The 103,757-nt window shown below is 46.4% G+C and overlaps 3 protein-coding genes, 2 long non-coding RNA genes, 1 other non-coding gene and 1 pseudogene across 9 annotated transcripts; 3 read left to right on the top strand and 4 right to left on the bottom strand.

The window, feature by feature from the left end:
- The first annotated feature begins 20,301 nt into the window (after positions 1-20,301).
- Positions 20,302-41,717, top strand: RAC1 (Rac family small GTPase 1). 2 transcript variants are annotated; one of them, XM_033839456.2, is made up of 7 exons: positions 20,308-20,550; positions 30,013-30,084; positions 32,868-32,985; positions 37,376-37,432; positions 38,931-38,993; positions 39,738-39,897; positions 40,092-41,717. In XM_033839456.2, the coding sequence occupies exons 1-7, from the start codon at positions 20,516-20,518 to the stop codon at positions 40,220-40,222; spliced, it is 636 nt and encodes a 211-aa protein (XP_033695347.1). In that variant the 5' UTR covers positions 20,308-20,515; the 3' UTR covers positions 40,223-41,717. The 2 variants fall into 2 exon arrangements, with proteins under 2 accessions (XP_033695348.1, XP_033695347.1); XM_033839457.2 differs by lacking the exon at positions 37,376-37,432 and having other exon boundaries at positions 20,302-20,550.
- DAGLB (diacylglycerol lipase beta) lies at positions 41,642-72,823 on the bottom strand. Of its 3 annotated transcripts, none has more exons than XM_033839453.2 (15): positions 72,691-72,823; positions 71,145-71,296; positions 63,901-64,072; positions 62,462-62,720; positions 60,881-61,003; positions 59,770-59,897; positions 58,668-58,794; positions 56,981-57,064; positions 55,049-55,126; positions 52,522-52,602; positions 52,305-52,432; positions 46,711-46,779; positions 46,556-46,628; positions 45,299-45,540; positions 41,642-45,199 (listed from the first exon to the last, which is right to left on the bottom strand). In XM_033839453.2, the coding sequence occupies exons 1-15, from the start codon at positions 72,783-72,785 to the stop codon at positions 45,001-45,003; spliced, it is 2,010 nt and encodes a 669-aa protein (XP_033695344.1). In that variant the 5' UTR covers positions 72,786-72,823; the 3' UTR covers positions 41,642-45,000. The 3 variants fall into 3 exon arrangements, with proteins under 3 accessions (XP_033695344.1, XP_033695345.1, XP_033695346.1); XM_033839454.2 differs by having other exon boundaries at positions 71,145-71,340; positions 72,691-72,807; XM_033839455.2 differs by lacking the exons at positions 59,770-59,897; positions 62,462-62,720.
- On the top strand, positions 54,287-54,359 carry TRNAK-UUU (transfer RNA lysine (anticodon UUU)). The gene has a single exon. It is a non-coding gene; the product is annotated as a tRNA-Lys (tRNA).
- A 136-nt stretch (positions 72,824-72,959) lies between the features above and the next one.
- Positions 72,960-78,807, top strand: LOC141276446 (uncharacterized). Its single transcript, XR_012325963.1, has 2 exons — positions 72,960-73,050; positions 76,666-78,807. It is a non-coding gene; the product is annotated as an uncharacterized lncRNA (long non-coding RNA).
- On the bottom strand, positions 72,975-76,666 carry LOC117308136 (DNA-directed RNA polymerases I and III subunit RPAC2-like; annotated as a pseudogene).
- Positions 78,808-79,488: 681 nt separating the features above from the next.
- Positions 79,489-94,629, bottom strand: KDELR2 (KDEL endoplasmic reticulum protein retention receptor 2). Its single transcript, XM_004324170.4, has 5 exons — positions 94,431-94,629; positions 85,586-85,686; positions 82,250-82,408; positions 80,916-81,168; positions 79,489-79,798 (listed from the first exon to the last, which is right to left on the bottom strand). The coding sequence occupies exons 1-5, from the start codon at positions 94,519-94,521 to the stop codon at positions 79,764-79,766; spliced, it is 639 nt and encodes a 212-aa protein (XP_004324218.1). The 5' UTR covers positions 94,522-94,629; the 3' UTR covers positions 79,489-79,763.
- LOC141276447 (uncharacterized) lies at positions 87,747-94,424 on the bottom strand. Its single transcript, XR_012325964.1, has 2 exons — positions 93,218-94,424; positions 87,747-91,754 (listed from the first exon to the last, which is right to left on the bottom strand). It is a non-coding gene; the product is annotated as an uncharacterized lncRNA (long non-coding RNA).
- Positions 94,630-103,757: the final 9,128 nt, after the last annotated feature.

Below are 103,757 nucleotides of genomic sequence, written 5' to 3'. Positions count from 1 at the left end.
TTTAAAAAGGTACTTTAAAAAGGAAAGAGAAAGAGTGGTGGGGAGGTGATGGATTAAAAGATGCTTGTGAGATTTAGCTACCAAATCTGATGTTGGACTTTATTTCAAAAAAAGTCAACTGTAAGAAAGACAGGGGGCAACAGGGAAAATTTGATGATCTTAGGAATTATTCTTATTTTTAAGGAGTTTATCCTTTAGAAATACCTGTTGAAATATTTACAGATGTAATGTATGATACAAGGAATTTGCTTCCAAATAATGAGTGTGGAGGAGAGTGGATAGAGATGACCCAAAAAGACCCATAAATTGATGACTGTTAAATCGGGTGATGCGGGGACTTCCCTGGTGGTACAGTGGTTGAGATTTCACTTTCCAAGGCAGGGGGTATGGATTCGATCCCTAGTCAGGGAGCCAGGATTCCACATGCCTCTTGGCCAAAACACCAAGGCATAAAGCAGAAGCAATATTGTAACAAATTCAGTAAAAGACTTTAAAAAAAATCGGGTGATGCCTATAGATGGAGATTCCCTCTACTATTCTGCTGCTTCTGCATACATTTGAAATTTTCCATAATTAAAAAAAAAGGTTTTTTAAAAGTTATTTTTGGGCTTCCCTGGTGGCGCAGTGGTTGAGAATCTGCCTGCTAATGCAGGGGACACGGGTTTGAGCCCTGGTCTGGGAGGATCCCACATGCCGCGGAGCAACTAGGCCCATGAGCCACAACTACTGAGCCTGCGCGTCTGGAGCCTGTGCTCCCCAACAAGAGAGGCCGCGATAGTGAGAGGCCCGCTCACCGTGATGAAAAGTGGCCCCCGCTTGCCACAACTAGAGAAAGCCCTCGCACAGAAACGAAGACCCAACACAGCCAAAAATAAATTAATTAATTAATAAACTCCTACCCCCAACATCTTAAAAAAAAAAAAGTTATTTTTGAGATAGAGAAATTTGGCCATGAATTAGGTATAATATTTCTAATATTAAAGAATTATTGCGTTAGGTGTGCTAATATAATTATAGCTATTTTATTGAGTTTTTATCTTAGAGATTCATACTCAAGTAATTATGAACAAAATTATATGATGAGGGGAGTTTGCTTTAAAGTACTCCAGTGTTGACAGTAGGGAGATAGATGAAACAAGACTGGCCTTATATTGATAATGATTGAAGTTGGGTAATAGGTACCTAAGAGTTTGCTACTCTCTTCTATTTTTCTGTATATTTGAAAATATCTTTAGTTAAGGGTTTAAATAAAAATAAAACCCAGGGACTTCCCTGGTGGTCCAGTGGTTAAGACGCTGCGCTTCTAATGCAGGGGGCACGGGTTCGAAACTAAGATCCCACGTGCCGCATGCAGTGGCTAATAAATAAAATGTTTCTGTTAAGCCACAAAGTATCAAAAGTTTTCCTTAGCTGTAAATTGTTTTTTGTTGTTACCAATATCAATTAACAATAATGTTCATGATGTAGCAGATGGAAAACAGATATTTTTTGACTGAATCATCACTCCAAGAATGTGTCAGAATAAAATGCGTGACATTCCAAAAGTCAGGGTCATCGAGGTAAACTCAGATTATTCTCTTTGATGTTAACTGTCATGAAATAAATTGCAAAATCCAAGTATCCGGGACTTCCCTGGTGGCGCGGTGGTTAAGAATCCGCCTGCCAATGCAGGGGACACAGGTTCAAGCCCTGGTCCAGGAAGATCCCACATACCACAGAGCAACTAAGCCCGTGCGCCACAGCTACTGAGCCTGCGCTCTGGAGCCCGTGTGCCACAACTACTGAAGCCCGCGTGCCTAAGAGCCCGTGCTCCGCAACAAGAGAGGCCACTGCAATGAGGAACCTGCGCACCGCAGCGAGGAGCGGCCCCCGCTTGCCGAGGCTGGAGAGAGCTCGCGCGCAGCAACGAAGACCCAATGCAGCCAAAAATAAATAAATTAATTTATTAAAAATAATCCAGTTATCCATGAGTAATCCATGAAATACTTAAAAGTTTTATACAGCTTGACAAAAAGCTAAGAGTAATGAAAATTATAGATGAATTTTTAGGAATTGATATGGTGATCCTCTATTTTCTCATTTCAAACAAAATTTTTGACCAAAATAAGTGTCCCTGTGATGCCTTTTTAAAAATTTTGTTTTATTGAAGTATAGTTGATTTACAGTGTTGTGTTAATTTCTGCTGCACAGCAAAGTGAGTCAGCTATACATATGTATACATTCTTTTTCATATTCTTTTCCATTTTGGTTTATCACAGGATATTGAATATAGTTCCCTGTGCTATACAGTAGGATCTTGTTTTTTATCCATTCTATATATAATAGTTTGCACCTGTGATGCCTTTTTTGGGGGGGTGGGGGCTGCATTGGGTCTTCGTTGCTGTGCGCGGGCTTTCTCTAGTTGCGGTGAGCGGGGGCTACGCTTTGTTGCGGTGCGCAGGCTTGTCATTGCGGTGGCTTCTCTTGTTGCGGAGCACGGGGTCTAGGCGCCCCAGCTTCAGTAGTTGTGGCGCATGGGCTCAGTAGTTGTGGCTTGCGGGCTTAGTTGCTCGGCAGCATGTGGGATCTTCCTGGACCAGGGCTCGAACCCGTGTCCCTTGCATTGACAGGAGGATTCTTAACCACTGCGCGACCAGGGAAGCCCCTGTGATGCCTTTTATAAGGAGTGCTACTTGAAGACAAAAAAAAAAAAAAAAAAAGGAGACACTGAATAGCCTGTTAGTGTTTCTCTCTGCTTGATAATTTAGTACTCTCCCACTCTAGTATTGTGAGTGTGTACTCCTGGGGCGTCCCCAGCTCCACAGGATGACGTAGAAGTGTTCACAGTCATTCTACAAAACCTGCTTGGTGTTTATTTTTCTTTTAAGCCTTCAAGTTTGGGAGTCGTTAATTACCCAGCAATAGATGACTGATCCATCAAGGGTAAAGGTTTTAAAAGATGCCAGAATCCCTACCTGGGCTGGACCATCAGGGGCTTAGACCTCTTAGGAATGAAGTTTTGAGCGAATTAACTAACTAACTTTGACTCTGGCCAAAGGCAAGGGGATCTCAGAAAGGGTAGTGAAAAGGGAAGTGATAAACGTCAGCTCCAGGATTATGACTGCAGAATGGGGACTGTGGATAGTGCCTACCTGCATTTTCTTGCATTCTGTGTCATACTATTGTTATTTTAAAAAGTTTACATCTCTTTCCTCCTCCTTTTCCTCATTATTATAGATAAGGTGAGTTGGCACCTGCTAAACTTCTGTTTGGTCCACAAGTTTCAAAACACTGAGAAGGGATGGAAGAAAGAGGACACTCCCCAGAGGTGCTGGACTTGGTGCTCTTGCAGCACCTGGACCTGAGGACGGGGAGTGTGTTCTTGGTTGAGTGTGAGATGTTGGTGGTTCCATTGTGATAGGTGGGAACATTTAAAAATATTAAATGTGGGGCTTCCCTGGTGGCGCAGTGGTTGAGAGTCCGCCTGCCGATGCAGGGGACACGGGTTCGTGCCCCGGTCCGGGAGGATCCCACGTACCGCGGAGCGGCTGGGTCCGTGAGCCATGGCCGCTGAGCCTGCACGTCCGGAGCCTGTGCTCCGCAACGGGAGAGGCCAAAACGGTGAGAGGCCCGCGTACCGCAAAAAAAAAAAAAAAAAAAAAAAATTAAATGTGGGGAACGATGTATACGTGTGAGTACTGGGCAGCCAGATGGTGGCTATGGTAGGACCTGGTCACAGTCCTGGATCCAGGCTTTTCTTCCTTAGGAGCAAAAGAATTTTTAGCAGGGACGATATTTCCCAGCCTGCACTGCAGCTTAGTGTGGTCGTGTGACAAAATTCTGGCCAGTGGGATGCAAGGAGAACCATGACGTTTTCCCAGGATTGTGTGGACACACACTCTGCTCCCTTTCTGCTCTGTTTCTCCATCCTGTACTCGGAACTTAGACATGCTGGCTAGAGCTCCGCCTTGGTATGTGAGGAAGGAGCTGGGCCCTGAGGCTTCACAGATAAGAGGGATATACCAGCCTGAACCATTTACCTCTGGGTTTTGACACACACAGGAGGAGTCAACTTTGATCTTGTCTAAGCCGTTGTCACTTTAGGTCTCTGTCACTGGCACGGAACCTACTCCTACAAATGTTTTTGGGCTTTGCCTGCATAGCCACAACTGCCCGTTGTTTTGGTGGGCGGGGGGGACTTCCTCTACCTCATTCCTTGTGGTTCTGGTGGGCTGTGAGTCACTGGGTCCCTCCCTTTTCCCCAATAGGCAGGCAGGTAACCAGACCAGCCACCAGAATCCCCCCTCCCCTTCACCAGGAAGGGCAACCTGGGTGGAGTAGCACAGGGTCCTCAGGCAGGTGGGTCTAAGGTATTGTGATGTCTGCCCCCAAAAGAAGATCCTTAAGGGCCCCAGAGTGGTCCTGAATCATGTCCTTTTTGAGTCCTGGTTACTTATCATTTCCTTTGATTCTCTGAGCTCCCCGAGTATTTTTCCTACTAATCTTTTTTCTCTTTCTTAATTTAGAGTAGGTTTCGCAGGACTTCCCTGGTGGCACAGTGGTTAAGACTCTGCGCTCCCAATGCAGGGGGCCCAGGTTCGATTCCTGGTCAGGGAACTAGATCCCACATGCATGCTGCAACTAAGAGTTCCCATGCCGTAACTAAGGAGCCAGCAAGCCACAACTAAGACCCAGTGCAACCAAATAAATATTAAAAAAAAAAAAACAAAAACAGAGTAGCTTTTTGTTACTTGCAACCCAAGAGCCACAGCTGCTGATGTTCTCCCACATGCCCTTTGCTTCTCTTTCTTCCACCTCTGATGGTGCCAAGGTCTCTCCCTGGAATCCCTGATACTCCACAGTCACTGTTGTTCCGTAACAAATAGCCCCTAAGCGGCTTAAAACAACCACAACCATTCTGCTATCATCTCTCACAGTTCTAGGGTTGAGTGGGCTCTGCTGAGTGGTTCTCACTTGGGGTCTCTTATGTTTTTGCAGTCAGATGGTAGCAAGAACTGCAGTTGTCTTGAAAGCTTCCTGTATTTTCCAACTGAGCAATTCCTTGAGGCCAACTGGGTGTCCAATAATTCAACTCCATTCTGACACTAGACTCCACAGGTGTAAAGGCTCAGTCCCACAAGACAGCCTTCACTTTGGACTCCAGCCACAAGTCCTGGGGGCTGCTCGTAATTCTGACAGGTCGGCTGTAAATTTGGGGGTTTCCACCACCCCTGTTCAGGTTTGATAACTCACTGAAATGATTCATAGAACTCAAGATACCACTATTACTTATGATTATTGGTTTCTTATAAAGGATACAAATGAATAGCTAGATGATGAGTCCAATAGGATACAATGGAATATTATTCAGCCTTAAAAAGGAAGGAAATCCTGCCATTTGTGACAACATGGGTGAACCTGGAGGACATTATGCTGAGTGAGATAAGTCAGACGCAGAAGGACAATTACTACATGATACCACTTATATGGAGGAACCTAAAATAATCAAGCTCCAGATGAGTAGATAAAGAAGATGTGAGACACACACACACACACACACACACACACACACACACACACAACTGCTGAGCCTGCACTCTAGAGCCTGTGAGCCACAACTACTGAGCCCATGTGTCACAACTACTGAAGCCCGTGCTCCTAGAGCCCATGCTCTGCAACAAGAGAAGCCACCGCAATGAGAAGCACGCACACAGCAACGAAGAGTAGCCCCCGCTCACTGCAACTAGAGAAGCCCGTGCGCACCAAGGAAGACCCAATGCAGCCATAAATAAATAAATAAATTTTAAAAATAATAAAACAGTCAAACTCATAAAAGCAGAGAATAGAATGGTGGTTGCCAGGGGATGGGGGAAGAGGGAAACGGGGAGGTGTTAGTCAAAGGGTGCAAAGTTTCAGTTATACAAGATGAACAAGTCCTAGAGAGCTAAGTACATAGCATAGTGCCTGGAATTAACAACACTGTATTATACGTGTAAAAACTTGCTAAGAGTGCAGGTCTTAAGTGTTCTTATAACAAATAGTAATAGTAAGTAAAGGAGGCAGGAGAAACTTTGGGGCTGATGCATATGGTTAGGGCATAGATGGTGGTGATAATTTCGCAGGTGTATATTTATCTCCAAGTTCATCAAGTTACATACACTAAATATGTCTAGCTTTTTGTACGTCAATCATACTTCAATGAAATGGTTAAGAAAAAGAAAGAGGGACTTCCCTCGTGGTCCAGTGGTAAGACTCCCTGTTTCCACCACAGGGGGCACGGGTTCCATCCCTGGTCAGGGAACTAAGATCCTGCATGCTGCACTGTGCAGCCAATAATAATAATAATAATAATAAATAAAATTTAAAAAGAGTTGAATAGGACGAGCTCCAAGGTGGCGGGAGGCACAGAGCTTCCATGCCCTCTCCTCATAGCATCTAGACACTCCGCCCTCCCGGCATGAAGGTGTGTTCATCAACCCAAATCTCCTCCAGCCTCATGGTCTCAGGTTTGTATCACACAGGCACAACTGATTAAATCACACTCTTGAACCCAATCTCTTGTCCCTGTCCTACCTCTGGAGGTTGGGGATGGTGCTGAAGGTTCCAACCCTCTACTCACGTGGGAGGTTTTTCTGGTGCTTACCTCCACCCTGAACACACCTAGGGACCCAGGTCTGAGTCACCTCATTAGCATAAACTCCGATATGGTGGAAAAGGTCTCCTTATGAGTAACAAAAGACACTCCTATGGCTCAGGAAATTCCAAAGGTGTTAGGATCTCCGGGCCAGGAACTGGACACAAAACCAGGTATGTTTTTTGTTATACCACACTTCCTGCTCACGAATCCGGCAGCTGATGCCAGCTATTGGCTGCACCAGTTGAAGCTGTCATTCTGAGCACCTGTCTGTGGCTTTTCCGGGTGGCCTAGGTTTCCTCACACTGTGGCGACTGGGTGCCAAGAGCAAGAGATCCCAGGCAGACCAGCAGAGCCACTTCTGTCAGAGACATAATCCTGCCCAGGCTCAGGGGTGGGGACTGTAGATCTCATCTCTCAGTGGGAGATGTGTCAATATCACTTTGTAGGCGGGGCCTGTAGGATAGGAGATCTTCCAGTGGCCAACTTGGAAAATATAACCTGCCACGAGTATGGAAACCCTATGGACACCTGTCCTTTTAGATCCAGGCCACGTCTTCCTGTGGACACGTCTGATGCATCTCCCTGGCATCATGTTTATCTTCCAAACCACAGATGGTTTCTTTTTGTGAGCGTATTCATGGCCTTGCTATCCTGGAAGCTTCTTGAGGGCAGGGACCAGACCTTTAAGAATTTATAATGAAAGAATGAATAAATGAAGTAACTTAGGGTAGTGACTAAGACAGAAGGCACTGGCATCCAACGACTTTGGTTCAAAGTGTCATTTGCAAGAGACATAATCTTGTACAAGTTACTAAATGTCAATATGCCTCAATATCCTCATCTGTGAAATGGGTATAATAGTACTGTCTCATCCACAAGCTGTTTTGAGTCTTAGAAAGAACACAATAAAAGTATATGCAAAAAAAAAAAGTATAGTATATGCAGTGCTTGGTAAATAGTATGTGTTCAATGATTAGTTGGGTTTTGTTCTTGTTATTAATGAGCAATTATTATTATTAATGATGATAATAACACATCCCCCTCAATACCCATAATAGTAAAGGTGAAGGTTAATTTTATGTGTCCACTTGACTAGGCCATAGGGTGCCCAGATATTTGGTTAAACATTATTCTGGGTGTGTCTGTGAGAGTGTTTCTGGATGAGATTAACATTTGAATGAGTAGATTGAATAAAGCAGAATCCACTGTAGGCTTGAGTAGAAAATGTGGGGTAAGGGAGAACTTGCTGACTGTTTTCAAGCTGAGACATCGGTTTTCTGCACTCAGACTGCAACTTCCTGGTCCTTTGGCCTTTGGACTTGGACTAGGGCTACCAGCTCTCCTGAGCTTCCAGCTTACAGCAGGTGGCAGACCCGGGCGCTTCTCAGCCTCCATAATTGTATGAGCCAATTCCTCATAACAAATCTCAGCCTCTTTCTTTCTCTCTCTGTCTCTCCATATTTCTCCTATTGGTTTTCTTTGAAGAACCCTAAGACAGTAAACAGTACTGCATTTTTAAAAATAAATTTATTTATTTATTTATTTTTGGCTGCATTGGGTCTTCATTGCTGTGCACTGGCTTTCTCTAGTTGCGGCGACCGGGGCTACTCTTTGTTGCGGTGCACGGGCTTCTCATTGTGGTGACTTCTCTTGTTGGGGAGCATGGGCTCTAGGTGCATGGGCTTCAGTAGTTGTGGCGCACAGGCTCAGTAGTTGTGGTTCGCAGGCTCTAGAGAGAAGGCTCAGTAGTTGTGGTGCACAGACTTAGTTGCTCCGCAGCATGTGGGATCTTCCTAGACCAGGGATCTAACCCATGTCCCCTGCATTGGCAGGCAGATTCTTAACCACTGTGCCACCAGGAAGTCCCTTAATGCATTTTAAAAACATTTCCAGGGAGATAAGCCAGCATGACACACCACACCTAGAAACCTTAGGAAACAAAGGAGCAAGCGGCAGCTGGCTTGGGGTCTGGAGGGGTGGGAGACGATCCTAACATCTCTCCCACCTGAATTCTGGGCAGGACTTTCACCTTCAGGCTTCTACCTGTCCAGATGTCAGGGACAAAATCGGTGAACCCTCCAAGGAGGCTGGGGCCCAAGCAAACAGCCTGCCTTTGGGTCAGAGGCCCAAGCAGGTTGGCTGATGCTGCCTTGGTCACTCTCTGTCCAGGCACAGCACCTGCTGGCCTGGGTGAGCCTGATGAGTTATCCTCATCTTACCCAGGAGGATCCAGAGATGATAGTGAGTAAAGCAAAAAAGAGAGGGACAGTATGTTACTTAAAGTTTTACTGGTAACCAAGAGAAGAACTGAAATCATGATATATACAACAATGGGGGGAATGGTGATAGCAGTGAGCTTAATCTTTATTTATCACAGCACAAAGCCAAGATATAAGGTTGACAGTTGATCAAGCAAGAAATCGTGGTATTGGCTCGTTATTTAGAGATCGGGGAAATCACTGCAGGAAAACTGATAAAACTAGAAATGTACATTTAGGTTTAATGCCTTTTTCTTTCATTTGTTATATTTCACAATTAAAAAAAAAAAGTGGTTGGCCCTTGGGGGTAGGAGATCCAAAGAGAAGTTGGGCTGAGCACCGTGGTCTTTAGTATAAGCTTTGCTGTACTAGTTGCTGGGTTTTTTTTGTTGTTTGTTTTTTTTTTGCGGTACGAGGGCCTCTCCCGTTGTGGAGCGCAGGCTCCGGACGCGCAGGCTCAGCGGCCACGGCTCACGGGCCCAGCCGCTCCGCGGCATGTGGGATCTTCCCGGACCGGGGCACGAACCCGTGTCCCCTGCATCGGCAGGCGGACTCTCAACCACTGCACCACCAGGGAAGCCCGCAGTTGCTGTTTTAACGACGTGCATGTGGCTTTACTTACCAAAAAATTCCAATAACGTAATGAGTGATCGGTACAGCTTGTATCCTCCTCATGGTTACAGCCCTTGCTGGAACTGTGGACCCATAGAACTGAGAGCACAAAGTTCATTGTCATTGTGCGGACCAGCAAAAAAAGGTTTGGTGACTCAGCAAAGCCACAGAGCCCATTGGTGGCGAAGCTGGGCATTCTCGGGCTCCTATTCCAGCGTTCCTTCCACTGTGCCAGGCTTTCAGCATCAAATGTCAGCAAGTCTGACATGATGAAGACAAGGCAGCCATTTCTTTGGGCCATGGGTGCCCCTTATTGAAGGAATCTGAACCATATCCTGGGGTTTTGCTTCTTTCCATCAAGATAGCAAAGTACAGCCACATCCTTGAGATCTTTTTGATTTCCTTCTTGCAATCTCTTACAGCAAGTTTAATTTTTATTCTGATTTTGAGCTGGTATTCCATGCACATAGGATAAAATATGAAAGGAACAAGGGTAAACAGTGAAAAGTCTCCTTCACAACCCTTTCCCCAGGTACCGAGACCCCTCCGCAAAGCCAGCACTGTCACCAGCTTCCTGTGTCTCCTTCCAGAGAGAGTCTACACGTAAATAACCATGTCTATATGACAGAATTTTTCTTATTGAGGCAGATTTGTGAATTTTTTTTCTGCATTACTGTCCAGAAAAATCAGAAGACTCTTGCTGAGTTATTAGTTAAAAGAGAGGCATGGTGATAATCAAACACACCAAAGTGTTCAACATCATTTGCATTTCCACTAGGAAAAGGCAAATTAATGAGATGCTACTAGAAACCACCAGAATGACTAAAATCAATAAGACTGATTAAAAAAAAAAAGTCAATAACACCAAGTGTTGGTGGGGATACCTTGATGATGGGAATGTGAAATGGAACAATTTCTTTGGAAAAAAATGTCACAGTTTCTTTTTTTTTTTTTTTTTTGCGGTACGCGAGGCCTCTCACTGCTGTGGCCTCTCCCGTTGTGGAGCACAGGCTCCGGACGCGCAGGCTCAACGGCCATGGCTTACGGGCCCAGCCGCTCCGCGGCATGTGGGATCTTCCCAGACCGGGGCAAGAACCCGTGTCCCCTGCATCAGCAGGAGGACTCTCAACCACTGTGCCACCAGGGAAGCTCCACAGTTTCTTTTTATTTTGAGCACAGAACTAATTTATTTCCCTTCAGCCACCCTTGTTAGTGCAAGCTGGGTTTGGTTCAGCAATTGCCCACGGCGGTGAGAAACGGTGGGGGCAGCGCCTTACTTCCAGCTTGAGATGATGCAAATTGTCCTCTTCTCTCTCTCACCTTCCCAAGCTGAACAGAGTGTAAAGCGTGTTTTTGTAAAGCTTGTTCAAGTCCAGAAGCTGGCCCCGACGTGAGTGGCTAGAGGCCACCGTCCTGGAGATGGCCTAGGGAAAGCACGTGAAGCCCTGTTTCTAGGGTTTGGGCCACACATAATGCAGAACTGAGCATCCTTGTATGGACTTTCCCACTTGGGGTTTATAATTTTCATTACTATTATTCTCATGACTCATCTAATGTTCATGTCTAGTCAACCTCGTTAGGGTGAAGTCCAGTCTGCTGTGATAATTTGTAGGGACCAAGTATATCTTTTTTTAAAAAAAAAAAATTTATTTATTTATTTATTTCTGGCTGTGTCGGGTCTTAATTGCGGCACACAGAATCTTTTGTTGTGGCTCGAGGGCATCGCATAGGTTCTGTAGTTGTGGCACACGTGCTCAGTAGTTACAGCGCATGGGCTTAGTTGCCCCACGGCATGTGGGATTTTAGTTCCCTGACCAGGGATTGAACCTGAGTCCCCTGCATTGGAATGTGGATTCTTAGCCACTTGGACCACCAGGGAAGTCCCAGACCAAGTATTCCCATCAGAACTGACTCGCAGATGCCAAGTGAAGCTTCTGACGCCTCCAGCAGGGGGATGGACAGTGAGACCCAGTTCTTCTGACATCCATTGCCTTCTCCACTTGGGCCAGATTCGGTCTCAGCTGCATCTCAAAGATCCTTTCCAGTTTGATTTTACTTTGGTTCTGGAGCTTCTGAACCAGGCCATCCTCAACCAACTCACTTCTCCTTTGCTGCTGAAACAAGAGGATAGAGTTTTCTCTCTCCCGATCCTGCAATAGGGTCAGACTGTGCCCAGTATCTGAAATCCCCCGCCGTTGTTGGAGAAGCTTTGAACGCACTGATTAGGGTTCTTTCGGAATGAAATGGGAGGGAAGACGTGTTCTTTTTGTTTACCAGTTTATTGTGAAAAGATATGATAGGGACTTCCCTGGTGGTCCAGTGGCTAAGGCTCTGTGCTCCCTATGCAGGGGGTCAGGGAACTAGATCCTATGCAGGGCCCCTGCACAGGGGTCCCTATGCAGGGGGTCAGGGAACTAGATCCCACATGCATGCCACAACTGAAGATCCTGCATGCTGCAATGAAGATCCCGTGTGCCACAGCTAAGACCCAGCGCAGCCAAATAAATATTAAAAAAGAAAACTGCCCTAAAAATAAAATCTATTTTTTTAAAAAAAGGGGTATGATAAAGGATAGAGGTGAACATCCAGATGGAAGAGATGTGTAGGGCAAGGTACGTGGGAAGGGGCACGGAGCTCCCATGCCCTTTCTGGGTGTTTCAACCTTGCGGCACCTCCAAGTGTTTACCAACCCCTCACAGTTTCTTATAAAACAAAACACGCCTATCCTATGACCCAGCAATTCCACTCCTAGGTACTTATCCATGATACGTGAAAATACATGTCTAAAAAGATTTGTACAAGAATATTCTTAGCAGCTTTATTCATAATGGCCCACATTGGAAACACCCTAGGTGTCCACAAACAGGAAATCCATAAACCAAGATATACAACACAAATGAATCTCAAAAGCATGATACTGAGGGGAAGAATTCAGATGCAAAAGAGTATATACTGTATGATTCCTTTTAGATGACTTTCTAGAACAGGCCAAACGATCTCATTTCACCTGTGAAAAAGATCTCAACAGAAGTTGCCTTTGTGAGTTGCGGCAGAGATCACCTGGGCAAGGGCATGAAGAAATTGCCTGGGGTGATGGAAATGTTTTACATACAGAGGGTTTTTGCGTTACACAGGTGTATATACCTGTCCAAACTTGGTAAATGGCAAACTTAAGATTTGTGTATTTCATTGTATGTAATTTTTACTTTAAAAGAAGCAAACTATAAGCAACTGTAATTAATGATATGCACGCTGAATTGTTTAAGGGTGGAATGTCCTGATTTCTGTAACTTGTTTTGAAATGCATAACATTAGATGAATTGTTGAATGGATAAATGGTCAGATAGCAAGAAAGCAAGTATAGAAAAATGTTAACTATAGAATTTCGACGGATATATGGGCGTTCACTGTATATGCCTTTCAACTTTTCTGTGCGTTTGAAAATGTTTACAATAAAATACGGGTGGGGGAAAAAGAAAAAAAGAGAAGTATGGGTGGGAGTATACTTCATATCAAGAAGTAAGTACTTTTCTTTTGTTTCATTGTTACCGACTCACTGGTATCACATCCTTGCCCTGTCATCAGAGCTGAGCTGGTCAACACAACTGCAGTACTGTTTGTCTTCACTATCTCCAGCCATTCGCCCTGAGGGAAGTGGCCAAGAATAGGACTGTGTGTGGTTTCTGGCCATGAAGTTTCTCTGCTCGGAAGTGGCCTGATCATGCAATAGACACTATGCCCGGAGTTGGGGAGGTTGGGGGGATTGCCCTCCGCTCTGCTCCCATTTCTGCCTCTTGTGGTTTATTTCCTTCTACTGGAGGAACACATGTGCCAGTAGCTTCCCGAGACATGATGTGCGGGAATGTTCCTGTTTTACCCGCCCACTGGATCTATAGTTCAGCAGTGAGTAGAATTCTTGGTGGAAGATCATTTTCCTTCAGAACCTTGAAGGTGTGGCTCCACCAGTGTAACTGTTGGGAAACCTGAAGCTGTTTTATTTCCTGTTTCCTTATGCCTTGTGTTTTCTCTTTGGAAGCTTGTGGGATCTTATCTGTTCCCATTGTTCTGAAGTTTCTCAGCGAGGTGCTCTGGGGTGGGGTATTTCTGTTTGCTGGGCTGGTGTTTTCCCTCTGTAAATGCCTGTCCTTCAGATCTGGGAAACTTCCTTCAATTTTTTCATAGATGTTTTCCTTCTTTGCTTTTTCTTTGTTCTTTCTTTTCTATTACAGGATATTATTAGGATGGTTGGACCTTCTGGGCTGGTTCCCTGATGTTCTCACCGTTTCCTATTTTCTCTCACTCCATGTTTTTGGGTCCTCTGAGAGACTTCCTCAACTTGCTGTTGCAGCCTTTCTGCCGAGTTTTTTCAGCTGGCTTGTTTTTAATTTCTGAGGGTTTTTTGTTGTTGTTTGTTTTAATCATCTGAACGTTCCTTTTTCTAAAAATAAAAGCACTCCCTTCTTATTCATGGATGAATTATATTATCTTGAGTTATTGATAGTTTTTTGGTTTTTTTTTTAAGTTTCCTTCTCTGCTCTGTTTTTGTTTTCTCCAAATTTACTTATTTTGATTATTTTGATTTCTACCTACCATTCTGGAGGTTTACCTCATGTCTTTTTTTTTTTTTTTTTTTTTTTTTTTTGCGGTACACGGGCGTCTCACTGCTGTGGCCTCTCCCGTTGCAGAGCACAGGCTCTGGACGCGCAGGCTCAGCGGCCATGGCTCACGGGCCCAGCCGCTCCGCGGCACGTGGGATCCTCCCGGACCGGGGCACAAACCCGTGACCCCTGCATCGGCAGGCGGACTCTCAACCACTGCGCCACCAGGGAAGCCCCTTCCCTCATGTCTTTTAACCCATGGTTCCGTTGCTGATCAGAGGTGGGAAACTAGGGGGTAATGGGAAGGTCTAAAGGAGTGGGAGGCTTCCTGAAGACCCTCCCCTGTTTGGTCTTTCCTCCTAGACTGGACAGTTTCCCCAGAGAAGAGCTCCCACCCTCCACCCTCCTACGCTGAAGTAACCTTCCAGCCGGAGCCGAGAAGGAGGGGGTTAGGGAGGTCCAAGATTCAGCCTAGGCTACTCAATCCTCTGGTCTTTGTTCTGTTTTCCAGATCCTATGCCTGGAGTTACCCACCCCTGCCCCCCATACCCTCTGGTTTACCCTCTCTAGAGAGGGACCTCCAGTCCTTTGTAGGGGAAGGCGGTCACCCTGCCTGACGCATGATAGGAAGCCACACAGGCTGCCTGCTCTTGCTTCTCAGCTCTCATCCCATCTTCCTTACTGTACGCGCCCAACACCCCCAGTCCCAGAGGTGCCTGGGGCTGCCAGTTCCCAACCCTTTGACAAGTCTCTGCTCTCGATCTGCTGTTGATCACCTTTTCCCACTGCTGGTCTAGGTGGCTAAACCAGTCTGTCCCCTCATTCCACCTTCCACTATCTCTTGTCTTCTCCATACTTTCTGTTCTAGAATTACATGTCTTTTTTATTGAAATTCCTTTTCTGAAATTCTAGTGGAATTTTGGATAGAAGGGATGTTAGATACAGTACTTGCAACTAATCATGTCAACCTGGAAATGAATACTGTCTGTTCATTTGCCTGTTAAGCATCTTCCCCAACAGACTGTAGGTTCCCTGATGGCAGGGATTCATTTTGTTCATTTCACACTTTCAACATCTGGACAGTGACTGGAGCGGAATAAATGACTGACCTTGAATGAAGGACCTAAGTAGGATATATGATTGCATACGTAACAGGTACTTGAGAAACAACTATGTAGCACATTCAGAAACACACATGGTCTGATATTTGCTTATTTAATTTTTTTAAATTGAAGTATAGTTGATTTACAATGTTGTGTTAGTTTCAGGTGTACAGCAAAGTGATTCAGACACACACACACACACACACACACATTCTTTTTCAGATTCTTTTTATTTAGTTTTAATTTTTAACTTTTTTGGACCATTCGTTGCCATGTGGAACATTGTAAATGGCCACTCAAGGCCAAACTTGGAGAAGTTTTCAATTAAGTTGTAAACTCACTCAGTTTTCATTTAAAGCTGATTTTCATATGTGGTGTGTACATTAACTTTATTATTTTATATATATTATTATTTTATATTCCTGGTCAAACTTCTCATACGATGGAATTTCACTTTATCAATCTAGAGAAATAATGATCTCCATGTGGTCAAGTCACATGTTTGCTCAAAAACTCCTGTCTTATCAGAATAAAGTCCACACCCCGTCTGTAACTCCGCCTGCAGTTACCTCCAGGATTCTAGACCTGGAGCAGCACAAGTGCCTCTGCGTCAGGACTGAAGACGGCCCTGGGCCTCTAAATTCCTGGACTTTGTTCTTTCCGTGGAAAACTCTTTTCTTCTTCTTTTTTGTTTTTAATTTTTCAAATTTATTTATTTATTTATTTTTGGCTGCTTTGGGTCTTCGTTGCTGCGCGCGGGCTTTCTCTTGTTGCGGCGAGCAGGGGCTCTTCTTCGCTGTGGTGCGCGGGCTTCTCGCTGCGGTGGCTTCTCTTGTTGCAGAGCATGAGCTCGAGGCGCGCGGGCTTCAGTAGTTGCAGCACGTGGGCTCAGCTGTTGTGGCTCGTGGGCTCTAGAGAGCAGTCTCGGTAGTTGCGGCTCACGGGGTTAGTTGCTCCGCGGCATGTGGGATCTTCCTGGACCAGGGCTAGAATCCATGTCCCCTGCATTGGCAGGCAGATTCTTAACTGCTGAGCCACCAGGGAAGTCCAACTCTTTTCTTCTTATTCCATCAAGACCCATTCTACCCAGACGATCTTTCAACTCTCATCTCTTTGGGGAAAGCCTTTTTATTAGCATAACTATAGTTTTTTGCCTCCTGATAAGCACCATATTGTCCCCCACTTCTGTAACCGAGCAGGACCCTATGAGGCTTTCCCATAATAGATCCCCCACGCATGTCCTCCGCCACCTTTTGTCTGTAGAAAAACTTTAGTCAAAGAATAAATTTAATCAGAGAAGCAAGAAAATGCAGAAAGAAAGGAAAACAGTGGAACAATACAAAATAATAATACTTTAGCCATTAAACAAAGTCAAGGACCTTTAGTTCCTCCTCAAGGGCTGTAGATACTGCTCTGAGCCATGTCCTTTGAGCTGTTTTGCACAGACTGAAACTCCCACCAGGTGGAAGAAGTAAGTTAACTGCATGCTGCCCACAAGCACGTAGACCCCTGACCAGCTGGAACCAGAAGGCTGATGATGTTGAGTCCCCGTGACCTCACCACCAGCCAATCAGAAGAATGTCCATGAGCTGACCACGCCCTCCTCCTTGAACACTGTAAGACTCCTCACTACTCCCTCCAGGGAAGGACACACAGTCTTGAGGGCATTATCCTGCTGTGGGCCCGGCAAAGCAATAAGAGCTACTCTTTTCCACTTCACCTATGACTGTGTCTCCATGTTTCTGTTAGGCTGAGTTTCGGCAACACTTCCAGCACTGAGCTCAGAAGGACTGAAATCCTGGCAACTGTGTCCTTGTCTGGTTCATTTCCTATCAGTCCATTATGCAACAACAGCACTGAAATATTTGTTCAGTTAAATTGTTGACTGGAGGCCCCACCCTTTTACTTGCTCCTGGTCTAAAGATAGGAAGGTAATTACACTTAGTAGTTGAGGTTTTTCATAGATTCGCTGGACATTTCTATCAGCAAAGGGACAACAGTTGCTCTACAGTCCTTGAAATCTCAACTCCTCTTTAAGGAGGATCTTTTCTTCTTGAACAACAGAGATTTATTTTCTCAAAAGTCTAGAGAAACTATGACTAGAAGTCTAGGATCAAGGTGTCAACGAGTTTGGCTTCTGAGGCCTCCTTCCTTGGGTTGCAGATGGCCACCACCTCACTGTGATCTCACGTGGTCTCCCCTCAGTCTATGTGTTGTCTGTGTCCTAATCTCCTCTTCTTAAAAGGACACCAGTCATGTTAGATTAGGGCCCACCCATAGGACCTCATTTTACCTTAATTATATCTTTAAAAATCCTATCTTGAAATACTCACATGCTGAGGCATTGAGGGTTAGAAATTCAACATATGAATCTGGGAGAGACACAGTTCAGCCCGTAACACCCCTCTTCCTTGGACTAGTATTATGTCCCCCTAACCAGCCTCTCCACACCTCCAATACCTTCTAGGGGGATCTTTTTTTTTTTTTTTTTTTTTTGAGCAGAGAAAGGTTTATTGCAGGGTCAAGCAAAGAGAACGGGGGGTGGCTCGTGCTCACAAACCCCGAACTCCCTGATGGTTTTGGGGGAAAAGTTTTTTTTCTTTTTTCTCCTTTTTTGCGGTATGCGAGCCTCTCACTGTTGTGGCCTCTCCCGTTGCGGAGCACAGGCTCCGGACGCGCAGGCTCAGCGGCCATGGCTCGCGGGCCCAGCCGCTCTGCGGCGTGGGGAATCTTCGCGGACCAGGGTACGAACCCGCGTCCCCTGCATCAATAGGCAGACTCTCAACCACTGCGCCAACAGGGAAGCCCAAGGGGGAGAAGTTTTTATAGGCAAAATTTGGGGTGAGGGCTGCAGGCGGCGTGGCCTTCCTCTGATTGGTTGGCTGTGAGGTAACAGGGCAGTGTTCCGGGAATCTTGTGCTCAGCCTGAAGTTGCCATCCTCCACCTGGCTGGGGGCCTTAGTTCCCAGCCAAGTTGTCAATGACTTGCCGCGCGCAGTCTTAATTTGGATATCCGGTGGTCGTCTGGGTCAATCTTCTCGAGTCCAAAGAGATAGAGCGATAGGATAATGAGAAAGATTGAGAGGAGAAAAGCCTTGGCCTGTGGGCTCCTTCACAGCCAGAGAACTTGTCTCTGCCAGATCTTGCAGGCAGTGTCAGTCACCACCTAAGGGCCTCCTGGAATCTACACAGCTCAGGAGAAGTCCCAGCCACCCTTCAGAGGGGAAGCCGAAGCCCAATAGGCAGATCGAGATTCTGCCCTTTGAGTTCCCACGTTGGGCACCAGAAAAGATGCTGCAGGAAAGAGAGTGCGGGGCGAGAGGATGGTCACGTCCCAGGTCTCAGGTGAGTCCCTGGGGCGGCTGCCAAGGGTGGGTTCTTGGCTTTGTGCAGGAAAGAATTCAAGAGCGAGCCACAGTAAAGTGAAGGAAGGTTTATTCAGGGAGATACACACTCCACACACAGTGTGTGGGCCCTCTCCGAAGGTGAGAGAGGCCTTCAAGGGGGATCTTAATGAACAAAGAAGAGATGCCCTTTGCTCTGGAAACGTTTATTTTGAAATAATTGCAAGACAAAAATGTTAAAAAAAATTGTATAGAAAAGGTCTGATTTCAGAAAAATTGTTATAGTACTGAACAACTGAATGAGTTACAGGAAGAGAAGACCTACAAGATGAAAATATTATTGGAAATAACTCCTCCGGAAGATCAGCTCTTAAACAGGGTAAGGGGAGTGTGAACTGGTTATCACCTTGCAGAAGGGCATTGCAGCAACATGTATCAAAACTTTAAACAACTATTCACCTCTTCTTTTCTTTTTTTTTTTAACATTCACCTCTTTTAACCCAGTAACTCCATTTTGGGGGAATGCAGTCTAAAGAAATAAAGCTACAAAGGTTCTTGTACATACATGTTCATCCCATCATTCTTTCTCAAATAGGGAAATATCGGCTGTCTGATAATAAGAGAAATTGGTTAAATTAAGGCACATGCGCATAATGGAATGAAAAGTAAGCAGTCATGAAAAATGTTCTAACAATGATTCAGCATGATTTCCCACTTTTGTTTAAAAACATGTTCATTATATATATACAGATGTAACTAGGAGGAGATATACCAAAATATTCTCACGTTAATGGTCTGCTAAGAGGACATTATCTCCAGAACTTGGTGCAAATCAGTAGGACATAGTAAACTCTCAACGCATTAAAAATAATTAAGGGGACTTCCCTGGTGGCACAGTGGTTGAGAATCTGACTGCCAATGCAGGGGACACGGGTTCCAGCCCTGGTCCGGGAAGATCCCACATGCCGCAGAGCAACTAGGCCCGTGCGCCAGAACTACTGAGCCTGTGCTCTACAGCCCACGAGCCACAACTACTGAGCCTGCACTCTAGAGTTGGTAAGCCACAACTGCTGAAGCCTGCGTGCCTAGAGCCCGTGCTCCGCAACAAGAGAAGCCACCGCAATGAGAAGCCAGCGCACCACAACGAAGAGTAGCCCCCGCTCGCCGCAACATGCAGCTCGCTCGCTGCATGCATCAACGAAGACCCAAAGCAGCCAAAAATAAATAATTAAAAAAATAAAAATAATTAAGAATAACTAGAAAATGCATATGCAAAGGAGGAAAGTTCAACCTATTTTTGGCTGAATGAACATTAGTTATCTGATTAATGGTACCATGTATGGTCTTTTCTTTATAGTTCTAGGTTGCGAATTTTCTAGAAGGGCCTTGTCATCACCTAAATTATGGGGATCACAAAGAACAGATGTTCACCCCTTGGGCGGCCTCCGACAGCAGTTGGTCGCGTGCTTGGGGAGCCGGCTCCTGGAAGCCGGGGCCTCCCTCGAGGCCCACCTGGGCGGGCGGGGCGGGGCCAGGACCGCGGCCGAAGCGCACAAAGATGGCTGGCGGCCCGCCCCGCTCCCGGCTCCCGGAGTCCGGAGCCGAGCGTTCCCGAGCGTTCCCGAGCGCTCCCGAGCGCTCCCGAGCGTTCCCGAAGCCTAGAGAAACCCCGGGAGTCGCGCGGGCGGGAGCGGCCCCGCCCCGGAGCCTGGGAGCGGAGGCGCCGGGGCGGGGGAGGGGAGGCCGGATGTGAGTGGAGCGGCCATTTCCTGTTTCTCTGCAGTTTTCCCCAGCTTTGGGTGGTGGCTGCTGCTGGGCTCCGGCTTCCCATCGGCGGAGGGCAAGGCGGCGTGGACAGCGGCCCCGGCACCCCGCGCCCCGCCGCCCGCAGCCGCGCGCCCGCCCGCCCGCCGCGCCCCGAGCTCTCCGCTCTTCGCCTCAGTGCCCGGCCGCCGCCGCCGCCGCGGCCCAGAGAGCGGCCCAGATGCAGGCCATCAAGTGTGTGGTGGTGGGAGACGGGTGAGTGCGCGGGCCGCCCCGGGGGTCGAGGGCCGGGGCTAGGGGCCTGGCGGGCGGGCGGGCGCCGCGGGCTGGCCTGGGGCCTGGCCGGGCCTCTCCCGGGCGGGGGGCGCGGGGCGGGGGGCGTGGGCCGCCACCCTCCCCGGGACCGGACGGCGCGGGCCTGGTTCCGGCTTTTTTATTTTTTTATTTTTTGGTGTGTGTGTGGTGGTGGTGGGGGGAGGGAGGGGATCGGCGATCGGCGGCCGGAGGGAAAGTGAACTCCACCCTCCCGCTTTCTCCCCGGCCCGCTGACCGCCCGGCAGAACTCGACCCGGGCCGCCACCCTCCCTCGTTTGCCTGTAGTTTGGGTGGGTTTAGGGAGTTGCCTTTCTTAAAAAAGGACCCCCTCTTGATTTTCCCATTAACCTCGAGTTTCATTGAGACCTTTCGTGGGTCCCGGCGGTCCCAGCTCGGTCGTAGGGGAGGAATATGTGCACGGGCTGGTTGGGGGTGGATCCTAAACTGATTCGCCAGGGGTGCCTTCCGCTTGTACTTAAGCCACTTTTCTGATTTTTTAAGGGACTCTCTGTTTGCTATTAAGGTGGGGAAACTTTTAGGATTTCTAGCTGCGAGGAGCTGGGTGTGCTTAAGACGGTTCCTTTCTCGGAATGTGGTGTGGTCATACATTTAAAAAAAAAAAAGGAAAGAAAGAAAAGAAAATAAGAAGAAAAAGCTGGCCTTCGCCTCATGCGTTAGGTTTGGGATGTAGCAGAACAGCCTCCCTGAGCCGGGCCGCCCTGTGACTCAAAACAGTTCTTTTCACTACTGTCTGTGGTGGTTCCCGGCCCTAAAGGAAGACTTGTCTTAGGCAGTTTTTTCCTCCCCTGGAAACAAGAATCTCAGTGTAATCCGAGCAAAATCGTGCGTCTCAGCATGGTTCGAGTACATGAGCATTAACAAGGAAGCTCCAAGAATTACTACCAGTTGCAGCAAAGTCAGAATGCAACTGGTACCTATTTGGAGTCTTGTAAAGTCGAACGAAGAGTTCTGGCATCCCTGTACCCTAAACTTGTTATAAGGGCTGGTTTGCTTTTATGCCTCGATGAATTTATGAGTTCTCGGTTTCTTTAGATCATTGTAAATTAGACATTTGACTTGTTTCTATAACTAATTCAGATCCATGAAGGACAATCAGAGAACTGATTGTTTTAAAAAGATGCCCTCTGTATGATTTGTCAGGCTCACAAATGTGAAAGATTATTGACACTTCATAGTTCTGTCTATATTATTAAAAATTGTAAGTTTCTATTTAGGAATATGTATAGTAGTTTTGTGTTTTTTAACCCTTTAAAAGAAAGCTTTAATTTGGGGGAAATGTTCAGTTAATTGGTTTAACAGTGAAATCACTAAATTCATTTAAATGAAGTTTTGATCCTTTTGCTACTGAATTAACTGAGCATATGTCACTGTCTTAGGAACATTTTAAATTATCTGAATTTCCTTTAAAAAATAAGAATGCGGAATCAGTAATACATACTAGTTTTTTTAAAGTCATATTGCTGATAATCCATTACCTAATCCTAGAATGTAATATTCTTATTTGAAAAATTTAAAAACATATGCACAGAAGACATATTCAGTTTACTTAATTATACTTACAGACTGTGGACCTCTACTGTTTGCTTGGCTTGTTTATCTAGTTAAATACTTGTTGAATGCCTACTGTGGAATCTGGATCCTTCCTTCATATCCCCACCTCACCACTTACGGGGAAACCCTGAGCATATCACTCATCCCCCAAGAGAGGTGCCTCAAGGGGAAATTGTGAGATTAAACAAGATGCTGGCTATTAAGTGCCTCACAGGTGCCTGGCCCCTACTGAGTGCTTACTGAGTGCCAGCTGCCAGTATTTTTATTATTATTGCTGTTTCTGTTACTCTGAGGCATTGCTAGGCTCTGTGGAAGGAGTGTTAGGCATAAAACACGGTGACCTAGAGTTTTTTGTCAGTTTTTTGTACTGTATTTGACATTGATGTTGACATTAGAAGTGAAATGTCCCTTTACAAAAAAAATTGAGCTGTATTACTTTAAATCAGGGCTAACATGTAGCAGACATGGCTTAAGTGAAAAATCTAGATATATACTTTTTCCATCAAAAGTATTTTCCTGCTTTTATCTGAATAAACTATATTCCTGATGGGAATGTTTTATTAAAAAATTGTTACAGCTATAAGTGCGGGTCTAAATTTTGTGGCGTGAAAGTTGCTTAATGTTATGGAATTTCAGGCAGTTAGGGGCAGTTTAAGCAGGGAAGGCAAACTGGTTGAGGTTCCACAAATTGGAGGCTTCCTTATTTTAAAAATATTCTGGTTAAAGGCTCTGTCGTAACTGTATTATAATTAGCACCAATTAGCCTATATTCTTCTTCTTTTTTTAGAACTTAGCTTCTGCCTCTGACATTGTTTTTTTTTTTTTAATTAATTAATTTTTGGCTGCACTGGATCTTCATTGCCATGCACGGGCTTTCTCTAGTTGCAGTGCACGGGGGCTACTCTTCGTTGCGGTGCGCGGGCTTCTCATTGCGGTGGCTTCTCTTGTTGCGGAGCACGGGCTCTAGGCGCACGGTCTTCGGTAGTTGCAGCACGTGGGCTCAGTAGTTGTGGCTCGTGGGCTCTAGAGTGTGGACTCAGTAGTTGTGGCACACGGGCTTAGCTGCTCCGAGGCATGCGGGATCTTCCTGGACCAGGGATGGAACCCATGTTCCCTGCATTGGCAGGTGGATTCTTAACCACTGCGCCACCAGGGAAGTCCCCAAGCCTATATTCTTCTAATGGATTATTTTCTATACACCAATTCAGTTGGCATTGAGTATCAAATGTGAGGTAAATTTTGATACTTTTTAATTGTGTTAATCCTTCTGTTGATCCTGATTCTGTTAGTCCTTCCTGAACATGGGGTTTGTCACTTTAATTTGGGGAACTTCTGCCCCACATTTTCTCTCAGCTTTACTTAGGTAAGACAGCATCTCACATTTATGATCAGCCACATTTTAAATTTTTGGCTGCACTGTGTGGCACGTGGAACTTCCCCAACCAGGGATCGAACCCGTGCCCTCTGGGTGGAAGCGCAGAGTCCTAACCACTGGACTGCCAGGGAGGTCCTGAACAGCCACTTTTAATTGTGTGTTGTTTCGGCTTTGCTTGACTGGGAGGCTGGGGGTGAGTGACTTGAGCCCCCGTTCCCCATTTCACTCCAGGTGGCGTTAGTGGTCTCTCCAGCCCAGTATCTGATTTAGACATTGCTGTCCAGGAATTTTTTTAGTTGAGCATGATAAATGCCTTCCATGCTGTCATCTTGATAGGAATGTACACCAGTTCCTGCCTACTTCCATTGAACAAGCACTAATGGTGTGATCCATGAGTTTAAGTTTCTGCATTGCCTTCCAAATTTATGTTTAGTGTTTGAATCTGATCTTGGTTGGTAAAATTCTGTGTAATGTGTTTTTTGCTGTTGTTTTAATTTCAGGTGATAATTCCAGCTAAAAGTTTGGGGTTGGGTTCAGTGAAGGAATATCAGGAGTCCATTTTTAGAAACCTTAAAGCCACCCTTTTATAATCTGTCTTTTGCATTAGTCAGTTAATGTCTTTGTACTTCCTACTTTTTCACCTTTGCATCATCAGGTAGCTCTAACTTAGAATTGTAGTCTTCCTAGAAAGGAGATGTTTTACCAGGGATCCTGCTACCAGGGCAGTTACCACATGTCACCAGACGGGATTTTTTCTTCCACCATCTTAATGTGAAAAATGTCAAACATGGGAAAGTTGGAAGAATTGTGCAGTGAACACTCATATGCCCACCACTTAGATTCTGTAATCAAGAGTTTGCTCTATTTGCTTTATCACATGGTAACGTGTTCCCATTTGGGGGCAGTAGTTTAAGAGGATTTGATACAGAAGCTGATTTTGGAAGGAGAATGGGGGTGACACACAGTTAGATATAAATTCTTGGTTTTGAACTCTGCATCTTTAGCTGACCCATATAATCAGCTACCCCAGGGTTAGGCTTGGTGGTTCTAGAATGACAGTCTGGAGTAACGGCTGCTTCAGATTTGAACTCTATCGTAAGTGGCATCTTCAGCCTTGAGTGTTCTAGTAACCTAAGTGTTGAGAATCTGAACTTTTTGAAGCCTCCAATGGTGATAATGACTGGCTTTCTCTAAGTTGGTTGGAATGTCCCCTGTTGGTGGCAGAACATCAGAATTTCAGGTAGGGTTTTGTGTTTTTGTAGCACTAAATTGCTCTATTAATCCATACATTTTCTGAACTTAACTCTCTGCGTAGTTATACATTTACTGAAGGGCTGGTGTCTTCAGTAAACGTATAACTGAAGTCCCCAAAACCCATTTCTTGGCATAAATTGAGGACTTTCATTCAGGGTCTTTCATTAATGCAATAAGTATAAATGTATATTTGATACTTATAATTAACATTCCACTACATTCTATTAATTTGTTCTTAAGATCCTAGGTACTTTTAGGGGTTAGGGGAGGGGGAATTAGAAGGGAGTCAGAAGGAGCAAAATTCCAGTTATAAATAAGTACTAGGTATGTAATGTACAACATGATAAAGGTAATTAACACTGCTGTATGTTATAGATGAAAGTTGTTAAGAGAATAAATCCTAAGAGTTCTCATCACAAGGAGAAAAATTTTTTTCTATTTCTTTGATGTTGTACCTTTAAGAGCTGATAGATGTTCACTAAACCTATTGTGGTAATCATTTCATGATGTATATAAGTTGAATCATTGTTAAACGCCTTAAACTTATATAGTGCTGTATGTAAAATATACCGCAATAAAACTGGGGAAAAAAAGATCTAGGTACTTTTAGACAGCAATACAGGCTCCTTAGTTTGGTTTACAATAGTCATTGGAGAAATCTGGTTTTTCTGTCCTACTAAGATCAATTTATCTTTTTTATTTTTTTTAAGGCAATGCAGAATCTTCTTCTTTTTGAGTTGCCTGGATCCCTTACTTTTTTCTTTTCTTTCTTTCTTTTTTTTTTTTTTTGTCTGCTCTGGGTGGTGTGTGGCATCTCATTAGTTCCCCCATCAGGGCTCGAACCCATGCTCCCTGCAGTGGAAGCACAGAGTCTTAACCACTGGACCGCCAGGGAAGTCCATCCCTTACTTTTTTAAAAAAATAAATTTATTTATTTTATTTTTGGCTGCATTGGGTCTTCGTTGCTGTGCACGTGGTCTTTTCTCTGGTTGCAGCGAGCAGGGGCTACTCTTCGTTGCCTTGCGAGGGCTTCTCATTGCAGTGGCTTCTCGTTGCAGAGCAAGGTCTCTAGGTGCATGGGCTTCAGTAGTTGTGGCACGTGGGCTCAGTAGTTGTGGCTCACAGGCTTTGTTGCTCTGCGGCATGTGGGATCTTCCTGCACCGGGGCTCGAACCCGTGTCCCCTGCGTTGGCAGGCACATTCTTAACCACTGCACCACCAGGGAAGCCCCCATCCCTTACTTTTTTAATGTGAGGAAATTGCCAGTGTTTACAGATTTATCGATTTTTATGTGCTTTTAAGTTTTGGCTTATAGGTTTCAGGAAGTAACACTGAAGTTTACCAAAAATTTTTTAAGGAAAAGTTTTCCTTGAGGTTCTCCTAATGGAAAAATAAAGGACATAGTAGGAACATAATTTACCGGCTTTGGTCTTGATTATTTCTACAGGATAGAGCAGAAGCATAGGTTAAAAAAATATGCTCAATTGCCGTTAGATTAAAATGTTGTGTGATGACTCACTGTCACTTAAAACTTAAATAAATATTTTCTATCTACACTGTCAACTTTGTAACCCGTAAAAAAAACTAGTAACAGTTGCGATTATTTATCACAAATAAGATACTTCTTAAATTAAAAAAAATGTGTTTATGTGAATGTTCTTCTAGTAGACTCATTCACTTTCTAGAGTTACAGCATCTTTCAAAGATTAAAAAGAGACCGAACCGAATAGTTAAATATATAAAATTGGAAATTCCAAAGCAAATAGTAACTTCCAGAAATTATGCAGCAGCATCAGTCAAGGCTGACCAAATAACTGCTTCTATTCTTTCTGTGGGGAAAAGCTGTGACTTTGTCTAGAGCCGATGTTGACTTTGGCCTCTAGCATTTATTTGTGGAGTGTGTTTAAAAGCGGTGAATAAATACACTAATGGGAGGTAAATAACCTTTTCTTTTTATCTGTTTTTTAAAATTAAGTAAACATTTAAATCAAAGGTTGGACATGTACTTATTTAAAAAAAGTCAGAATTTTATACTTTACTAATTTTCTTATAGAATACAGCTTTTTAGCAAATGATGATTGGTAATAAAATTTCATTTATTATCAGGTGATGCCAGTACCTTGAATTCCTTTACAGTTAAACCTTTCAAAAGATGAAGGCTCAGCTGAAGGTGGAGTTTCAGGAAAAGAAATTTTGGAGCATTTAAAACACAGTTGGTGGTATTTATAGTGATGGCTTTGTTCCTCATGCATAGAGGAGAGACTTAGGACAGGGTCTCTGAAGTGAAACTGTGATATTTTAACATAACAGTTAAAACTTTTAGAGCTTCTTATCTTTGACATTAAGAGGCAATAACTATTAACATTTTTACACAGCAACATTTGTAATTTTGAAAAGAGATTGACTTATCCTGGCCTTAGAGTCCACTCTCTTCCTCAGCTACCACATCCAGCCCCTGGCCAAGCCACGCTTGTTTTGCCCCACATCTCGGTAGCTCTTGAAGTGGCCCACTTCTCTGCACCCTGAAACCCCCTCCACGGTCCAGGCCACCAGGGCTGGTTCCTGGAACACAGTGGCAGCTGCTTCCTTGTTTTCAGCCTCCAGTTTCAACTTCTTTGGTCCTCTTTCCACACTGTCATCAGAGGCTGCTTCTGAAAATGCAAATCTAATGGTTTCTCGGCAACAAAAATCTTCTGTTACTTCCCAAGTAGCATCAAGTTCCAGGCCCTTAACGAGAAGAGAGGACAACTTCTTCAGATTTCCCTCTGCCACTTGCCCATTCTTTCTTCGTCCTTCAGTTTTACTGGGCTTCTTGTAGTCTGGGTCTCGCCACGTGCTGTTGCGTTTGCCTAGAATGTTCCTCCTTGCTGTGTCCCCACTCATCAGTCTCAATGACATTGCTGCCGCCTCTGCCCCCAAGACTAGGTTAGATCCCTTTGCTGTCCATCTCCAGAGCATCTTTAGTAACACTTATCACACCTATAATTTTGTGTAATGACTGCATTTTTCATTTTTTAGTTTAGTAACTGCATAAGTTCCATGAGATCTTGTGCGTTGCAGTGTCTTTAGCACCTAGTGTACTTCTGGCATAGCACCCAGTTTGTTGGTATAGATTGAAATTGCATTAATGCTCACAATAGTTTGGTGATGGAGTTGGTAGTTTTGTATCCATCTTAAATTGAGAAAACTGAGGCATAAGGAAGTTGAAACTTAAACAATTCCAGCCAGTAAGTGGTAGAGTTGGCTATGGGTCGCACATCTGGGACAGTGACTTCAGATATCTCAGACTCCTACTCATTCAGGTTTTTTTTTTTTTTTTTTTTTAACATTCTAAGCTTTTAACAAAATGTACGGCCAATGAGTCATTTCTGTTTAGAAAGCCTTTAGGAGTTGGACGCTAGCTCCTGATGATGTCATGTTTGACTATGAGGTCTTTGGGGTGAGGGAGTTCCAGCTTTTGTTAAGCCTTGATAATGTTATGAGTGCAACAAGTATTGGCAAGACTGCCTGGGCCTGTATGTAATCTGCTCTTGTTGAGAGGTTTTTGCTAAGAGTGCAAGGAAAATAGAAAATCACTTAACTTCTTTATTGTGAGTCCTAATTTATAGTAGTAGTTGAGATTGAACAACAAAATCTTACGACTCAGAGCTCCAGTGTATCTCGTGACCTTGGTGAGCCAACAGAGGACAGCAGGGAGATGGGCCCGTGTAAGGAGCATTTATTTGGTGAGCCCTTGGGAGGCCAGGGACTCTGAGAAGCCCCTGAAGCCACCCTGTGAATGTTGTAAAATTTAGAGAATGTGTGTTGGCTACTGGTGCAGTGATCGTCTTAATTTTTAGGTGATACCCCCCTGAAAAATTTTCCAAGTGGTTGGGAGACTTTCATCACCGCCCTGGCACCCTGTATCTGCTTCCAGTTGTGCGGGAGGCCCTCCTGTCTCGGGAGTATTTCTACACTCTTCTCTGTTACTTCTCCTCTTTGCAGCTGTTTGGGAAGTTTACTCCAGCGTCCCTGAGCCATTAATTAATATGTCTGGAATGTAATGTGTTAGCTGCTCTAAAAGTTTATGGTGGGGCTTCCCTGGTGGCTTAGTGGTTGCGAGTCCGCCTGCCGATGCAGGGGACACGGGTTCGTGCCCCAGTCTGGGAAGATCCCACATGCCGCAGAGCGGCTGGGCCCGTGAGCCATGGCCGCTGAGCCTGCGCATCCGGAGCCTGTGCTCTGCAACGGGAGAGGCCACAACAGTGAGAGGCCCGCGTACCAGGAAAAAAAAAAAAGTTTATGGTGGATGTGAGGATGTGGCAAGGTGGCACGTGAATGCAGATGAATTAAAGTGAGAGCAGTTGTGTGTGGTGGTTGGTAACTAAGCACTCTCTTTAGAGAACAGCTGTCACTGATGGCCAGAGGGAAGGCTTTAGGAAGGTGGTGGGATTTGAGCTGCCACTCGGAGGCAGCAAAATATATTACTTAGCAACAAAATGGAAGCTGGAGAGGAAAGCTATGTTTGCATATTAGTATTCATCAAAATAATTTGAGGATAGATTTGCAGATTCTTGGATGAAAGCCTTCTAGAGATCTTCACAGAAGAGACTTTCAGTTTAAAAATACTTTTCCCGGGGACATCCCTTGTGGTGCAGTGGTTAAGAATCTGCCTGCCAATGCAGGGGACACAGGTTCGATCCCTGATCTAGGAAGATCCCACATGCTGCGGAGCAGCTAAGCCCGTGTGCCACAACTACTGAAGTCCACGCGCCTGGAGCCCGTGCTCCGCCACAAGAGAAGTCACCAAAATGCCCATGCACTGCAACGAAGAGTAGCCCCCGCTCGCCGCAACTAGAGAAAGCCCGTGCGCAGCAACGAAGACCCAACACAGCCATCAATCAGTCAATTTAAAATACTGTTCCTGTTCAACCTTGTGCTTATTAACAAGTATTTCCTGACTACTAGTGCTAATACCTAAAGCAAAAGCAGAGTGTGAAGCCTCTGGACTCTGCCTTTCTGAGTAGTTCTAGTTTGTTTACTTTAAATTTCAGGATAAAACTATGTGTAGTGTTAAATAAAAGGTTATAGAAACTCTTTAGGGCTAAGTACCTGATGTATATACTTCTTAATTTTTCTGTAAGTTATTTTCACCGAATAATGAAATCTAAGACTGCATTCATGTTGACTAAGCAACTTACACCATTTTTTTCTCTCTTTAGAGCTGTAGGTAAAACTTGCCTCCTGATCAGTTATACGACCAATGCCTTTCCTGGAGAGTATATCCCCACTGTGTAAGTATCCTGAGTTAAACTGGAAATTAACTTGTCTGTCATACCTTGCTTTGGATTCTATTGACCTTTGTTCTGCTCTTTCTTAATCCTTATGCAAACAGATGTGATTAATTTTCCTTTCAGTCACTGAGGTCTCATTATAAGGTATTTGGACTTTTAAAAAATACTTAATGCAGGGGCTTCCCTGGTGGCGCAGTGGTTGAGAATCTGCCTGCTAATGCAGGGGACACGGGTTCGAGCCCTGATCCGGGAAGATCCCACATGCCGTGGAGCAACTAGGCCCGTGAGCCACAACTACTAAGCCTGCGCATCTGGAGCCTGTGCTCTGCAACAAGAGAGGCCGCGATAGTGAGAGGCCTGCGCACCGAGATGAAGAGTGGCCCCCGCTTGCCACAACTAGAGAAAGCCCTCGCACAGAAACGAAGACCCAACACAGCCAAAAATAAATTTAAAAAAAAAAGTAACAAATGTGCAAGTACAATTGGTGTCTTTAAAAAAAAAAAAATAATCTAACGTAAAGTTTCTGCACAGTGATGAAGCACACAGCTTTCCTAATTGGTTTTTAGATATTCGGGAAGTGAAAGTTAAACCAACTGTGAAGTACAGAGACTGGATAATATAAGAGTTTCGGATAAGTTTGGCTTTCTGGGCTCTTTGTGTGAAGGGTCAAGGAACTGGAACAAAATACTCCATTATGTTTTAATTGGCCTTTTCTGGCGAGTAATTCAACGGTTACATGTCACTGTTGAGTTATTGGGCTTTGGAATTGAAATCAGGGTGTGTGTGCGTGGTGGGGTGTAGAGTGGGGGGACGGATGGGAGGACGGAATCAGCTACTGAGCTGCTTATTCCCTGTTGGCAGCAGAACTGGGCGGGGGTGGAAAAGTGCTTTTCTGATGGTGGGGTTACCAGGGAGCCTCGTAACGCACCGCCCTGCTGCTGGGAGCTCTGTCCTCATGGCTGCGGTGCTGGTGGAGAGGAAACGCCTCACTTCCCACTGTGCTCACCCCCTCAGTCACAACAGGCGCATCTCGGTGTCCTGTGTGTGTTTTAACGTAAGTGGGATCACACTGTCCTGAATTTATGGTGGGGACTTTCTTAATCTCCACATGTAGCTAGAGCTAAATCATTAACAGCTGTTACTGACTAAAGTGCTGTAGCGGACTTAACCACTGGTCACTTGGCATTGCAGACAGGGCTGGCTAAATATCATTGCACGTGTCTTTGTGCACATGTGATAGATAATTAGAGGAACTGTGGCAAAGCAAAGGAACGGACACTTTATGCTTTGATAGATGCTACACAGCTGCTGTCCCACAGGCTGTCACTTTGAGCAGCTGTGACTGAAACACCCCCTTCATACATACTGTGGTTAACATGAGTTAAAAAAAGTGACCTCATCATTTGCATTTCTGGTCACCGGTGAGGTTAAAATCGTTTGAATGTTTACTGTCCATATATAATATTCTGTGAATTGCCTTTTGAAATCCCTTGCTTGTTTTTCCACTGAAAATTCTTCTTACTGTTGGAACTGTGTGTATGAGAAATATTTATCCCTCTGTCTCTCATTTGTCTTTGAACTTTGTTATGGTGTCTTCTGCTTTTTTATGTAAACATGCCATCCTGCCTTTTCCCTGAGTTTAATGTCTTATTAAAAATGTTCTGTAGGATTTTTGTAGCTGAAGTTTTTATTTTTCATTCATTTAGAGTTTCTTTTTTGGTATGGTATGAGGCAGGAACCTGATTCTTCTTCACAGGTTGAAAAGAAAAAAAGTCCCAGTACCGTTTATTGAATAATCTGTCATCTTCCCACTGAAGCGGAAATACAGCATATGAGACCTTTTCTTTATGAAAGCTGGTTTGGTCATTAACTTTTATAAATCACAATGGAACTTACTCAGACCATGACTTTGCTGTCACAGGGTAGTAAGATCCTAAGTTTTAGTCTTAAGTATGCAAAAATTAATTCTGGAATTCTATTTTAAAGGCTGATGTGTTGTATTCTGCTTGGCACTTGCCCTGGTTTACCTTGTGAAGCCAGATTTTAATGAGCTACTTCATGGTACTCGCTGTAATTTTTTAATGTCAACCTTATTTTCCCCCTGTCAGCCTGTAGACCTTCTAGGCTTCCTCTTATAGATAAACTAATTTGTGTGTAGCAGCCTCAAATTAATTTAAATACCTGTGTGAACTCACTTTGAAAGCGTTACACCATAGCTTCTCAGATCCAGTTTGCTTTGCGTTACCCTGCACTTTGGTCGCAAGGTGGATGACCAAGGCTCATCTTGGGGGGGTGGTGTTGTTCTGGAAACACTGCCAGCGCAGCCGTCCTGGTGTGCCCCCTAACTGAGAATGACTCACACGTGTACATGGAAAAGTCAACACGTGGGGTTTGAAAGAGGGATTAATTTTATACTTTATTTCTTCCTGGGGAGAAAAACTTTAATGCTCTCTTCATTAAAGGCAAGCAGGTTTTTACTGCTGACAGCGACTTGTTTTGGTTAAATTTAGTAGCTTGTTCCTGTTTCTCGGGTGTTTTTCTCAAGTGCTGCCTTTGTTTCCCTTACACTCCAGTTCCCGTTTTCCCTCTGCTTCTCAGCCCTTGGGAGCCTCGCCTCGCACCTGCAGGCTGGGCTGGGCACCTGCTGGCCTGGCCGCCTCTGGGCCTGCCTCGGCCTCCCCAGCTTTCTGCCCCCGCGACCCCAGCCTGGGCACCACTCAGCTCCCAGGTCTGTGCCTTGTGCTCCACGGCTAGAGACTAACCATTTTCACTCTGTTCCACAGCTTCGACAACTATTCTGCCAATGTTATGGTGGATGGAAAACCGGTGAATCTGGGCTTGTGGGATACAGCTGGACAAGAAGATTATGACCGATTACGTCCCCTATCCTATCCGCAAACGGTAAGGAGCATGACTGATTTTTAGTTTGTCCTTTACAATTCCTGATTATTTAATTAATTCATATCACCTCTGGATTTGCTTATATTGCCATCTTTTGGGTATATCGAGTAATAACAAATAACGTTAAATTAGTTCAATAGTGAATATCCGCCTGGATGCAAACCACGGTTTTGCTTGTTTTTATTTTTTGAGCATTACCAGTTATTAACTACGGCGCTGTGCGTTTTACATTCTTCCGTGTAGTTTTAGGACAGCCGTCTGAAATAGGTATTGATTGTTTTGTTTTGGCTAAATAGTTTTTTTTTTTTTTTTTTTTTTTTTTTTTTTTTTGCGGTACATGGGCCTCTCACTGTTGTGGCCTCTCCCGCTGCGGAGCACAGACTCCGGACGCGCAGGCTCAGCGGCCATGGCTCACGGGCCCAGCCGCTCCGCGGCATGTGGGATCTTCCCAGACCGGGGCACGAACCCGTGTCCCCTGCATCGGCAGGCGGACTCTCAACCACTGCGCCACCAGGGAAGCCCTTGGCTAAATAGTTTTAAGAGCAGTTAGTTTCTAGATGAGTTTGCTTTGTGACAGTTTTGTACCACAGAATCAAATTAAGCAGTGAAGGTTAAGGTTTCTTTAGATCAAGTTAGTAACTAATCTAACAGGTTTAATGCTGTTTTTCTATAAAATACATGTTCATTTTTTGCAGCTTTAGTACCTAAATCTTCTCAATGTAGATTGAGGTTTTAGCTTTATAAAAATGTGTCCACCGTGTCCAGTCAGAAAATTGTTAGATTGGGTTTGCTTGCCTACCAGCTGCCAGCTAGTCTCTACCAGAGCTAATTATATGGAGCCGTAGCTGGTGGACACATGGTCAGAAGCCACTTTTCTCTCAATAAGCAGTTGTCTTACTTGTATCATTTGCTTCTCGTTACATGTCTGTTCTTTGTTTTAAAAGTGCTTTTTAAAACAGCTTTGGAGGGTTAGTGACTAACTGGCCAGGGCAGTTTGCACAGAGGCAGTTGAGCGAATTCCTCGGGTTCAAATTCCGCCCTCCCCTTCCTCGCCCTGTGACTGGGCAGGTTTCTTCACCTCTAGGCCTGCCCCGTTCCTCGCAGGGCTGGATGAGTATAGATGTAGCGCGTAGAGCACGTAGAACAGCCCCAGGCATGTCGCTGCTGTTGGGACTCCTCCTTGTGTTTGTGTAGCTGTGCTGGTAGATGTGGGGAGGCCCTCGGTTCCGAGCTGCATCCAGAGGAGAGGAAGATGCAGGACTCGCTCTCAGCGAGCCGGGCAGCCAGAGGGGTTGGGTCAGGGAAACATCCCGGAGAAGACAGGCCTCCGCCCTTGCACTGATTTAATTATCACTTTGTTCTGGGGGGGAGTGTGAGTGAAAAGAAGTAATTAGTTCTAGTCTACCCAAATCTTGTTTTTTTTGCTTTTGAAATATGGCTTTTTCCAAGCAAAACTTATTGTCTTTTCCAGTTGCTTTCTGCTAGAGGAATTGCCAGGTTTCTTTCTTTCTTTCTTTCTTTTTTTGGTCCGTGGCATGTGGGATCTTAGTTCCCGACCAGGGGTTGAACTTGCACCCCCTGCATTGCAAGTGTGGAGTCCTAACCACTGGCCTGCCAGGGAAGTCCAGGCACAGTTTCTTTGAGCTGTAGATTTTTGCTGATTGTCCTTTAGCTGAATTCTGGGAAGGGTGCTAAACAAAGACCAAAACCATAAAATGGGAGGCTTGAATTGGCTGGCTTCTCAGTTAATCTCCAGGTAAAAGTTAACTGTGATTATGTATTAAAAATCAGCCCATAGGGCTTCCCTGGTGGCGCAGTGGCTGAGAGTCCGCCTGCCAATGCAGGGGACACGGGTTCGTGCCCTGGTCCGGGAGGATCCCACATGCCGCGGAGCGGCTGCGCCCGTGAACCATGGCCGCTGAGCCTGCGCGTCCGGAGCCTGTGCTCCACACCGGGAGGGGCCACAACAGTGAGAGGCCCGCGTACCACACACACACACAAAAAATCAGCCCATAGTCACCAAATGGTTTGAATTCTTCAGTATTTTTCAGTAGAATAGTTTAGGAAACTGTTCCATCCCCAGTGGGTGCTTGCTGAGTCCAGGTTTCAAAGGCATCTGCGTTGAGTGGTAGAGTAGGAGTCCCCAGTCAACTGGATACATCTGGGAGGGCGGCGTGTCACCACTGAGAAATGAGAACCATCTGCTGTGACTCGGGGGGTCCAGGGCAGGGTGCGGCTTCTTCCTTTGAGGCGGTCACTCGCAGTAAGTGCAAGGTGACTTGGCAAGATCCCCACTTTGCATGCTGAAGAACACCTAGATAAGCGACACATTGAATCAGGCTGTAGTGTGTGAGGCCTGAAATCCAAGTGGGTGTTGTCCTTTCGGGGCCAGGACTTGAACTTTTCACATCCCATCTGGGGAAGGCAGTGGACCTGCACCGCAGTGTGTAACCCACCCCTTGCCAGCTTAGGAGCAAAGAGGGGCGGGCACCCCACTAGCAGTTAAAGCTGGGCCTGCCTGGGCTCCTTTGGAGACGAGAGGGTTCTCTTGGCTACTGAGGGCCGCCCCGAGCGCTGAGACGCTGGGGCCTGGAGGGTCTCCTTCCTTGGGCCATGCTGTCCTGCCAGGAGGAGCAGACCCTGGAAGTGGCAGGCTGGCACCTGGATTTCTTCTTGGCAAAGAGAAACCTCTGAACTTTGTATTAAATGAAGCCCGGTCCCTGGTTTGCAGGCTGTTTCTGTGGCTCATCCGTGACACTGCCCTGACCCATGCCTGAAGGGCCAGCTGGATGATTTCATACAAAGGTCTCCCCACTCTCTAGGTCTTCGTGACCTACAAAGAGACGTGTATTTCCTGTGGTCATTTAATCCTGGCATCCTCTGTGTGGCTGAGTTAAAACTGTTTAAACCATTAGCTTCCACTTGGTTCTCCAAAAGGTGGTGGGCACGGGGTCATCATTCGGAGCGGTGAGGTCCAGCCCCCTCATTCTCCTGGGAGAGGCTGGTCCATTTGCGGACGGCTCTGCCAGCAGGCGGGCGGACGGGCAGGAGCGCCGAGGGCTGCTGTCATTTTGGGGCCTGTGAGGGAGATGGGGCTGCGGCACAGGAGTCAAGGTCGGTGGAGGCCCAGGGGCGTCTGGTGTGGGGAGGACAGGCCGCCACGGAGGGAGAGTAGCCTTCAGACCAAAGGGGAGATGGGCCTGAGACCCAAGACAGCAGCTCAGGAGGAATGACGCCGCTCCAGGACACGAGAGTGACCCTGTGAGGAGGGCTGAGGACAGAAGGACAGCGCGTCAGGTCGGAGAGCAGAGGTGGGAGGGACTGGACGCCTGAAGGTTAGTCGTCAGAAGCGCTAGAGGCGTTTTCTTCAAGCCGAGTTTGGGCTGGGGGCAGAAGGAAGAGGAAGGAACAGGCAGACGGTGTCACGTTAATGTGGGACGGAAAGCATGTTCTTCTCCATCAGAAAGATGTTCTGAAAGATGCAAAAGGGTAGAACAGATGTGGTTAAAGGGTATTTTGAAGCTGAGTTTTTGTGGCCAATCCCCATGAGTCCCTGTATCACAATGAAGCTTTGGCATCACTTCAAGGTCTCCGGAGGACCAGGCTTCAAAAATAGCCCATAGATCAAATCAGGATAGTTAGAGAGACTTTAACATTCGCTTTAAATTGTAAATCGGAGAAGCTTGAGTGAGATGAAATTAAAATAGTTGTCTCGCCTGTCTTTCTGTCGATTCTAGAATTCCAGGTTCTCTGTTGCTGAAGAGCAGGCCTTCAGTTCTTACTGGAACAGAGGAGTGAATTGAAAGCACAGTGGTACACGCTGGAAGTGCGGTCCCTTGTGGGCGGCCCCTCCATGCACACGGGGGGCGGGAGCAGCGCTGTCCTTTCAGTAGAGCGGGTCCCTGCATTTGAGCCGCACTCCCGTGAGGTCACAGCCCTCACACCCGGCCGCCTTGCTGGACGGCGTCTGGGCCGAGAGGCCTGCCGTGCAGACGGCCACGCCTCCTGTTGGCTCCAGCTGGGCTCCTGTCTGAGAACTTGGCCGGAGAGCTTTAAGAGGTGTGTCGTTGCTGATGGACGCCCTCGCTGAGGGTGGGACACCCCTCTGGCATGTCCTTGCTGAGCAGAAGCCATGGGCTTCATGCTGGGGAGGGAACCTCCCTGTGCCACCACAGGTTGAAGCGCGCCTCGGTCTCCACCGTCTCTGACCTTCACAGAGTGATGGAGCGATTCAGCAGCGCCTGGCGTTATAGACCCGCTAGATCATCATCTGCTTTTAGATCCCTTGGGAGGGTTGAGACAAAATTCAGATGAAGAATAGGTAACTGGTTATATTGATTTTTCTTCTCGCTTTTTACTAAACTCAAACAAAGTTCTCATGCATTACTAGGTTGGAGAAACGTATGGTAAGGATATACCCTCCAGGGGCAAAGACAAGCCGATTGCCGTATGTAAAACTTTCAATCGACTTCAGTTTCAAGCTTTATCTGTTCTCTCGTTTCACTTAGTTTTCCTAGGATTTCCTATTGAGCCTCACGTTCCTTGAGTGTTTTATATTTAACGCACTCAAGGTTGGGGTTTTGCCTGATAGTTTACCTACTGGCTTGAATCAGAGCAGTGTGTGAACTGCTTTCCTCCCCCTCCCAGGGGACAGGAGGGACTGTCGTGCAAGGGCCCCTGTCCAGGCTGGTTGGGGAAGGAGTGCGGAGGCTCTTACCTTGCAGCTCACGTGGCCCGAGTGCTTGGCGGGAGCGGGACTAACCACACTGCGGGCCCTCCTTCCTCCCGCTTTGGTGTCCGGTGCAGGGCCTGTCGGGCGAGGCTGCGCGACGCTGGTGAGCTAACCCACCCCTGCTTTGAGATGTTGTGATCAGCCCAGGTGCCGAGATGCTGTGGTGATTCTTGGACGAGCTTGCGCATGTGCTAGCATTTTCAGTGTCGTTTACGAAAAGCTGTTGTGTGGGATGTTTCTTCCCTTTCAGGTACAAGATAGCAGCTGGATGATCGCAAGGAACTTGGGAATTGTGTGCATTTCACAGAGTAGCCTAATTGCCTTTTTCCAGGAAAGTGTTTCATAAATCTAGCATTTTAGAAACTCGTAGGCATTTTTTAACATGGGTAAATATTTAAATTTCACTTTTTCTTTTTTGGCCACGCCTCGTGGCACGCGGGATCTTCGTTCCCTGGACCAGGGATCCGACCTTTCCCCCCCTGCAGTGGAAGCGCAGAGTCGTAACCACTGGACTGCCAGGGAAGTCCCAAATTTCACTTTTTACACAACACGGTGCAAGCTTTCCGGAGGCCCTCCTTGGGTCTGAGAAGCTCTGACAGCTGGCAAGACGCCCCTTACATACCAGATCATCCTCCCTCCCAGAGGGACGTGCCTGTTTAGCGAATTCTTGAGACCCGGCTTTATGCCTGGGACTCTGACGGCAGTTCTTTAAGAAGCAGTTTAATTGGAACCCAGTGACCATCTAAAAATGTTTGTACTTAAGATTCTGATGGGAGCGTAATGAAAAGCATACCATTTGAGGATAACAGTTTTTAATTTGAATCTGCTTTTGACGGACTGAAACCAAGTTTTATAGAAATATTGCCATAGTACCTGCCACTCGTTCTTGTCCCCGTGTAGTAACAGAGCATCAAGTTAGTTCCCAGTGGGAGCTGGGAAGGATGGAAAAGAGGCCTCCCAGGGGTCTGAATTTGATGTCTCTCTGTAGCCTCGAGTAACTTACAGCATATTTCGTACTCCACTCCCCTTCTCACTGGTAACTGGTGCTTCACATGCTGGTTCTGGTCTGGGAGCGTCTGACTACACTGCAGGCGTGTTGGGGAGAAGGCGTATGCCCTGGCCCCATGCTTCCCTCCCAGCAGCACTCAGGAAGCAAAGTGCATTCCTCACTGTAAGACCATTTTCTAAACACCTCCCTGTTTTCTTTTTATAGGATGTATTCTTGATTTGCTTTTCTCTTGTGAGTCCTGCATCATTTGAAAATGTTCGTGCAAAGGTAAGTGGGATTTTTTAGGAAAATATTTTGTTACATAATGTCACTCTCAGGAAGAAACATTAAAAAATAAAATACCATTTACTGATAGAAACTTTCAGTTATTTAAGTTGATTTTAGTAATTCTACTACTTAGGTAATTTTTTACATAAGTCATCAGTTTTTTAGGTACATGACTTGAGTATGCAGAGTTCTAAAGTCTCAAGGTCTGATTCAGAAGTGCCGTGTTCCTGGTTAAAATAATGAAGCACTTCGGAGTCGGTCTAATAAAAATAATGACCATACTTTCTACTCTGGCATCTTTCATGAACGTAGTGAAAATGACGGGTGAGAGGCCCTTCAGTTGGGATCGGGGACGTGTCTGGTGGGGGTAATGGCGGCAGAGCTGAGACCTGGGTCCAGATAGTTTTATTCTCATCCTTGAATACGTAAGGGATTTTGAGATGACCTAAGAACCTGGCCTGTTTTACCAAAAACAAAGTAGTTGGGTGGGGGGGTGGGGGGGTTGTCCTTCCTCCCTCTCTCCTCTCTCACGGACAAGTATAGCTGTCAGTAGGGGCGTGAGTCCTGGGCTCCAGGCTGGCTAGGCACACACCGCAGCCAGTCGGTGGTTCTGGAGGGTGTGAGCTAGGCAAGGGGACGCGGTGACCAAGTGGGTGGTTGATGCAGTTGGGCACCTGTGTGGATACAGTTCAGGCGAGGGCGGTTCCGAAGGAGAGGCTGACTGCCTCCTCTGCTGGTGCCTAGTGGTACCCTGAAGTGCGACACCACTGTCCCAACACTCCTATCATCCTGGTGGGGACGAAACTTGATCTGAGGGATGATAAAGACACGATTGAGAAACTGAAGGAGAAGAAGCTGACACCCATCACCTACCCGCAGGGCTTGGCCATGGCCAAGGAGATCGGTATGGAACCCCCCATTGTCATGTCTGCTTTGCCCACGTTTTTATTTTCGTGATGGAGGCTGCAGTCCCGCCTGGGGGAGTGGACTCGGGGTCTGGCTTGCCTTTTGGGACCCCGCAGAGCAGGACCCTCGGTGCCGTGTCAGGGTGGGGGGCGCCCCCGTTCTGATCTGAGGGTGAGGCTGTGTTTCCCACAGGTGCCGTCAAATACCTGGAGTGCTCGGCGCTCACGCAGCGAGGTCTTAAGACGGTGTTTGATGAAGCTATCCGGGCGGTTCTCTGCCCGCCCCCCGTCAAGAAGAGGAAGAGAAAATGCCTGCTGTTGTGAATGTCCGGGCCCCTCCCGCCTGTCCCCGTCCCCCAGGACCCTTTGTACGCTTTGCTCAAACGGTGGAGCCTTCGCACTCAATGCCAAGTTTTTGTTACAGATTAGTTTTTCCATAAAACCGTTTTGAACCAATCAGTAATTTCTAGGTTTTGTTTGTTTAAGGTGTAAGAGTTCAAACTTTCACATCCTAGTAAAGTTTAGCCCTAAGATGACAAGCTTCCTTAAAGCCTTATTTCTCAAAGCCCCTATTCTTGCTCAGATTAAGAGTTGCCAAAATACCTTGTGAACTAAGTTGCATTGTTGGGCTAAGAACACTAAGCACTAAACTGTTCAAAGACCTTTGTCTGGAAGAGACTAGCTTCTGAGGCAGGAGATGCAGACGCTCGCTAATGAGTTTCAGACGCGAAGAGCAGTACAGCCTCCTTCCTGAAACGTTGCCATTTAATGCATCCTGATTTACCAGCCCATGTTCGCTACCTAACACTGTACTGTACATCATAATGAACGAGTGTAACAGCTCAGCTCTTTGGATCAATCGTCGTGATTTCGTAGTGAGATTTTTAAAACAAATTAGTGTATTAGCTTTGGTGAGATTTTGAACAGAGCTTTTACTGCCGTGTTCCCTCCGATGAAGCATTCTGCTCTGGCCGCGGGTGCACTGGGTGGAGTGTGTGGAACACTTGTGATCAGAGGATGAAGACAGTATTTTAACAAAATATGGAGATTAATTTACACTACATTGTATACGTAATAAACTATTAAAAGTGTCACGGGTAAACGTTTTAAAAGGTTAATTTCTGTCAAATGCAGTAGATGATGAAGAAAGGCCGGTATTATCAGTAAGTGTTTTCTTAAGCTTTTCCTTAAACGTGCCCATCCCTCCTGAAATTGAGCATTTAATCCATCTTTGACCTCATCATTCTCATAGTTGCTAACTTAGTAAGTGCTTTTCTTATAGAACCCCTTCTTAATGAGCAATATGCCTCCTTGTATTATAAAATCGTCTGAATATGCATTAGAAAATTTTTTTTGTAGATTAGTAAAAGTGCATTCCTGTTTTCATGTTACCTTATCCAAAGCTAGTAAGTGCTTTCCTTGGTTTTCTAGTAACTAGGTGTAAAAATCCTATGTTGCAGCTTTACAGTTTTTAAAATACTTAGATATTCTTAAACTGTAAACCCTGCCAGATCACCGACACTGCACCTGGACTAACAACACTGACCGCCTCTTGCCTCACAGCGTGCACACGCTTCCTGTCCTTGCCCTAACGATGTTCCTTGGGGTCTGTGAGGTTCTGTCAACCCCGTGCTCGTGCTAACGAAGTTCTGTACAACTTACCCACTGGCAAGAATACGAGCTTGGACCTTTCAACCACTAGAACAAAATTTTTTAAATTGACAGTTGCAGAATTGTGGAGTGTTTTTACATTGATCTTTTGCTAATGCGATTAGCAGTATGTTTTGCATGTATGACTTAATAAATCCTTGAATCATGATTGGTAATACTGGAGTTCTTGAGAGCTTGGGGAACCACCTGCTGGGGTATGTGTTTGTTTGCCTCCCTGTAAAACCCTGGGTCGTTGGATGTTCATTTCCAATGCATGTTTTCGTGGTGGGGGGACAGGGAGCAGTCTCTCTACGGGGAGAAGACGGAGGAGCCAGCAAACAAAGAGGGGGTGTTGAGTGACGTTCGGTTTGAGACCTGGCGAATGTTGGTGAGACTCATGTGATGTCCACGCGGGGACGTGTGTCAGCATGTCGGACCAGAGCTCTGGGCTGAAGATGCACATGTTGGAACCCGAACTGGCAGCCTGGTAAGGTGGAGACTGACGATATGACTTTAAGATCCTTTCTGGAGCCTAAACTTATACTATCAACAGTTCATGTTAGAAGCAGTTTTTTAAATCCTCTTTTTTATTGCTTGGAAGAGTTTTTTTTTTAAACCAAAGATAAACAATGCAGTTTTAAGACCAAATCTAAAGATTTGCTACAAAAACAGCAGTCTTCCCCCTTCGCACCCTCCCCAGAGGCACCCATTTGAGTTCTCTTAGGTAAATTCTTCGTACTTGTCTTCACATGTCTAAAGCATGTGCTTGCTTTTTTCTCTTTTACTTACCAGATGACTGGTTTATCATAAAAGGATGTAACTCGGGAACAGCCAGACGGAAGAGATGTAGAGGGCAAGGTATGGAGGAAGGGCTGGGCGCTTCCCTGGGTGCACGGCTCTCCCCACATCTCCATGTGTTCCCCAACCCGGAAGCTGTCCAAACCAGGTCCCTTCGAATTTTCTGGAGGCTTCAGTTCAGTCACTGGCCATTGGTGACCGATTGAGCTGTCAGCCCCTCCCCTCCCCGGGGCTCAGGCTGAGCTGGGTGCTCCGCTGGAGTCTCAGTTCCAGCCACCACTGACGACGTCCCCTCCCCGGTGGGGATGCAGTAGCTCTTAACCAGCCGTGACCCCAGCCTCAACACACCTTTCCCACCCCTTCAGTACAGTCGTTTGGGTTGGCGCTGATATTCAGTGTCTGCATTACCACTGCCACGTAAACGCTCAGGGCTGAGCCATGTAGTAACAGAATCTGCCTTTCCTGCACAACTTTGGTTTCTTCTGGAGTACTAGTTTATTTGCTTTGTTTTCTGTGTATTTGATTAACTTAACTGACTTTTCCATCTGTTGTCTGAATCTCTCAGGACATTCGGATGTAGCATGTGTTTCACCAGTTTTCATTTCCCTAAAGGCACAGAGCCCTCTGACCACCACTTCTCTTACGTGTTGATCTTTTATTTTCTACATCTTAACTCCTTGTTTTCTAATTTACTTTCTCACCTTGATGGACAGATTCTCCAAGAGTTTCCTGAGAAGTATGTGGGTCACCTATGTTTTTGAGCACTTGTATCTTTGAAAATAACTTCATTCGAACCTGGTACTTTTTGGCTGGGTCTGAAATTCCAGGCTGGAAATAACTTCTCTTCGGCTTCTTGAAGGCAGATCTCCCCGTCGTCTTGGCTGTTTGCACTGCAGGGGGCGGTACGTTTATCTCCACGTCTTACGGGGTCTGCCCTGCGTCTTCGTGTCCTGGGTGGATCTTTGTCTCCCGTACCCTGTGCTTGGTGGGCTTGTTCGTCTGGAAGCTTGTCTCCCATTATTCAGGTGTGCCTTTCCCAGCTGCTTTTGATTTCATTTCTTATACTTTCCATGTCCAGGAGCTCTTTTTTCCCTAAATACTATTTTTCAGCCTCGTGGATCAGTTTTGTGGTTGCAGCACTCTTTCTGTTCCTAAGCTGTATGTAGCTTCTCCCGTGTCTGTTTCTTTTGGTCCTTTGTTCCCCAAGTGTCTGGCAATCCCTGGCTCGTGCTTGAACACTGAAAACTAAAAAGCAGACCGGACACTGAGCACGTAGGTGGGTCACGCCAGGGCGGTGTGGTTCAAGGTGCTGGGATCGCTTTGCTTCCTGCCGCTAGGAACGTACAGGAATTATGTTTAGAAACGAAACTTGTAGCAGTTGGATGTTACCGCAGCATTTCAGTCAGAGACCTTTGTGGGTTTTCAAAAACTAAGGTGGTATGGCTGTGACAGCTACTAGGCCCTGAGGGGGCGGGTATCCCTAGAGGTCTGATTTCCTTGGAGCACCTTCTTAAAGGTTATGGGGGCCAAGTGGGAGGAGTTGTTCTACTGCGCTGGTGTCCAGCGCCCCCTCTACCCTGAAGCAAGCGAGGAGCCAGATTTCTTCCAGCCGTCACTCCGGCTGGTCCCCCGCTGTCTGCTTCATGCCCGGGTCCGAGGTACCTGGGGCATCTGGTTTGTAGACTGGATTTATTCTTGTCTTTCCTTCCCCACTTCATCCAGGAGTCCGCTTACCTCTGGCCATCTCATTGTTCCTGTCTCTTCTTCCCCCCGTCCTTGTGGGTCTATGCTTTCTAAAGGAATCCCATTACTCTCATCTTACAGGGTTTGGATCAGGGGTGGAGTGCAGTCAGACGCCTGGGCAACCTTCAGTCTTTAGCCAGAGCTCCAGGAAAACCTAAGACTCCATTTTGTTGTTTACAGTGGACAGAAAAAAGAGGTTTAAAACAGGACTGTTGTAAAACTACCCAGTAAAATAGACCTTCCCAGACACACCCACTGGGAGAGTTCACGGCTGTGCAGGCACTCATGATACGTAAGTGCTTTTTTTTTTTAACTCACTCTGAATCCACTGGCCGACCTCTGCGAATACCCCACGAGAACTGGGCCATCACCCTGAGGCTGGTGAAGCAAGCAGCGTGAGCAGGGCACAGGGCACCCGGAGGCCAGGAGCTGCAGTCTCTGCTCGCCTCCCCGACCTGCTTTCGTCCGATTCCCAGTCGGAGCTCAGGGCTGACCCTCACTTAGTGCCACCCATGACAGACCCCAGTCTGCACCCTCGCAACTGATACTGAGTTTGTGCAGGCGGGAAAGTCCAGTTTGCAGAATACACTGCACACCTGTGTGCCAACTTGTAAGGCAGGACCCTGTCACTGAAAAGGTGGCCTGAGGGGCGGGCGCCTACAGATCGTTAGGGCCTTAAACCTGGCTGTGGGACTCCCGGGAATCGGCAGGCCTACAGAAAAGGGCGTGACACCCACTCAGTCTCGGGGGGCCGTCACCTCAGTGCTCTCCTGGCTCTTGATAGTGTGAATATTGTAGTCAGAAGTATTTCTCAAATTACTCAGTCATTTAGGAGACCACTGAAATCCGATCATTGGCATCATGGGAATCACTCAGATGTCCACGGCCCGAGCAGCTCCCAGTTGCCCTGGTTACGCGACCTCCACACTGGAGCCTCCCTGGGTCGGACAGGAAACACAAGCGGCCCTGTCGGACACCACGCTGTCCAGGGCTCTCATCAGGATGTCGGGCATGTGGTCTGTTAGCATCTTTGGGCCGATGAGTATTTTGCTGAATTCCGATTCGTGTGACCATTTCACACTATACCGAGCAGCAGGATAGCAGGAAAACCTGAAAGAGGAAAAGCCGAGCATCTCTTCAAGTCTCACCCCCGTGAGTCTCCCTTCACCGCTGGTGGGTGACTGACCGCGTCAGGCCCGCCGCACTCACCTCCCTGAAGTGCCCACTTCCTCCAGGTGGATGATCCTGCCGGGAGGGTAGAGAGGGGGGTACTTGGTGGGGGACTCGAGCGGGGAGTCGCTGGAGAAGCTGTAGGCCGGGGACCCGTGCGCCAGCAGGCTCCGCTCCCCGAGGAGAGGCTGCGTCAGGTCGCCCCCATCCAGCTCCGTCGGCAGGTCCTCGGGGTGCCCTCCAAACAGCTCGTACCAGCACGCGCGCAGCAGGATCTTGTACTGAGGGCGAGACCGAGAAGACGGCATGCGTGTGACTCCGTGAGGCTTTCACGGTCCCCGGAGACCTCCTGCGACCCGTGAGCTGGTGGCGGCAACCCCACAGCACTTAGAAGCCTGGCTGCTTTGTTTTTCAACATGGACCTTAGGAGTGTGGAGGTCAGGGGCCCAAACTCAGGTTTCTCTGGGGCAGTGACGCCATCACACTTGAAGCAATATTTAAAAACCAAATTCAGGCAGATTTTGAGGAAAAATTACCCTTAATTCTTTTTAGGCAATTCTGTAAACCAGTTTTACCCTTTACCCTTAAAGACTTTAGATACAAATTTTTTTTTTTTAATTTGGGGGAGTGTAGCTGATAAGGAGGAAGTTTATCTTTAAATTAAAAAATTTTTTCTAATTAGCAACAAAAAACGTCACAAAACAAAGATGTTAAGTGAAAAATCATCTCTAGTCCCGTTATCTAAATAAAACCACATTCTGGTGTATTTTTTTGGTGAAAGCTATATATACCTCGTCACCTACCCCTGCCTTGGATTACATTCTAAGAAGCACTTTTAATCCTTCCGTTTTTAACAAAACTCTTCAAAACATCATGGATATTTTTCTCTACTGGTAAATAAAAATGCATTTATATTTGTAACAACTATGATATCCCACAGCCCAGCAATACCAGCGCCTTCTAAACTCTGTATCTGGCAGCCTTGTTTTCTAAGCTTTGGGACCAAAACCATCAGAACGCTGTTAGTCATGACAGGACTAAGTATGACCAAAAAAACAAATCACTTAACCAAACAGGGATGGTTCTAGTATAGTATGTTCTAGTTGCAGCTTCCCTGCGCATGGTTTAGCCATTTGCTTCTCAGGCGGCCTCTGCAGAACAGCAGCCAACAGTCTGTGCCGGGGGTAGAAGAGCTTCTAGCAGCATCAGTGCCCTGCGCTATGAGGCCACAAACAGCCTGGTGGGGAGGCCCTAACCCCTGCAGGTCCTCTTCCGCACCCCCCACCCCCGCGTTACCTTGGGCTTGTTGCAGTGAGCAATCACTCGCAAGATTCTCCTCTTCAGATCTTCCAAGTTGGTCACACTTAACCTGTTGAGCAAAAGACCAGACTGAGGCTTAGAACTGCCTTTCCCGCCAGCCCAAGCCCAGACAGGACAGCCAGCAGACTCACCTGGGAATCACGTCCTTGCCCAGAACAAGTGACACGATGAAGGTCTTAGAGTATTCATAAAGGGATTTGCTGAAATAAAAAAATAAAGTGATTATATTGCCCACAGAAGGCTTCCAAGAGAAAGCAAGTAACTGTACCAAGTTAGGAAGAGGTCAGTGTTCACAGAACTCCACTCTATTCTCCACCCTCTAAAGGGGAAGAGAAATAAGAGATTCCAGGTAGAGCAACTCACTGGCCAGATTCTCTTGAAAAAGTAAAAGGCATGGGGGTTTGCGTTACTAGATGTCAGCACTGGGTAGGCAACTAAGGTACTTAACCCAGTGTGGCGTCAGCAGAGTCAGACAAAGCCAGGGGAAAAGTGAGCATAGACGCCTCCCACAGTAGGGGAAGGATGGGCTTTTAGTAAACAGTGCTGAGATAAAGCACTCAAGGTGTGAGCGGGAAGATGAAACGGAATCTCTACCTCATGCTGTACACAAAAAAACCCCCGAATTAAACATAGATTAAAGACCTAGGTAAAGGTGAAAGGTCAGACTAAAAGGCTTTTAAAAGATACGATAGGAGACTAGCTCCATGTCCTTGGGACAGAAAGATTTCTTAAAACGAAAACCTGGGACTTCCCTGGTAGTGCAGTGGTTAAGAATCCACCTGCCAATGCAGGGGACACAGGTTCGATCCTCGTCTGGGAAGATCCCACGTGCCGCAGAACAACTAAGCCTGTGTGCCACAACTACTGAGCCTGCGCTCTAGAGCCCGTGAGCCACAACTACTGAGCCCATGTGCCACAACTACTGAAGCCTGTGCTCCACAACAAGAAGCCACTGCAGTGAGAAGCCCACGCACCGCAATGAAGAGTAGCCCCCGCTCGCTGCAACTAGAGATAGCCTGCACGCAGCAACGAAGACCCAACACAGCCAAAAATAATGACAAATTAGTCAATGTTAAAATTAAGAACTGATGAAGACTTGACCCAGACACATCAAGGAGTGAGTATATTTACAACACATACTTAGAACCAACAAAGAAGTGATATACTGAATATATATACAAACCAGTGAGAAAAAAAAGACAATACAATAGAAACGGGGGCAAAAGGAACTTCATGAGAGTGGAAATTCAATAAAAATATGAAGAGACTCAACTTCATCATGGAAATGCAAATTAAACAGTGAAACATCACTGCGTGCCCATCAGATTGACAAAAATGTTCAAATTGGACTCTATTAAGTGTTAGAATGTGGAGGGGTATGCACGCTGCCGGTAAGGTGTGAATGGGTGCAGCCACAACACGCAAAGCGCGAGCATGTGCACACTCCATGACCCAGCACGTCTGTGACAGCCCGATGTCCGTCACCAGCAGAACGGATAATTTGTGATATGTGATGAAACGACGAGAATTTACACAATAACATTTCAGACATCAAACAATATGCGGAAAAAAAATAACAAAAAAAGTATAATTCCCTTTCTCTGAATTTCAAAATCATGCAAATCCAGACTATGTAGAGACATGTCTACAGGTGGTAAAACTGATTTTTAAAGCAAGGGAAGGGACTTCCTGGCGGTCCAGTGGCTAGGACTCTGCGCTTCACTGCAGGGGGCATGGGCTCAATCCCTGGCTGGGGAGCTAAGATCCTGCAAGGCCACATGGTGCAGCCAAAAATTAAAAAACAATTTTTTTTAATTAAAAAAAAAAGCAAGGGAAGAATTTTCACAAAGATCAGGACAGTGATTCCCTGTGAACAGGAAAGGAGAGGACACACAGGGACTCTTCTAAGGCACTGGCAACGTTTATTTCTCCACTTGGGTGGGTGCAGAGGTATGTGACTATTTTTAAATCAGCTTTATTGAGGTGTAATTTACAACAGTAAAATCACACCCATTGTAAGTGTACAATTTGATGACTCTTGACAAATGTCTATAATTGTTTAGCAACCACCTCAATCAAGACGTGGAGCATTTCCATCACCGCCCGCCCCCCCCCCCCCCCCCCCCCGCCCGGCTCCCTGTGTCCTTCTGCAATACCCCATCCCCAACCCCAGGCAACCACTATCTGCTTTTTGTTGTTATAGTTTTGTCTTTTCCAAAATGTCATATAGGGACTTCCCTGGTGGTGCAGTGGTTAAGAATCCACCTGCCAGTGCAGAGGACACAGGTTCAAGCCCTGCTCCGGGAAGATCCCACATGCCACAGAGCAACTAAGCCCATGAGCCACAACTACTGAGCCCGCGTGCCACAACAACTGAAGCCCGTGCACCTAGAGGCCACACTCTGCAACAAGAGAAGCCACCACAACTAGAGAAAGCCCGCACACAGCAACGAAGACCCAACACAGCCGAAAATAAATAAATAAAATAAACTTACTAAAAAAAATTTTTTTTTAAATGTCATAAGTGAAATCACACAGTAAGGTCTCTTGTGTCACGTTTCTTTCACACAGCAAAATGCATCCAAGTTGTATGGATTTTTGCTTATTACTCTAAAAAACATGTTTTATCTTTGTTTCACTGAATAAAAAGTTATTTTAAAAAGTCACTTTCGTGTCTTATATGTATAAATATGTGTTTTAATATTAAAAGAGCTTTTAAAAATTTTAAAGGTACACATTTATGTATAAAGATATTGATAGATTTATAATAATGAAAAAATGAAAAGAATGTAAATATCAGTATGGGAATAAATAAAAGTGGTGTAACCAGATGATAGAAAACTGAGTTAATTTAAAAACATGTTCTCAAAGAATAGTTAAGGATATAATGTATACAGAGTATTAGAAAAACACATATCCACACACAAAGAGCTGGAAGAAAGCAAACATGAATAGTTACAGTGATGACTTCTGGGTAGATCCTGATCTCTCCACTTACTTACATTTTTCAAAAATTCTACGATGGATACAAATTTAATTTTTACCCCTTTCATTTTTTATTTTTTTTAATGGTCATACAGATTTCTTCTATCATCAGGCCAAAGATTATACAGGATTAAGTATGTTGAATCAGAAAAGAAAAATAATTTTCAAACTCAAAAAATGAATTAGTAACCAAATTCAGTGAAGTTGCAGGATACAAAATTAATATACAGAAACTGTTGCGTTTCTATATACTAATAATAAACTATCAGAAAGAGAAGTTAAGAAAACAATCCCATTTATAATTACATCAAAAAGAATAGGACTTCGCTGGTGGTCCTGTGGTTAAGAATCTGCTTTCCAATGCAGGGGACGCGAGTTGATCCCTGGTCAGGGAACTAAGATCCCACATGCCGCAGGGCAACTAAGCCCGCACTGCAACTACTGAGCCCGTGTGCTCTAGAGCCCATGCACCACAACTAGAGAGAAGCCCAAGCACCACAACGAAGATGCAGTGTGCCACAACTCAGACCCAATGCAAACAAATAAATATTGAAAAAAAAAAAGAATAAAGTACCTAGGAATAAATTTAACCAAGGAGGTGAAAGACCTGCACAGTGAAAACTAGAAGCCACTGATGAAAGAAACTGAAGAAGACACAAATAAATGAAAAGGTATTCTGTGCTTATGAATTAAAAGAATTATTACTAAAATGTCCATATTACCCAAAGAAATCTACAGATTCAATGTAATCCTAATCAAAATTCCAATGGCATTTCTCAAGAAATAGAACAAACACTAAAATTCATTTGGAAGCACAAGAGACCCCAAACAGCCCTAAGCAATCTTGAGAAAGAAAAACAAAGCTGGAGATACCGTGATCCTTGATTTCATAATATAATACAAAGCTAAAGTAATCAGAACAGTATGATGATTAGTATAAATACAGACACACAGATCAATGGAACAGAACAGGGAGCCCAGAAATAAGCCCATGCACTTACGGTGAATTAATTAAGAAGGGAGCTGAGAATACACAGTGGGGAGAAGACAGTCTCTTCGATAAATGATGTTGGGAAAACTGGACCACTATCTCACCATACACAAAAGTTAATTCAAAATGGGTTAAAGACATTTAAATGTAAGACCTGAAATCAGAATACACCTAGAAGAAGACACAGGCAGTCAGCTCCTTGACATTGGTCTTGGTGATGCTTTTTTGGATTTGACACCAAAAACAAAGGCAACAAAAGCCTAATCAAATGGGACTACATCCAACTAAAAAGCTTTTGCACAGCAAAGGAAACCATTGACAAAACGAAAAGGCGACTTACTGAATGGAAGAAGGTATTTGCAAATCATAGACCTGGTAGAGGTTAAAACCAAAATACGTAAAGAATTCATATAACTCAATAGCAATAAGACAATCTGACGGGGACTTCCCTGGCGGTCCAGTGGTTGAAACGCCGAGCTTCCACTGCAGGGGGCATGACCCCTGCAGGGTTCAAGCCCTGGTCCGGGAACTAGGATCCCACATGTCGCGTGTCCAAAAGAAAAGGGCAGGCGATCTAAGCAGACATTTTTCCAAAGAAGACACACAGATGGCCAACAGGTAACGTGAAAAGATGCTCAACATTACTAATCATCAGGGAAATGCAAATCAAATGAAAATGCAAAGCTTGAGATGGTACCTCGCACCTGTCAGAATGGCTATTATCCTAAAAAGATAAACGAAATAACAAGCACTGGCCAGATGTGGAGGAAAGGGAATGCTTGTGCATTGCTGGTGGGGATGTAAACTGGTGCAGCCACTACAAAAGAACAGTATGAAAAAAAAAAAAACAGTATGGAGGTTCCTCAAAAAATTAAAAATAGAACTACCATATGATGATCCAGCAATTCCACTTGTAGGTATTTATCCAAAGAAGATGAAGACGCTGACTTGAAAGATACCTGCACCCCCACGTTCACTGCAGCATTATTTACAATAGCCAAGACATGGAAAAAACCTAAGTGTCCGCTAACGGATGAATGGACAAAGACGTGTGTGTGTGTGTGTGTGTGTGTGTGTGTGTGTGATGGAATATTATTCAGCCATAAAAGGTAACGAAATCTTGCCATTTGTGGATGGACAACAACCTGGATGGACCTTAAGAGCATTACGCTAAGTGAAATAAGAGACAGAAAGGCAAATACCATGTGATCTCACTTATATGTGAAAACTGAAAAAACAAACCAAGCTCACAGATACAGAGAACAGACGGGGCTGCCAGAGGCGGGGGGTGGGAGGGGAGGCAGTGAAATGGGAGAAAGGAGTCCAAAGGTACAAGCTTCCAGTTATAAAATCAATAAGTTATTGGGATGTAACGTACAGCATGGCGACTGCGTATGTGAAAGCTGCTAGGAAAGTAAATCTTAAAAGTTCTCACAAGGAAAAATGATTCTGTAACTATCTGTTAACTAGACTTATTGCGATCATTTCACAGCATATACAAATATCGAATCGTTACGTTGTACATCTGAAACTAATATAATTATACCTCAGTTTAAAAAAAAGTCAAATCAAAGCTATGGTTAGAGAGACCTATGAAAAGCTATCCAGTCTTTTTTCAACCAAACAGGGCTTTGAAACAAACTTCTCCTGAGGATGAGAAATTGTTAACTAACTCGCAGATAAGAGACCAGTTCTGACCATATGACTTGTGGGTAGCACCTCCTTACAGGAAAGGAAACAAAGAAGTACCTCAGCAGCCCCCTGGGCGGGGAAAAGGCGTAACACCTGACTCGTGGGTATGGGCTTCTGAGCATGATGGTCAACAGGGCTGCGGCGCCTGCCCCCAGGCTGTGCCCCACGATGACCAGCCGGTATTCCTAGGGGGCAAATGCAGAATGAGTAAAGGTTAAGAAAACAAATAGCTAATGGCAGAGAAAACGAAAGAAAAGAAGAATTAAAATCTCACAGGTGCAATGCTGAACGCCTGGCTCAAAATCCCGTCGTTGATGAGTCGTCGGTAAACGTATCTGGCAGCTTGAGAAATCCCCTGAAAGTGCAGACACAGAGGTGGCTGGTGACTGTCAGGGCAGGCCTACACGGGGTCTCCTATCGGTGACTCTGTCCCCCCAGACAGGAAAGGCATCCTGGGATCAGCGGGCACATCTACCGCTCACCGCTGTATTCCTGGCACCTGGCACAGAGCTTGGCAAGAAGCAGGGGCTCAAAAAATATTTCCATGAGTGAATAGGTGACGTCAGGAACATCTTTCCACGTCAATGGACATTTCTAAGGCTTCTTCAGCTGCAAAGCATTGTGCTGCGTGGACGTCCCACAATTTACTTTAGCCAAGTCCCCATGGTCCGTCACATTTAGATTATAAATGGCTGGGCTTTTACAAGTATGTTAAAATGTAGAGTTCTGAATCAGTGACAGTGACTAAGCAGCCACTGTTCCTGCAAAAGCAGAACTAAAACCATCGGAAATGAGTTCTAGGAAGGTCAGGCTTTGGTTTCATTTCCAAAAATAGAATGTAAAACTTCCTAACAAATACAGCTATCTCACGAAACAGACTTTTTGAAAATTAAGTAGTTCCCATCGAGGAGAGAAAACCCTGTCAACCAAAAGCATTTTCGGAGTGCTTCCTGCATGACAACACAGGACGGGCCTGGCCACCGGCCCCGGCAGCCTAACCTCCAACAGGATGAAGTGGGAGAAATTCCACATAAGATGGGAGGCTGTTTTGCTCCTCTCTGAAGCTGCTGCAAATTCCTGATTCAGTAGCTCTATAACCCTGTGAGCAGAACGCGGAACCTGGCCTCGTATGTGAGAAACCAGGAGGTCTGAAGGGTTAACACGCTGTGCCCAGTCTGACGGCACTTCTGGACAAACCACCAGATCTCCCTTTCCTCCCCCTCCTACCACACGATGCTGTCGACTTCCGCCAACATTTATTAGGCACCTACCGCGTGTCTGGTTCTGGGCAGCCAGAGCCACTCGGCATCTGGACCACAACTCGGCCGGCTATGAGTCTCCCTGGCACAAGTGTTACAGGTGAAACGCCAAGACCGTTTTCAGCTGCACAGCTTTGAACTCCAACCATCGTGGACAGCGTCAGAGCCAAAACTCGGTACCGAGGCCAAGAGCAGAGAACAGTCCGTGCCCTTAGGCCCTGAGCAGCTGTCTTCCCGGGGGGGAGGGCAAGAGCTGTGTCACTGAACGAAACGGTGCTGGAGGAGGCCTCCGCTGAGAGCCGGCCAGGCCTGCGGGTCGCAGCTTGGAGGCACAAAGCCTTGGTCTGCGGCCCAAATTCTTCTAAGACCAGAGCCACAGCTGAGCCCACAGGGCTCTGAGGGTATTCCGTGCTTGGCTAGTTGATGCGTCTCTATAAGAAGTTTTAAGTTTCTTATTTGTTTTTCTTTATGCACACCCAGTAATAGTTAAACTGGACTTGTCGGTGAATTGAGGTGTGAAAAGACAGCTAAGGGATAAAGGAAAAAAGTTCACATTCCTAGGACTGTCAAGCTCCTAAGTGGCGGCAGAACAAAAGCCAAATGCCTCCACGCTGGCTTTTCCCTGAAGTGTCCAGGCACAGAAGAAAACAAAACCCCCCAAAACAACAATAACAAAAAAACCTGGAAGGAAAACAAGTTGTCCAGACAGGACACTGGGGTTCAATTAGCAGCACCGCAGTCTGGCAATAACACGTGCTTTTATAAAAAGTAAGCATTCCAGCCTAGGTAGCTCAGCTGGGAGAGCATCAGACTTTTAATCTGAGGGCCCAGGGTTCATGTCCGTGTCCAGGCACCAAGAATAAATAAACAGAATTAAAAAAAAAAATTAAGCATTCTATTTAAAAAACTATTACTACAGAAGTAATGCATGTTTTGGTTAAAAACCACACGAAGTGTATAAAAATAGTGGAAGGCCACTGCCCTCCGCCCCCGACATCCTTCTCCCCAGAAGCAGCCGCTGTAACCTTTAGGGAAGGAATCATCCCAGACTTTCCCTCAAATGTTAAAACGCTCAGCTCTACAACCTCGTTAGTCATCAGGAAAATGCGAATCAAAACCACAGTGAGATACCCACTTCACAGCCACTAGAACAGCTACGTTCAAAAAAAAAAAAAGAGGTCTTCCCTGGTGGTGCAGTGGTTGAGAGTCCACCTGCCGATGCAGGGGACACGGGTGTGTGTCCCGGTCTGGGAAGATCCCACATGCCGCGGCTGGGCCCGTGAGCCATGGCCGCTGAGCCTGCGCGTCTGGAGCCTGTGCTCCGCAACGGGAGAGGCCACAACAGTGAGAGGCCCGCATACCGCCGAAAAAAACAAACAACAAAACACAAAAGTAACCTCTCAGGGCTGTGGTGAGAAGTTGTGCTGGACAGCACCTGGCGCAGAGCAGCGTTAACGCGGGAGACCCCGAACTGAAAATACTCCAGCGCCTTCAAGGTTCCCCTTGGCAGAACATTCCAGACCACACGGCCTCGGCTCCTACCTTGTGTGCCCAGCAGTCCTGCACCTCACACTCGAGGTCGACCGGCTCGCTCTCCGCTGACAGGTCCGTAAGGATGTCCTGGAAACAGTGCGTGGGAAGAGGCCGTCAGCTGGGCTGGGCTAGATGAGGGTGGCTGCGTGGGACAGTCCCCTGGGTCAGGCTGTTGAGAATTGGACCCCAGGTGCCTGAACTCGGGAGAGATGCCAGGTGGCCAGGAAGCTCCTGAGGAACCCACGGCGCAATCAGACATGAAGACTGGGGAGGGGACACGTCTAAGACGCACCCTCTGCCCCCACTCCCTGCACACAGCATCTAAGCACCCACGAAGCACAGAGCCCTGGGCCAGGGTGTTGAGCAAAGCATGGTTCCCGTCCTCCATGGGCCCAGTCAACGGCTGGTTGAAACCTAAGGGAGGGTAAGAGACACGTCACACAGAGCAGAGGAGGGGTGAGCGCTGCAGGGCACGGGGGGCTTCCTGGAGCAGGTGGCCTGAGCCAGAGCCTGATGGAAAAGCTGGTTTTCAGGAAGCAGAGGAGAGAACAGAGGCCGGCATCCTCACCCAGGGGAGCAGCAGGACCCAGGGCAGAGGCATCTGAGCACGGGAAGAGGGCAGTGGGCTGGGCTCACGGGCACTTGACTCTGGAGGCATCGAGGGGCCGCGGGCAGAGCCTGGGAGGCTGGTGTGTCCCTGGGACCCGGGGAGGCCCACCTGCGGGGGAAGGGGCCCCAAAGGTGGCTCTGGCGCTGCCAGGGCTGGGAACTGTGCGCCACAGTGCCGACAGCCTCAACAAGAACCAGGAACCGTGTATAAAACGCAGCGGGAACTGCCTGAGGTTTGCAAGCAGTGGCAGGTCTGACTATGTTCTAGAAAGAGTCCTCTGGACAGTACAAAGGACAGACTGGGAAGACGCGAGACGACAGACAGGGACCGAGGTAGAGGACCTGTCGCTGGCCCAGGAAGGAGAGGCCTGGGACCAGAACCAGGGCTGCGGTGCTGGGACTGGAGGAGACGGGCCAGAGAGGGGCCGGGCAGGACCACACGCGACAGACTGGGCAGGAAGCGAGGAGAGAGCCAGAGACGACTTCAGCTCTGCGGCTTCTTGGTGGGCAAGGGGGCGCCGCATGGTTACTGGGGTGGGTGGTGCCGACGGGAGAGGAGACCCAGGAGCGGGGGCCCGGGCAGACCCAGATAGCTCCTGGCGAGGCAGGGGCAAGGTTGGCGGGGGGGCGGGGGGAAGCAGAAGAGGGTGGAGTCTCGTTTCATTTCCTGGGTCAGGAGAAAAGAGAGAACTAGGAAATGAGACTGAGGAACAGCCAAGAAGAGACCAAAAAGCACAACACAGGAGAGAAGAATGTCGCCGGGTGTCTTCGTGGGGCAGAGACCGAGCAGGACGGGAGGGGGCCGCTGGGTGGGGCTGGGCAGTGCTCGTTCCCACGGCACCGGGGGAGCAGCGGCCAGGGGAGCAGCGGCCAGGGGAGCCAGGGGCAGGCACGTCGGGCCGGCTGAGGCCCCCAACAGGAACTGGGGAGGTGGGGTGGAGGGTACCTAAGAGTGGGCTAACTTTGGACTGCATGACTTAACCTACTGTTCTTTCTGGCTTTGGGTGCAGAAAATTCAAGGGGAGGGTCACCCGGGTTGGGGGCCCAGGGAATCCAGTGGGCACCCGCCCGGGAATAGGGGAGCCCAGCCCAGCCAGCGTCTAAGTTTCCAGTATTTCTTGGTTAAAAGGAAATGGCTTTCTCTGCTTTTTCAAAGGGAACATTTGACAGCCCTGGACTCGCCTCCCTGTTTTCCACACCCGGTGTTTCCCTGTGTCTGATGCTGTCGCTTACGAAGGTTTCCCCTCAGTTCCAGGAAAGCTGGGTCTCCTGGCGTCTGAGCTGCTGACTCCCCGCCCCCAGCCCCCTGGGCCAGCGTGCCAGGCTCCGTACCTGGAGAGACATGGTTCCCCTCACAGCCACCACCACCGACTCCTTCCTGTGGTCCAGGGCCACTAAGAAGGGGAGCTCGTACACCTGGGAGAGAGGAATGAGCATTAGCACAGGTGTCTGCGGACACGGCCGGGCCAGCCCGCAGCGTGTAACACACGCGCTTCCGAGCACAGCGCGGAGGGGTGCACTGATCCCCACCTCTGCTCGTTCTCAGTAGACAGTGTGACTTCGGATTCTCAGTGATGAAAGGCTCTCTAAAGCCAAGCCCCTTTTACCCTCGGGGGCAGGGGATAGAGCCATCTCAGCGGGCAAGACCAGAGCCTCCACTCTGGGTCAGTGCAAGCAGCGGGTGACAGGCTCTGGGCGCCGTAAGCACCCACTTGCATCAGCACCGACCGCGGGTCCAGCGGTAACCCTAGGCTCCTGCCTTCGCATCTGCAGAGGCTCCTGGAGGAGCAGCGAGAGGGTCTGGGTTAGGCAGACCTGCCTCAGGAACTCTGCTCCACCCCATTCCTGCCGTGGGACCCCAAGCAAATGTCTGAAGTTCTCTTCGACCCCATTTCCTCATCTTTAAGGAGGACAGCATGGTGTGCTGTCCTCCAGCTGGTGTGACACCACGGGGACGGCCACCTGTGCGTGGTGAACGGTCGTGCACGTGGAGCCAGCAGGAGAGGACAGACTGCCGACTTCACTGCCCTGGTTTCCGCAGGAGAGGGACTTCTACTGATGACCTTGTGGGGCGCTCCTTGAAAGAGCCCACAGAGCAGTCACGAGCCTTCTGTGGAAAATCACCTCCTTTAAACCCCATCCGCTTTCTGTCATCACCACGCAGTGACAGGGCAGCACAGGGCTCACGGGCTCCTGCGCTTTGCTGGGTACCAGATTCACTGCGGACATGAAAACAAGATCCTGGACGTTCTGATCTCAGTGGGGTGGGGTGTGACTTTTACACCTCCCAGGTGAGTCTAAAATGCAGCAGTTTGGGAGCCAGGGGGGTCAAGAACAGGACACCAGTGGTTGCCTGGATCATCTGTGCGCTGGAACCGTGCGGGGCTCCTGAGCTGGGGTCCCATCGCCACAGATTCTGACTTCATTCATGTGGGGTCTGGCCTGGGCTTCTGAGTTTTAAAAGCTCCCCAGGAGATCCCAGTAGACAGCAGACGTGAGAGCCGCTGCGCTTGGCTGCAGGTTCTGGGCTTCCGGTGCCTGTGAGGACCGTGTGGGGAGCCACGAAGCAATGCAGGACGGGTCCCTGAAGCCAGACTGGCTTCCGCAGGTTCACTAGCCAGCTCTGCGATTCCGGGACCCTCCCAAGGGTGAGACCCACTGCACTGCACTGCACTGCACTGCACTCATGGGATGGAGCTCAGACCCAGAGACTAGGATTGATCAACCCCGGGGACCTGTGTGGGATTAACGCCAAGTGCAACTCATTGTTCTTCACTAAAAATGGGCTCAGGTGAAACACAGCATAGTCTCCCTGATGAAGACTTTCTGCCCCATCTTATGTTAAACCTGTGGGGGCTTCAAGAGCGTTTGTGAACCTCGGAGATAGCGCGCTAAACTTGGGGTACGTGTCTGTGTATGTGTCTCCACACACTTTTCCGGGGGAATAGTTTATAACGCCCACCAGAATCTCGAAGGACTCCAAGACCCAGAAGAAGTTAGGAGGCACTGCTCACTCTACCTTGTCGTGAAAGCTGACGTGAATGAAATCCCGGTACTGCAGCCCCGTCGTCTGCAGGATGGAGCCAAAGTGACAGTTGAGCTGATCACCTCCAACCAAGTCATAATCGGTTGTCCGGCTTCTGAAACTAAAACGGGGGCAGAGGCGTTACTGCGCCAACCAGAGCCACGTACCGAGGAAGACCCCACCCTGCCGTCCCGTTTCCTAGCAAACCTGAGGGCGCCCGCTGCAAGTCTGCACAGCTCAGTCTGGCGAACCTACAGTGGCCTTGAAATGACACTTCTGTGTACACGACTTACTACAGTCTGACCTATTTATTAATGCTTTACATACTCAAAACTTAAACCAACAAGGATGGGAGAGACCCTAAAAGCACCAGGAACGGGACAAGCCGGCATCAGGGATCTCCTGATACGATGTACTAAGAAGGACGCGCGCTCCGCATGGAAGCATTCCTGCCAAAGATGTGTAACTTGAACCTAATCGTGAAGAAGTCACCAGACGAATGCAGAGTGAGGGCAGCATACAAAGCACCCAGACTGTCCTTTTCAAAATGTCGATATTGTGAAAGACTTAAAAAAAAAAAAGACTGAGGAACTGTTCCAAACTGGAGGAGACTCAGGAGACAGGACAGCTAAATGCCATCCACGCTCCCGGACTGGAAGAAGTGGGCCACGAGGGGCGCCACTGGGACAGCTGGAAAATTGGAGTAGCTACCGATTAATGACAGACTTCCTGAATTTTGTAACTGTACTGTGATTTATGGCAAAGAAAGACCTCGTTCTTAAGAAATACAAGCTGAGGTAATTCGAGGGAAAGGGGCATGATGCCCGCAACGGAATCTCCAGTGGTTCTGGGGGGAGAAACACGTATTTATGGAGAGAGTGATACAGCACATGTGACAAAACTGAGTCACCACTGGTCATTTTAGATAAAGGACGTGGGCGTTCTTAGCACTGCTCTTGCGGTTTTGGAAATATTTCAAAATAGGAAGTTTTTTTAAACAGGGAAATGGGATTATTTTTAGAAAATAAAGTACGGACACCATAGCAAGCAACATCCGGGGCGGAATGAGGATGGAGGCCTCAGACTGCCGACCTACCAGTCACCACCAATCCTGCACAGCCCTGTAAAAGGGTTTCTGTAAATATAGAGGGGCCACCCATAGGCAGCTGCGGCGAACTGCATATAGTGATGACAGTTTTCTAATTCTGCGTCCAAATCAGCTTCCTGGAAGAGAAGAAGAAAAGCTTTTTGTTTAGGGGAGCCCATCAAGGAGAGGATCAACACACTATGATCTTTCTTTTTTTTAACCTGATTTTCATTTTATATTGGAGTATAGTTGGTTTACCATGTTGTGTGAGTTTCAGGTGTACAGCAAAGTGATTCAGTTATACATATACCTATATCTATTCCTTTTCAGATTCTCTTCCCATATAGGTTATTACAAGACGTTGAGTTCCCTTTGCTACAAAGTAGGTCCTTGTGGATTATCTATTTGATAAACAGTAGAACACACTATGATCTTAAACCTGAACTCAAGTTCCTGATTCTTCCCTTTCTTTCTTCAGGGAATAGACCTCTCGGAGGACTTCCACTGGGAAAACTGGTCCTTAAATACAGACAGATGAACCCCTCATTTTCGGAGAATGCAGAAGTTAGCAGCAAAAACCCCTAATGACTTTCCTGACTCCTGGTGAAATAAGCCCAGGACTTCCTGCTGGATGCAGATGCAGACGCCCCTGCAACAAATGGGCTTCTGGGAACTAGGTGCAGAGATAGACACACAATCCGTATGCAATTTTCTCTTTCAAAAGCACAGAAGTCTGTAGCGGGAAAGCAATCATCAAGCAAAGCTGAACTGTCTCTGTTCCCCAGACCCAGAGAAGAGAGCAAACACACTCTGGGAGAACCAGGTCCCACCCCAGAGGGAATTTTCGATATGCAGACAACAGCCAATTTCCTAAAAGAGAATCTCAGGGAAAAAAAAAAAAAAAATACAACGGGTGGTGAACGGGCCAGGAGTGGGCTCCCTCTACGTGAACTCCAGGTGACGAGGAGATGCCCCACCGGACAGGTGACAAACCACAACTAGCAAAAGCCTCAAGTCAGATTCCAATCAACTGCTCCTGAAACGGTTGCTTTTTTTTTTTTTAATTTACAAGTAGGTGTAAATGTCAAAACGGTACAGCTCAACGGAGACGTGGGCTTACCTGGGAGGGCCCTGGGGAATGGCTGACCACCTCGTCAGGCTCCTGGTTGTTCCTGATGCTGTCCTGTTGCTGGTGGAGGAGAGCGAGCCCTGCTGCAATGTCGCTGGGCACCAGGTCCGTGTCCTGGGTGGGAAACCACAGGGCTTATCATAAACCCAGCGGGAATGGCCCACGAGCTCCCGAGGGCCCAGTTTTACGCAGTTCACATGCACACACATGCACATACACATACGGCTACGTGTGAAAAGGTGTTTTGAAAACTATTTCCCTTTCAGGACTCCTGCATGTGGGCTTCGTGTCTCTCGCCATCCTGCCCTCACACAAACCTGCTCGAGAACATAAATATTGTACTGATCTCTGCTCTCAGGTTTCACGTCAAGGGAGTCGGCTATTTTTAATCTACTTCACATCGCCTGTGAAGTGGGTGAGTAAATGGGTAAATCTGCCCTCTTTGGAGTAACGTCTGATTTTGGCCCAGGTTTACACTCTTCCTGCTCAAGATGCTGAGAAGGTTTTGTTGAAAGAGTCCACGGCAGAGATGCATGAGACTGGACTTATACTCACTGGGCAGAACGAGCCTCAGAAAGACCCGCAAACTAGGAAAGCAACCGAGTGAGTGTCCAGAGCCTGACCCGACCCTCTCCTTCCCGAGGGACACGGAGCAGACGGGAGTCCACGAGAAACCAGCTACTGGCTACTCGGCCACTTGAGCCATCGGTTCTGCCCACGATGCAGGTTAAGACGTCCTCTAAGAACAGCCAGGTTCTCTTCCTCCTTCTTTCAACAATCTTAAGACCGGGTTGAAGTGCTCCTTTGAAATTATTTAGGGGGACACACTTCTCTCATCCCTATGTGGAGGCTGCTGGTTACAGAGCCAGCCTTGAACAGGGCAGGCCTGGCCACCACAGAGAGGTGAGAAAAAGACTGGCGGGCGGGCACGACATCAAGAGAACTCCTCTCTCTCACTTGGCTGCAGTACTGAACATAAGAGGAGTTTATCAGAGATCATTATAAGAGAAATTGGATGTGAAAGAAAAACAAATGTTTCCAAATCACTGAAGAAACTGCTCTAGAACCATGACATCCTTCTGCATTGCAACTGTCTTTAAAAAGAGAATCATCTGTCATTTCCATCATGCCATAAAGTTGTAAGAAACCAGGGCCCGATACTACCTCGGAGGCACGACACTGCCGGGACCTGGCATCTGCTGAGAACCAGCTGGACAAAGAACGTAGGAAACGGCTGGCAAAAGAGTCTCAAAATGTACAGGTTCCACTACTTAGTTCCTTAAGAACTAATTCAAAATCTTAACTGTGTAACAGATGGGCATCAACACAAGGATGCGCCGACCAGGGCGTGGGGTCCGTGAGCACAGGGCCCTGGGTCCCTGCTCCCTGGAGCTCTCGGGCGCTCACCCCAGGGCACACCTCCACCCGCCGCACCCACAGGGGACTCACTCTCAGGAGGTGTTTTATGTCAACAGGGAGACAACAGGGTTCAAAATGCAGAGAACTCATCTTCTCAAAAGAAGTGTTTACTTAAACAGAAGAAAGAGACCAGAGCAGACCCCGTCGGCTTACTGAAAAGTAGGTTGAGAAAAGCTCTGCCGTACTCGAAAAAGCAACTCGAGTACGGTCGTCTTTGCCGACGCAGCAGCACAGGAACTTGATTCTCGTTTCCCACACGCTTGTAGCTGCCGTCTTGAGGCCATTAAGTAACTGGCTGGACTCACAACTATCCAGGTGATGGGGGCCCGCAGGGGGATACGGAGCCATCTTCCCCCCCAGCGGGTCAAAGACGATGACGATGGTGACCACGGTGGAGGCGATGATGATCCAGCTGCGACACAGAGAGAGGAAAAGGCTTGGGGGCTGCAGTCCTGAAGTGACCCAGGGGGTCACTCTCTGCATCTGTACAACTTGTGGCTCTTGTTACTAAGGAAGATGGGGGTCTCCCAGAACCTGGCGGAGGCGGGCAACTTGTTTCTTCTAGAAAGTTCCTTACGAGCCCATGGCCAACCCAGGCACGACAAAGATCAGAGCCCCAAAAGCCACAAAAGGAAAAGGGGAAGTGTCTGGTGGGCAGAGCCTCGGCCTGGGCATGGAAGTCCCTGACCTTGACCCAGGCCTACTCCCCAGGATCTCGGGGTTCCCCTCAGTAAAACCAAAGGAGGCTTCCCGTGCCACGGGATACCCTCACAGGTCTTTCATTCCTACGTTTCAATATTTCTAGGTTGTCCACCATGCGCAAGGCGCCCTGGGTCCATGAGCACGTGTGCTCCTGGAAGGTGGCCCAGGAAGGGCCGCCACGGCCTCTCCCGAGAGGCTCAGCAGGGCAGCGGGAGCCTCCATCCCCTTATGTACAGCATGAGGGGGTGTGACTAGATCATCTGTAAGATTTTTAGTCTGGAAAGGGCATAAACCTTATTCCAGCGGATTATTTCCTGCAGCAATTCCAGAGACTATATTTCTTCACGTCCTACTTTTAGTTTTGGCCCTATTTTGGTCTTCAGGTCTCTTCCTTCTTGTAAGGGAAGGGAGGGAATGCAGAAAAATGAGAACGGGTAAGAAAGGAAACTACATCAATAAATGCATAACGGGAGATGAACTATTCCTCGTGTATGAACAAGTGCCTCTGCATTTTTATGATTTACTCAGAAAGATTCCTTTCTGGGCTTCCCTGGTGGCACAGTGGTTGACAGTCCGCCTGCCGATGCAGGGGACGCGGGTTCGTGCCCCGGTCCGGGAGGATCCCACGTGCCGCGGAATGTTTGGGCCCGTGAGCCATGGCCGCTGAGCCTGCGCGTCTGGAGCCTGTGCTCCGCAACGGGAGAGGCCACAACAGTGAGAGGCCCGCGTACCGCAAAAAAAAAAAAAAAAAAAAAAAAAAAAAGATCCCTTTCTAACTATATTAGGAAGCCTGCACGACACTGGGCCACCTCAGTTATTCAGAAGGTATTTGTTTACCTGCATCTCGAGTACATTTTGGACAAGAAATTGCAGAAGACTGGAGACCTCACCTGACGGCGACAGTCGCTATGATGCCATTCCCCACCGTCCTGTCACACTGAACACCGTCCTCTATCCAGGCGGCCCCCAGGGACGCCCAGACCATCTCTGGCAGAAAGAGTGCCAGGCGCACGTAGAGCAGCTTAGACATGGATTTCCGTGGTCCAGGATTACAAATGGTCCCTGAAACACAGAAAATGTTCAAACTGGTCACCTGCCCCTTCAGAGATGAGTAGTTGCCCTTCCACAAAAAAACAGCGGTCACAGCACACATGTGTGTCCCATAGGCTCACCCGCCACCTGACTTTTCTGCCTGTACTTGGGCAACAATGCCTAAGTTTGAGAGCAAGAGACAAAGCGAGGGATGGGAAACATGACAAAAAGCCTCAGATTCATTTCTTAGACTTACCAGCGTTTAAAACACTCTGGGTTCTAACGAGAGTGACAATAAAATCACCGTCCAAATCGGGATACTTCTGAGAGCAAAGGGAGGCTCTATTAATAATGCTGGGACAATCAACATAAAACACAACTGTCACCAGCAAACACAGGTATACAGTCACCCGGGTTCCCACAGCCAGGAAAATCCAGGCACCACCTGAAACGGCATGGGCCCGTTATTCTTTAATCCTCCCAATGGCTGTGACATCGTCATCATCCCATTTTACAAATGAGGACGCTGAGGCTCAGAGGGCTTAGCAACCACTTTCTAAAACATAATCCAGATTCGCACGCTGCAGGCTCTCTGCCTCACCAATGCTCCGTGGTCCTCACTTTTGGGAAGCGAACAATTCTGATGTGTGAGACCACTTGTAGAAGCTCACCACTTAGACACAACATTTAAAACTGAGTTTGGGGCTTCCCTGGTGGTGCAGTGCTTGGGAGTCCGCCTGCCAATACAGGGCACACGGGTTTGAGCCCTGGCCCGGGAAGATCCCACATGCCGCGGAGCAACTAAGCCCATGCGCCACAACTACTGAGCCCACGTGCCACAACTACTGAAGCCCGAGCACCTAGAGCCCGTGCTCTGCAACAAGAGAAGCCACGACAATGAGAAGCCTGAGCACTGCAACGAAGAGTAGCCCCCACTTGCCGCAACTAGAGAAAGTCCGCGCGCAGCAACGAAGACACAACGCAGTCAAAAACAAACAAATAAACTTATAAAAATAAATAAATAAATAAAACTGTTTGTAAAACAAATCCAAGTATCATTAGAGGCCTGTGTACTTTAATTCTTGGTGTAAATCAACTCTCTCCCTTTGGGAAAAAGTTGTGATAAACACCAATTTCAGCAACATAAAAATGCCACATGATTAAAACAAAAACAGTGACTGAAAAAAAATCTAAGATCTAAAAAAATAATTGGATAAGGAAATAGCTTTTAAATTCCAAAAGCTACCTTCCATTAGAATGAATTACTCAGAGTCATATTTTAAAATATTAGACACTATCCGGCCTTCTTTTTGGCACAAAGACACAATGTTCTAAGATAACTGAAACAGCACGCCCTCTCTCTCCCTGAGGGACAAATAGTGCAGGTATGTAAAAACCAGTCCTGCATCTGTAGTGTATTATTATATAGCAATAGTCAACCAGCAGAGAGAAACAGGAAACAGCACCTGCTCACATCCTACCTCCTGGAGGGCTAGGATTCCACAGAAGAGGCTGCTGGAGCAGGGAGGCTCCAGCCCGGGACCCTGCCCGGATGAAGCAAACTCAGAGGTAAGGAAGCAGGAGACGGAGTTCTGGTGAAGGGTCCAGAGAAGACGTGAGAGACTAAAAAAGCCTTTTTATGTTTACGCTTTGCCTAGAAAAGCATTTTTATTTTACGCAGACCTTTATTTTCTCCTCGACGTAAAGAGCTGCCGGTGTGGATCTGGTGCTGCAGCGAGCATCACAAGGCTGACGCCCCAGAATGAATGAGCGTGGCTACGTTCCCGATCGTACTATCCCTGACGCCGTCTCAGGAAGGAACCCTGTTGCCCTTCACATGGCTGAGCCGATGACATGAGAGCCACACAAGGAAGGCCCGTGTCACAGAATCTCGGGACTTGACGCCTCTAGCCACTGCAGTGATTTTCTCCGGCATAAGAGGAGCTCTTAAGACAAACGCCGAGGCCATGCAAGATGTCCCAGAATACAAACCAAACACAGCGAAGGGCAGACCTTGGAAGTGGAGGGCGCTCTCTCAAAACACCATAGGCACGAGGGTGGATCTTCCCTAATTAAACCTCCCACATGGCCAAAACAGTAGGATTTCATCAGGGAGGTTCTCAAATCAAAACTAGAAACTACCACGATATCAAGATTCTACAGTGAAGACCAAGAAAGAGGTAACTACACAAGCGTCGGTTTTCTGGATAAAGATGACTGAATTCTCTTTGTTCCAAATGCACCCTTACAATGTGCGCTGTTTCGTTTAGAGGTGTATCAGCCAAAAGCTTCAGAAACAAGGCCTTTCCGTTCAAATGACAGATTAACTATTGAGATGACTTACGAAACAGAAGGGGTGATGGGAGTTACCCATGTATCAGTAATAAGGTTTACCAAGGGGTTCACGGTTATTAAAAGATACACCTAAAGTTTATAACTTGTAAAAAACTCTGGTTCTGTGCAGGCAATGCAGGTAAAGGGTGAAAAGTTCAAAGCGCTCAAGTGGGTATAAAGTAAATGTTAAGCCTCCCTCCCACCACTGAATCCCAGCCCTCGGTCACCTTCCCTCAAGGTAAACTAGTCACTCATGTACCCACCCCAGAGAGTCCACACATAAACCAAACAGGTAAGTTTATCCCTTTACAAAAAAGTAACAAACTACATACAGTGTCCTGTAGCTTAGCATATTGGAAATCACTCCTTGTCCATTCACAAAGCATTTCACATTCTTTTTAACAGGTGCACAGGAGACCATCATATGAACGAGCGACACTTAAACCGGCGGCCTATTGACAGGCACCTAGTTTCTTCCAATCTTTCATGCCTACAAGCAACACTGTGGCAAACTTCAAGTATTTTGCACACATGCAAATATATAGGGAAGAAACCGGCTGATACCCACACGTACACAACACACACAGCCAAATTAGGCTTCCAAGAGATTCAACAAATCTACATGCCCACCAACAAAATGAGCGGCCTGAGCAGAAGGGAGGTTCTGGGGAAGGCGTTCCCTGCTCCAGGAAAGACCCAGGAGCAACAGTCTCACAACTGCACAGATTCACCAACCCAGTGTATCACCTTGATGAATTTTCCTTACTGTGATCGAGGCTGAATGTTTTTTTTTTTGCGGTATGCGGGCCTCTCACTGCCATGGCCTCTCCCGCTGCGGAGCACAGGCTCCGGACGCGCAGGCTCAGCGGCCATGGCTCACGGGCCCAGCCGCTCCGCGGCATGTGGGATCTTCCCAGACCGGGGCACAAACCCGTGTCCCCTGCATCGGCAGGCGGACGCTCAACCACTGCGCCACCAGGGAAGCCCTGAATGTTTTTTTTTATATATGTAAAAATCTCTTTTACTTATTTTATTGTTCACCATATTTGCCCATTTTTGCGCTATTGGTCTTTTTCTTATTTATCGTAGAGCCCTTCTATATTAAGGAGATTGGCTCTAAGTCTCATCTATTACAATATTTTTTCCCATTTGTCTTTTTTTTTCTTTGAAAAAGTAAGAGAAAAACTTTATTTCAAACAGGTTCAGTGGTATGCATGCTACAGCAAAGGCTGGTTGTAACAGCAGTTTCATTTCAAACCTGAATTGATGCACAAATGTGACACTGTTAAGCAATGATCAATTACTGCTAAAATGTGGATTAAATCCACCAATATGCCAATTCTGACATTTATTATAGATTCTATTATTTATTTTAGTAGTAGAGGTTAATTTTCATCAGAAGAAAATGAAAACAACCTTATGGCTTCTACTAAGGTAATGAGCTGTATCCCCAGTACTGCTTTGAAATTATACCCCTAGGTTGTTAAGAGAAATTCTGACTTCATCCAAATGTATTACTTCACTGATAATCTTCAGTCATCATCTACTGTCGGCTTGATGGTTATTCCTCTTCTTATCTGACCCTAACCATCATCTGTCTTTTTTTTTAACTTTATGGTGTTCTTCACTGAAATTTACATAATATTTAAAATAAAGCATATGATGTTATTGATTTGTAACAAATTGGCAATTAAACTAACATGTTTTTATAAAATACTGTCTTCAGTTCAGTTGTGGTATCTTTACCTACAAGTATCAGAAACTCAAACTGGTTTAAAAACAAAACAGGGTGCTTCCCTGGTGGTGCAGTGGTTAAGAATCCGCCTGCCAATGCAGGGGACACGGGTTCGAGCTCTGGTCCAGGAAGATCCCACATGCTGCGGAGCAACTAAACCCGTGCGCCACAGCTACTGAGCCTGCGCTCCAGAGCCCGCAAGCCACAACTACTGAGCCCATGTGCCATAACTACTGAAGCCCATGTGTCTAGAGCCCGTGCTCCGCAACAAGAGAAGCCACCTCAATGAGAAGCCAAGAGTAGCCCCCGTTCGCCGCAACTAGAGAAAGCCCGCACGCAGCGATGAAGACCCAACACAGCCAAAAATAAGTAAATAAAATAAATAAATTAAAAAACATAAAAACAAGCAGGACCTGTCTTGACTCAAGGGGCTGGAAATGCAGGGCCAGGACTGGCACCAGGGTGTCCTCTGCTTCTCAGCCCTGCCCTCCTCTGTATTCAGCTCCTCCTGGGCTGTGAGTGGAGGAGACTCAGCGGGAATTCAGCAGCTCACTCATGCACAGTGCCATCCAGAAGGAAAACCATATGCTGCTTCTGGATCTTTCCCAGAGGAGCAGGGAAGGACTTCCCTGGAACTTCCCAGGAAACTCCCTGAATTTCACTGGCCCGAATCAGGGCACATGTCCAGTCCTGAACCAACCACCCATCCTGCACCGGGCACAGGGCCGGTTTCTGTGAGGGGTGGGGGGAAGTCCTGTCTGGAGGAGGCTGCTGCATAAGCAACCCACCCAGAACACCCCACACAACCGACAGATGCCTGCCGAACTGTGACGTGTGACGGTGCCTGCGAGGAGAAGCCTGAGGCATGCGGCCATCCATCCACCGCAGGGGTGTGACTGTGCCCTGACACCACCCAAAATGTCCGAAGAAAAACATTTAAGGAGAAAAAGGCTTGTACTTAACCCACTATTACAGTTGTAAACCTGGTGTGCTAAACAGAATGTGCTGTGAACAGATAGGGAAACTAAATTAGATACCCTGTACCTGAAATGACACCATCTTTCAGAAAATCTGAGCTCAATAAGAACCTCATAGCGCTAAATCCTCATCGTACACATTTCAGCTCCTTCCTTTCCTTCAGCATCAGTACCAACGACGATCCAGACTTGGGGTCCGACAGAGACCAAAGAACTGGGACCGTCTTTGATCCAGACCCCATGCATTCACGTTTTCAGAGGTAAACTAAAATAGCCAGGGCTCTCTTTTCTACGTTGCTACAGTACGTGGGCGTGCGCCATGCTTCTTGGTCATCCAAACCCTAAGGGCTTTTTCTCATGAAACACTCTGCCACTAACATTTCTCTCTGTATTTCTCCCCACGAACTACCATCTATTAAGTTTCAGTCTATCGTTCCACCCTATCGAGATCTTGATTCCATCACCCAGGGTATCAGCTACTTACTCCCTCCCAGTTTTATCATCATCATCTACAATCTGTAAGCCTCCCTCCTACATCCCGATTCAAGCAGTGATAAAACACGTTGGATGGTAGCATGCCATGCAGCCCTGCCTTTGACGGATGAGTTTTCATTTACTGATGCATTTCTTTATCAGCCACAAGAGTGCTCAGCTCATCCTACAAACCACAGTAATCGACAGGGAAGGTTTCCAACGTTTTCAGACATTCTCAGCTAAACGACTGTCTGCAGAAAATGGTAACATATAGAAAAAAACTATCAAGAAGAGATATAACTTTTACAACTCATTAATAAAGGACAAAGAACCCAATTTAAAATTGGGCAAAGAATCTGAACAGACATTTCTTTAAAAATAATATAAAAATGGCCACTGAGCATATGAAAAGATGCTCAATATCATTTGTCATCAAGAAAATGCAAATCAAAACCACAATGAGGGCTTCCCTGGTGGCGCAGCGGTTGAGAGTCCGCCTGCCGATGCAGGGGACACGGGTTCGTGCCCCGGTCCGGGAAGATCCCACGTGCCGTGGAGCGGCTGGGCCCGTGAGCCATGGCCACTGAGCCTGCGCGTCCGCAGCCTGTGCTCCGCAACGGGAGAGGCCACAACAGTGAAAGGCCCGCGTACCGCAAAAAAAAAAAAAAAGAAAAAAAACAACACAATGAGATAGCATTTCATATCTACCAGGATGGCTATGATCAAAAAGTCAGATAGTAAGTGTTGGTGAGGATGTGGAGAAACTGGAACCCTTATAAAGTGCTGGTGGGAAAGAAAAATGGTCCAACTGCTTGGAAAACAGTCTGGCTGTTCCTCAGGAAGTTAAACAGATTTGCCATGTGATCTAGCACTACCACCCCTACGTACATATCCAAGAGAAATAAAAACATAAGGGTATGTAAAACATGTATGCGAACGCTGAAAGCAGCATTATCTGTAACAGCCAGAAAGTGGAAACAACCCAAATGTCCACCAACTGACAAATGGATAAATAAACTGTGGTATACACGTTCAGTGCAATACTAATCAGTCATAAAAAGGAATGAAGTGCTGATACATGCTCTAACACGGACGAACCTTGAAAACGTTATCCCAAGTTTAAGAAGCCAGACCGAAAGGCCACATCGTGGATGAGTCCACCTATATGATGTCCAGAACAGGCAAATCTACAGACAGGAAGTAGAGTAGTGGATGCCTAGGGCTGAGGGAGTTGGGGAGAAATGAGGAGTAATTGCTAGCGGGCACAGGAAATTCTTTTTGGGGTGATGAAATGTTCTGAAATTGGTAGCGGGGAGGGTTGCACGACTCTCTGAATATACGATAAATCACTGAATTGTACACTTAAATGGATGAATTGTATGGTATGTGAATTGTTATCTCAAAAAAGCGATTAAAAATGAAGAGGTGTTGGGAATTCCCTGGTGGTCCAGTGGTTAGGACTCCCCCACTGCAGGGGGCCCGGGTTCCATCCCTGGTCTGGGAACTAAGATCCCGCAGGCTGCGCAGCCAAAAAAAGAAGAAGAGGAAGAAGCAGTGTCAAACAGAAGAGACTAGCGTTTACCTTTCATGCTGACACACACGATGGCTGACACGGTGCATATGATAACTGCCAGCAGAATGATGAGCACGATCAGGTAACTGCTGAGCAGGACGCCACCAGGACAGTCCAGCTTCCCTCTGTGCATGAGGTACAGCGTCAGGATGCCGATCCACCTGCCGAGACACAGGTAGCGTCAGAAATGGAATCCAAGGAGCCGCTTTGAAAAACACAATGGAAGGAAGTAAATGGAGTCAATACTTTCCAAAACAAGGCGAGGTTCACTTTGGAACTGAATCTTCCTCAATAACATATTTACTAAGTCAATTAAAGAGTATGGCTTTTTTTTATTTTTAATGAGCTTTATACTTTCTATGCTTACATCATCGTTTTTATTCTGTACCTGTTGTAGTACATTTAAAGCTATAAGTAAGCAAATATAATGTGAACTGCTGGAAAGTTGCCCCATCATGACTCCAAAGTATATACTTGATCAGTCATCAGCAAGAGACTTTTTACTTCTGTGGATTAACAAGAAACTGACAAACGCACGCCGTAATCTGCTGGGTGTAGTACAAAAACAAGGGGATGGGAAGCAAGCTATGGAAAGATGTTCTGTGGTGAACACTGATCAACTTGAAAGGACAAGGACTGCAGACTCATAAGTATATTTTGTAATTCAGGACAGAACAATGAAAGGCAGCACCCAACAATGCAACGTCATAGTGGTTCTTCACTAGAGTTATTTCAGAATCCGGCAGGGAACCATTTCGCGAGAACGCGGTATTAGAGATTCAAGGCCAGAAGAGGAACTGGACTAGATAACTTTTTATGCTTTTGTCAGTTTTGTGATATTACATCCTTGTCTAGAAATAATAACGGGAAATGATCTCAGAAAGACTGGCCCTGAAAACTATGAAACAACTAAGAAGCAGCTCATACTTTCATGTTTTTAAATTCCTCTCCCCTTAAGAATCTACTTTTTAATAACGATGATATTACTCTTCGCTCAGACCCTCTGGGACTGACTTTCAGGCACCCAATTCCACTCCCCACGGATTCCACATTTTGAAAGACTAGAGAGAAAATGCCAGTCCTGTGTGCTCGTCGAGGGATTCAGCCACAACCGGCTCAGGAACGGCACGAACGGTATTGTTGCCATTCCTGCGTTTGGCAGACAAGATGCAGTGCGTTTCCATGCAGAACGCTGGAGCGATGCTGATGGCTGTTCCCGGCTCGAGGCAGGAGGTCCCGAGGCCACGGCTTTGGGCGGCAGCGCAGTCCCGGCGGCTCCCAGGCCCGGGTCTCGACGCCCCGGAGGGGTGCCCGTGCCCTGCAGCGCCGACGTCCCGCCGGCGGGCCCACCCCATGACGCCGGGCACGGCGTCCCCGCTCTGGGCCGCCGTATGCTGTCTGGAAATGGGGAGAGCAGCGGCACCCACCTCCTCGGGCGGTGGAGAGGACCAGGTACAAGAACGCAGGGCAGGCGACACGGTCCCTGCCCTCGACCGCCTCGGTCCCGCTCCCTCCTCCGTCCCGGCCGCCCGCTGCCCGCAGAGCCCGCCCTCACCACAGCACTCGCACGAACAGCTCGAAGACCCCCGGGAAGACCAAGTCGTCGCTGGCGATGGCCCAGCGCCGGCCGAACAGCACCATCCCCGGCATGGCGAAGTACCCGCCGCCCGGGCTCGGGCCGGCTCGCCGCGAGCGCGCTGCCACTCGGAGCCCCGAGCCCTCCGGTCTCCACCGCCGAACCGCGACTCCGCGCAGGCGCACGCTGGGGCGGGTGAGGGGGGGAAGGGGGGAGAGAGAGTGAGAGGCCGAGACCGGCGCACGCGCACTGAGCTCCACGCAGCGGCCGCTGGGCCTCTGCGCCTGCGCAGGTGAGCTGACGCGGAAGACGCAGGTGGGCCTCGTAGGGACTTCGCAGGTATGAATTTTGTAGATAAGGAGTCTTCCTGACCCGAAGGGTTAGCTAGCCCAGAGACCCCCAGCAGTCAGTGGCGGATCTGGAGTTCATACCCAGGTCTGTGGGGCTGCAAGCCTATGACGAAGTTGCCCCCAGCCCCGACCGATCCTGGGATCAGGAGTGCCTCTTTGGGACCATTCCCTGGTTCAGGGCCTGAAGCCACACGGCAGCTTTGTGCTGGGGAGTGGGGAATAACCTGATCTGCCCTCCTTCCTCCCGAGCAGGTTCTGACCACTTCTCAGCCCTCCATGCCCCTCCACCCTGGCCCAAGCCCCCTTCATCGTGTACCTAACCCGGTCTCCCTACTGCTCTCCCCCACTCTGCTAACCCACCTACGGTGCATTCTCCCTACAGCAGCTGGCGTGACCTTGTTGAACCGTCAAACGAGGCCCATCAGCTTAGGATCTTGCAAGGCTGTACTCCAAACCCCTAGAGAAGCTTTTCCTTGGTAGTTATACAGCATAAGTCTGTAAATGCGTGATTATCTGCCTTCCCGGGTTAGGGTTACTACTTTCTCCCTCCTTCACTCCACTGCCTGCCACCTTTTTTCCCCTGAAATACATCAAGCTTATTCTCGCCCCAAGGTTTTCAAAGTCCCCGTGTCCTTTGCCAGGGACGTTCCTCCTGCAGGTATTTCCCTGTCACTCTCTCACTTCATTCAGCCCTCAGCTCAAGTGTCACTGCCTCAAGAGCCTTCCCTGGCCACTTTATCTAAAACAGCCCACCCATCGGTTCCCGTTCCTTTGCCCAGCTTTAGTTTCCTTCAACAGCTCTTAATCACTCCCGGACATTGTATCACATGTGTTACCGCTCTCCTTCCACCTTGAGTGTGTTAAGTTGCCTGAGCCTGGAAACCTTGTCCATCTTGTTCACTGCAATGCACATAATAGAGCACATTAAATGCACTTATTAAATACTTGATTAATGAACAAACAAACATTAAATGTCAAAATTTTCCAAGTCCGAAGAACCTTCAGTGGTCTTCTAAAGGGCAGAATTTCAGAGTTAAATAATGTTAAAAAAAAGTAATAATAATAAACTGTATTGACGGTTGTGAAAATGATACAGGGAATTGTAAACAAGGAAGTTATGAGATTTTTATAGAAAAAGAGGATCATTCAATCATTCATAAAATAAATATTTATTGGGCACTTGGTGTGGCCAGAAGTGACTTAATCAGAGAGGTCAGGGAAGACTTTCCCTGAAGAAGATATTAAAATGAGATCTGGAGGAAGAGTAGCAATTAAGGTGAAAAAGGGTGATTCAGAAGTTAGAATGTTGTGCCTGTGATCACATACATTCTTTTTTTTTTTCCCAGTTTAAATAAAAGAGGGAATTTATTAGAAGAATACAGTTTCTTATGGGGACTCCAACAGCAGAAGTGGGTTAAGAGCTAGAAAGAAGCCTTTCTGGAGGACAGGTCATGTTGTAACCACAAACGTTTACTTCTGGGTTTTGCAAGAACATGAATAGGATATCCTAGAGGTCAGTCCTCCCTGCATAGTGCATAAGGGACTAGAATGTGGCTTCATTTCTGCTGGCTTTTTGATCCTTACATTCCTTTATGCTGGCTTCAAACGTATCAAGCACATGTTGGCAGATGTCTATTCATGAGCTCAGTCAGGCCTCTCTGAAAGGGCTCAACAGCTGGAAGGGCACTTCGAGTCTGTATGTGCAAATTAATTTTGCTCTCTGAAGGATGGGTTGTAGTGTAACCACGAAATTCCACTTCCGGGTTCTTCATGATCATGTAACGAAGAGAATTTCCCAGGATATCGTCCTCCTCGTGCAATACAAATGTCACACAGTGTCTATCTGTCCCAGCTGCCTGGACCATTTCCAGGGCTGTCTTCCTCTCGTCTTCAGCCATTGGGGTCTTCAATCCAGCCAAAAATAAATGAATTAATTTAAAAAAAGAGTAAACAAATTTTTTTAAGGTAAATGTATTTTTTTTAATTAATTTATTTTTGGCTGTGTTGGGTCCTCGTTGCTGTGCGCGAGCTTTCTCTAGTTGCGGCGAGCAGGGGCTACTCTTCATTGTGCTGCATGGGCTTCTCATTGCAGTGGCTTCTCTTGTGGCAGAGCACTGGCTCTACGCGCACCACCTTCAGTAGTTGCGGCACACGGGCTCATTAGTTGTGGCTCGTGGGCTCTAGAGCACGGGCTCAGTAGTTGTGGCACAGGGGCTTAGTTGCTCCATGGCACGTGGGATCTTCCTGGACCAAGGTTCAAACCCGTGTCCCCTGCATTGGCAGGCGGATTCTTAACCACTGCGCCACCAGGGAATTCCCTGTATTTTGTATAGTTCTAATCACTGCAGGTATATTCTGCCATTTCCACATTAACAGTATTCCATTGATTGAATTAGAGCTATTGTATTTATTTATTTTTTAATATTTGTTTTATTTGGTTGCACCAGGTCTTAGTTGTGGAAGGCAGGCTCCTTAGTTGCGGCACGTGGGCTCCTTAGTTGTGGCATGTAAACTCTTAGTTGCGGCATGCACGTGGGATCTAGTTCCCTGACCAGGGATCGAACCCAGGCCCCCTGCATCAGGAGCGTGGAGTCTTATCCACTGTGCCACCAGGGGAGTCCTGAATTGGAGCTATTTTAAAACAATATATTGTGCCATCGTGTGGGTATGTCATACAAAGCATAGATGGCCCCTTATTTTACAGTTTTTTTTCAATTTTCTATTAAAAATAGCTATTTTAAAAGTTTTTAAAAATCAACGTTAAAAAATAACTATTTTTTGTTACTTCCAAATGAGATATCCAAGTCAAAGCATAGCTCTTGAAAAGGTGAATGACCCATCATGACTTCTAAATGATGAAAATTTTCAAATACAGAGAAGATGTCTGATACCTAAGGACCCACCATCCGATTTAACAAGGGATAACATCCTGCCATATTTGCTTCATCTTGAATTTGGTGGTGGTGGTGGGGGGGAGATCTTTGATATCCTTCCCTGCTTGTTCTTTCAGGTTAATTTCACTATGTATCTGCAAATAACAGCAGGTATTCTTCAGCGATTTCTTGGCATTTCAGTTTACCTTCATATTAACTTGAAGAAACTGATCTTTATTCTGTGTTTCAAACTGATTCACATCTTCCTCTATTTCTCCCTTTAGGACTGGATTTTCTTTGAGTAAACCCCTATGTTCTGAACAGGATTAATATGCTTGGATTTAATGTTTGCTCTATTGTCTGTGTCAGATGGGGGTTGGGATGGGGGCTTTTAGCCAGGTGATCTTTCCATCAGTTAGACAGTTGTTTTTCTGAGCATTCTTTAAAGCCCTGAGATCTTCAGTTCTCAGAACTTGAAGTAAACACATCACTTAGTTTTAGGGCACACCAGTTTTCCTATTACAGAACTATTTATTGTCTTAGAAAACTTATGAGTAAATAGGTTCTGTATTTCCATTCCATTTTGGTAATGGAGACTCACTTTTTAAGTACCCAAGGTCACACTAGGTCAGAAATCTGGAATATTACGTTCTGGTGGTATAAAAGTATCCTTGTCATTGTTTAAAAGGACTAGTGCTATATCATGCTGCAACTTGCTTTTAAATTGCAAGGACAAATTGTTCCAGAACGGGAAGAGAATGCCCTGCCCAGCACCTGCACAAGACTCTACACTGCAAAGGCTAACCCAGATCAGTTGGCAGGCGAGGGAGCGGTGGTTACTGGGCAGAGTGCAGGTTCCTTGGCGTTTCTACATTCAGCCACTACATGGTGAAGCACACAGGAGAAGACCCCACATGGAGCCCCAATCCAATCAGCCCTCATCAGACCTCACTGACAGCAGGTTTTACAAGGTACGGGAGTCACTTTCTGAAGATGCAAGCTCTCTAACAAGGGCAAAACTACTGAAGTCGTCAAATGGGTCAAAGGAACTCTGGCCGAACTGGTTCCAGCCGGCTTTCAAGGCAGCTGTCCCAAGTTAAGCACAAAGAAGGGGAGGGGAAAGAGGGCCCCTGAGGTCCTGAGCACTTGATGTACCCCAAGCTCTGTGTTGTGAGCTTCAGGACATGGGCTCATCTACACCTCGCAGAAATCCTGTGGCAGGAGTCTCTGCTGGTAACTGAGCGGGAACAAGGCTCACGTTAAATCCAAGGTCAGAGCTAGAGTGTGGGGGAGCCAGGACTCAACACAAGTCTGACCCCAAAGCTTGTGCCTTACCTAGCATTCCCACAAACCACTTACGATTTCTACTGAAATGGAATCTTTGCTTGATCTTTCCAGGAAACTGTCCAACCAATTGGTATCTTTGGAAAGGCTGGGCTGGATCTTCCCTAGCAAGCCTTCCACCTGCAACTTTTTTTTCTCCAGCCATTTCTCTCTTTGACCCGACTATAAAAAGCGGGAAACCTTCCTCTTCTTCTTTTCTTTGGCCATGCTGAGCAGCTTTCAGGATCTTGGTTCCCCAACCAGGGACTGAACCCACCACAAGTGAGGCGCCGAGTCCTAACCACTGGACCACCAGGGAACTCCCTGGGAAACTAGGATGCCTGTGATTGAACTGGACAGGGAAGGGATTGGTGTCTGTAAGCAGCCAACAGCCAGCAGCTTTTCAGAGTTACTTAGTGGGCAAATTTGTTAACTTTTTAAAATTTCCCTGTATGTTTACATTAAAAAAAATTCACACAAATAAAACAGCTCTATCAAAAGTATGAATTACCTGATAACCTTTATTCAGGAAGTGAGAGTAATTCTGAAACAGTGCTTCGTGAGGTGCATCAGACGATGCCTTTGTTTCCAGCGTGTGCAAGGATGCTGCCCAGTCCTGCGCTCCCCTAAGGCACCTGTTAAGATGTCATCCTGGTGGGCCACAAGATGGTGGCAGCATCTTGGCCAGCTTTACAGTTACTTGGGCAGAATGACTGAAGGAGGCACTGACACTTCGTGAATCAGGTGCGGAAGTCCCAGATCCTCGCTCTACGCAGTGTGCTCTCCAACCAATGATCCCAGCCTGTGTTTGATTTACATGCACAAAAACAAGTGTGAGACCCCCACCCATCCCCAGCTTGGGCCGCAAGGAGTCTGCTCCACTTAGGACACGATTTCCTACCCTTCCTCCACACTATCAGAATCTTCCAAGGAGGATGAAAACAGAAACAAAACTAGGATGCCAGAAAGAAAGATACTCTGATACAGAAAAGCAAAGACATGCGGGGGGTCGGGGGGTGGGAATGAGAGAGAGAAAGACAGGAGGTTAAACTATGCAGTTATACTGCTTATTTGGAAAGATGTTATGAGACACACTAGATAAAAGTAAAGCCCATCCAGCTCCCTTCCTCCACAAGGTATTTTAATGCAGCAAGCAAGAAGACTACATCCTTCTTGTAGTAAGCACTGTTAGTATTCAACACGTTAACATTTATGGTGCATCACATAAAAACAAAGTCAAATGCTTTTGCATAAATCAAAAAAACACAGCAAACCAATACAATGGCAAAATCAGGAGGAAAATTCCAAATTTTCTAAAAAATACAGAGGGTTTTAGATTATTAAGTGGAGAACAAATGTTTGCAGCCCTATGTAGAGCTTTTGTTGCCAATCGAAAAACATAAAAACCCATCCTGACACAGGATGTTCCAAAAGCCTAATTCAGAAAAAAGACAGTTTCTTCTATGTTTAGTAAAATGTTTATTTAGGATGGTAACACAAGTCACGCAAGAGCTCAGTAAAAACAAAACAAAAAACAAAAAAAAGTAAAAGGAATGGCAATTGGTGCTGCCAGTTAAAAAAAAGGAAATCACTTTGCTATCCAAAAGTGGTATGAAGAATCTGAGCATAGACATGGTTGTAGTAATCTTCTGTAACTATAAATTAAAGTGATAGGTAACTACTCGTGTTCCACTTCTCAGAGGAGTCCTAGATCCAAAATAATCACAAATGCTTCCTGCACCTCACGCTCAGACAGCAGGCAGCCCACAGCCCCTGCCCACCGAGCTCTTTAACAGCCTTGGGACAGTCTCAAACTGACACTTCTTAGTAGGGGAGGAGGGCAGGCACCTTTGCTGACTCCTAAATGAGACTCCATCGACATTCAGAATCTTAAAATTTTGGCAATGAAAACCGTAAGACTTTCAAGTCACCCTTACCAGCCTTAAATGTAGTGTTGTGACGTCCAAGGAAGGATTTCCACATCAGGTGGGAAGTGATTTGAACAGATGTACCAAACTGGACACAGTGTCTCAGATTTCAAACAAAGATAACTCATCTCTTGGCAAAAAAATAAATATAGTGGAATGCAAGTTTGATAGATGGAGGAATATATAATCTACCAATTGTCAAGGAGTATGATTTCATCGCAGACACAAAGAATCAACAATTTCAAAGAATTTAAAAAAAAGTTTGCACTTATTCCTCACAAAATCTTCACTTTTGCAACTATCCCAATTGAAGCTACACACTGACTTTATTAATACAGCATTAAGTTTCTTTGTGTAAAAAAATCTTTGTACATAGTAATAAAAAAAGATAAGGCAAGATGCACTGAACAGAAACCTTCTGGTTCTTTCCCTCTGGGTTCTTACAGAGCCATAGATGACTATCTGCAACAAAAGAGTTAAGTTTCTGATTTTCCATATGAAGCATCTTGTGCCTTTGCTGTGGTAAGAATTCTGTCCGAGCACCCTGAAGGACAGATGCTGGTCATGGTCTTTGGCACTTACGCTGGCAGACTGAGCTTCTTTCCCTTGAGTACTAGAATTTTCAAGAGAGGGAGAAAAAAACAAAAGGTTACTGATCCTGACAAGCTTACAGTTTCCTTCTTCCCATTCCCAGAAGTCTGTCATACAAGATACTACATAGTAAGGTCCAAGGAAATAAGCTTCTGGCAACCAACAGGCGTCTGATTTTGGTGTCAATAAACAAAGCCCTCTGAACTATGGAAGTGTCATGCACACACAGACCGGAATTTTCTTCATGTATCTGGATGCCACAGCAATTGAATTTAAAAATAGTAATTCAATTGAAATTGTCACTAAATTCACAGCAGCTTTTTTTTATCATGACTTTCTTCCCTAATTAACATGTACTGAAATATAACTGTTATGATATTTTGGATGTTAAAAAAGGAGATAAGATACATATGCCCTTATAACTAGCAATTCCACCATTAGGAATTTTATTGCATAGCCAGGATTCTTAGCCTGGGATCTGTGGTTGGGTTTCAGAAGCTCCTGAATTCCCTAAAACTCTACGCATATATTTGTGTGAATATGTCTAACTGTGCATTTTTTTCTCAGCAAGGACCATGGCTTTCATCAGATTTTTGTGACGTTCACACATCCTCTATTCATACAAATGCAAAAATATACACATACAAGGATGCTGATATAAGCACTGGATTTTTAAGCCCAAACACCCATGAACAGGGGGCTGAGTAAGTAAATTATGGTAATCCACATAATACTCTATCGCTATTAAAAATTATGTAGATGTCTGGGGAAAAGAGCAGATTATAGAATAACATGTTTAGTTGAAATCATGTATCATTAAATGATTACATTTACTGAAGCGTTAACAATGATTATCTCTGAGTGGTAGGATTCTGGGTGATTGTTTTCAGAATCATTAGTTCTGACTGATTTTACAATGAAAACGTGTCATTGTAGAAAACAATAAAGTTACAGAAAAAGAAAAAAAAAAAAGCCTGACAACCCTGACCGAGAATTTAACTGGACAGTCATTAAAAGGTTCCTCTGAAGCCAGTTCTGCTTTCTGAGCAAGTGTCAGATTAGGAGCATGCGAGGCAAGGAGAGCCCCTAGAAGAACACACGGCCGTACAACAAAGCTGGCAGGACGCAGCCCAATGTACCTTTTGTGATGTACAAGTAGAAGAAGTCGCAGTATAGGATGGTCTGGACAACGCCGGCCACCACAGCGATGAGGTCAAAGAAGCCCTCAAAGTAGAAGCGCCAGATCCAGTTGACAAGATACAAAGCACGGTAGAGGCCCAGGAAGAACAGGTAGTGGGTGGTGATGGTCTCGGCCTCCCCGGTCTTGCTGATCATGAAGAGCTGTGGTAGGATAGCCACTGACTCAAGGTAAATGGAGAAGGTCCACAAAATCTGTAAGAGAAACAGCACGCTTTGGTCAGCATCCAGTGCCCGCCATGAGTTCACAGGAAACACTCTTGCTTTACTGTGAAGTAGCACAGAGTGGGGAATCTGGCATCAGAGCCCAGGCCAGAGTAGCTTTGCAATTTAATAAATCACAGAAACTTCAGCCACAGATAAAAGGCACGACGCTCCCAGTGACAGGCTGGACAACCTGCACAGCTCTACCTCTTGGACTTTCATCACCTTGTCTCTCCAGCGTTGCATTCTTCAATTTTCTGGGACTCTACGTGTATGCTGCTTCTCCTGCGTCAGCTTATCCCACTCCGAATCTAGGGTCCCTAATTTCTGCTTTCTGCCAGGGTTGACAGGACTGATGACTGGGTCCTTCCACTCCCTCACTGCTGTTTTTCCTCACCAACTGGGTCTCCTTTCCAGGCTATTTAAATCGTCTCACTATTTTTCTTACCCTTCAGGCTTTTAGCATGGTTAAATCAAAGGGGTAGGAAGTCAGAGCTGTAATCATGCAAACTCTCTGCCCAACACAGCACTTCATTCATGATGACGAAAGGAGGACTTGTGAGTAGTCCCTGAAGTGTTTCAAAACCCAGGCGCTCCCTGCACCATCAGATGACCACCGTCAGTGCGGTAACTGAATCAAGCCCAGGACGCTCAGGGGTGGGCGGAGCGCATAGGAGCGCTGGGGCACCACGCTAACTGCGCTTCCTGAAGACGAGGACTGAAGCAACGCTGCTTAGGTGATTCGCAGACGGCACCAATGAGCGAAGCCCGCGCACGAAGAGTGGGAGCGGGGAGAAGACCGTGTGCTTCAGACACTCGGACAGGCAGCGCACTGTGCTTGCAATCACAGAAGCCAAGTTTATATTCTAAAGGAGAGTCAGAGACACCCAAAGAGGTGTCTAACCTGGGTGCTTAATTCCTGCCCACGATTTATTTACACCAAACCATGTATGTCTGCCAACCCACCGCCCCGCCCCTCAAGAAACCAAACCAAAACAGAACCCCATTACCTGCAAACGGGTCTATTTCCCTAGGGAACCAGACAGGATTACTAAATAGCCTCTTAACTAACCTCAAGAGGAGAGAAGTCATGATTGACTAGAAACGAGAGGCCTCCCACAGGGACCACCAGAAACTCCACTCGGAAAGTATCATGATTTCCATCGTAGGTTGCCTTAAATTTCATGTAGATCAGGTACACTGTGGCATAGGAGCAGGCAATGTAGATAAGCTACAAAGAAAAAAAAATACTGGGTCATCAATATCTTAAAATTGCTCACACTCTCTTGGCTGTCTACATCGTCCATATGTATACACATACACACACACACACACATATGTGTATATATATATTTTTTAAAATTTAAAATATATACTTTTTTGGGATATACGGTTCTATAAGTCATATAACCACCACCACAATCAAGACACAGACCAGTCCTAACACCTCCGCCACCCCAAATTCCCTCATGCTGCCCCTGCAGAGTCAAGCCTTTCTCCCAGCCTAACCTCTGGCAATCACTGATGAGTTCCTGGTCCTTGCAGTTTTTGCCTCTTCTAGAATTCCATTCCATAAATAGAATCATAACCATATGTCAACTTTAAGATCAGCTTCTTTCAGTTAGCATAACGATTTGAGATCCAACTGTGTTGTCATGTGTATTAAGAACTGGTCCCCCCATATTTCAAAGCAACAGCCCATGTCTGGGTGCCACAGCTGTTCATCCACCCAGCAGTTAAAGGACAGGTGGGTTGTTCCCAGCTTGGGAGATGGTGGGGAGAGCTGCTGTGAGCATTTGTGTACAGGCTTTTGTGTGAACGTAAGTTTTCATTTCTCTTAGGTAAATACCTACAAGTGGGATTGCTGGATCATATGTTAAGTGTTAAGTTTAACTTTACGTAAGAGACTGCAAAGAACGTATTTTTAATCTCTTTTAAACTATTAGATGGTAGCTTTAGAAAAAAAGTGAACGGGAAGTTCAATGCAGTTCAAAACCAAGGCACTTCCTTACAGCATGAAGATATTTCTGAGCTAGTGCCTTATCTAAAGATAAGATAAACAATGTAACTCATGTTAAACTTTGCAATGATGGTTTTAACTTATATATTGCTGCTATGAAATTCTGCCTGGTAACATAACAAAAGCAAAACCAAACTAAGTGGTAATTTGTAAAATACTGCTGCCTACATGTTCGTCTTTCACATTCAAAAGGTAAAACACTATATATTCATCTGAACCCAAGGAAAAGTCTGATATTCTGAAATTACACCAATTTTCAGACTGCAGAATTTTAGGCTCAAGAAGCAAACGGCAATTCCAGCCTATAAACATAGACAACCAGGATGTCAGCCGCGTGGCCTGGTGCCACTTCTCTCCAGGAAAGGCAACTTGTGAAACCTGATTAGGAAAACATTTGGGCAAAACAACTTCAGAGAAAAATGAGAGCAAGCATCCAGTCCACATACACTTAAAAACAAAACAAAACAAAGACCTAAACTGTCCCTGGCATCTTATCATGAAGTTACATTTGCAAATAAATAGGCAATACAACGTCAATATTAAAATTGTTGACGATACCCATACACCAAGAAGTAACACACACACTCCCCTCCCCAATGCAAAATCAAGGAAGGTCAGTATCTTATACTGTGAGTTCTCTCCACATGAAAATATATGCATGTATGTATATGAATAAAATAACATATAATCCACATGTATAAACAAAACACACACACACCTATGTACAGAGCCCCCCCCCCCCGAACATCCTGTGAAGGCACACGGTGGCCGGGGGTCCCTCCCCAGCCCCACTCCTGCAGCCAGCCCAGACTGCGCCCATAAAGGCTTAGCAGCCACTGGGAAAAGCAGCTGCTTTTCTCCTCTCACCAGTGCTTGGCATTTAAAGTAAAAAGCTATGAGCACATAAAACTTGGCTCTCACTGCCCTGATTTTCAAGACATTATGTTTGGAAGCAACAATTAAGCAAGTAAGGATTCCTCTGAAAGCTAGGCGTCCTGGGGATAAGGGGACTCTCACTCATACACTTCCAGTATCTACAGTTGTAACTTGCCTGCACAGCAAGCAAAGACCTAGGCTTTCTGTTTTGGGCAGCGCCATGCAGCTTGTGGGACCTTAGTCCCCTAGCAGGGATCGAACCCGGGCCCCTGGCAGTTTGGCGGTGAAAGCGCAGAGTCCTAGCCACTGGACTGCCGGCAATTCCCGGACCTAGCCATTTTTAAGGGAGCTAATTATTTCCTGATAATGACGCTCCCATCACTTAGTAATAAAGAATGGAATGATTACAGGTAACTCAAATTTGCTTCTTAGTAAAGACCACAGGCTCAAATACTGCTTTGTCTACTTTGACCTGTGCTTATAAAAATGCTTTTGAACACAAAGTGTTGGGGGGAGTTGCTTTAAATACCATACCCATGGCTTTAAACATTGCTTCCCTGGGTACCAATAACCAAGTGCCTACCATAGTGCCCAGCACGCAGGTGCAGTTAAGCATTTGAAGAATGAATGAATGAAATCAGACATCCTTTACACATGCTGAGAGCCCCATACTTTCCTTCATGGCACCAATCACACACCGCAGTCATCCATTTAGTGCTGCTATGATAGTCTGCTCTCCGCTGCCAGACGGAGTGCTGCTTGCTGTCTGCCCCACCCTCACTGCGCCCTGGCGGTGCTCACCAAGTGTGAGGTCAGTGCCTGTGGGAAAGAACTGAGGCTGCCGTAAGCGTGGAGCGCGTACCACCAGTGGCACACAAGAGGCTGGGTGGTATACAAACATTTTGTATTTTGAGAGCTATACATTTGTTTTCATGCGGGGATATATGACACCAAAGGTGTCATGGATACTAATACTTAGGACAAGTTAAAGGGTTTAAAATCCATATTAAGTAAATTATGGTGCAGCTGTTGCTTCAGCACAGCACAAGTGACACCCAGATGGCACAGCCTGGCCCTCCCAGAGCAGCAGGACAAGGCTGTGCGGCGAGGAGCCCCGGCTTTCGCTTCTCGTTCTGAACCAACTTGCTGGGTTTCCCAGGGAGTCTATAATTTCCCACTGCTTGAAAACATGATAGTCACCCCTCTTTCTTATAAGGTTTTCAAGAGCTTTAGAACTTTATCATAGTTGAGGAACTTAAGACTAAGAAATCTCTAAGTGTGAAGCACTTTCATTAAATAGATACTGCTTTGATGTAGGAAAAAATTATGCCTAAAGGTAACTATTCCTTCTTATATGTACTAGGTGGTCTAAAAGTGCCTACAACAAGAACAGCATATTTAGACATTATTCTTGAAGATGTTTAATTAAGTGCACAGGTGACATAAATTTAACAGTTTCCATAGGTCTGTGAATTACGGATAAAATACATTCCACTGGATGCCACACCATACCTTCATAGACGTATTATATAATGAAATAAATGAAGTAAAAAGATCCAGGTAACGAGTTGTGAAGACCAGTGCAAAGAGAAGCTGGCTTTTCCCAGAAATACCTAAAGAAACAAAAGGAAAGCATTAGAAATGCCTCCAAGAGCTTTATGATTTTTGTAGACAACACCGTGCAGGAAACGCAGGAACGTGGGACACCAGGGGTCAAGGCTGATGGTCGGGATGACTCTAAATAAATGACAGCAGTTTCAGGTTTTCTTTCCCTTAACATTCTTGAACATAACCGTTTGGGAAGGTTCTAACAACTTTTCTGTCTTACTATGATGGGTGACCATAGAAAGTGACTTAATTATGCCAGCTCCAATATACCAGGATGTGCATTGTTCAAATGAACATTAAACTTCTCAAATATGTCTAAGCAGGAAGAAATTTATTTCAAAAACCCTGCTGTTACTTAGTGTTGTAACTTGTCTGTTACCTTTAGCATCTTTCCATTTTAAAACAATGTCTCGTGGTGACAAATCTTTCGAGGATGGAGCTGGAATCTACCTGGATTAAGGAACCCTGTGGGGGACAGTGTTTCAGGGCAGAGTTTGAGCAGTAATCCTCCTGGATTGGCCTCCCAAGGTGACTTCTTTTGTGAGGGCAGCATTTACTTGGGACAGGTTAAAAACTTTAAAAGAAGTTCTCTTAGAGGAATCACACAACCAATCTCAGACTCACATAAAAATGCTCCTGGATGCTATGGCAACAAGAGGGTGGGAACCTGCTAGTCCCCCAAAGAGCAGTCTTCTATTGTTTTCACATTTTGAAACTGTTTCTCCCTCCAGAGCACTGTTGTGGCACATGGAGACACAGCCGGGGACATCTAGTAGATCAGGTGGAGTGTACCCGACATCTGGATTTGGCCAAATATTTGTGTGACAACAGACTGTGAACTGTGGGTTTCAGAGGTTGGAGAAAGAGCGAATTCATTAAGGAAACTGAGTCTTACTAGGTGTCAGAACCGGCCCAACCTCACCTACATTGCAAACTTCACACCATCAGACATTTAAGCAAGTTTGTATTTAGCAGAAATGTCACTGCAGCCAAATCATTAGCAATATTCTTCCAGAATGTGAAAATCACATTGTTTTAAATGATATTTTACAAACAACACTACTTTACAAAACAATTTTAAAGCCTGTTGAAGCGAAAAGCCTGGATCTAAAAATGTTACTTTCTACACATGCATAATTGCAGTTCCAACCTATTCACAAAAATACCTAAATAGAAACCGAAGAAAAAGTTGACTCTATCCCTCTGGATCCATCAGTAGTAACCAATTTCAAGCGCCAAAGGTGGAAATACAGATAGTCAGCCTGCCCCTTCTAGTCTTTTCTCCAGTAATAGGGACTTTTTTTTCTTATCAAAGATCAGTGTTCCAAAGGAGAAACAATGAGGCTGCCATTGACATAGAGAAGATGGGAGAGCGAAGACAAGATGGGGGAAAAAGGACAGGGAGCATGCAGTTCACGTTTGGTGATTGCTGAAGCCTTGAGTGAGAAATTTCCAGTTCATTTTCTATACGGTTCTTTCCAATATTTTAAATAAAAAATTATGGAATACACATGGGCAAATTTTGTTGTAAAGGGTTTATTCTAATGTCCTCATTTTCAGCATTCCTATACTAAACATCAGGGACTATCATATTGCTTTTACCACTCCCCTTTGGGACCCAATTCACATCACTTCCTCTGGGAAGTCGTCTTTGAAGACACCCTCCCTCATTGCTGTTTATTCATTCAGCAAGTATATACTGGGAACTACTTCATGCCAGCTGCTGCCCTAGCTCCTGTTACAGTGCTTATAAATACACTGTGATTACCTGGTTGCCTGTCTCCCTCTCCCCCAAACCCCCACCAGACACAGAGATCTCCAAAGGCCGGGGTCATGCCTTATTCCACTTCGTGTTCTCTGTGCTGAGCACTGGGCCTGACACACAGCAGGGCCCAGAAAATACTTGCTGAATGAATGAGCAAATGGAAAAAAGAAAATGCAATTCATTTTATTTTCATGTCATGGGGGTAAACTCTCATTTTATGGTATTTTGGGGTAACACTTCCAAAGAGTTTCTAAGTCATACTGTGTCTCTATGACTGTAAATAGGCGACATGCTCTGGGCTCTGCCCTAATTTACTGCCAGCCAGAGGGTGGGGCAGAGGAGCAGGGGACAGGCAGCGAGTGGCCTGCAGCTTGTCCCGTGGTGCAGAATCCATGCAGGAACCGCCATGCTGGAAACCTGAGTGTGCTTACACAGTTTTACCCTATTCTTCCTGGCCTGGGATCCTGATTAGCAGGTAGCAGCTTTTCCCTTTAAAACAGAAAAACTGTTCTGTCTTCCCGGGAAGGCAGGGATCCCAGCTGAAGACAGATCAGGCAGGGGCAGGAATCTCCTTCCAGGGGGAATACTTGCTATAAGCCAGAGGGGCTCCCACGGTCAGTTTCGGTGTCGAGACCGAAGCATGCGAACGCTATCGGTAACGAGCTCTCAAGAACACTCACTCTAAATGTTTCTGTAACAGCCACATCCCCATACCAAATGCACCAAATACCCAGAGTAAGGAGTATAGCTTGTAAAATGGAAACCAGTCATTAAACTTAACACCATTCCTGTCTTTTCCCACTGGGCCAAGTTAAGTTTAATAAAAGCCTACAACTAAATACTCCACTGTATGTTACTTTAAATTAAGCTGGTTAAAAGCTGCACTTCTCATATTCCCATTGTATTTATAGAACAAAGCCCTCAACCAAAAAGAAAAGCGTTCAATGAATTATTTTTGTCCTGGCAACAGCTGGGATGCAACCAAGCACTGTAGGTCAGACTACCAGGATAATCTGCACGGCCGCATTCAACAAGGGTCCCAGGCACCATGCTCTGCCCCATTGTCTCAAAGGATCCAGATGCTCTCCTAAAGGCCATTAACTTACCCTGGAACCAGCAGCCCAACAGTCAGCACCTGACTCATAACACAGCTCTTGGGACTTGGGGAAACAGAGGCTTTGGGGCCAGAAGGTTTGGGTTCAAGCTCAGCCCTTGAATGCACCGGGTAAGTCAGGGCCCATTGCATTCTTGGCCCCCCTAAACCTCACTTTCTGCAGCTGTCAAATGGGGACAAATTATGCCAAATTGTGGGACTATTGGAAAACGTGGTTTTGACTATACCTGCCATGCTGCAAATGCTCAATAAATGACAGCTATTACTATGTATTGCTTTGCCATCTTTTCTTGTTTTCAGAGAAATCCATGTTATTTTATTAAAAATAACAACTGGACTAACATACATGGAATAAAAATCAAAAGGACCTTTTTCACACCCCTCCCACCTCCATTTTAAGTGCAATGTTCCAGGCTTTTTGTTAAAGCCGCTTTCCATATGTGTATTTATATGTGTACCCACACGTTTGCCCCTTAAAATGGGGCCATACCATCTCTCGCTTTACAATTTGCTCTGTTAACTCAGTGTTTCAGATATACCTTCTCCTGTTAATACTTCTGGCTCATTCTTTTTAATGGCTGCATAGTGCTCCATAGTGTCATTTGTGTGACCCTTCCACTAATGGACATTTGGGTTGTGTACAATTTTTGTTCTTATAAAAACATCTTTGTATCTATAAACAGTGTTTTGTATTTATTTATGTACAACAAACATCTTTATACCTATATATAGTTTGTTCACATATAAGACAATTTCTGTAGTTCAAATTCCCTAGAAATGCTGGGATAAAATAAACACTTTGTTTTGAAATACTGTCAAATTTCCTCTACATAGGCTGTGCCAATTTACATATTCCTTAACACCAGATGAGAATACGCCTTACTTCACACCCTTGCCTACATTAGATCTTGTAAACCTCTGACTTTTTCCCACCCAGCAGCAAATGATGGCGTGCACTGCTATTTTAATATCCAGGTTCCTAACTACTAGTGAGGCAAGGCATTCTTTCATGTTTAACTGGCCTTCTGTTATTCTTCTGTGAACTGCCAACACTGCCCATTTATCTATCAGATTGTTTTTTTTAATTTGTAGGAGTATTTTATTATGGATATTAACCTTTTGTCACTTAGATATATTGCAGATTACTTCTCTCAGTTTATTATCTTTTAACTTTGATGATATTCTGAATTAGTAAGTTAATCTGGGGAGACAAATCATCTTGCTTCCTCACCAGCCTGCCTGGTCCTATCCAGGACATTGGTATGAACATACATTCAAGGTCACCTTCTATGTCCATGAGCAAAGTTTCATACTTTTCCTCATAGAGGTCTTATACCCTCCTTGTTGGGAAATTAAGGGAGCCTTCCCTAGGGTCTTGCCACTTCACATCCATAGGATTTACTGCCTGTATGGTTTGATACCCTGTGTTTTTATCTTTTTATATATGTCTTATTATTTCAACTAAATTGCAGCTTTCTTGAGAGCAGAAACTTTGACAGCAACAAGCTGCTGCTCTGGACTGTGTCCCCAGTGCCTTGCACATGGTGGGTGGTCAGTAAGTGAGAGCAATGATTACTCACAAGACTGGCACTCAAAAGAACAAAGGTGACAGCTGCTACCAAGAGGGAGCTGGGAATGTGAGGCAAAAGCTTCCTGAAGTACTCAGTGACAATAAAAGAGGAGGTCTTTTCCATGTGCTTCAAAAATATAAACTGTCACAACAAGTTTTACAACAAGTTTTACAAAAAGTTTTACATACTGTATAGCACAGGGAACTATACTCAGTATCTTATAATAATCTATAAGGGAAGAGATTCTTAAAAAGAATATATATGTATACACATACACACACACACACACATATATATGTATATATATATGAATCACTTTGCTGTACACCTGAAACCAAAACACCGTAAACCAACCACACTTTAATAAACAAAAAAAAAACAAAACAGAAAGAGGGAAAAAACTCCCCACATCTGGAAAAGCAACTACAAAAATCAATCAATAAATCAAAATACCAGACACTGCGTACTACTTAAGACAATTTAAGATGAAATATATTAAAACCTAAAACTTCAACACATTTAAGAGCCAAGAAAATGGCTGCTTTTTGTAAATTAGATACATTCATTGCAAAAAAACTACCTCCTAATAAGTTCAAAATATAAAGGTAAATATATATATATACATATATATACACACACACACACACACACACACACACACATACACACATATATATAAAAACTGTCCAATTACAAGCAATGCAGGGACACTGTACATTACAGTCATCTTCAGGAGAATGAAAAGTCTGCAACTTACATGACAACAGCTAACAACAATCTAAGCAATAGGTGGAGGAGGGAAGGGGAGGACTAGGGGAGGATGGCTGGGAGCCTTGGAGCTCAGAACTCCACTAGTACTTTAAGCACAATAGATACAGTACTAATAATAACTATCAGCCTACAGGAAAATGCAGATAGGAAATCCTTCACCTACAAACCAAGGCTTGTTCTCCCAACACTACCCAGGTCAGTGTTGAAGACAATAAAGTGACAACTTGAGCATACTGTGGATCCAGCTGCAGTCATAGTTCAGGAAGATGAGGAACTCACACTTCATTTGGGTACCCCTCTGTCATGACAACGGCAGACACCGGAGAATGCCAGTTCAAACTAAACCAAGATCAACTCCCCTGCCCTCACTTTACAATAGGTCCTTTAAGGCAGTTGTTCAAGAAAACAGAATCTTCTTCACTCACCTGTCTCATCCCTTACCCTAAGGAGAAAAAGCCCCGTGGTTCTATAGCTGCAGCTATGTTTGTTTTTATTTATTTGTTTGTTTATTTATTTATTTATGGCTGTGTTGGGTCTTCGTTGCTGCACACGGGCTTTCTCTAGTTGCAGCAAGCAGGGGCTACTCTTCGTTGCGGTGCGCAGGCTTCTCACTGCAGTGGCTTCTCTTGTTGCGGAGCACAGGCTCTAGGTGCGTGGGCTTCAGTAGTTATGGCAAGCGGGCTCAGTAGTTGTGGCACGCAGGCTCTAGAGCACAGGCTCAGTAGTTGTGGTGCACGGGCTTAGTTGCTCTGCAGTATGTGGGATCTTCCCAGACCAGGGCTCGAACCCGTGTCCCCTGCATTGGCAGGCGGATTCTTAACCACTGCGCCACCAGGGAAGTAGCAGCTGCAGCTGTGTTCAAAACAAATGCCAAAATCCTAAAATGAACCCCAATACCAGTATTTTCAAAGTGAGAAACACAACCTGAATGTACACGTCTCCTATTTTAGTTGAGAACCTCATATCAAATTCTTACTCTTTCAAAAGTCTCCAAACAACTTTAAATTAGGATGGAAAAAACAAGGCAGTTAGTCAAATTCAGACTTTAATTCTGAATAAAAGATCTTGGTGATTTTGATTTTTACAAGGCCAGGAAATCTCACATATAAGAACTGAAATGATCCTAAGTCTGATAAAGAGGATAGTTTAGTAACTATTGGGATACTGGGCAAATGCACACAAACTTAACTCACCTATTCACCTTCCTTATTATTTTGGCTGAAGTATTTTATTTTCCTAAATGCTCCTAAATCTCCCAAATGAGAACATTTAAAAATGTTCTAAATGAATGTTTTAAAACAAACAAAATAGCAAACCTCCTTACTTTCTCCTATTACTCAAGGTTCCCTCACGAGTTCTACATTCAGCATCGCACTAACTTCTCCCCAACATCTTAGTTTAGATACACACTTAGGAGATCGCGTGCTTCAACATTGAATGACTTGACAGAGAAGGGGATTCTGAGGAACGTGTGAAGGATAAAGAGATTCACACAAAGATTTTCATACAAAGAGATTCATACAAAAATAAAGATTAACAGTAACATTTTCTGGTGGGGGGATGGGCAAAATGGGTGAAGGTAGTCAAAAGGTAAATCCTGGGGATGTAACATACAGTGGTTAACTGTAGTTAGCAACACTGTATCGTATGTTTGAAAGTTGCTAAGAGAGTAGATCTTCAAAGTTCTCATGGCAAGAAAAAATGTAGCTATGTGTGGTGATGGGTGTTAACTAAACTTACTGTGGTAATCATTTCACAATACACATATCAAATTTCTACCTTGTACACCTAAAACTAATAAAATGTTATATGTCAATTACAGCTCAATAAAGCAGGGATAAAAAATAACATTTCCTGAGTGCAACAGAAAATGTCCTAAACTACTCACCTGAATAATTTTGAATAATTTAAAACAAAATTGTTCAGGCCAAATAGATATTTATTCAAATCCTTAATTGTGAGTTACTGATCACCTGTGTTCCAACCCTGGCACTAATTTTCTCACCTCCCTGAGCCTCAGTTCCCTGGTCCACAGAATGGGGGCAACAGCACTCACCTCATAAGGTTATTTCAAGGACTACACGGGATAAGCCATATAAGGTACTTAGCTCACTACCTAATACATAGCAAGCGTTTAAATGTCAGCTATCACAATCGCTGAAATTACTTCGCTGTCTTTGGAAATCATACAACTGAACCTCTCAGAACTATACATAAATTGAGAGATCACCTCCAAGCCAAACACACCAGCTTCAGTACATGGACTTTGTAACATCCACTTTGATTGCTCAAAGGTCTTTTTTGGTTTTGCTTACTTCCTGGATTTCAGCTATGTTCCAGGGAGACAGGTGAGGCCTGAAGACAGCAGCCAAAGATGTGGTGTTCCTTGACAGGTGAAAATATTTAGAAATCAGTCACGTAAATGGAATCTCTGCCACCCAGGTCCTTTGGGACCCCATCTTTTACTGTCTCTGCAAAAATTAAGCTCTTTAATTCATCAAACGTTATTATACTAAGGCCATAGCATCAAAAATATGTTTAAGGAAGACGCTGTAATTTTAAGAAATCATTTAAAATTCGCCATTCTTAAGCTTTTAGGGTTAATGAAATGCAAAACCCCGCAACTACTAGCCGGTAAAGATTTGTCTCACTGCCTCCCAGCAGTGTGAGCATGAAATGTGTACTCCAGAGGAGCGAGCCGCCAACTCACTGGTGACGTGGAGTGAGGAATTACAGGAGACCACACGAGACCTCGGCGGTACCCGGCGCCGCGCCGCAGGTTGAAGAGAACCCATTATTAGATGAAGGCACTCGGAGTTTGACAAACTAGATCGTCCCTCAAAGCAGCATTAACTGCCCCAAGAAATTCGCTTAGAGACCTCCCCATACCCCCTCCCGTGGCAGGCGTGATCCTGGACCCGAGAGCTGGCGTGTTAGAGCAGGACTCTAAGGACAGGCCTGCCCGGACACCCTAACGTAAAGGCCAGTCCTCGAAGGGGCAGGGTGGGGAGCAGGGTGACCTCTCCCCACACCAGCCCCACCTACCGGGCTGGGTAGTCTGCCACGTCAGGCCGAGCCGCCGCCGTCCTACCCATCCTCCTCCCGCGCGTCCCATTGATTCGCGGGCTCTCCGCACCTCGAGACCCCCAGAACAGGCGCTCGGAGAAGCGCCCACTAAAGCCGCGGGCGGAGGCCGCGCCTGCCGGACCCCCGCCCCCCCCCATCCAAACTTTTCAGAGATAACAAGGCCCCGCGCTGTCCAGTTGGCGCCTCCCCCGCTCCGACGGCTCAAGTTCGCGAGCCGACCAAGTGCAGAGCTGGGCCCAGCACCGCGACACCTCACCCCGGCCTGAGCTTCCACCCCGAGGGGCCGCAGGCTCCCCCGGGGCCCCGCCGCCCGCCAGGCCGGCCGAGGGGGTGTGTCGGGCCGGCGCAGGCCCGCGGGCCGTGGGGCAGCCGAGGTCGCCTGGTCCTCCCAGAGACCCGGCCCTATGCCCGAGCCTCTCCTGGGCCTCGTCCGCCGCTTACCGGCGCAGGAGCGCGTCTTCCAGATCTTCAGCAGCAGGATGACGATGGCCGCCAGGTGGGACAGGTCCCCGGTCAGCCGGAAGATGTTCATGGCGGCGGCGGTCTGCGCGGCGGCCCCAGGCTCCGCGGCTCAGGCTGCGGCGTCGGCGGCCACAGACAGGAAGCTGCGAAGATGGCGAAAGCGAGCGCGACGTGGCCAGGGACGTGGCCGAACTGCCGGCGCGCGCGCGCGGGGCAGCTTGGGAGAGCGGACGGCCGCCAGGCCCCGCCCCTTCCCCGCCCCTTAAAGGGGACGCTTCGGGAGCAGACCGGGAGGGCGGGCAGGCTCCGGGGCCCCCTACCCAGGACCCCGACTGCTTGCGAACTTCCCCCTGCCGGGTTTCCGGCTTCCCCTCGGGTGCCAGCGATTTCCTTTAAGTTTTGAAATGACACTCTCTTGTGGAGGATTTTTTTTCCCCTCCCACTGATCTTAAGAGCTCTATAGGCTTACTGTATGAAAAAGTATGAGGGGGGAAAAATTAATGTGATTGCATCACTCAAGATAAGGTGGATATTGGGTTTTCGGGGACGGTGCGGCTTATGCCGGGATCTGAGGGTTTTACCATTCTGGGGACTCTTTGACAAAGAGTGTGCAAAATTAGGTAGAAAACGAACATTTCTGTAGGATGTGAAAATAAATCATAAGAAATTACTAACGGAACGAAGCGGACGAACAGGATACGCTGCATAATTTGCGGGGCCCAGTGCAAAATGAAAACGGGGGTTCCCTGATTGTTTAAATGCAGAAAAAAAAAATCCTGCTGCTAAAGGTTCTAAAATGTAAACCTTTTCCCTTTATTTTGCAGTCTCTCTCGACTTCATGTCATTCTAAGTAAAGAAAAAAGAAAATGTTAAACTATGATCATGAATTTTACCGTTTGTCTTTATATAGAGCCATGTCAGTTTTGAGTGCAAATATCAGAGCATTTAACACGGGTGCGGAATCGCGGAAAGTGTAATTTGTATTTTATGGCTTGTGCATGGAGGGCGCCTGGAGTTGGCCAGAAGAGATGAACACAGGCCAGACCCAGGAAGGTTGGAAGGAGGAAAAAGGGGTCCCCAGGGACAGTGGAGGCCAAAGGAGCACATCTTTGGGCGTGGGATAATGGATGGGCCAGTGCCACTGCTCCAGTGAGCCAGGGTCTTGCCCTGGACTTGGCTGGAGGACCAACATGGGCCTGATGGCTGCTGGTTCCCTCTCCCTCCAGCTGAGCTTGCTGGGGCAGCGAGGTGAAACCAGGCACCTCCCTTTACCATCCTCTACCACCTCAACCCATGGCAGAGGGCAACATCAAGCGTATTGCAGCCTCGGTGCCAGGATACATGAGGTACCTGGATCAGGGGTGGGCACGAGGCTTGCGCCTGCCAGGTTGGCCGCTAAAAGGTGGGACAGCCATCACCATGTCCTGCTCAGAGAAGCCGCAGGGCACACGAGCTCAACCCCACCCACTCTGACCCACATTGCACCTGCACCCTGGCCCCCACGTAAGCAGAAGATGCAGCGGTCACTGGGCAGGAGAGAGAGGAGGAGGCCGGGCTCCCAGGGCACAGGGGAGCAGGCACGCTGAGGGACAAACGACCAGGAGCCAAGACTCCAAGTCTCCGTTGCATGTGCCATTGTCTCATGGGACCTCACTTGCAAAACATAAATCCAAAGGTAAAATTATTAAGACTTTGAAGAAGATGAGGGTAGAGCATTATGCCTTGATTATGGGACCTTCTGTCCCTGTGAAAATGCATGAAGTCAGCCCTTCCAACAGATACCACAAACAACACTAAATCCTGAAAATGAAACATGTTTTTATTAATTAACTCACTGGCGCACTTCTGTAATGCTCATTTTTCCTACATTTTTTTCATTGTACACTCTTCAGCCACCTCTTCATAGGACGATGATTTTTTTGTATGTCTGTGTGTTGGGATTAACAACCTTAATAATGCAGAACATTGCCATTTTTTTCTATTTTTTATTGAGATATAATTGACATAAAACATTCGTTTCAGGTGTACGATGTAATGATTCAATATTTGTATATATTGCAAACGATCACCGCAATAAATCTAGTTAACATCCATCACCATGCATAGTTACACAATTTTTTTCTTGTGATGAGAACTTTTAAGATCTACTCTCTCAGCAACTTTCAAATATACAAGACTCTATTATTATAAACGATAGTCACCATGATGTACATTACATCTTCAGGACTTATTTTATAACTGGAAATTTGATCTTTTGACCACCTTTATCCATTTTGCCTAGTCTCACCCCAACAATGATTTGGAAATATTTTCTATAGAGAGAATAGAAAAATTATGTTTTCTCCATCATGGTTAATTGAAAAATGCTTTTGATAGTTTGGAAACATTTCTTTCATCTTCTTAACTTGTTATTGGTAATATCATGGACATTATTAGGACAGTTGTCACATTCAGAAAACCTCAATCAAGTTATTTCATATAAAAGCTGCAAGTTTGGGACTTCCCTGGTGGCTCAGTGGTTAAGAATCCACCTGCCAATGCAGGGAACACGGGTTCGAGCCCTGGTCCCAGAAGATCCCACATACACAGGAGCAACTAAGCTCACGCGCCCCAACTACTGAGCCTGAGCTCTAGAGCCCGTGAGCCACAACTACTGACGCCCACGAGCCAAGAGCCCGTGCTCCACAACAAGAGAAGCCACCGCAATGAGAAGCCCGTGCGCCACAACGAAGAGTAGCCCCTGCTCGCCGCTCGCCGCAACTAGAGAAACCCCACGCGCAGCAAGGAAGACCCAACGCAGCCAAAAATAAATCAATAAATTTATTAAAAAAGAAAAAAGCTCCAAGTTTTCAGGGTGTTTTCTTGCGCAAGGACTAATGTAATACTTTTTGGATTGATGACACTAATTAACTAGCTTGTTGGCACTTCTTGTTGTATTTCATGGTTTTCATACACAAATTCATTGACACTTCCCTTAAGAGGGAAGCTTAATCCCCTCCCCCAACCTTGAATGTGAGCTGGATTTAGAGACTCACTTCTAACAAATAGAATACGACAGAGGTGATGTCATATCACTTCCGAAAGTAGGTCATAAAAGTTCTTCTTGCTTCCTCCTTTCTCTCTCATCAGTCACTCTGAGAGAAGCCAGCTATAGGCCAGGAGGACACACAAGCAACCGTGCGGAGAGGATCACATGGTAAGAAACTGAGTCTTCTTGTAAACAGCCAGCAAGGAACTGGGGCCCGTTGCCAACAGCCGTGTGAGTGAACCGTCCTGGAAGCAGTATCCCAGCCCCAGTCAAGCCTTTGGATGAATGCAACCTCGACTGATGTCTTAAATGCAACTATTGGGGAAATGTAATTAAAAATAAAATCTCCGGCCAACCCAGTAAAACCTCTGCTCAAAATATAGCAAAGAATACAATAGTTTTGCTATTGAATAAGGATCAAACCAAACTGTGATGTGCATCACAGACAATCCACTAAAGAGATTTCGGACAGAAAGAAATCTCACCCTTTTATTAATATATAGCCAGGCAGACACAACTCGTTACATATATATGAATTGTCTTTGTCCAAAAGAAAAGAGAAAACTTATCTTTTCAACAAGCAAGAAGTTATGACTGTGAGCCAGGCACAGTGGCTAAACTCCCACACAGACAGGAAGCCTTGGTGTTTGCATTTCAAAGAGACAGCTCCAATACCCCCCAAGGACAGTCCTAGGATGCAAAACTGGCAAGAGGCTTACTTAGTTTTTAAAAAGATTTACGTGCCTGAAAGAGACAGAGAAAGGAGTTAAGATGACAAGTTCTCTGAAGGAAATGCTGAAAGAAAAGGTGTGTTGGGGGGAGGGTGTTTTTCCCTTTTGGCACCAGGAAAATTGTAAACTTTTTAGATTTTTATTTACCTAATCTCATGATATTTCCTGAGCCTGAGGCACCCAGCTGAGCCGCTCCCAAATTCCTGGCCTTCCAAAATACATATTCATTCCAAAATGAATATTTGCTGTTTTAAGATGCTAAGTTTTGGGGTAATTTGTTACCCAGTCACAGAAAACCAGTGCTGGAGTGATACATAAGGCCTGCAACGTCATCCAAAGACCCACGCGATGTTTGAGCTCCACCAGGGTTTGTGCTTCACACAGAGGTACAGAGGCACTGTGATCATTCTACTTCACTGGAGTTCCATGAACGCAAAAATGAATCCTGTGTCCATAACTGTATACACTGGGTTTTTGAATCTATTGACACAGGAGAGATTTTCCATTTTTATGGAGCATCACTGAGAACCCAATCGTCCACCTACCATTTTACCCTCTTAATGGTTGGAAGAACTTTTTGCACACTAGCTTCTGGCCCTCTATACTGCACACACTGTCTGTGCCCCACTAGACACAGAGATGCATCCCAGCTGCCGAAGTGTGGTCAGGATCCAGCTGGCAGCTACAGAGATACTCCTCATCCAACGTCACACCTCACCCAAGCCCATACCTGCTGCCGGAGAGTGAGATAGGGTGTCAAGGCCTGGCCATGTCACCTTGAAGAGGGACAGGCTAGTGGACCACACTCAGTCTCAAACTCCGCATCATGCGGCCGTGACTTTCTTGGGCCTGTGTAACCACTGACTTCTCCATCTTCCCAATCCTGCTTCCTCTTCTGCCCTCCACAGGTTCAGATTCCTAATAAACATCTCATACCCCAAACCGTCTTGGTAGCATCTGCTTCTGGAGAACCCATCCCGTGACAGTTGGAGGTGGGGGTCCAAGAAAGCAGGTGATTAGATCCTGGTTGGAAAACTAAGATCCCACAAGCTGCGCAGCACGGCACGGCCAAAAAAAAAAAAAAACACACACACGACCCCCCCCCCCCCCCCCGCCCAAAAAACAAAAACCAAAACAAATGTGGTGTTCCAAGGGGCCAAAGGATTGGGCCTCTAACAAGTTGCCAATCAGCTTACACCTGCCTTTCCTGCATGCAGAGCTCTGTTGACACCACACGCTGAGAGCTTACTGAGTGCTTGGTCTACCAGCATGGGATCCCCCGTAATACTACAACCCACCGGAGGATCCACTCCTCAGCAAAGGAAGTAGGAAGCGGGCCCATGACCCCTGGAACCGCTGGTGATGTCACACGCCACACCACCCAGACGCTGCCATCTAGGGGTGACGTGAGGGCACCGCCTGTGGATGGTGCAGCTGAAATGCCAGCTCAAAGGCAGTGCTCAGCAAGATGGGGTACCATCCCCCAGGATGGTGTGTGCCCTAAACCTCTGCCTGGCACTGTGTCCTCACAAGGAAGAATGCATGGACCTGGACACCAAGGGGTGGAAGCAGGAGTGGTCCCATGTATCATATCTGTTGCTGGGTAACGCATCACCCCCAAACTTAGCAGCCGAAAACAATGCACATTCATTACCTCGCTGTTTCCGTGGGTCAGGGATCTGGTTGCAGCTTGCCTGGGGGCCTCTGATTCAGGAGCTCTGAAATCAAGGCATTGACCATCTGTGGTCATCTCAAGGCTTGAGTGGAGGATGATTGGGGCCGATCGGCTTTCAGGCTCACTGGTATGGCTGTTGGTAGGCCTTGGGCCCTCTCTGGCTGCTGGCACGAGACATCTGTCCTTTGCCACGTGGGCCTCACCCTACTGCAGCTATACCATGGCAGCTGGCTTCCCTTAGAGCAAGTGGGCAAGAAAGCAAGAGAAGATGCTCAAGGCGGAAGCCACAGTCTTTTTATAACCTGATCTTGGAAGGGATATCCCATCACTTCTGCTGCCGCAACTCTGGGCTCTGCGGGGCTAGAGTCCTGGTCCCCAAAGGGGGACTCTTCCACCAAAGGACACAAAAGAGTCCGATGGGATGGTAAGCCACAGATGCTGCCTGGGCACTTCGGGCTTCTTATGGGCAGACACCAACTGGCAAGAAAAGCCCCCACCTTGAAAGGGAAATTGACCCTAATACCAAGAGGAGGTAGCGCTGCTGCAACTCCATAAAATTCGGGTGATCTGCTCAGAGCCCCCTGGTAGCCCCTTGCACAATTATGACCATAAATGAATGGGTACAGCAACCCCATCAAAGCCAGCAGAGGTAGTAACTAAAGGTGAGGGGAGTCTAGAATGGAGGAGGGAGAGGATGGGTATCCCTTGCAGCTTTGAGGCTGCCTACAGTGACAATGGCTACAGTTCATCCTACTAACTTCCCTCTTCTAAGGAAAGCAAGAAGAAAGGCCGACTGAAATCCTGCAGGATCAGAACCCTCAAAATATGAGAGACAGGGAGAGAGGTGTGTGCGTACGAAGAGCATGGGCTATGAAACCCAACCATGCACCACCAGGATCCCCTTGGAGGAGGAACTTCCCGTGTAGCTGTGGAGAGCTTGGTCAGCCGAGCAGAGGGAGGTCAGGGTACAGCATCTGTAACTTCAGCCTGTCCATGCACTGGGAGCTGCTTCATCCCAGGTCATGCCCTTCCCAGGGCAGCCACACCCAGCCACTGAGCATAAAGGCCCTGCCCCTCAGCTCACAGGACACCCCCGTGGACAAACCTCGCTCCAGAGCTTCCACCTGGTCGGCTAAGGCTGTGTCAGCCCTGTGTGGCAGTTCACGTTCTCACTCCTTCCCCTCCCAGGCTTCGATCCTCAGTAAACTTCTTGCACCACGGGCTCTATCTCAATATCTGCCTCCAAAGAGCCCAACCTTTGACACGTGCTACGGGACGTGTCTGTATGATGATCTGACCTCCGGCCTTACACCTGCCCCAGGTGAATTGGCACAGGTATTCCCGGAAGCCATTCAGACACCGGGAGAGCTAGCAGTCACATGACTGGATGTGTACAGGATTGTGGGTCCTCTAGATGTGTCCCACTAAACCTAAACTGAATATGTCCCCTATGCAACTTCCCCTTAGCCAGACCACAAAAATGCCTGGGGTCTCTCCATGAACACTTAGAATGTGCGGGGGCGGGTAGAGTGGAGTCAGTGATCTTAACCAATTGTGGTTCAAATATCTCACTTTTGCAAAACTTGCAAAGACACATGACCCTGGGAATGCATAGTTAGAGCCCCTCCCAGGGTCTTCAAAGTAGCCTGTACAAGTGAGGGGCCCTGGAGCTTAAGCTTCATTCACTTCATGGTAAGTAGCCTGCCAACGTGTATTTTGTCCTGTTGTTTAAAAAATATGTACTAGGGGCTGCCCTGGTGGCGCAGTGGTTAAGAATCTGCCTGCCAATGCAGGGGACACAGGTTTGAGCTCTGGTCCGGGAAGATCCCACATGCCGCGGAGCAACTGGGCATGTGCGCCACAACTACTGAGCCTGTGCTCTAGAGCCCGCAAGCCGCAACTACTGAAGCCCACGGGCCTAGAGCTCGTGCTCCGCAACAAGAGAAGCCAGCGCAATGAGAAGCCCACCGCAATGAAGAGCAGCCCCCACTTGACGCAACTAGAGAAAGCCCACGTGCAGCAACAAAGACCCAACACAGCCAAAAATAAATAAATAAAATAAATAAATTTTTTTAAATGTACTATATATATGTATATATAGTAAAATTGCACCTTGTTTTTGAATAATTAAAAATTATAACCATTCTTCCATATCATTAACTCTTCCTGAACATCATCTTTCCATGGTACTTCTTAAACTTGTTTTCTTTTTTTTTTTTTTGGCCGTGTCAGTCACAAGGCTTGTGGGATCCTAGTTCCCTGACCAGGGACCAAACCCGTGCCCTCGGCAGTCCCAACCAGTGGACCCCCAGGGAATTCTCTTCTTAAATGTTTTTTAATATCCTTTTTGTAGTAAAAAGGAGTCCATACTCATTATAGGAAATTTGAAAATATAAAAAGGTAAAAATAAGGGGGGGAAGTCACCTATAAGTCCAAACTCTAGAGCTGAAGCTCAGAGAAGATGTGGTATCGAGTAGGGGGGCCTCCCCATAATGATTCCCCAATTCCCAGGGGAGATTTGGAGTTGCAGAGTCTTGCTGATTATGGGGCAAGATGGGGGAGGATTGAACAATGTCTGAATTGTGGTGTCAGTAAATATAGACTTGTCTGGGAAGTCTGGAGGGGAAGCAATGGAAGTCCAGCTCCAGACAATCCTGTGAGCCCATGAGGGGACTCCCTGTATGTGAAGAGTGAGTAGGACTTGGCTGGTACTGGAACAGCCTTGTCATCATGTTGGAAGGTCTAGGTTGAGGGCCTGGGACAGCTGGACCACTGGAGTCTGTAATTGGGGTTCTAGACATTTTGCTCTGAGGTTGCATTGAAGGAGCAAAATCTGGGGAAGGGGTAGAGAAAGAGGCTCTCCACCTCTTTGCTTCACAATAGCCTGCCAAGGATGGTGTCCATGTGTGGTAACCCCCATGAGCCATGCCACCTGGTATGCATGCGCGTGTGTAGTCTCTCCCACCCAGAGTCTGGGCTGGGGCTGTGACTCACCTTAACCCATAGAATGAAGCAGAGTGATGCTGTGCTGGCTTCACACTATACTATAAAGCTACAGTAATCAAAACAGTATGGTAGTGGCACAAAAATAGAAAAATAGATCAACGGAACAGGATAGAGAGCCCAGAAATAAACCCACCACCTATGGCCAATTAATCTACGACAAAGGAGGCAAGAATATACAATGGAGAAAAGACAGTCTCTTCAGTAAGTAGTGTTGGGAAAATCAGACAGCTACATGTGAAAGAAGTAAATTAGAACATTCTCTAACACCATATACAAAACTAAACTCAAAATGTATTAAAGACCTAAATGTAAGACTGGATAGTATAAAACTCCTAGAGGAAAACATAGGCAGAACATTCTTCGACATAAATCACAGCAATATTTTTCCAGATCCATCTCCAAAAGAAAAGGAAATAAAATAAAAAATAAGCAAGTGGGACCTAATTAAACTTAAAATCTTTTCCACAGCAAATGAAACCATTGACAAAACAGAAAAAACAACCTACTGAATGGGAGAAAATATTTGCAAATGATATGACTGATAAGGGATTAATATCCAACATACATAAACAGCTCATACAACTCAACATCAAAAAAACAAGCAACCAGGAACTTCCCTGGTGGTCCAGTGGTTAAGACGTTGCCCTCTAATGCAGGGAGTGTGGGTTTGATTCCTGGTCGGGGAGCTAAGATCCCACATGTCTCGTGGCCAGAAAACCCAAAAAATGTGAAATAGAAGCAATACTGTAACAAATTCAATAAAGACTTTAAAAATGGTCCACATCAAAAAAATCTTAAAAACAAGCAAACAAAACAAGCAACCCAATTTAAAAATAGGCAGAAGAACTGAACAGACATTTTCCCAA

Source organism: Tursiops truncatus, chromosome 15, assembly GCF_011762595.2.
Source record: "Tursiops truncatus isolate mTurTru1 chromosome 15, mTurTru1.mat.Y, whole genome shotgun sequence".
In the NCBI taxonomy this organism is placed as follows: Eukaryota; Metazoa; Chordata; class Mammalia; order Artiodactyla; family Delphinidae; genus Tursiops; species Tursiops truncatus.
This window is presented reverse-complemented; position numbering and strand designations above follow the sequence as displayed.

Coding starts and splice junctions, on each gene's coding strand:
- RAC1 (XM_033839456.2), top strand. CDS start 20,516: ATGCAGGCCATCAAGTGTGTGGTGGTGGGAGACGG. Junction 20,551..30,012: donor TGTGTGGTGGTGGGAGACGG/GTGAGTGCGCGG, acceptor TTCTCTCTTTAG/AGCTGTAGGTAAAACTTGCC. Junction 37,433..38,930: donor GCAAAGACAAGCCGATTGCC/GTATGTAAAACT, acceptor TTCTTTTTATAG/GATGTATTCTTGATTTGCTT.
- DAGLB (XM_033839453.2), bottom strand. CDS start 72,785: ATGCCGGGGATGGTGCTGTTCGGCCGGCGCTGGGCCATCGCCAGCGAC. Junction 58,795..59,769: donor TGCAGGATTGGTGGTGACTG/GTAGGTCGGCAG, acceptor CCCCCGTTTTAG/TTTCAGAAGCCGGACAACCG. Junction 45,200..45,298: donor GAAGTGGGCACTTCAGGGAG/GTGAGTGCGGCG, acceptor TTCCTCTTTCAG/GTTTTCCTGCTATCCTGCTG.
- KDELR2 (XM_004324170.4), bottom strand. CDS start 94,521: ATGAACATCTTCCGGCTGACCGGGGACCTGTCCCACCTGGCGGCCATC. Junction 82,409..85,585: donor TATATAATACGTCTATGAAG/GTATGGTGTGGC, acceptor TTTTCTTTGTAG/CTTATCTACATTGCCTGCTC. Junction 81,169..82,249: donor ATGACTTCTCTCCTCTTGAG/GTTAGTTAAGAG, acceptor TTTCTCTTACAG/ATTTTGTGGACCTTCTCCAT.